Source organism: Silurus meridionalis, chromosome 2 (assembly GCF_014805685.1).
Source record: "Silurus meridionalis isolate SWU-2019-XX chromosome 2, ASM1480568v1, whole genome shotgun sequence".
Classification (NCBI taxonomy): domain Eukaryota; kingdom Metazoa; phylum Chordata; class Actinopteri; order Siluriformes; family Siluridae; genus Silurus; species Silurus meridionalis.
The window spans coordinates 18,753,111-18,875,408 of record NC_060885.1 but is presented as its reverse complement, the minus strand read 5'-3'; the positions used below and the strand labels follow the sequence as shown (position 1 = coordinate 18,875,408).

The window sequence follows — 122,298 nt, the reverse complement described above, 5'->3', positions numbered from 1 at the left end:
GACGTTGTCATACATTGTCAATACATTGTCATTTGTGATTTTTTTTTTTTAAGATTCCTAATTGTTTCTTTTCTTAATATTTTGATAAATATTTTGGGAAATGAGTGACCCAACTGAGAAAATGTTGCCCTGCTAGCAAGAGATTGCTCTCAGGATAGGAGATATGGCTTAGTGTTTGTACTCTTTTAACACCGCCCCATTAACCAATTGTGGGGATTCTTGAGCTGTTCACATGTATGTAAAATAAGGTAGATGCCACTTTCCTCTATGTGCCCTGTGATGCTGCACTGGCTGCTTGGAAAGATGTGGTTGGCTGACTTTGCATGTTTCAGAGGAAAAAGGTGTTAATATTTCTCCCACTCAGTTAGTATCTATTATGTGATGAGGGAAAATTGCATAATATGTGTGGGAAAATACAAAATTGTCTGCAGAAGTCGGTGGAATTAAATTTAATAAACATTTTTATGATCTAGCTTGTATGACTAATTTTGTCCAAGGTCAGAAAATGCAAGGATGTACTTTACGAGGGGATGGGAAAACAGATGTGTACCATGTGGACAAGTATTTAAAATGAATACCGTGTGTTTCAGACGTTAGAAGACCATGTCTTGAAAATGCCGCCACTAGAGGGAGACACAGAACTATGAGCGCTTACGGGTTTTTTTTCCCAAGCCTTCACACCTCCATCTTATTTTCAGCAGTATGCTAGTTTGTTAATTACTGATTACTGAACTTTATTTGTCACTTTAAAAGTATAACTTTTTGTTGTTGCTTTTAAGCAGAATACTCTTCTTTCTTAGACCAAAGTTTGCTAATCTAGTCCAAAAAGTAATCTACATTTTTGTTTGATTACAGCTAACACAACATATTTAAGGGCTTTCTAAGCTAATTATCTGAGTTGAGTTGAAATACTACTACAAAAGCTCAGTCTAAGGCCCTGGAAGAGTATCTGTCTGGATCCTTGTGATTGAACTTATTTTGCTTAAGTATTAAATGTATTGCAAGTGATCAGTTTTGCTGATTTTTCTCAAATCATGCCTCTCTGTGAATGAAAACACTGAGCATCAAACCCGTACGGTAAACAAATATATTTATTTTGGCCAAAATACATTTTATATATGTTAAATATATTTTGTATGCTGTGATGCTCAATAAAATATATTTTCGAAATTGAAAATATATTTAATTTAAACCAAAATATATTTTAAAGTATATTTTAGGGTCAAGAAAATACATTTCCAACCTTACAGTAGAACAAGGATGGAGATCGAAGTATTCACTATTTAAAATGTATTTAACATAATAATAAATAATAATAAAAAACAATAAAAGTAAAAAGGCAAACTGCACTGTAAAATCGTTAACACAGTACAGTAACAGATATGCGTCTTATGTACATTATAAAAATAGATGGCTACAAATAAAACAGCCAGTTGTATAAATACAACATTCACTTTGAAAAAATATACCACATTGCAAGAACTTCAGAAATGAAACTAAAGGAAGTTAAAGAACAGCTACCCAAGCCAGAGATTCATAAAAGAAAGGTCATCTTTCTATTAAACTTCTCATGGTGAGAGAAGAACCAGCAGCTAAGGAGAAGGTGAGTGTGCATGTGTGTGTGTGTGTGTGTGTGTGTGTATGTATGTATGTGTGTGTGTATATATATATATATATATATATATATATATATATATATATATATATATATATATATATGTATGATATATAAAATTACTGTATATAATTTTATATATCATATATATATATATATATATATATATATATATATATATATATATATATATATATACATACATACACAAAATGAAAATACACGAAAAGCCACAGTTACATCTTGATATCATTAGATAAACTCATTTTGTTACAACAATTGTGCTATACTATTACTAACATATACCCATTTGCTGTATTAGTTTTAGCCTGTGGAATCAAATACAGGTAGTCGTCGACTTACGACCACGATTGGTACCGACAGACAGGTCGTAGCCGCGGCGTACGACAGTCGTAACACGATTTGGTCGTAAGTAGAGTAGGCTATACGTACAGTACTGGGAAATTATGCCGGAAGCTGGTATGCACGCCGCGGCTAGCGATTGTGGTCGTAAGGTCGTAAATGGTCGTAAGTTGCATAGGTCGTAAGTCGACGACTAACTGTACACATGCCCTTATTGTAAGTTATGCATTTTAACTATTGTTTTTATTTATTTATTTATTTATTTATTTTTTTATTTATTTTTTCTTTTTATAAATTCAAATATTTGTACACACCAGGATTCAGAAGCATTTCTAGCTTACTAGTGATTTGAACATGACTGTTGGTAGATAAGGAAATGTTCACCTATAATTGATATTTCAATTATTTCACCTTTTTTAATCAAGTTTGTAGGATTTTTTGACTATATGCATATAGATAATACAGTCCTACTGCATGACAAATGCAGTTAATAAATCATGAACATAAAGTTAGTAGAGGTATATTTTGGAGGAATGTTTCTGTTCTCACCCAAAATCAACTAGATTGCTTCAGAAGACATTTATTAAACTACCAGTCTTATAGCTTACTATTAAGCTTGTTTTTTGGGGTTCATTTTTTTTTCTTCAAAATATGAAAACTGTACCTATTCACTTGCATTGTATGTGTATATTCAAATCATACCTCCATTAAAATATGGGTTACATGACTTACACACAGTTATGTTTAGATTGTTGTGCAACACTATGATATTCTGATATTTATTCAGTCATTTATTCATGACTGTATAACTGATGTGCAGGAGCTGTAGCAAAGTACGCTGAGTGGAATACATTCTAACTGGTATAATTAATTGTAGAAATAACTAAAGGAAATATCTGTTTGTTTAATGAAGTCAGCCAACATGGTTCATTGTATTATTTGGTTTTTGTTTCCAGTATTTTTTTTTTTATAAAAATACAGGTATCGGTATTGGGCAAGTAAAAAAAAAAAACAAGTATTGCATTTGTTCTGGAAAAAAGTGGTATCTCTGCATCCATACATATTATAAGTATTTAATTTTAAAAGGAAAATTTGTTGCAAAAAATTCAGTTAAGAGGACAGTTCACTTTAATTCAAAAACACAAATTAAGTGATTTCTGTCCCTCAATTGACAGTCTGCACAGCTATCACATTGATGCTTCAAAAAGTTCATTAAAAGATCATAAAACGAATTCATATTCATCAAGCAGTTTAGTCCCAATTTTCGGGAGAGACTCGATCTCTTTATATGACAAACAGATTTAATGTAGGCTTTTATTTTTTACTTAAACCCAATACTCATCCTCATACTTCAAACAAGCATGCTTCAGCTTCTATTTGCCAATACTGATGTGTGCATTGATTAATGTTTATATGGTGGTATGTGGTGAACCACCCCTTTAAAATACAGCTGTGGTTTTGTCTATTACAGTGAGGAGAGTGTGTTGAGAAGGTGGAGGAGTATTTTGAGCAGCTGATGAATGAGGAAAATCACAGAGAGAAGGTTGGAGGATGTGGAGTTGGTGAAGCAGGATGTAGATAGGATTAGTAAGGAGGAAGTGAGAGCAGCGATTAAGAGGATGAAGAATGGAAAGTCGGTTGGACCAGATGACATACCGGTAGGCGTGGAGATGTTTAGGAGAGATGGCAGTGGGTTTTTAACCAGATTGTTTAACAGGATTCTGGAAGGGAGAGGATGCCTGAGGAATGGAGAAGAGTGTGCTGGTACCGATCTTTAAGCATAAGGAGATGTGCAGACCTGCAGTAACTACAGAATTAAGTTGATCAGTCACACCATGAAGTTATGGGAAAGAGTAGTGGAAGCCAGGCTGAGAGAAGAGGTGACCATCTGTGAGCAACAGTATGGTTTCATGCCGAGGAAGAGCACCACAGATGCCTTATTTGCTTTGAGGATGTTGATGGAGAAGTATAGAGAAGGACAGAAGGAATTGCATTGTGTATTTGTGGATTTAGAAAGCGTCGACAGAGTGCCAAGAGAGGAGTTGTGGTATTGTATGAGGAAGTCAGGTGTGTCAGAGAAGTATGTAAGGGTGGTGCAGGACATGTATGAGGACAGTGTGACGGCAGTGAAGTGTGCAGTAGGTACGACAGACTGGTTCAGAGTGAAGGTTGGACTGCATCAAGGATCGGCCCTGAGCCCTTTCCTGTTTGCAGTGGTGATGGACAGGTTGACGGACGAGGTCAGACAGGAGTCTCCCTGGACTATGATGTTTGCAGATGATATTGTGATTTGTGGTGAGAGTAGAGCAGGTTGAGAAGAGCCTGGAGAGGTGGAGATATGCGCTGGAGAGAAGGGAATGAAAGTCAGTAGGAGTAAGACAGAGTACATGTGTGTGAATGAGAGGGAGGGCAGTGGGTGATGCGGTTGCAGGGAGAAGAGGTGGAGAAGGTGGAGGTTCAGGTACCTGGGGTCAACAGTGCAAAGTAATGGAGAGTGTGTTAGAAGTAAAGAAAAGAGTGCAGGCAGGGTGGAGTGGGTGGAGAAGAGTGACAGGAGTGATTTGTGATAGTAGGGTATCTGCAAGAATGAAAGGAAAGTTTATAGGACTGTGGTGAGACCTGCGATGTTGTATGGATTAGAGACAGTGGCATTGAGTAAAAGGCAGGAGGCAGAGCTGGAGGTAGCAGAGCTGAAGATGTTAAGGTTTTCGTTGGGAGTGGCGAGGATGGACAAGATTAGAAATGAGTTTATTAGAGGACAGCACATGTAGGATGTTTTGGTGACAAGGTGAGGAGGCGAGATTGAGATGGTTTGGACATGTGCAGAGAAGGGACATGAATTATATTGGTAGAAGAATGCTGAAGATGGAGCCACCAGGTAGGAGGAAAGAGGAAGGCCAAGGAGGAGGTTCATGGATGTGGTGAGGAAGACATGCAGGTAGTTGGTGTGAAAGAGGCAGATGTAGAGGACAGGGTGGTATGGAGCGGATGATCCGCTGTGGCGACCCCTAATGGGAGCAGCTGAAGAAGAAGAAGAAGATATATATATATATATATATATATATATATATATATATATATATATATATATATATATATATATATATGTATATATATATATATATATATATATATATATATATGTGTATATATATATATATATATATATATATATATATATATATATATATATATATATATATATATATATGTATGATATATAAAATTACTGTATATAATTTTATATATCATATATATATATATATATATATATATATATATATATATATATATATATATATACATACATACATACACAAAATAAAAATACACGAAAAGCCACAGTTACATCTTGATATCATTAGATAAACTCATTTTGTTACAACAATTGTGCTATACTATTGCTAACATATACCCATTTGCTGTATTAGTTTTAGCCTGTGGAATCAAATACAGGTAGTCGTCGACTTACGACCACGATTGGTACCGACAGACAGGTCGTAGCCGCGGCGTACGACAGTCGTAACACGATTTGGTCGTAAGTAGAGTAGGCTATACGTACAGTACTGGGAAATTATGCCGGAAGCTGGTATGCACGCCGCGGCTAGCGATTGTGGTCGTAAGGTCGTAAATGGTCGTAAGTTGCATAGGTCGTAAGTCGACGACTAACTGTACACATGCCCTTATTGTAAGTTATGCATTTTTAACTATTGTTTTTTATTTATTTATTTATTTATTTTATTTTATTTATTTATTTTTTTTCTTTTTTATAAATTCAAATATTTGTACACACCAGGATTCAGAAGCATTTCTAGCTTACTAGTGATTTGAACATGACTGTTGGTAGATAAGGAAATGTTCACCTATAATTGATATTTCAATTATTTCACCTTTTTTAATCAAGTTTGTAGGATTTTTTGACTATATGCATATAGATAATACAGTCCTACTGCATGACAAATGCAGTTAATAAATCATGAACATAAAGTTAGTAGAGGTATATTTTGGAGGAATGTTTCTGTTCTCACCCAAAATCAACTAGATTGCTTCAGAAGACATTTATTAAACTACCAGTCTTATAGCTTACTATTAAGCTTGTTTTTTGGGGTTCATTTTTTTTTCTTCAAAATATGAAAACTGTACCTATTCACTTGCATTGTATGTGTATATTCAAATCATACCTCCATTAAAATATGGGTTACATGACTTACACACAGTTATGTTTAGATTGTTGTGCAACACTATGATATTCTGATATTTATTCAGTCATTTATTCATGACTGTATAACTGATGTGCAGGTGCTGTAGCAAAGCACGCTGAGTGGAATACATTCTAACTGCTATAATTAAGTGTAAAAAGAACCGAAGGAAATATCTGTTTGCTTAATGAAGTCAGCCAACATGGTTCATTGTATTATTTGGTTTTTGTTTCCAGTATTTTTTTTTTTATAAAAATACAGGTATAGGTATTGGGCAACTAAAAAAAAAAAACAAGTATTGCATTTGTTCTGGAAAAAAGTGGTATCTCTGCATCCATACATATTATAAGTATTTAATTTTAAAAGGAAAATTTGTTGCAAAAAATTCAGTTAAGAGGACAGTTCACTTTAATTCAAAAACACAAATTAAGTGATTTCTGTCCCTCAATTGACAGTCTGCACAGCTATCACATTGATGCTTCAAAAAGTTCATTAAAAGATCATAAAACGAATTCATATTCATCAAGCAGTTTAGTCCCAATTTTCGGGAGAGACTCGATCTCTTTATATGACAAACAGATTTAATGTAGGCTTTTATTTTTTACTTAAACCCAATACTCATCCTCATACTTCAAACAAGCATGCTTCAGCTTCTATTTGCCAATACTGATGTGTGCATTGATTAATGTTTATATGGTGGTATGTGGTGAACCACCCCTTTAAAATACAGCTGTGGTTTTTGTCTATTACAGTGGCAGTGAAGTGGTTTCCCAGTGTGTCCAGAGGAGCTTTGGGGATTGCAGTGAATTTTTATATATAATTAACATCTTTATATAATTTACCAGATATATAGATATATAGATATGTTCCTTGCGTGATTTGTGAAATGTGTTGTATGTACATGTTTTAAACATAAAATAAAGATTTTTTTATGTTTCATGTGAATGTATTTTCTTGGATTAAAATATGTGGAGGACAAAATAAATTAAATTATTTTAAAATATATTTTTTGTAAATATCTTTTTTTTTAAATACACAAAATATATATTCATGTAGATTTTAGCAAATATATTTTTTTGTATATTTTTAAATAAATGTAAAAATATATTTTTTATCATATGGGAACTCAATGCGGTGCATCAGACTTTCTTCAAAACATAATTTGTCAAGGAAGCTTATCATTTCATAAAACATATCCTTTATGAGATTTCAAATTCTATGTGAATTCTTTTCACACAGATTATAAGTGGAGCGCTAGAATCCAAACAGATGCTGAAGAATACTGGGTTGTCTCTGTTTTCTTTTCAGGTTTTAAACAGTAAGGTGACAACAGTGCATTACCTCATTAAACACCCATACTGCTGTTATCAGGAGGAATTGTTCACATTTCTGGGGTTTCTTTGTTGACATGAGTTCTGTTCATTACCCTGAAGTCTTCAGTAAACAGAATGAATGTGGCATTTAGAGATATGTGCTTATGCTTAGCTATCAGTCAGCAGGCATAGTTTTTCTTTGAATTCTTGTGCAGGAGGAGAGAAGGCCTTGTGTTCTCCCTCTTTGAAATACCAAAGCAGTCTGTAACTGGAGCATTGCCAGGGTCTACATTTGTGTGTGTGCATCTGTGTTTGTATCTTTTAGAGAAGTGTGGGCTTCAGTCTGATGTGGGAGCAGCTTATGACATTTCTGGAAAACCCATCCAACTGGCTAGCTATTTGTAAGGAGTGCCATGAGGCTGGGGTAAGAGGCAGGGGTAGGCCCCTGCATATCACTAAAGTATTATTTAAATCATGGCCTATTTCTGTTTAGTGATCATAACATGACAGTAAAACTGTTTTATGCACAGAAACACAGTTTTACGTTTTTTAATTTATAACTTAGACATTATCTACTGGTGTTATTCAAGCAACAGATTTAATTTAGTTATAACAACATGTAAAAATGTTTAGGTGAGATTCTAGGTTTCTTAATCTGTTTTAAAGGGTTAATATATATGCTAAAAGCATAAGTAACCCTTGGTGTAAATCATCAATCTGTAGAACAATTGCACCAAGCTGTTTCTTCTGTGCATGTGGTATCTCTAGATACAGGAGCATGCTTTTATGACATATTTTATGAGTCCATTGTGTTGGTGGAATGTGGAAAGCAACCTCCATCCAACCTGAGACTAACTTTGGCCACTCCCTGCATTTCACTAGGCATAGAAAAAGTGAGATTATTCGTCTATGTTCGATTAGCCTCTCTTTGATGTATGGAGGAAATAGATTTTTACCTAGATTACCAAGATTATGGTAGTTATGGATTGTTCTCTTAAAGTGAAAAAATATCATATTATTATTGAGACAGCTTTCATTCAGTTAAAACTTTAGACAGTAATATTGTTTTTTCATTTTCAGGTAGTAATGTTCTAGCTTGGACACAATTTAAAACAAAAAAATATATTTTTAGCAATTAGTATTGGTTTATTATTTGTCTTTAAGTAAAAAAAAATCATACTTATTACCAGTCCTCACCAAGTGATGGCAGTGATGTCAAGGGGTGTCTTTGCATTCTAAGCAAAAGTAACAAGGGCATTGAGTTTCTGTATGATGTCATCTTGGGTTAGATATCTATGAAAATTTAAAACCTTTACTCTCAGACAACATGTGAAAATGAAGTAGCATTCTGATACAAAATAAGTGTGTTTATCAAGGGTGTGATTTTTGTGAATTTTGTGTATCAAACAATGCTTCCCAGACAAGGCCTTTTGCATATGTTGTTGATGCTTGTCAGGCTGGAAAATTTTACCAAACCAGTCAGACAGATTGTGTACAAATAAAGGAAAAACAAGACCATAGTTACCCTCCCCAGGAGTGATTGACCAACAAAGATCACTCTAAGAGCAAGACTAATGCAAGAGCATGTATTAGTCTGCAAGGTCACAAAAGAACCAGCGGTAACTTCTAAACAATCTAAAAGCATCTCCCACACTGGCTAATTTGAATGATCCTGACCTTAATCCAATAGAAATGTTACAGAAGGACCTGAAACAAGTAGTTTATTTGAGAAAATTCACCAACATACTAGAGTTGTAGCTTCTATGCTTAGAAATCCAAAATCCAATTAAAAAAATCAAATTTATACAAACCAATGCGCAAAAATGGTATTGGTAACTGAAGGTTCACTTACATTTGCACTCAAAAAAATTTAATGTTGTATCATTTTCTTCAGTAGAAAAGTACAAATATAATAAGAAGGTTCTCCTCTTAAAGAAAATCTGATTATTCTAATGCAGAAACTTTATGCACTCAAACATCACTGTAACTGTAATCATTAATATACCATTGTTTTATTGCTGAAACACAAAATCACATTGAGACAAATGATTTAACAAAAGTGGATGACAGCTAAAATTTTCATTGCTTCTCTAATGTAGACAATTTTTTTTTTTTGCGTCTCAAAGTTGTGCAGACCCAAAACCATTTCCTCTCTTTGTTGTTTTCCAACATGATATTCATCACTCTGGCATGCCTAATAGGCTTTTTTCACTTAGAGGATGTCGCAAGCTTTGCTTCTAAATACTTTCCTGCATTCAGTTAGGTCATTTCCATATCACATAATATATTTAACGGGTGACATATTGAGCCTAATTTATTCCTATTCATTTCAGCTAAATAACAATATTAACATATGAGCTTGGTACTTAACCACAGCCAAAAGAAAAAGAATCTTGACAAACATGACTTTATTACATCTTATTTATTTGAAACTCAATCTTCACAACAACAATGAAAGAAAATCCCAGTATTAAACTCAAGAATATTCACTCCTCACCCTTGACTTAATATTAATGAATAAACCAACAAATCTGTCAGACACAAGTGGCAATAAATCATAAATTAAAATTTTTAAATACTGCTAATAATGCAATATATTTGCTGTAATCAACCTATATTCACATATAGGTTTGATCTAGTGGCTAACATACTGTATGTTAAGATCATTTTAAATTAAAGAATTAATGCTGGTTAGCCATTGCATTGTAATCAAGTACTAGGTTTACTAGGTTTGTTGCTCCACCAGCCACCCAGCTTTTGAAAGCTAATATTGCCCTTTGTTATCAGAGTCAGATATTTATTAGACTTATCTTTGTTCTGCAAAAAATGCTATTATGATTCTTTTGCTAAGTTACTCTGACTGGTGTGGCATTTACAGTGCTACTTTGAGGAAGACATCAATCAAAAATAATTCAAATCTGTTTCTGTTTGCTCAGGTTGTGCACATGTGAATGCATGTAAGCGATGAAATATTAGGGACTTTAGTCTGTCTAGTTAATTAAATTTATTTTTTGGGGGAGGAATGAGCTCAGGTTACTGTCTGTGTGGAGGAAGTTTTTTTCTCACCTCCCAAATATATGCTGATGTGTTAACAGAATTGGTTCCAGATCTACCACAACCCTGAGCACTTGTTCAGGTTTTATTTATGTTTGAGTTTCAATTAATTAAAATGTCATTGCATGAATGACAAGTGTATACATTTAAAGGATTTGAGCTTTTTTTAAATCTAAACTAATAAATATGCAATTACATAAATATCATACAATAAGTCAAGCAGGCTTAAATATCACTTTATTATATAAACAAATATCAGTAATTTCATTTATATAATTTAAAAGCCTTTGACAAAAAGAACAACTGATGTATTTTTAAATATCTCAATAGTTGTATAAACCTCCTCTTGTTCTATAAGAAACCATTGGATTATTCAGGAGGTAGCAATACATGAAAGGATGACTTGTGTCCTGCAGAATCCAATTGAACCACTTGATTCAATCCAGTAGAACGTAATCTTTGACAAAGGAATGTTGAATGTATGTTGAACAAATGAATATTTGTGAAACATAAATAGGACTATTACTTGTTTAGAAATATCACAATTTTATTTATTAAAATAAAAAAAATTGGAATAGGAATGCAATATGCATACTGAAATATTCCATTCATTTTGATATAGAACAATACACAGTATAAGAAAATTATTTTCAATACATCAACAGTCATACATCTCTTTTTTTTTCTCTAAAGAAGAAATCTGACAAATTCAGTATGTAAACTTGTAAATACAACATTGCAAGTATACAATATATAGTTAACCAACTAGTGTTTAATGCTCTCACCAAAACCAAAATACACAATGTAAAACATGCACAAATAATGATATTTCCTTTGTTAACTATGTTTCACAGAGTAGGTTACAGTGCTACAGTTGTGTACTAACTTGGCTTTGCACTGGGCATAGAAGTCAGCTTGTCTTGCTTAAATCACTGTATGCTGTCCTGTATATGTTATATATTTACCTTACACAGCATTTACACTCTTGGTCACATTCCAAGCAAACTGGTTATAATGTAATTTTTATGTAGATTTTATATCTCACAAAAGTGGGTACACCCCTTAATTTTCAGCAACCGTTTTAGTATATCTTCTCAAGGGACAATACTACAGAAAAGATACTTGAATATATTTTAGAGTAGTCAATGTGCAGCTTGTATAGCAGTGCAGATTTACTGTCCTCTAAAAATAACTATTATTGTCTAAATAAATGGCAACAAATGTGAGTTCACCCTGTGATAACAGCTGTATGTCGTGTAACCATGCAAAGTTCATGTCCTATTCATCATGCTTATGTTTTTGGCTGCTTTAAAGAAACATACAAATATGTGTATCTTGTATTAGAGCTGTGTGAATTTGGTGCTTTAAGTACAATTCTCTTATACTGACCACTGCATGTTCATTATGGCACCTCATGGCAAAGCACTAACCACAAAGTTGGCCACAAAATTGTTGCACTCCTCAAAGATTGCTAGGCTATAAGAAGACAAAACACCCTATAACTAAGTTACAGTGCAGTGGCCCTTCAGTGCAGTGGATTATCAAGATGGTTTCCACTCGGAACAGGCCTCACAAGGGTTGATCAAAAAAGTTGAGTCCTCAGGTGCAGAAGCTGCCTTCAAAAAAACAGACGAACTGTCCAAGAGCATGAATTACTGGAACAATATCCTGTGGTCTGATGAGACTAAGATAAACTTGTTTGGCTCAGATGGCGTCCAGCATGTGTGGTGGAGCCCTGGTGAGAAGTACCAAGAAAATTGTGTCTTGCCTAAAGTCAAGCATGGTGGTGGTAGCATCATGGCCTGGGGCTGCATGAGCGCTGCTGGTACTGGAGAGCTGCGGTTCGTTGAAGGAGACATAGATTCAGCCATGTACTGTGACATTCTAAAGCAGAACATGAAGCCCTCCAGAAACTGCGCCAAAGGGCACTTTTCTAACAAGATAATGACCCCAAACACACCACCAAAATGACAACTGTCTTGCTGAAGGTGATGGTAATATAGTGGCAAAGTATGTTTTCAGACCTGAACCCTATTGAGCACCTGTGGTGCATCCTCAAGCGGAAGATGGAGAAGCATGATGTGTCTAACATACAGCAGCTCTGTGATGTCATTATAAAGGAGTGAAAGAGAATTCCAGCAACAACCTGTGCAGTTTTGGGGAATTCCATGCCCAGGGTGATTAAGGCAGTGCTACATAACAGTGGTGCTCACAAAAAGATATTGACACTTTGGACACAGTTTTGACATGTTCACTTAGGGTGTTCTCACTTTTGTTGCCAGTTATTTAGACAACAATGGCTGTTTGTTTTAGGACAATACATTTGTACTGCTATACACTGACTATTCTAAAAAATATATTTAATTGCCATTTCTATAATTTTGCCCCTTGATCACATATAATAAAAAGGTTTCTGAAATGTGAGGGGTGTACATACTTTTGTGACATACTGTATATTATCAAGAGCAGTGTGTAACACCTGACAGTCAAATGGACTACAGGGCTATCAGCTGCAATGAAAGCTTACAGGTTCTATATTATTTTTTTAACGCTACTTGACAGTATCCTGCATGTTTCGAAACTTGAGAATGAGCAAAAGCAGCTCATAGTACAGATTTTATATATATATTTTTTGCATAGTTTATTGTTGAATTAAATAATATCCCTGTTAGTTTTTTTTTTTTCATGCAAATATATTGAAATGTATACTGCTCTGAGAAAAAATCGCTCTGGTAACACATCTTATGCAATGCACTGCATATACTAATGGACAAAACTTTTATGACATTCAATTATAGTATCTAACATACAAAGTGACATGGAACTAGTCATATTTTTAGGTCCATTGTACACTCATAAAACCATACAGAGATTCCTGTTAAACATTGTGGGTGTAAGCTTTAAGTTTCTGAAATTTTCTATATGTACCCTTCTCTCACCAATCACAGATCACTTTCTCATCAACATCATCTTGTCCTCCCTTTTCTCGTTCTTCTTTTGCCCATGTTCTGTACAACTTCGCCATGTCCTCCTCTTCAGGGAAATGTTTTCTCATTATACTGCATCTGTTCAGTGTCCAGCTGGAAAACAGTAAAAGAGGGTAAATCTGTGAACAAATGAATATCTGCTCTAGTTAAGCAATATTAATAAAAGATAGCACTGCAATGCGGAACTGCTTATGCCCAATGCTTGCACTACAGTTCACTGAACCTTTATGTGTAAAAACTTAAAACGGTAAAGAAGATTAGAAACCAATATTTTGTATCATTGCAAAATTGTTTGACTGACCAGATCAGCGCTAATGAGGCCAATGATAATCAAATTTCTGATGCCCAAGGACAATCATAGAGTTCCTGTCTCTTCTGGAAAGTTCCATTTGCCCCACTTCAGGCCTGTAGACGAAACAGATAAACAATATTAAGTTTTAATAATTTATGCACATGAATTCTAACTAGGCATTTGCAAATTCTACATATTTTTAAACTTGCTGAATCACATGTGTTCAGTATCTTTAATACTACATTTCTCATCTGTGTATTTTATGAGTAAACACATGTAAAAGGTTAAGCTGTCCCCTTAACAGTTTTCCACAGGAAATTAAAACTCTAGCTTGGGATGAATGTGCAACTGGCATATCCATATCTCATATAATGAGAGCAATGCTCCTACTCCTCCAAGCATACCTTGAACCTGACACTGCAGCCCCAAACTATTCATTTAAGCCCATGCCAAAGCACATGTGAGGAGGACTACAGCTCACTTAAGCATGACGTCGAAGGGGGCAGAGAAAGAGTTGTTCTTTCAACAAGCTGTGTGACTCCTACCAGATTCCTCTTGCTAACAAACTCTTAAACAAAGCTAGGCCACTGTTCCAATATATGGTCTAACACCTAGAAAATTCACTTAAAACTCTTGAAGCATAACCTTATACCGAAGTAGAAAACTTTGAAAAGAATCTGCTGCGCAAGAATGCATCACTATGTATAATTAGCACCGAAATACAAAATGATTGTGAATGACATCACATAACCTGATAAATAACTCCCTTTACAGTTACAGAAGCCAGTACTAGTCACCAATTACCACATGAGAACAGGACTAAAGTATGCTAAGGAATTAGAGGAGATGCACAGAAGGTTTGCTGAGATACATTGTTATCATACTAGGTGCTCAAAACTGTTGTTTTTCATGTCTTAATTGACATATCACTTTTCACATATCACATTTATCACTTTTCAGTATAATTTGCCATTAAGGATTCAAATAAATAGTAGGCTTTCAACGCTAAAGAAACCAGACTTGTATTCTGTGTTATACACACATGGAGGACATATATGCCAGTTGACTATAAAAGGTATAAACTTCCTTTGTTGTTTAATGTACTAATTCGTTTAGGTGTAATGACACTGTTATATTTAGGTGAACAAATGGTCAGGGAATTTCCACTATAAGGCTATTTAATTTTTTGTTGTTGTTGTTAAAATAACCATGGACCTCATAGTATTGAAGGTTAGACTATGACAAAAGATGATTGGGTGATGGTCATATTGTACATAATAATAAAGGTGTAGTGTAAAGCTGTTTGATGACTTTCACAAAATATACATTCTAACTTTCTTTCAAAGATGTACATTTATAATATCATCTTTGTGCCTACTAGCTATTGAACCTCACTTTGTCTTGTTAGATTGTACTATATTTGTGTGGGTTTCTAGGGACAAATGTAATCTAGATTTAATTGATAAGATACAATAATCATAATCAAAATCATAATCAAAATAGGCATCACATACCGGTATAGCTGTGGACATGATCTCTTGAAGGAGCTGGAGGACAGACCAAGTCTACTTTGGTTTCTCAGCTTGCTCTTCTTGACCAACTCCTTCACCCTGCCCCATGCATAGTTCTCCGGCTACACATACACACAGCAAATAAAAAAAAAAATTTTTATTTATTTATTTTTTAACAGGTGTTAATATTGTATACAATTGTTTGAGAAGAATATGTAAATGACTGCAAACATTATACATTATATTTCATAAAACCATGTCTGTCCATTCTGTATGGTTACAATTTTTGAAGTTGTGTTTATGTCTGTCTTTGTGTGTGTGTGTGTGTGTGTGTGTGTGTGTGTGTGTGTGTGTGTGTGAGAGAGAGAGAGAGAGAGAGAGAGAGAGAGAACTTTAAACTGAGGCACTTTACCTCTCTCTCTTTCACGGATCATATTATAGTGTTATGTACTGCTAAAAAGTTTTTCATCTTCATGTATATCAGTCATATATCTACATGTATATCAGTCATATGTGCTTCTGCTATGTTTTAGTTAAAAGTATCATATGACAGCATGAGCCTCACTGGTGTAGCCTCCCTTATAGTCCTATGTGTAGTATGCATGACTGCACATGATGACAAATCATTAGTGTGAGTCAGAGAGGAGTTTACTAAAGTTTATCAGCACACATGACTCACTCGTCTATGGGGAGCAAAGAGAACCTCTGAGCTGTCATTCAGGTATCTGGCCTCCCCCTCTGTATAACTTCTCCTGGTAAAGCCTTTTCTCCACACAGGCGCGATCTGCTGGCGGCCTCCTTCACAATCTGTCCAAAAATCAAACCATACAAAGATCATTATTACATGATACAGTTACACTGTCAGAAACAGTTATCATAAAGAGGAAGGAATTGTTATGACAGATGGTCAAGTGAATCAGTGATCCTCTGGGATTTCTGGATTTAGTTTGGCACATGCACACAGCCATACATGCACACACTCTAGTTTTCTACTCAGGAATGGAGCATAGAATTCTAAAATCCTTGTTGATTTTAAACAATTTGAGAGATTCTGTCTTTATAACCCAAATGCCAGGAATTACCCTTTCAATCCAACATTCCCCCGAACTGCTACCCCACACATAAGGGAATGTCTGATGCTTAGAGAATAAGACAGAAAAACATTTGGAAATGACTCTAGTGTTGTTTTGGGCAGTGTTACTTATTTGAGACACACCCAAGGTGAACCTGAGGGGAATATGCACCTGAAGTCCCCTGTGGTTTGTGTAAAGCAAGACAAATTTTCCCCAGTCATCACATTACAGTCATACGTAAACATTTATTATGTAGTAAGTAATAATTCACACATTTTTCACAAGTACTAATTCATTTGGTTCAAGGAGATTTTGAACAAATTTTGATGCTTTTGAGATGAAAAAAAAACACTCCAAACAATCCTGGCATTTTCGCAATTGGTAGTCTAGATGCAGCAGATGCAGCAGTATCCTAATGTACCTTTTGTTAACAACCAAACTATCTCACATTTGTGCTGTACTGACCGCTGAAGGCTGGCCTGAGGGGGATATGTGTGCCCTCTGGAATGGTGGATAGGTCAGACAATGTGCCGCTAGATGCTGTTAGGCTGGTGTAGTCACTGCGTGAATGTCTCTTTGACTCTTGAAAAGCCAAGCTGCCTGCTCCACAGTGACAATGCTGTAGGAAGAAATCCTGAAACAAACAGGAATCAGGTGCTGTTGATTATCTGTTTTAGCAGATTTCAATTCAATTCAGTAATAATAATGATAAGTTACTGAACCACAGGGGTCAGAGTACACATAAGGATAATTCAGCTTGTTATTGTTCACACCCATGGGTCAAGAAAAGTCCTTCAGCATAACATACTTGGCTGCTGAGCCAAAGTATGCTCAACATCTGTTTCATATTTATGTAAGTGCAAAATGATGCTAGCCATCACGAACTTTTGTTGTCTGCTGTAATGTGCAGTATCAAAGTAGGAATACTTTGAAAGTGTACATAAGTATAATTTGGTAATATTTCTACTTTAGGTAGGCTTAAATATTTGTGTGAATTTCATTTTTCTAAACAAAATTGCTATTTCGCTAACAGAAAAATGCGAACATGACATGCTTCTATGTAAAATGTGCACTGTTGGTTGGCTTTAAACCAGCAACAAATTCATCGCATTCTCAGGCAAACTTGGCCAATAAGTCTCATTCTAAATCTTATATTAGACTGAAATGTAATATGTATCAGTATCATAAAGGCTGTTTTTGTGATTGTGCATATGACAAGGTCTCATCAACTGTGTAATAAAGAGGCAAATAAGTAAGCAAATTTTATACACACACACACACACACACACACACACACACACACACACACACACACACACACACACACAGGGCCAGACAGTTACATTAATGATATGTAATTTATTAAGTATTTGAAGTCTATAAAACCCATGCTATGTTTATTCTATGTTTTGATTAGACTATATGTGCCTACAGTCTTCACACTTTTAGAGACTCGTCCAAGGCGAGTAATCAACCTTGTTCCGTTTCTGATGATGTGTAACAGATATTTTAGCAGCACAAGCTGAATAATACTCAACTTAAATCCAATGAGCATTTAATTATGTATAATCAGCTGGTGTCACTGTCATTGCACATACAGTAAATACACTATGAGCTGGAACTAATTCAGCTTCAGCACTGCTAATTTCTCCCAGCCTGTGGATTTTTCTTAAGATCATTGCACATGGTAGAAGATACCAAATAATCAAGATATTATGTAACTTAAGACTAATTTATTATTATTATCTTTAAAACAACCTTCTAGGACCACCCTAGCTATTTTAACTTCAACAAAACAGCGGCTGTGTGAGCAACCATAGCTTTTTCCTGTTATTGTCCTCATGCTGTAATGCTGTGGTGTAAATCACATACATATTCCACATTTAGAGAGAAAACATTAATCATAAACATTAGCATGATGTACAGAAAAAAGGCCATGACCTTCTTATTTAAAGAATTTGAGCAATTCTGTGTACTTGTATTATTGATAATTTCATGTCTTATTTATTTAAATAAAAAAAAAATATTTTCCTGCATTTTTATGAAATGCACAGCAGTAATGTGATATCTCTACTATCAGCATACAGTATACGTAAAATCAGTGCCATTTCTCCTTTCACAATTTCTCTCCACTGTCAAGATTGGTCATACACTACACTGATAATATGTAGTGGAGCAGTAAGAGAAATGAGACCATGTAGGTGGTAACTGCTTATTGTCTGGGTTGTGAAGGATTATAATGACTACAAATGAAAGGCTGTCTTGAGTGTGCAGAGGAGGGTGGCTAGAAGCAGCAGGGAGGAGACTGGCATGTCAGCTGGGCCCATTATTACAGAGACTGGGGCACGTTTCAGCAGAGTTCCCCTGTCTTTTGATGTGTGCAATGGCGTGTTGTGGCCCCTTTGCCTTTTCATCCATCATGCACACATAACAGAGAGAATGAACAAGCAGTGTGGTCCACAACTTTTGCCCACCATTGAAAGCATTGTTTTGTTTAAGAATATAATACCACTGGTGATTACCTTCTACCCATGTTTGCTAAAGCTTCATACAACTGTCACCAAAAGGGGCAAAAATGGAGCATTCATTTAGGTTACAGAACATGTACAAGATATCAAGTTGCTATGAAAACACACCACTGTTGCAACATAGCTTTCCAGAATGGGATAAAATGTACACAGGAAGGGAGAAAAAGATTTATAAATATTTAAAGTCTTTTACCAGAATGAAACTCTAACTCTTGAAAATGAGAGGATTCTTAGTCTTAATTCAGAATGGCTGCCTATGCCAATCCCTCACTTTCGCCTCTCTTTCTTTGATTACTTTGAAGTGCGACTCCCTGCTGGGCTCACATACTGTGTTGCAAAAAGCTTTTCCGGACCCAGCACCCAACCTGACATTGCCAGTTTGGAACAGACTTTCTAGAAAAACCATGAACAAAACAGCTCTCACAGTGGCCAAAGTCTTTAAAGGGCAGACAGACATCTACACAATGTGCTGGCATGGGTTTTTAGTCATAGGGTAGATGTCTATAGTGGGACAAAGGTGGGTAAAGGATGATCAAGGAAGTATAATACATTCCATAGATGAACTTCTACTAAAGAAATAGTGACCAATGTAGTTTGTAACACTGGTGAATCACACCAGTGTTGAATTTTACATTCTCACTCACTGTTCATGTAGTAGACTATAATACAGCATGGTCTTTATTCTTTTCACAGCAACTTGTAAATTAAAATTAAAAAATGTGACCCATTGGACTATAGGATGATATTATTTCCAGTGTCTCCTTGCAGGAAGTGCATTAAGTGCATTAGCATCAACATGAGACAATACAAAAAAAACCTAAGCTGCATAGAGTACAAGCCATGGGGATGTCCTAAAATATGTGGACCATTTGTGTATTAGGCCTAAACCCAGATGTTCTTTTTATCAAATGTACTCTAATCTGACAAACAAACCAGCTAAATTTACACGGAGGCTACACGATTGCTTTAATAACCCTAAAGCAACATGCTAAAAAATGTTTTTGTTGAGCATAGACAGAACATAGCTTTAGTTTGGGTTTACTATTTAATTAGTTTTCTAGTTTTACTAAAACTAAACCTAATGTGTCTTAGCTATTGTAAATGCAGTGATTATTGCTTAGGATGTGTCTGTTTCTGTAATTTTTTAATTATTTTTTTAAAGAAAAAAGGACCTACCTCTTTAGTTTTTTTCATCGTGCTGTCCTTCTGCAAGACACAGATCTGTTTCTGCAGTTTCAGGTTGTGCTCCTGAAGCTGCCCGATTTTCTCAATGAGCTGGCAGATGTGTTCTAAATATCCCAATCCTGAGCCCAATGGGTTGGCCTGAGCCTGATTTACCTGACATACAGAATGGAAACAAAAATTACATTTAGAATTAAGAACTGAGGAGAACAGACCTGCAAAATAATATGTAGAAAGTCTAAGTGTATTGACTGGATGCCATAGGAAATTTGTACCTTAAAAAACACGTAGTGGCATGTTAGTGAGTGTGTAAATGCCAAAGCATGAGATTATTCCCACCAAACCTTTTAAAAAGCATTTTTATGTTTACAATGAAATTTTATTTGGACTTTTTAATAGTTGTAGAAGCACATTTGAAACACATGTTTAGAATGAGCTCTAATGCTAGTAAAATCATTAAAGAAACATGTGCATGTTTACTTCTTCACACTATTGCTCTTTTAAAAACATTGATGATAGCCAGCAGTCCATTCATATAAAGAGCCACACCATTTATTTCTCCCAAATTGTAAAGAATATATATATATATATATATATATATATATATATATATATATATATATATATATATATATATATATTTTTTTTTTTTTTTTCTTCTATTTTATTGTTTTATATAGTATTATATATATTGACTTGTGCTATTTAAGTTGAAATTAAATTTAAAATCATCTAAAGCATCTTTAAATATCCTTGATGCAAATCACTTTTTCATCAGCATCAGTAATTACTTCAGGACTTTGGACTTAAGGTTCGAATTGTATACACAATGTTTGTGCCACCACTGTGGAGTGATCAACCACAATATTTAAGACAATGTCAAGATTCTACAAATATTATGCTTCTCATTTCTTAAGCCTTAGTCACTGCATTCATTGTGAGCAAGAAGCCCACTGAAGCCAAATCTGTTGATTTGTAATTTGCATAAACTCTAAATGCCCATGTTTTACAAAATATAAAAAGGAAATTTTGAATAAATATTTATACAATTATCCACATTCCAAAAAGCACCCCAACAAAAGCAGGATATGAGCTCAGGTCCAGGGTTTTTTTTCCTCCAGAAAGCTTTTCCGTGCCACTTACATCCCCAAGCCCACCATCAGTGGAAACACAAAGGCTAAACAATAGAAGACAAAATCATAACAGGGAGCAAAAACTCTGGGACCTGACATCAGTCATTTCCTTTGACGGAGTGTGCGATTCTTAAAAGGTCATGGTTACACACTTATGACCATGAGCTACAGTCATATATGAGTATTGCCATTATATATCACATTAAAATAAAGTATGCCAAAATTTTTGTTAAGAAACATAACTATATTTTGCCATTTAATATTCACTGGCACAATGTCCTCCCCATGTCTGTATGGGTTTCCTCTGGGTTCTGCAGTTTCCTCCCACCTTCCCAAAATATTCCCAGCAAGGTGAAATTTCCCCCTAGGTGTGAATGAGTGTGAAAATGTGTGTGCTTGGTGCCCAATGACAGACTGATTCCCAGTGTTCCCAGAACTCAAATCTACCGCAACACTGTCCAGGGTAAAGCAGTCGCTAAAAGTGAGTGAAAGTTGAATCTCAAATTCTATACCAGCAAAAAAGTGTGACTATGAAATTACTTTATTTATTATATGACTGATTAATTCATTTGTTGTTCTTTGGTTAATTCACTTCCCTGTGTCAAATGCAGGTGAGAGATTACCAAGTGCTTCAGGTTTTTAAGGTTATTAAATCCAAAAATCCTACAGGATGATGTAAACATTCTCACATGCTGTGTAATAAGAACAAGGGAAAGCCAGTCATTAGTTTTTTACTATTAGTCTCTGAGTCTTAAGGATGAGATTCAGCAGATCTTATCCTTCTCAGGATCCCTAGTGTCCTGAGTAAGGGGAAAAGGGAAGTGCTCGGGAAAGCCCCACACCCTTCACTTCCTCCCCCTTCAAATAAGACGGCCACATTATTCCACAAACTGACACTAATGAAAGCTCAATGGTTTTGTTATTATATTGTGCATAAGGGCCATAACTTCTCAAAGTCAGGAGGTTGTCATGACTCATTGTCAGTCCAAGTAAAAACAGCTTTGTTATAGTTTTTGGGTGGTATTCGAGCAACATATATATTTCTTTAGAGTTAGAGTTTGTAAGTATAGATCAAATTGATGATCTATCGAAGAACCCTGGTAGGAAAAAAAACATATTTTCCTTAGAGAGATTACAGCACCCCGCTCATGCGCAAATACTTTCCTAATCATGACTCCATCCGAGTGGAATGACCAGCCAGATGTGGGGTGGGGTGAGAGATATGGGAAAAGGTGTGTTTTTTGTAGTAACCAGAGCAAACTAAGTGAAAACAACTGTCAAATATGTGAATACATGTTTTCCAAGTTGTGTACTGAGGTAAACAAGTCAAGTTGTTTTCTCATGTAAACTGTGCATACTGACTAGTTTTTACAGATTATGTAATTGTGTTCAAATATTTATGATGTGAGACAAACATTTAGACTGATCTGAAGAGCCACACAAGCAGCACAATGTCTATCATTCAGCATATGTACACATCGGCATAAAGCTTTCCCAAAGCAGCTCCTTAAGATTAAACAAAAAAAATCATGCCAATACAATCAAACTTAGTCGAAAAGCTACAATTGTGCTACAGTATTTCTCTCTAAAATAAATACTAGGCATGACAATAGAAATAGAATATATAAAAAAAAAAAAATGAATTAACATTAGTTAATGGGGCTGTGAAGTTTTACAGTGTACCGTTATGGGGCTAATAGATGTCTATTGGTTCAGAAATCTGCCCCTTGCTTACTCTATGAACATATTAAACTAATGTTTTGTGGTTTTAACTATCTCAGTGGGCTAGTATACTCCTTGATTTATAAAAAAATATATAAATAAATAAAAATACATTGGGAATAAAATCCATGAAATTTCCATAATAGGCAAATAATTAGTGTGTCTATTATGAACAAAGCAGTATTTTTGCTATCTTTTTTTTTTTTTTTTATCTATGAGATGTCATTAAGGTAAAAATGTTGCCGAATCTCAATTTAATAAACCAATGTATGACTAAAACCACGACAATGAACTGCAAGAGTGTATGCTTATGTTGTAAATGCTGCATATGTTGTGCCTATTACAGTGTTATTCTAAAGTCTCGCTAGATTAGTCTATAGCATGAATCAAGAGTGATTGTTGCTCTTTGTAATGTTGTTTGAAGCTTTGTCGTTATTAATGTTGTCTATGGACGCAAACCACTGCTAATGACACCCAACAGTAACAGGCTGTGATTTATACATTTATAGATGCAAGCATGGAAATAACCCTATCTATTTTGCCTTCTTACACAATGTATATACATTTTTTACACGACATGTTTTGAATGTCCCATGAAGCCTCACCTAGACAGAGCCACAGGCATACGGTTGGATTGGAAATTGAAGTTTTGTTGCCATAAAAGTCTTAGTTTTTTGTATAGACATCTCTGCAGCATAGCCCCCTTTCCCTTTCCTTAAAAGCAGCACTGCAGCTATGTTATACTTTCATAAGGAGGAAACAAATCAGATTAGCAGAAAAGTAGTGGGGAACCCTTTGAAGTTGCTGTGTTTGAAGCGGATGGAAAAATATCTTAAATCCCCGTTCCAATATCCCTTTCCTCAGTCCAAGAGCTCAGTTTAGTGGGCAGAGGAATTAGTTTATTAGGTGTGCTGACAGGTAATGATGAAGCTAGAGCTGACTGCCCAGTCTGCCTGTCGTCACTGTGGCTCTAAACTCCAGAAACACTGTTTAAAAACACAATTTAAAAGCCTTTAAAACGTTACAAAACTACAGAAAAAGCGTTTTAACTGTGTACTTATAACTGAGTAATATGAGCTTGACACCTGCTTGACGCATCCAGGTAGGCAGGGGAATGATAGATTTTAGACCGCAGGGACATTTGGCTATGCTGGTTTCATTCATTTCAGACATCTGCACAGTCACTCAGCACAGATGAAAAGGTGCTGGGTGATGTGCGGCTCCATAAAAAGAAAAGAAAACTACACCACACACACTGTCCATGACAGCAGTACTGTACTGTACAGAAGCAGAACATAACACACTCCATGTCATGGCCATGGTAGAGAACACTATGCCCTTAGATTCCCATGGTCTACTCCAACTGCACTGAAACCCATTTTTTATATATATGTGCAATGGTACACAAAATTCACAGTCCTGAATATATCTTAGTTTTTAATTCATGGTTCGGTTCAATTTCAATATGGTTAGGGGGAGGAAATGCAAAACAATTGCAACAATTAAATGGTCACAAAATAAATAATAAATAATAATAAATTGAAAAGAAAACAAATAATTTATTAGACCCTATTTGGTTAATACAGATGTGTATGTGTGTGTTTTACATTAAATATTTAATTTTCTAAAGACGTGAGCTTCTTAACTGTTCTACTTATTTCAGCATACTTTTAACAAACGTCTCCATTCCTTCCATCCTTTATTTATTCACTCCCTCAATATGCAGAATTGTCAGGTTTTTTTCCTTTTAAAAGAATTTTTGAAGCTACACAGAAAATGCTAAAGAATCAATAGCGCTAACGTTAGCCGCTAACCAGCAAGTGGCTATCGGCTAACGCTAGCGTTATGGATTCAAGATTTTTTGTTGCATGTTTTCAAGTTTATTATAAAATTACAAAAAAATACAAAAAAAATGTGCTCAAAGTGGGAAGTGGAAACAAAAAAACTTACGGGCGGTCACTTTATATGTTTCTGAGGCAACTCAGATTTTACCTATCTTCTGTACGTAAAAAGGATTGTATTCGGTACACATATACTGAACCGAAAGCCCTGTACCGGCAAATTTCAGTCTTGGTTCCAAAAAATTTTAATGAGATTTTATTGGAAACTATATTTATTTGCCAGATATGTTTATCAAGTCAACGCGTCAGACTCTTTATTGGAAGATGTAGAGTGGCTTCTAACTTAAAAAACAAAAATGCTATTTGAGAATTGAATGAGTTTTGTTTAGTTTTTATTATATTCACTGTTTAAAACTGACTTAAAACTACCACACTGTATACCTTGTGATATTAATACATACAGTAGATCTGATACTGCTTTCATTGGTTTTACAGAAAGCTGAATGATCTTCACTTATGCTAAATAAAGACTATTCTTTATTATGTAACCTTTCAGTCATTGTGTCTTTGCTGACATTAAAAGGACGTGTAGATTTCAGTCAGATGGAAATTGCTCCAACATTTTAAATGTGATCCAAAAAGTGTAAATATGACAGCCTACTCAGTTTGTAGCAGCTTGTCCTGCTCATTCAAACTGAAGTGCTATTATTGCGTATGTCACTGAGTTGTTTGGATCAGCAGACGCTGGGGAGAAAACAACCAAACATTCTGTTCATTGGTAAGGAGTGGCAGACATTTAATGTTTATTTGTTCTGGCGTCCCTGAGGAATTCAGTCTAACGGTTGGATCAGTACATTTCAACCTCAAGGCAACCATACAGTGCAGGCTTTGCCAGAGTTATTGTTGAATTTTGTTGAAGTTTGACAAATATTACAAATACTTCTTCAATCAAATGTTGTATGTATTAACAAAGAAACACTAGTTAAAAATCCTGCCTAACCAGCTACCAGCTGCTTAAAGATATTCATTACTGCCCAAGCTGGTGGTTCACTTTAGTAAGTTATTTTGTATTGTTCTTATTGGTTGACCAAAATTGGGCACTTTTGCAGTCACTGGCATTCTAATGAAACCCAAACACCAATCGTTACTTTATATTAAAAATGTCTATATTTCCACGTATATCATCTTTGCACACTCATTACTTAACCTTCCAAGCATTTAATATTGTGAGTTGTAGTTTTTTTTTACTAGTTTTGTGATTTAACAATTTGCACTGATTAATGTTTATCGGTTTCCTAACCCCTTGCTGGTTTCTTGAAAAAATCTTTCAGATTTGTTATCTAGAATCATTAACAAAACTTAAAACTGCATTTGCATCTGCATTCACCTCTACTTTATGGCTGTAATGTTATTGTTAGCTAGTCAATAATTTGCTTATGTATTTGATAATTCTGTCATTCCATTAACATAATGTCAGTAATATCGTTTACTTATTTACTTCTACATTTTAGTGATTTTGAACTAGTTGACCATGCTAAAGAAATAAGAACAGTTGAGTTTGTATCAAGGATCTTTGATTATCTTTATGCAATATCTAATATTTCTAGCCATCCTAGCTAGGTAATGTTAGTTCTCTGTAGCTATAAACACTGCATTTACCTCAGGTGGGTGCCAATATCTAAGTCAAACAACCAGAGCAAAAAATGTTTGCAGCTTAAAGAAAGAGCAATCTACATACTAGTGAAATCCATTGATTAAACCTCTTTTGTCTGGGGCATTGGCTACTTGGAAATGGTTTACTTAAACATGAAAGGAAGACATGTTCAACAAATCAGACAGGTTGTAGCCCAGCTGCCAGGTGCAGAATAGGTGGAGTTTATTGCCCAGCATCTACATGAATGAGAACACTGTTCATATTGAACGAGTATCATGAATGTGCTTCTGTTGCTTTTGTAAATGTATTATCGAAATCAAGCATTTTATATAGTGAGACCAAAATACCTGAAAATTAAACGAATGTGTGTTCTTCAAGTTTATACATTATTACATAAGCCAGGTATGAATTTCCTATTTGAGTGTTTAAGATTTCATCTCTTAAAGCCCAGACCAACTATTAAATCAACAAAAGAATATACTGAACATAACACAAAAAGTATAATAACCCATTTATCAGTAGCACATTGCGAGAATAAAGATATGGTGCTTGCCAAAATAATTACTTTTAATGCTTAAATGTTAATTTTTGCCTGTAAAAGTATTGTTCCTCTTAACATCTTGTTACTGTGAAGCTGCATAGACAGTGGTAATCTGTTTATATAAATCCGGAACAATCTTAAGTCTTTGAGTAAATACCATCCAAATTTGGTAAACTGTTATAGTTACCTCACTAAGCCTGCAGCACTCTTCCATGTATTCATCCAGACTGTCACTCGTTGTACTTTTCCTTAATGGCCGCTGTGGCAAATCCATGTTCTTATCATATGTGTCAATGGCATGGATAATTGAGTCTGTGTTCTCAGTAGCATCACTCTTTATTATCGTATCTTCTGTCTCTGTACATACTAAACCGTCCTCACAGCTTTCTGTGGCTTCCACTACAGTTCTGTTCTCTAACCTTTCTGAATCTCTTACAACCTCCAGCAGAACATTATCCATCTCATCCTCTGGTCTGTCTTGAAATACTGTGAGATTGGTTTCTTGGACACATATACATGATGCTGGTTCAGTCTCTAAAGAGTCTGCACTCTTTTCCAGTGAGAGGAGACGACTGCTGGCTTGGATGTGAGGGTTTGGATTTCCAGAGTCACATGAAGACTCTCTACTGTGAACAACAAAGCTCTGCTCTGAACCTGTTGGAGTAGACGGTGAGTTCGCTCCACTAGGCATCTCTACCCCAGAGTCCTCTGATTCAAATTTGTACAAACCTGGCAACTGGGAACTGGAAAAAATTGCAGTCAAATAGTCTTTTTTTGACTCCACCAGTTTTGGTTCAGGTGCCACACTGTTGACAGATATTGTTTCTTCGACTTGAAGTGGTAAAGAGATATCCTGTTCAGACATGGATATGTTTGATACAGAGTCCTCCGTATTTAGAAGTTTCTCATGGATGTTTTTGAGGAGCTTCATCTTTGTCAGTACAACCTCACTTTCTAACACCACATCCCCTTTGCCTGCAAAAAGAACAACAAAATGTGTTTTTAATCACTTCGCTCAATATATCATGGTATGTACTAATACAACAAAAACAGAGAGCCATTATCCAGTTTTGTGTGTTTGAGGAAGGAAGGAAAAAGAGGAATTTGTTACCGCCCAGTGTTTGAGTAAATTATTAAATAAATGAAAAAATAGTCTAAATCACATGTATAGCAATGAGTGTGATTGGATTTGTCGTTTATATGAACACAAGTAGGTTTGTTTTTTCAAGTTAAGTAGGTACTCAGTGACAGAATAGGTGCATGTATATGGAAAATGCTCCTTTCTCCTTTTGGAAAACCTCTGAACTTCTGATTTTGACCACAGTGCAGACAAAAACTGTATATGAGGGCCTGTGTGAAAAAAAAAATCCCAGTGATGAGAGCTTATCTTTTACACTATAAAGCATTCTTTAACATCAGAGATCCACACAAGGCCCAGGATGCAGTGAGCCCATAGTTATGTCTGTCTCCTGCACTGAACTGTCCAGCTTTGATCTTGTGGCTTGCTTAATGACATTACAGGGCTCAGTCATATGTGACTTCTCCTATTTCTAACCTTCAGCAATCTGATACTTTTCAGGTGTCTGTCAAGAATTTATTTTTTGTCCGAATTTTAAAGACCTGTTACCTGGTCTGCTAAATAATAAGCTCCCTTCCCAAACAGCTAAGTGTTTTAACAGCAGACTCAGAAATTATCTATCTGGAAACTGTAATTAGACCGCTGTCTCTGATCCCTTAAGCAATGGCTATAGGTTCGACCTTTTAAAAAACATGTTTTCAGATTTTTCTGTTTGTTGTTACATTCATATGATTTATTGAACACTTGATTTAAAGTATTTAGAGTCATATAAACTATATCCAGTAAATCAGTACATTGCCAGGATCACAAACAAAGTTTTTCATTTAAAAATAGTCAGTCAGTTAACATGCCTGAGAAAAGAATGTGTTATTTTCATTCAAATGGGTAGTTGTTTTTAGATTTTAGTGGCACTGCACAAACACTGATACCATTTCAATTATTCGAGGCCATAAAAGCTCCTGGTCTAGGTTTTTTCCACAATTCAAAACAATGGCTGTGTTTTGCCAGCTTTTTCTCATGAACTCCCATTGGGATATCAACACAAGCGTAACATAGACCTGGACGATATATGCTATTGACAGCCAGTCTACCAGACTACCTCTGTCTCTCATGACTCTGTCTCTCATCATATTTTTCTAGCATAGTTGGTTTAGGTACTATATGTATACACAAGGGCACATTGAAAAACACTACATGTAGCGGTTAATGTATTACATATTACTATCTTTGAATATGTGCAGGTTGTTCTTTCCCAGTGCAAGATGTGAGGTTAATTTACTAAACAAGCACAACAAATAAACAAAATTGGATTTTTGTTGTCAAAAGCCCAGAACAAATTGAGCAAATATAATTTAAATATGGTTGCCATACACTGGTTCCTCATAAGCAGTGTATGCCAGCAAGAAATACAGAACTGCTGATGGTGGAGCATTTTTGGCCACTCTGTAGGAGAAAGCAATCTGCATCTCAATCCCCCTTGGTTTTCAATTAACATCCCCAAGACCTGGCTGCTGGTATAGAGAGATCAAACAGGCCCTCATCCAGACCCTGGCAGGCAGGAATGTGACTAATGCTGAGGTCGTACGTGCACCAGAGTATGAATGCAGTAAAAATACAAACAAGCAGAAAAAGCAGGTTAATACCATTGTTGGAAAAGAACACCACCCACATTCTCTGGTCTCTTATCGCCATGAGGTTTTATGCGAGTAAATTATTTCAAAAGCACCTGAACCCGTAAAATCCATGGAAACTGGGCTTCAAACCTCTACAAACCAAAACATTAGGCTTTTGACATACCGCTTTAATCTTGTTTTCTTGCCCAGTTCTTTCCCATTGGAAAGCAAGTATTTTTTGTCATGTCCCACCTGGAGCTGTTGTTTGGCTTTAGGGGACATGATTTTTCCCCCTCTGTACTAGTGGAAAATCCCTCACATGTTATGCTGATATAAAAAGTCAGTGCTCAATCAAGAGTTATGGAGTTATGAAGTTTTTCCTTTGATTTTTCAACTTCAGTAATGATTAGGAATGTGGGACTGCTGATATGAAACAGAAAGACAGTAGATATCTGTAAGCAATGTGGACATTTTGTGAGGCTTCACAATTCAAAACACATGTTGTCAATTATTAACACTGGTCATGCTCATTCTTTTGACAGAATCAAGAATAATTGATTAGCCATTTGAGAACTGGATTAATTCTTTTGTTGATGTGATATTATGGACATGAGTTTCCACAATTCAAGAATTTACCATCATATGTACGTACTCTGTGAAACCTCTAAGCGGCCTATGAAATTAATTATGGGCTTCAGGAAAACAAAAAAGATGTGAGTACTAAATACAAATGTACAACGTTTTGATGTAAATGCAAGAAACAGAAGTAGTTGCATGTAGAAGGTTTGTAACATTGTAAAAAGTTATGTACTATTTCATGCAAAGGTAGACTGGTTCCATGTATTTATGTATCTGATGTCTTTTTTTTTTTTTTTTACAATCCTCTCAATACAGCTTCTTAATTATAGTCATACTATTAAAAGTGGTGAACAGTACATGAAGAGTCTTGCACTCTGACAAACCTTCCTGCAACAATGTCCAAAACTTTCTGTCAGACTAAACAGCAATACCTTCTGTTTGCTTGCTGCATTGAAACAGGTGTTACATTCAGAACCAACAATTTAAAGCTCTTTATTACCAAGTTACAACCCAAACAATGTATTTCATCACAGATTATTTGTGCAAAGTCTCTAATTTGTTCTAATGATGTCATAGTCAGAGTCTGACTCAGTGCCTTAAATTGTTTAATGTCAGGTGTTGCTCTCAGAACAAAAGCAGTTGGAAAGAGTTTGTTTTTTTTTAACAAGAAAAAAACTCCTATGGTCTGCTGACTAAGAACACTTACGCGATGAGTGCCCCAGTGATAAAAGCATAGATATGTAGTCTTAAGTAAAAGACTGTAGCCTAGTCAGATTTACCTAGTCTGTATCTGAAGTGACTACTGACAAGAGACAGCTCTGAACAGAGAACCATCATACTTAGTGTCTTTTGTATATTTTTTTTTTGTATAAGAAAAAATATCATGTGCTTGGTTAAAATCCAAACCAAATCGTTTTAGACCTGCACCAACTGAAATTATACATTACCTCTTGAAAATATCTTTGTTATACTAGGCATATTGGCCAAGTCTGAGGTTTTCACATAAGATTTCTCTAAGCCCTGGACTAGGCTGTCCCATGGCTCAGACGCTGAGCTCCTGGGTGGAGAGGTCAGAGGCAGGCCAAGACAGGTCTGCTTTTTCATGGTTAAAAAGGCTTAAGAGAATGTCAGAGGCTGACTAGCACCATGGGTGGTCAGACTCAGTGACCACAAGGTGCAATTTCTGTAGCTCAACGTGTCCAATCTTGCACATCAACAAAGTATTAAAGTTAAATAAAATTTTATATTCAATTTGAATATTACATTTTGTTTAATACTGATTAATGGGTATGGCTGAGCTTTTCATCAATAATATATTTTCATAATAAGTTGTGAAAGTAACAAATTATTATTTAGAACTACTACTATCACTCCTCCTCAAAGTGTTTCTTATTCAGTCACCGGCTGACAGGATCTGAATTCATTTTTTAAGATGACTGCATTCTTCAGCCAATTTGAGTGAAACTTCAGACCAAAAGTCATTCTCAGCTCAGACTTTCTAAGCAGTTGATAAACGGTTTTAACGAAATTGCTGCTTTTCCTTGGTCATGTGTAACTTCACATTAGATGACAAAGACCAGATGTCACGTTTCATGAGGTGCGAAATGCAGCTGCACACCTTCCCACCTCCCCCACCCTCTTTCTTTAAGCTCAGCACTTCTCGCCTGTCTGTCTCTCAGAGTGATAATGGAGTATTTCCCCTACATTCCCTGGCTGGGATGGGAATCCTGAGAAGCCCTTCCAGGCACATTATCAATGTGAGCTGGAAAGGTCCAGTCTTTCATTATCTGACATTGTTAGGATAAGAAAAGAATGTGCAGGAGCAGTAACTCCAGTAGAGATTTCCTCAGATGTATATATACTTACAAGCCCTAGAGGTACTCATAAGCATTATAAACCTTCTATGATTTACAGTCAAACAGATTGGTAAATAATACAAAATGTCTTAAAATTGAGGACAGTAATTTAGTCTGCTGTCAACACCTGGATTAGTGAGTCACTTCCACCAATAACCCTGGTTTGATATGAGTCAAATATTTACTGAAACAAAACAAAAAGGTTTGTGGCAGTGTCTGCATTTTTACAAACATTCCCATGTGATGTCACTTTTGTAATTATGGTTTACCTACACATAAATCTTTTACGCAAAAGATTTATTTCACATAAAACTCTTTTAGAACCTCAGCAATATTCTTTATCCATTCAAACCTAATTAACAGTGTGCATCAAATAATAATAGTAGTAAATGGAGAATTTATAATGGAGAATACAGTCATTTATTTAAATAATTTTGTGTTTCAAAGTTTCTCTTAAAGTTTCCATCGATCTCACCCAAGAAACCCCTTATTTGTTGTGTTCAAAATACAGAAATGATTTATTTTCATGAGGAGAAATATGCAAAAATCTTAGAATACAGAATATATTTTGCTTTCAGCTTAACATTTGTTGTATATCTTTGGAATATAAAATTTAATTAAAACTGCATCCAGCTTTTCAGCATTTTCCAATTCTGAGGAAACTTCCAAGCACTTCATGAACTCTTAATTAACCCACAAGAATTCAACATTTATTGTTCTTTCACAAATTATAGTGGTAGAGCACTCCATTTTATATTACACATAAATGTTCATTTGATTCCCATTTGTAACAGATGGGGAAAAATAGAAATCTTGCTAATTAAAGTCAACTGATTACTTCATGTAAATTATCACATTCTAGAATGCCATGCTTTATTGGTTATAACAAAGCCACAACAAAACAGACTGTAAGGAATTAGGGTAGAATGTAAGTTTAAAATTCTGTTGTGCAGACAAAAAATGTGAATACATAATATTTCTTGAATGCCTAAAGCATTTTTTGAAATGCTTAATATAGTAATAAGTAATTATATTAACGTTAGATATATTATATCTATTAAATATAAGTTCCTAAACACAAGGAGATTAAACTTAAATACTCATTAGCTAAATATAATTAAAGTTGTAAATGTATGGCAAATAGAGGTGTGAAACACAGTTTGCTTGCAATAAGTAGATAAATTAACAAATAAATTAATAAACTGACACCTCAGTCATAAAAATAACTCTGCAGCCACTAACCCATCTGTTTTTTTCTGCCAATTAGAGGTAGCATGATCTCACATAATAGGGTGCCAAAGCAGGTAGTCAGTCTTACCTTTTCTCCAAGGTGTAAGGATGGTGAATGATTTATGCCAGCTGAATGCAATGCTCGGTTTTCTTCGTATTGTGCTCATTGTGAAAGTCCAATACAGCTGTTACAGCAGTCTTCAGTAATGTGAAAAAATGAAAACCTTCTTTCTGAAGTATTTAGATGCTTGTCATATTTTGAATATGCCAACTGGATAGTCCATTCCTTCTGGTTTAAATGTTTAGAAAAAGAAGGGTTAAATAGCCCACCTAGATCCAATGAAGCGTCAAAGTCTTTTTTTGGACATGTTGCCAAAATACCTATCTGGATGTGAGTGTGTAAAAGCTTCTGTGCCTTTATGAGATTGTGTGATATTGTAAAAAGAGTCTCTTCTGCACTCAGTGAGGAGAATGTGAACGCCGGCCTCCAGCAGGACGACCACTCAGCAGCTGGGAGGAGGGGTGCCTGAGCACTGAGGGGAGGGAAAAATAACATGTAGGAGAATCCAGAAAGGAGGTAGGGAGGGGGACTTTGAAATTTACCAGTGGAACATCAATAGTTTCTTTTCAGTAAAAATGAGAAAAGAAAGTGTATTTTCCCAGTCCAATGTCTGATATGTTCACTAGGACACAAAGTAAGTAGAAGTAAGAGCAACATCTTTCTGTTACTTTAGTGTGCTTTATATTTTATATTGGACTGGATTCCCTCCCTGATCTATTAGACTGGCAATCATTAGGCAAGCCTATTCTGTCCACTCCTGACACCATAAAGTCTTTGATTATGCTTTTTAAAATGCAAGCTTTCTTTTAATGTTATATATTTAATTTATTTATCTATTTAATGTTATATAGAGTTCAATTATTTTTATTAAGTTATTCTTAGTGACATGTACAGCTTTTATTTGGTCATGCAACCTTATGAGGAACATTAACAGGTCTTTGTTTTGTCAAACAGCCAAAACGCTTAACTGACACAACTTTAGTCCCTATAATAGTTTCTTTGTAAAATGTAAAAAAAAAAAAAAAAAAACTTAAAAGATTTGGAATTCATCCACACCTACAAGGGTCAACTGAGCTGTAATGCCATACTTTCCAAATCTCCCCCTCACTTATAAGTGGGAGGAATAGTTATCTGTTGGGACATTCTTTCAGTTTTCAGTGAGGCACTGTTCTACAGGAAATACATGTGGCTAGTAGTTTGAAATTCTTGAAAAAATTATTTGTATAAATACGTTAGTCTAATTTCTGTAAAGGCAGATGAGTTTTGTTGTTTATTTTGTCAGTGACATGGACATCTGAAGGCTTGTTGGCACTCACTGCTGTTTTGGTGAGGCAACAGGTGAGAACATCAGTGGGGTCAGAATGCAGAAAGAAGTAGCTCTACCCCAAGGCAGCACTGCTAATCATAAAACAGATCTTCTAACCATTATGGAACAAACACATCCATGTAACTTGATACTATAAATTCCCATAACACAGGTAGCAATATTCTGCAAATATGTTATCAACTGTTTCATAAACACACCTGCTCTAGATTTACATGTACATTGACAGTCATGTGAAAAAAAAAATATGGTAGTATCTATTGTTTAATGTATCAGGGCATAATAAAAAGCCATCTGGTTATTATCAAGAATGAATACAATCTGATATGAACAACAACATATAACATATTACATGTCATTGTTTATTTTACAAAAAATGAAGCTGAATTGGAGAAACCATGTGTAAAAATTTGTCTGCTAGATCTAGGAGGCTAGATAGCAGCCAGTTGCAGCTTATATGATACAGTCCTCCCCACTGTACTGATCACTAAGCTCAGTGACCTGGGTATCTGAACCTCAATTTGCAGATGGATTCTGGATTTTTTACCAACAGACCTCAATCTGTTAGGTTGGGCAACCAGGTATCCTCAACCCTCATTTTAAACACTGGCATCCCACAGGGCTACTCTACTCCCTGTTCACCCATGACTGTGGTCCATCAAGTATGCAGATGACACCACGTGGTTGGCCAGATCAGCAACAACGTTGAATCGGCCTACGGGGAAGAGATCCGAAGCCTGACAGCATGGTGTGCCACCAACAACCTGACCCTCAACGCCACAAGGACTAAAGAGCTCATTGTGGACTTTCGGAAATCCAAAGCAGGAGACATTTACCAGTTAACATCAATGGAACTGATGTAGAGCAAGTATCCAGCTTTAAGTTCCTGGGAGTTCACATCTCTGAGGATCTGTCCTGGCACCTTAACATTTTAACTCTGCTTAGGAAGGCACAACAACGCCTGTACTTCTTGTGGAGTCTCAAGAAAGCTCATCTGTCCCCAGGGATTTTAACAAGTTTCTACCGCTGCATCATCGAGAGCATCCCGACCAACTCCATCACTGTGTGGTATGGAGGCGCCACTGTGTGTGAACGCAAAGCCCTGCAAAGGGTGGTCAACTACCTGCCAACTACCTGCCATTGAACACCGTCACCACAGCAGATGTCTGTGCAGAGCTCACAACATTATCAAGGACTTTTCACATCCCAGTCACAAACTGTTTAACCCTCCTTCCATCAAGAAGGAGATACAGGAACATACGCACCAGAACCAGCAGGTTCAGGGACAGCTTTTTTATATCCACCATCACACTACTGAACTCTACACAACACAGTTAGATCACTGTATAGACACTGTATATATCTTCTGTACAATTATACATACACTGTACATATTACATAGTATGTCTTTTATACTTCTCATTCTCCACACTTATTGTGCTTTACGTACACCATCTGCACTATTTTATTCATGTGTATCTTTATACACCTTACTGTACATTCTGCCCAACATTTTGCATTCATGTATATATGTGTATATAATGTGTGCGTATATATATATATATATATATATATATATATATATATATATATATATATATATATATATATTAGACTTGGTTATTCAGCTTGCACATTTCTTAAATGCCATAATCTTATAACCTCCTACTTCTGCACATTTCTTTTTCAATGCCATAGCCTAACCATTTACCTGTACTTCTCAACAATGTCCACACATCTCTGCACTCCTATAGCCTTTATATTTATTCACTGTACATATGCTTACATATATATAACATGCTGTAAATATGCTACTTTTTCTGCACTATTTGTGCGATTGCTACTTTTTGCACTTCTGGTAGATGGCAAACTGTTTTTTGTTGCTGTGTACCTGTACTATGCAATGACAGTAAAGTTCTATCTATCAATCGATCTATCTATCTATCTATCTATCTATCTATCTATCTATCTATCTATCTATCTATCTATCTATCTATCTATCTATCTATCTATCTAATTAAATGGCCTTAATTAACTGATCGTTAGCAAATGTGGCCACCTCTATAAAAGCCAACATTTTAGTTGATTATTTGTAAAGAGCATTTAGTTGTGTGTTAATGCAATGCCAAGAAGAAAACACATCAGCAAAGATAGAAGAAAAAAATTGCTATAAATTACAATTACTAAAACTCTACAGGACTCAGATAAATGTTAAATGTAAAAGTCCAAGTGCAATTATAAAATACTAATCAAGTACAGTTTGTTTAGAAGAGTTACCAGGAGAAAATCTCTCTCTAAGAAGAGCATGGCAGCGCATCTTATTTTTGCAAATTTTCTCCTGAACAAACCACAAGTCTTCTGGATCATTGTCCGACAACTAAAGCTTGGCTAATATTAGGTCATGCAACAAGACAATGATCCCAATCACACTGGCAAATCTACAACAGATGAAAAAGAACAGAATCAAGTGTTGCAATGGCCTAGACCTCACTCGGATTGAAATGCTACCACATGACCTTTAGAGAGCTATGCATAAACAAATGCCCTCAAACCTCAATAAAGTAAAGTCGGCCATAATTTGAGTTATTCCTGTTAAAGGTGTTTGAATCATGAGAGGAGTTTTTCACACATTGCTTCTCTAATACAACCTCAGATGACAAAAGAAATGCATCAGGAAGGGCATTTGACTGTTGTGGTGACCTGGGAGCAGCAACAACAAATGCTAACAACTAGCATGCTATCCAAACTTTGGCCACAAGGGGCTGGACCACAATTATGCATGGAGAGCTAATCTCATGGGGTAATAGCTAATAGTGACAAACAGTGCCAATCTTGCAGCTCCTGCTCAGCTTGGAAAATATATTTTATGTTTGGTGATTATCTATCCAGTGAGAAAAAGACTCAAATCTGACTCCTTCAACTTAAAACAGCAGCATTGCCAAAGGGCTAATGACTGAACTCTGTCTGCTGAAGCAAGGACACCTTTCAATCTGTAGTGTTTGGGGTTCAATTGCAGGCTGACGACCCATCTCTGGAATGACTGCAGCTCAAGCAAGCCTAAGGCAATGTGACTGCTGTCATCAGTCTAATCATTCTTAACAGAAGCTGAAACTATAGACAGCCTTACTGGCAAGCATGATTATATGTGCCACATGATAGTGCAACTTGCAGTCTTAGTAGGTCCTGGTCCATGCCAGTAAATTGTGTTCTTTGCTTTGGTATTTTGATGTTTACCATGAGTTAGTGTGCCACAGTGTGAGAAAGAAAGATAAAGTAGGTGAGTTTTGGATGATTTGCTTTTTAGTGAGAGTCCACAGCAGGAAGTGGTCCAAATATGACAATGTTCTGGAAATAAAAACAGATTACACGAGAACCTTTTAAAAGATAAAGTAAGCAGTGCATCTCCCACTCATAATGTGTGAAATGTGAGTATTCAGGGGCAGGTTCCTGCTGACTAAAATTAAAAAGTGGACAGAAAACCTTTATCTTTGGAACAAGAAAATAAAAATGAATACAAACTGATTTTGAGCTGTTGGGCCCAATATTTTATAGCACTTCTATACCACTGACAGGCCAACCCATGAACCTCTGGTATGAGATTGGGGACACTTTCTAAGGCTCTTCCTATTAGGTATATATTGTATTAAAAGCCTACCAGATACATGAGGATATGCCCCTTCCCTACTTCCTCCCCTATGAGGGCAGGGTGAGGCAGACAGGAATACAGGACCATGATGTCATGTTTTAAAGACACCATGTAGATGGTCTGTTTGACCACACAGGGTTATGATAAAAGCATTCAACTTCCTGAAGAACACTAGAGGTGAATGTCTGAAATACAAACAGTTGCAACAAAGAATGGATATGCAGTATGTGGGGGATATCCACAGGACACCTGTAGCTCCAACAACAGTCACAAGCTGCTTAGCAGATACTGCGTCATACATCAGTATGTGACCTTGTTGGAGTATGCATACGCACACACATAAGGGGTTAGTCCCTGCTGGCTAGGAGGCTGAGATAGAATAGCAATTACAGAGAAAGAGTCAGCTATTAGGCTTGCTTCCACACGTATACAAGCAAACAGTCTGTTATTATATGTTGAACTGGAGGTGTGCATTGCCAGGACATGCTGAATAAATAATGAATGAAATAATTTCCACATTCACGAAAATCTATACAACAAATTGTGGATGAAAATAAGCGTTTCTGTTTATATATAGATATTATATAATTATTATATAGTTATATAAGTATTAGTCTATTTCCCCCCTTAGTATATTGAATCTGCAGATTATTCTGCTAATTAACTATTACAATAATGCATGACATACCTAGATTATGTCTACCTCAAGTACAAATGTATTGTTTCATATTTCATGATAATAATATAGATTATATTTTTGCTGATGTGTTTATTGATTGTTTAATAAAATGTATATTATTATATTAAATATAATAATAATAATAATAATAATAATAATAATAATAATAATAATAATAATATTGATTTTAGAACTGCAATAACCTTATCTTCCTTGAATAGCTCTGGTAATTATGAAAACACAAGAAAACACACGCATATGAACTCACACATTACAGCTGTAGAGAGACTTTCGCTTCCTGTCAGGCTCCCAAAACTATTTCCATAAAAAAAGCATCCACATCTCATTTCCCCACACTCTGGAAAATATAACAGAGATCAAATGGAATAACAAACATCAAATGAGAACTGACTCATGCCAGTACCAATGATATGTTGTTCATCCACATGTGCTAAAAATGTTACATTTTTTCTTTGGGAATTAGTTTTTTCCTTAATTTTTTAAAAACTTTTTTTTTCGTTTGTTTGTTTGTGGATGTGCAAGCATGTGCTTCTACTGGTAAAATGAGTCTAATTTCCTTAGATGCATTTTCACTCAGTTATGAGTTAAAAGGGAAGAGGATGCTGACTAAACTAGGAACAATCAAATTAAGGCCAATTAGAACTTTTTCCTGCAAGAAAATGTGAGCTATCTCCTTGCAAATCTCTCATGATTATAGTTGTGCTTTGTGATTGCACGAACTTTACAGGAACTTGGTCAGAATTTGGTGGGGTGGAGGGGCTTCCACGACATAATCATCCTAACTGACTGCAAAATACACAACATCAGATAATTGGAATAGTCAGCTGAGGTCTCTTTTATCATTTTATGTATAAAAACTCCCAAGCTTTTGATTTGTCATTTGTTATAATCCAGATGATTTTAATAATTAATCAGTAGAATAATCTGTACATTAAACATACTAATGTGGGAAAATAGACTGATAAACTTATTTACATTAAAATGTGAACTAATTTACTTCTGCCACATATAAACATAAATTCTACATAAAAAAAGAACATTTAATGAAGCTTGTGTACAAAGAATGTGTCTCCATTTGGCTGAAAAAACAGACCAAGAACTGCAATAGAGGAAATGGGCTAATGGGTCATTTCCATATGTTTATAGCCAGGCGGCCCTAATTAAATAATAACCTCTCGGATAACCTGCACACACATTGAAGAGAGAATGGATCTACATATACAGTATTTATTAATTTAAGAGATTATAGTTTAAGTAACTGTACACTTCCCAACCACTACACTAACTGTTCAGATGTTTACTTATTGTTTTTTTTTTAGTGAAATAGGGACATTTGTGACAGTGCCTTGAAGTGCAAGAGCCTGTAGGAGTAGAAAAGAATGTAGACCCTTTTGAACAGAAATGTGACACAGCACACACATGCCTGGGCAGAGGATTTGTTGCTTGTTGCTTTAGGGCAGCAAGCAAGGAGTCTTATCAGGCGTGAAGAATTTCTGAGGCAACTTTGTCTCACTACTGTTGGCCTTTCATCAGACTCGGCTATGCCAACCCTGTAGTCTCTATTTCAAGATAAATACCAGAATGATAATTTTGAGTTCGTGTTTTGAGGGCCGTAGTATTCATTCATCACATAGCCGAATAAAATATTTAAGAGTACAGGAATTACGTACGTTATTACAAAGGCAAATGGCAATTTGAATAAGTTTGCTGGCACAGGTTGCAAAACTTAGGTTGTATCACAGATTTTGGTGCAGATTGTGTGCTTACCCGGAAACATCAACAAGATATGAAATATAAAATGTCAGATTAATATTGTAGGGTAAAGATTTGGCACACTCAGTGATGTGAGGTACCTACAGTTATTTGTCATTTGTCTTAAGAACCAATTTAAGATTATATTACCCTCCAATAGAAAAAATTATTATAATTAATATATTATATTAATATAATAATAATTGTATTATCTATCTATCTATCTATCTATCTATCTATCTATCTATCTATCTATCTACACACACACACACACACACACACACACACACACACACACACACACACACACACAAATTTTTATAATTATAAAAAATTATTATAATAATATATTATAATAGTGACTTAGGAGGCCTGGCAAGTAGTCGGTTCGTTGTGCACAGTGTCATTGTCATTCAGGAACAGGCCGGGCCCCTTAGTTCCAGTGAAGGGAAACTGTAACACTGCAGAAAAAAAAGCCATCCAAAAAAGCATTTTAAAAACTGTGTCATGTAGGGGAAGATCCTCATGCTGGTCATACACTGTATATAAACTTAGGACTACAGTTGATAATTCCTCAATTATACCTAAGCGTAATTTTTGTCTAGATAGCTAGCATTCTGCTGACCTCTTGTGGTTTAAATTTGTATTATGCTAATAGATAAAACAGGAGCCATACTCATACCTAAATATATTCAAAATGTTAACTGTAAGACACTGTATTTATCTCTTATTTTTAAACAATGACAAAACTTGATAGACTTAACCTGCACACACCTGCACTGTACCTGCAAATATTCTTACAGTTAATCCTTGATGCAATCCAACCTCCACCTTAAACCTGTCTGTTGCACTTCACTGCTGTCATACTGTCCTCATACATGTCCTGCACCACCCTCACATACTTCTCTGACACACCTGACTTCCTTATACAATACAACAACTTCTCTTTCTGCACCCTGTCGTACGCTTTCTCTAAATCCACAAATACACAATGAAACTCCTTCTCTATACTTCTCCATCAACATTCTCAAGGCAAATAATGCATCTGTGGTGCTCTTCCTTGGAATGAAACCATACTGTTGCTCACCTCTTCTCTCAGCCTGGCTTCTACTACTCTTTCTCATAACTTCATGGTGTGACCGTTCAACTTTATTCCCCTGTAGTTACTGCAGGTCTGCACATCTCCCTTATTCTTAAAAACCGGTACCAGCACACTCCTTCTCCATTCATCAGGCATCCTCTCACCTTCCAAAATCTTGTAAAACAATCTGGTTAAAAACTCCACTGCCATCTCTCATAAACATCTCCATGCTTCTACCGGTATGTCATCTGGTCCTGCCGACTTTCCACTTTTCATCCTCTTAATCGCTGCTCTCACTTCCTCCTTACTAATTCTATCCACTTCCTGCTTAACCTTCTCCACATCATCTGCCCTTCTCTGTCTCAAATTTTTTTTGTTCATCAGCTGTTTAAAATACTCCCAGCAAATCCTTCCCAGCTTAGTCCCTCTGTCTGGCCAGTTGGAATAAATCCTTTTCTCCTTCTTTAGTGTCCAACTTTTCATACAGCTCCTGATATGCCACATCTCTCTTCACCTGCTGTCGCATCACCTCATACTCCTGCCTACTTTTCTTATCTCTCTGTTGATCCCAATTCTGCTTTGCCAACCTCTTTCTCCTTATGCTTTCCTGCATTTCCTCATTCCACCACCACATCTCTTTGTCTTCCTTACTCTTACCAGATGTCACACCAAGTACCTTTCTAGCTGTCTCCCTTATCACTCCTGCAGTAGTTGCCCAACCATCCAGCACCTCTTCACCACCAACGAGCCCCTGTCTGACCTCTTACCTGAATTTCACACTACAGTCTTCCTCCTTTATCTTATAGTTCTTTCAGTCCTCACTCTTCTGCTATTCTTCACCTCCAATACCATCCTACAGATCTATTTTACTTCCGATGCTGTCTAGCTACACTGTCCCCTGCCAACACCTTACAGTCTCCAATCTCCATCAGGTTGCATCTCCTACATAGAACATAGTCCACCTGTGTGCGCCTTCCTCCACTTTTATACGTCACCCTTTGCTCCTCCTTCTTCTTAAAATAAGTATTTACCACTGCCATTTCCATCCTTTTAGCAAAATCTACCACCATCTGCCCTTCCACATTCCTCTCCTTAAGGCCATACCTGCCCATCACCTTCTTATCACCTCTGTTCTCTTCACCTACATGGCCATTAAAGTCTGCCACAATCACCAATAATTCATTCCTAAATAGACCTTCTACCACTTCATCTAACTCACTCCAGAATTTTTTCTCCTCCTCCATCTCACAACCCACTTGTGGAGCATAAGCACTGATGACATTTATCATCACGCCTTCAACATCCAGCTTCACATTCATCTCCCTATCAGAAACTCTCTTCACCTTTACTACACTCTTAGTAAACTCTTCCTTCAGGATCACACTTACACCATTTCTCATTCCATCAACACCATGATAGAACAGTTTAAACCTCCAATGTTTCAATGGCATTACTCATTTTTCCACTTGTTCTCCTGAACACACAACATATCTACCTTTCTCCGCTCCATCATATTAGCTAACTCTATCCCTTTATAAGTCATAGTACCAACATTTAAAATACCAACCCTAACCTCCACTCTCCTACACGTCTCCTTTTCCGGCCGTCTCAGTAGACGTCTTTCTTATTCAAACTGAACTTCATTGGGACTAAATACGGAATATACAAGACAAATGTCGACATCTGGTGGTGTACTGGAGTAACTGCAGCTGAATGTAGCAATAGCTTCAGTGTTACTTTGAGGTGTGTGATTCACTGGTCGTACAATAATAATAAGTAACTGAACAAAGGGGTTTTCCACTAAGCATAAAAATGAGTGGAGACATCTTTTAGTTTTATTCAAAGTGTGTGCGTGTCTGCTATTTGTTATAGGAACTACTGAATCCATTTGTTTGTTTGTTGAATCTGGTTTAGAAAAAAAGTTTGCGATCCATACTTTCAGTATTGATGATGTGGCACTTAAAGTTTATACTGGCCTTAGAAACGTCATGCTTATAAATATATACATTACCAGTTAAGAGTGTGGACACATCTTCTTCTTCAGTGTTTTTTCTTAAATGTATAAATGTTTCAATATTGCACGTTAATACTGAAGACCTGCAAACTATAAAAGAACATATATAACATATATAACAAAACAGTTTAAAACAACCCAAAACATGTTTTTATATTTTAGCTTGTCAAAGTAGCTACGTTTAGCTTTGATGACAGCTCTCATCAGATTCATTTTTAGTGGTTCAAATTCAATAGTCCAATTAATGTTACTACACAACTGTAGAAATCCATGTTATAGCAAGAAACACTCAGTTTAGGCAGGAGAAAAGACGGTCCATTATTAATTTCAGAAATCAGTCAATCCAAGAAAGACAGGGAATGGACATTAGATCAGTGGAAAACTGTCCTTTGGTTTGATGGGTCCAAATAGATTTAGATTTTAGAATTAGATTTCAGTTCTATCTGCCATGTCTTTGTTAGACATGGAGAAAGTGAATGGGTGGTACCTGTATTTTACTGGTGACACTGTTGGTGATTTAGTCTCACTTGAGAGCACACTTAACCAGCATGGCTACAACAACATTTAGCAGCACATGCCATCAGATGACCTGGCCTCCACTAGCACCCGATCTAAATCCTGTTGAGATGGTTTGGAATGAATTGGACCAGGGAGTGAAGGAAGCAGCAGTCAAAAAGCACTCAACATTTCTGGGAACTCCTGAAGATAGTTGGAAATCCGTTCCAGGTGACTTCCTCATGAGGCTGACTGAGAGAATGTCAAGAGTGTGCAAAGCTTTCATCAAAGAAAAAAGTGGCTACTTCAAATAATCGAAAATATAAAATATATTCTGGGTTATTTAACACGCTTCTTTTCACTTTATAATTCCATACATGTTCTTTTATAGTTTGGATGTCTTCGGTTTTAGTATACAATTTTGTAAATAACAAAAGTAGAGGAATAAAAACACTTTCAGGAGACGTGTCCAAACTTTTGACTGGTACTGTAAACACGCGAATACATATTGGTTTTTTTCTCTGTAATGAAAAAGAACCATAAGGAAGAATAATCTGAAAAGTGTAGTACAAGAAGTACATGCATTTATTTGTATATCTTGTTGTTGAAGCGGTAAAAAAAAAAAAAAAAAAACATCAATCGCACCGCCCTTTCACTCCATGTACCCCCGCCAAACTCTTTCGCGGGAAATGTCAAGTAAGCAAGTCGCACACATATCAGGTTAGGGGGAATAGTGTATAAAGCAGGCTATTTAGTCTAACCCTTTTGTGACCTGGTTGTATATATAATTTTTTAAATACAGTAACAGTGTCGATTATATATTTTAAAGCATCAAATTAGAATATTTGTATAATGAAAAGAAAATTCTGATCACAAACAGTGCTCCAGATCCACCCCCTTCGTATCGTTATAATGGTTGCGTCCACACTGGCGCGAAACAGCTCGGTCTCGTCCCCAGGGTCTCGAGTTACACAGCTGCACGCTGTCTCGTGGTTGGCTGCTCTGGTGTATGTTGTAGGAGATAGATAGCGAACTTAATGTGTCTTTACCGAGTAAAAAAATAGATTCAGTCAAATTCAGAATTTATTGTTCATTTGGGAGTGGTTTCCACTTTTTTTTTTTTTTACTGCTTGTGTTTTTGTTAATTTTAAGGTTAGCAATAAACTAGCAAAAAAAAAAGTCGTTTACCACGTTCCCCTTTTCTACAATTCTGTGCTATTTTCAATAAAAATAAAAAAAAGGTTTACACGCTTTGAGGTTGACCGCAGCTGACACGGAAAGGCGTGTATTTTTATTTCTTCTCTTGAGTTGGGAAACTGCACCTGAAATGAGCGTGTAAGTATCATTGAGTTCTCATTTTCTCCTTCTCATTCATTACACTTCAGACCATATTCGACTTTTAAAAATGGCCGTGACTAAAAAGTCTTTCATATGTTGCTTATTTGTTGTTAGGAGCGTTAAGGAAGAGACACGCAGTGTGTCTCCTCTTTGTCCCAAACACAATGAAAGTGAGGAGCCAGAAGGAGCTGCGATGGAGGTTTCTGCTGCTGCAGGTATGGAACTGAACTTTAGCCTGCTCAGGTTTCAGATATTTATTACCACCAGCACATGTGGCGCTCTGTTTAAACTCTGACTGAATTATGGGTTAATGCATGTATGCACTTGCAGGAGAAAGTCAACTCGAGGAGGTCCTCATAACCAAGGAAATGGCAGAGATGGAAAAGAATCTGGAGGAAGAAGGGGAAAGAAAGGAGAGGGAGATGCTGGAAAAGGTACCTGCTGATCGTGTTGTTCATTGTACATAACATTATCAGAGTTAGTAATAGAGCTTCAGGTCAGGCTTTACTTTATTATTAAACATCACCTTGTAAATGCGTCCTCGTATTTGAATATACTCAGTAATGCTTTGTGTTTATGTCTGTTCAGTGTTTTTGTATGTGTGTGTGGTTTGCAGGCGAGACAGTCCTGGGAAAAGGACACGCACGAAATGCGTTTTAAGAGGTTGCAGCACCTTTTGGAGAAAAGCAACATTTACTCCAAATTTCTGCTTACTAAAATGGAGCAGCAGCAACAAGAGGTGGGGATTTGTTCTGCAGTCAGGGGGAGATGGCAAGAAATATAATACTCTCCGCTTCTTTGTCTGCCCCTCATAGCCTTAAGGCATTTTAATCTTAAAGATAATACCATGAAACATGAGCGTAGGTGTTCAAGCAGGAGTGTGTCAAGCAAAAAAAAAAAAAGCATGTGTTCAAAAGTTTTATTCCAGCTTCACACATTACATCAGTTTATATTTTTATATAATAAAAGCACATATATACATACACGTGTGTGTATATGTATGTATATGTGTGTGTGTGTGTATATGTATGTGTGTGTGTGTGTGTGTGTATATATATATATATATATATATATATATATATATATATATATATATATATATATATATATATATATGTGTGTGTGTGTGTGTGTGTGTATATATATATATATATATATATATATATATATATATATATATATATATATATATATATATGTATATATATATATATATATATATATATATATATATATATATATATATATATATATATATATATATATATATATATATGTGTATATGTATGTATATGTGTGTGTGTGTGTATATGTAAAAAAATCTTTATTATTATTTGAGAATATTTATAAAGTATTTATACAAATATTTACACAGGAAAAACTAAAAAAGAGCGTCTGGAGAAAAAGGCAGCAGCACAGAAACAAAAGGTAAGCAAGTGAAATTCTTTGCTATGAAAATGGTATAAACATAATACTTTTGTAAATGCATTGTCAGGCTTCAGGGTTTCAAATGTCATTGTTCACTGATGTGTATATACATGCAGTATTGGCTGCCAACTAATGTTATTTATTTGACAAATCCACAGGGCAGTGGCAAGAAGACAGAAAAAGGTATTGTATATAAAATGATTTTTTATTCATTAGAATTGTATGCAATGTCGTGTACAATATCACTAAATGAAATTATATAACAAGGTGGAATTTTAATGTTTAATTTCTTTGTCTCAAGTTGAGAGAAAGAAGAGAGAAAGGGAAGAGGATTATAAAATTGCTGATGTTATATCCAAAGAGGTAAGCACATTTTCTGTTTTCTTATTCAAAATTGTTGTGCGACCAAATACTGAAATGTGTATTTAAAGTGTCTCGTTTTTTTTTATATAGGAAATCTTGTCAAAAGCCAAAAAGCGTAAAATGGACGAGGTAATTTGAAAGTGTTATTTTATTTTATTTATTTTTTTGCAGAAACCAATGTCTTGGACATATTTCTCACATTTAAGATACTTTGATATTTGAAACCATTTTTGTGTATTTCTATTGTCCTGTGAAGGAGGCTCAGAGCCAGAAGAAACTTGAGGCAGAGGATATAGAAAAACTTAGTGACTCTAACTCTGATATAAAAGGGCGATTGTCAGAGGTTGTGCGAGAAAACGCCAAGGAGATGCTGGACCCGGAAAGAAAAGTGAACGGGCAACCTGTGCCTCTGCAGCAACCCAAACTCTTCACCGGTGGTGTAATGAGGTGGTACCAGGTGGAGGGTATTGAATGGCTGAGGGTAAGGAAACTTCAGGAAACAGCAGAGACAGTAATGCAGTTAGATTAAAAAACTTTTATTAGGGATTTGTACCATATGTTAAAAATAATATTCAACAAGTCAGATATAAATGTAAATTATGTCTGGTAACAATTTAAAGCAGAGTAGTACTGTTTTGATTCAAACATTAAAAGGTTGAAAATGAAATGAAGTAACAAGCACACGGAGGACAACATTTTTAACAGGGTTTTTGAGAATTTTACAACAGAAATGACACTACATGCAAAACATGTCTCTACTATTCCTCTGTTCATTTTACAGCAACTGCTGCACTTGCATGTTTTAGTAAATAAAACATTCAGGTATATGTAGTCAGTGCGATTATTGTAAAAATGCTTTAACATTAGGGGGTTTATGTTATTAGGAATTAAATGCAAGGGTGTACACTGCTAGAGGAACTTCTTACTTAAATATTGAGCTTACAAAACTGTTTTTGAGTGCATATTCATTGTTCACATACAACATTCTGCCCAGGCAATGAGAAATTGAGATGTTAAGTGTTTTTGAGGACATTTTCCCACTGAAGACTCTTGACTTTGTGTAGATGCTTTGGGAGAATGGAATAAATGGTATCCTGGCTGATGAGATGGGACTGGGAAAGACCATCCAATGCATTGCTCATATTGCAATGATGATTGAGAAGAAAGTCCTGGGACCATTCTTGGTTGTAGCACCTCTGTCCACTCTGCCCAACTGGATTGGCGAGTTCAAGCGTTTTACTCCAGAGGTGAGGCCTTTAAAAGATAATAATACTAAACTGTACTTTTTGAAAATCCACACTGATATGTATTTGCAACTACTGGGGATAGAATTTGTATGCTATTTATTAAGTGTTTCATTATTTTATAATCTTTCTTTCGGCTTCTCCCATTAGGGGTCGCCACAGCAGATCCTCCGCATGTTTGATTTGGCACATGTTTTAAAATGATCAGGTTTTAATGCAAACTTTGTGGAGAAAATTCAAACATTGCTACATTTTAGACTATGATGTCGTATAAATTTTTTGTTCAAAAAGTCTCACACTGTTTATGCTTTTCAAGACCTTGAGCCATTGTCTTGTTTTTATTAGGTGCCTATAATGCTTTACCATGGCTCACAGAAAGAGAGGATGAACCTTGTCAAGAAAATCCGCAAACCTCAGGGATCCCTGCATATGTGCCCTGTTATTGTGACTTCTTTTGAAATTGCTATGATTGACAGGAAATATCTTCAGGTTAGAACCGATTTCTCTACACTGTGTGAATGCAATTATGTACAGTAATTAGAACTGGGCTGTAAAGGGATTTTTTCCCTGAAATAATTTACACTTTAGTCCATTAATGACCTTAAAAAGATTAAGCATCTGTTTTGTGATAAACAATTACATTTGGCCTCTTCGAAATCTTTAGCGTTTCCACTGGAAATACCTGATTGTGGATGAGGGTCACAGGATAAAGAACTTAAACTGTCGCTTAGTGCAAGAGCTCAAACTTCTTCCAACGGACAACAAACTGCTGCTGACGGGAACCCCTTTGCAGAATAACCTTTCTGAGCTGTGGTCTCTGCTTAACTTCCTTCTGCCGGATGTCTTTGATGACTTAAAGAGGTATTCATAAATTTTAATAAATGTTGACTTTCCTGCAGTCTGCTTGGATCCGTTTATTTATTATTTTTTTTTAAATTTAATGTTTTGTGTAATTTTTCAGCTTTGAGTCATGGTTTGACATCAGCACAATCACCTCAGATGTTGAGAGTCTTGTAGCTAATGAACGAGAGCAAAACATCCTGAATATGCTTCACCAGGTAAGAAAAATCAGAAACAATTGAACATTCTTTTCAAAGCATGTGGGATACACACAGATGCTGCATTAACAGCTATCTAATTTGTTCTTGATTTTATTACCTTATGTTGCATAGATTCTTACACCCTTTTTACTGAGGCGTCTGAAGTCAGATGTAACTTTGGAGGTTCCGCCAAAGAAAGAGATTGTGGTATATGCTCCAATGACACCTAAGCAGGATGCCTTTTACAGAGCTATTGTTGACAAAACCATTGCAAAGGTGCTGGGACAGGAAAAGGTAAGGAGATGTTTAAAATCTGTTTAGTATTTGTTGCACTGTTTAAAATAAAGTATATGAATCAGTTCTCTTGCGCATCAAGTTGTACTTAATTTATGAATTGCTTTATTATTCATTGTCTGATCTTTATCATTAAAGGGGGAGACTACACCAGTGCAACGGTCTACCACTGGACGCCTTAAACGCAAGTCTCGGAAGTTGGTTGACTACTCTGAAAGCAAAGATTCTCCATATGACCTAGAAAAATACATTGGAAAAGTTCAGAAGGAGTTGGACAGTCAGCAGGAGTCAGTGTCTTGGTTTAGTGTTTATTTATTTTGTAAAAGTTATTTTGACTTTTTTTTTTTTTTCATTGTAAATAAATTCAGGTCTAAATTTAGAATATGTTTATTTCTTTTCACAGTTTTGCTCCTCTGGTAGACATTAAAATGCCTGTTGATGCCCAGGTCAACTTAAAGCTACAGAATGTACTTATGCTCCTAAAGCGATGCTGCAATCATCCGTATCTCATCGAATATCCTCTTGTCCCTGGCACTGAGGAATTTAAAGTAATTAAAATTGTTCAAATTAGTAACTGTTGTATTAATAATACAGGTTTGTTTGGTTTAGGAAGCAAAAGCATACTTCTAATTTATACAATCCTTTTTTTCCATTTAACAGATTGATGAACAGTTGGTAAAGACGTCAGGGAAGTTCTTGATTCTTGACCGAATGCTTCCTGAACTGAAAAAAAGAGGACATAAGGTGAAGAACATTCTTTTTCAATTTTTGGACTATACATTTTTCAATTTGTAATGTATTTAAATGCTCCTGACTGTTTGGCACAGGTCCTAATTTTCAGCCAGATGACCTCTATTTTGGACATCCTGATGGACTACTGTTACCTTCGGGGATTTGAGTATAGCCGACTAGATGGAAGCATGAAATATGCTGACCGAGAAGAGAATGTATGCAGCATGTACTTGATTTTATAATCTGTAATTCTATGCACTACTTTTGCAACAAGTGTTTTAGCCACGTAGATAAAGTTGTTACCTGCTCTTTACAGATGAAGAAGTTCTCCTCAGATCCAGAGGTCTTCCTCTTCCTCCTAAGCACACGAGCTGGTGGTCTTGGAATCAACCTTACAGCTGCAGATACAGTCATCATATTTGACAGTGACTGGGTATGTTTTCTACAATCCACATGTATTATAGGTATGTAGAACGACTGAAATGTCAGGTATGAGGTAATAATTGAACTATTTTTGTTTGGCTTGAAGAACCCTCAGGCAGACTTGCAGGCGCAGGATCGGTGTCACCGTATCGGACAAACCAAGCCTGTGGTGGTATACCGTCTTATCACAGTAAACACTATTGATGAAAAGATTCTTGAAAGGGCATCTGCTAAGAGGAAATTAGAGAAGATGGTGATTCATAAAAGTAAGTTTTTGGGTTTTTTTTCTTCACACAGGGCAGCCCAAAATGTTTTTAATTTTCTCATAAATGGGATTTTTCTGTCTAGACGGTGGTGCTAGAAGGATTTAAAATAAACAGTTGATCACAGTATTGGAAGCACAATTAAAATGTTTGTTAAAGTAACCTTTTTTGTTCCGTCCCTCCCCCAGAGAAGTTCAAAGGTGGAAAAGCTGATCTAAAGGAGTTTGGAAGCTGTGTTGATATGAATGAACTGATGGACCTGCTGAAGTCCAGTGATTATGACAGGTACAGCATTTGGGTTTACACGGCATATATTGAACATCAAAATATTTGCTGCCTATATTTACTTTCTTTAGAGTTCAATAAAATGTTACATGAAAGGGGCAGAATATTATTTTACACCCAAAATAATAAATGCTTTCTACAGTTTAAATTAACCTCTCCACATTTAACACACCTGTCGCTGTAGTCATGGCATGTGTCATTGTGTGCTGGTAATGAGTAATATCTCTGCATTGCAGGGCGGTGAAGAGCACTAAAGGCAAGGTCATCAGTGACAAAGATCTGGAGATTCTGCTTGACCGCAGTGACCTTTTGGGTAATTTTTAATATATTTCAAAACATCTATTGTTGTGCTGTTGATATTTTTGTATATAGTATGTGTGTAGGATTGGGAATTTTTACAGTAATCAAATATAACTGTTTTAGATCGAGCCAAAAAGAGTGTTCAACAAGAGAAGGATGGAGTGTTCAAAGTGGTTGAAACTAAAGAAGAAAACGAAGAGATCTGTCTTTCGTAAATACCTGAGGAACAACAAAGTGCGCATGCAACCAAGAAGATTGCACTATTATAGGCAAACTGGTCTCTATCTGCTGTTTATACAAGCTATATAGTCTTTTGCTTCAGTTATTACTGCTTTTATTAATCTTGTTTTCTTTTTGTTTTGCTCCTCTAATACTGTCATATGATAGTCATTTTCATACAACTGTCTACAAACTCAAGCTAATTGCTAAATTTGTACTTAATGCACCTTAAAAATCTGGGTTATCACAATTTAATTTTTATTTCAAGGCCACTGGTAAAACATTTGTAATTTACCTGTCTTCATTTCAATATTTCTATAAAAACATTTGTTAACTCAAAAGCACTTTGAATATGTTTTAAGTACTGCTTAACATGGACCCTGATGTTCTGTACTGTTTCTTTTTTTTTTTTTCTTCAATGAATAATAAATATAGTTTTGTACAACAAGTACAGACTTTGGATTAAAGTTATTATAGACAAAAAACATTATACAGGATGGATCTTACTTTCTAAGGTACATGCATTCAGTATCTCACAAAAGTGAGTACAACCCTCACATTTCAGCTAACAATTTTAGTATATCTTCTAAAGGCACAATACTATAGCAAAATTATATATTTTAGAGAACTGTGACTAGAATAAACTGTCCAAGTCAATATTTTGTGAGCACCATTGTTCTCCAACACTGCCTTAATCATCCTAGGCATAGAATTCAGTGAGCTGTGGTGGACAGTAAGGAAGTAAATGTAATTAGTTTTTCGCTGAATACAAAAGAAAGTTATGGATGACAATAGTCAACACACAGGAACCCAATTTGGAAAAAAAAAAAGATTTAGGGGGAAACATGCAAACAATAAAGATGTGTATGCAGCTCTATCACGCATCTTATGAGGATAGTAAAGGCTAATCTTAAACCTGATCTTCTTATAGCCTCTAACATCTTTGTGGAGAGCAACAATTCTAATTCTTAAATTGTCAAAGTTCAATGCCATGAGGTTCCATGTTGAACATTAAGTGGTGAGTATGAGAGAATTGTACTCAAAGCACCAAATTGTAACTGCTCTAATACAAGATAAAAAAAATTGTAAGGTCCTGTCAAGCAGATAAAAACATGATGAATAGGACATGTGACTTGATATAGGAATAGGATGCATGATTACATGACATAAAGCTGGTATCACTTGAGGTGTACTCACTTTGGTTGCCAGCTATTTAGACGAGGAACTATTTTCAGAGGACAGTAAATCCGTACTGCTATACAACCTGCACATTGATGACACACACACAAGTATGTGTGTGCCATCAATGTTTTAATTCTATAGTATCGTCCCCTAAAAAGATATACTAAAATGGTTGCTGAAATTTGAGTGGTGTACTTACTTTTGTGAAATACTTTGTGTATATATATATATATATATATATATATATATATATATATATATATATACACACACATATGTATAAATAAAACTGACACCACCCCAAAAATGCTATTTTATGTATACAGTACTGTGCTGTATTAACACTTTTGCTTCATTTTATAATTAATAATGATATTTTTATTAATAAATTTCATTTCAACAAAATGGATTCGGATTGTAGTTAATGTCAACAGTCTGCTACACTGACTCAGGACTACAGTTTGCATCTGATCACCATCACTGCACACTTCAACATCGTTTCTCTGTAATAAATGGACATTCTGTGCCACCCAGATGAGGATGGGTTCCCTCTTCAGTCTGGTTCCTCTCAAGGTTTCTTTCTTTTGCCATCTCGGAGTTTTCCCTCACCACCGGCTCACTCATTAGGGACAATTTTACACTTATAAAGAACAATCCTATATAAAACTTTTGAAAAACACTTTTTGCCACATGATTGATGAATTTGTAGGTGTACAGGTGTTCCTAATAAATGAACACACGGGAAAAGGTTTTAACAAGTTTTTATCTACATTTACAGTTTAGGGGAAAAGTTTGCACATGCTTAAAGAATGGTAAAACTTTGTTAAACTGATTAGTCTCAAATGTAATCTCTGAATCAAAGGAATATTTAATGTGAAAAAGGGAAATATACAGTGCCTGTCAAAGTTTTGAAACATGTATGTTCCTTTTGGTTATATGCAACAAACTATGTAAAAACCAGAAGCACACAATAATTGGAAAATGAATGACTGGAAAAAAGTTCTGTGGACAGATGAGTCCATATGTGACATTCTTGGCTCGCAGTGGAACCAACGTCTCTATACATCCGAGGTCTGTAGGTGTTATTTAGAGATCAGTAACAGTTGGCTGTAGTGTTATTTATGCTAAGGGAGGATTTTTTAATGAAAAAGTTTTCTGTACATGTACAATGATTCCTGAATTTAAATATTAGTAAAAGATAAGTAAACAACATGCAGTTTTTAAATAAAGGTTTTTATTATTGAGGGAAAACAAAATGCATTTTGGCCCTGTGTGAAAAAGTGTTTGCCCCCAAACCTAATAACTGGTTGGGCCGCCCTTAGCAGCAAAACTGCAATCAGGCGTTTGCGATAACTTGCAGTGAGTCGGTTGTTACAGCGCTGTGGAGGAATTTTGGTGGCTGGAGAAATTGAACTCGGGTGTGATAAACCAGTTTTAACCGGGGGCAAACAATTTCACACAGGGCGATGTAGTTTTAGATTGTGTTTTCCCTCAATAATAAAAACCTTCATTTAAAAACTGCATGATGTGTTCACTTGTGTTATCTTTTACTAATATGTAAATTAGTTTGATGATATGTTGGGTTTTGTGTCTTGTCTTGTGTTGTCTGTCTGCACTGTTTGCACTAGGTTGCACTCAATGCACTTTATGTAGCTTGTGTTGTGTCGTAGCTCGATGTTGTTGTTTAGTGTAGCACGAGGGTTCCGGGGAACGTTGTCTTGTTTTTACTGTGTATAGTAGAAATGACAATAAAAGCCTCTTGCCTTGAACTGAAACATTAAAGTGTGACAAACATGCAGCAAAAAAAAAAAAAAAAAATGTATGCCTTCAAATTACCTATTTTGTTGCATATTAACAAAACAAACATGCACGTGTCTTGCAAAAAACAATGAAAGACTAGGTGTTTCTGGAACACCACTTTTGCTGGATGTTTTCTTCTTCCTCCAATTTCCTCCTTATGTGCTCGATCACTGGGGGGAAAAAAAAGTATTTTAATTTGCTTTAATGCCCTGCTAATTAAATAATTTTCAATTACTTTTCATCATACTCACTGTCCATATTTGGTGTGATTTGCCAAGCTGTGTTATTTGTCTTGGATGCTTCGATTTGATGACTGGATGAAATGTCTGTGATGCACATGGGTACATCGGTCTCTTCCATTTGTTCAAGTCTCTGTGTGATGCGATCACTGAGACTAAAGTAATCCTTTCTCAAGTCTCCCATTTCATCCAGAAGCAGCTTTCTCTCATGCTCGAACAGACTCACAGCCTCTCTCATTCTTTTGTTCTCAAACTCAGACTTTGCCTTTTCTTTTTGCAGGCACTGCAGCTCCTCTTGAATTACATGCTTGTCTTTTTCCAACTTGGAGACGACTTCACTTAAAGCCTCACACTCTGTTCCTTTAGCTTCTAACTGTTCTTTATAGGACTTGTGTTGCTCCTGTAGCTGAAGTGTCTTCCCTTTATACTGGTCATGAATTAATTTTAATTCATTTTTCATTGTGGCCAGCTGTTCCTCAGCGGTTGTTTTTTGCATTTTACAGTCATTAAGTTTCTCATACAATTGTTTTACCAGCTTTTGAGATTCCTGTACCCTTTCTTCAGCTTGTTTCTTTTCCAGCTCTTCAGAATAAAGTGCTTGACTAAGCCTCTGGTTCTCTTCCTGATTATTACTTAACTGACTTTTAAGCTTCTTAGACTCACCTCTCATAGATGATCTCTCACTTTCAAGTCTCTGTACAGCCTTTACAAGTTTGTTGTGTTGTTCCTCCATTGTCTTCATGTTCTTCATGACTTTAGAGTACTCTTGCTTTGCAGCATCCCTCTGTTCCTCCAAGAGAGTCTTATTCATTAATAACTCGTCAGTCATCTGTTGCGTCTTCTTTAATGCTTTTTGAAGACTCTTTCTCCATGTACGTTCTTCTGCGAGATGTTTCTTAAAGCCATCAGCATGACATTTAAGTCGTTCATATTTCTCCAGAATTGCCCTGAGCTGCCCAACAAAGTGTTCATTTTTGCTTTTGGCCATGTTAAGTTGCTCTCTCAACTCCTCTACAATGTGGTTACATGTCTTGGTAATCTCAAAATGCTTCCGTTCTTCACATTTCAGCTTTTCCTTCATTAGCTGAGCCTCCACTTCCCTTAGCTTTGAAATTTCAATCAGCTCATGGTGTTTTAAGAGGAGTAATCGACCAATCTGTTGATTTTCCATGTCTTTTTGTTGGAGCTTTTCTTTCAAAACTCCAATAAATTCAGGTGGTGTCCCTTTAATGTTGCATCCCTTGTCACTTGAAGAAACCGACACTGCATTTTTTACATCTGAAGGATTTGCACAGCTCTGTGGTGAATAGGAGATTCTTCCAGCACTCCGGTCCAAGTTTTCCAAGTCTAAATGTTCAGTATTTGCATGTGTTGATATTGCTGTCAAGACCTTAAGCCCTAAGGTATAGATTCCACTATCATTATATCTCATTTCTCTTCTGGATAAGACATCTTGCATCAATCCCATTGTTTGCTTGTCTAAATCATTATACATACTCCTGTGGTTCTTTAGATAAGCCCAAGATCCTTTAGAGAACTTAGAAAAATGATTAATAATTTCATAATTTGAGTCTTCACCAGGGAAATCTTGATCTCTAGATTTAGCTTGTATTAGTCCATGTGGGATCTTTACCAAGCCTTCTGAAATCATTCCCTCAAAGTCCACCTGTCTTTGAAGAGAATCACTGTGTGAGAAATCAGTTGCTTTAGAACTTGCAGCCATAGTTTCAGGAACATTTGAAAATCCTTACACACAAAAGTGAAGAGGTTATTAGTACGTTTCATTCACTACTGGATTTAGTTACTTGTGTTTGTAACTTACTTTACAAAGATTCTATTAATTGCTTTCTAATGAAAACAAAATACAAGCTTTTTAAGAGTCCCTTACTTAAATGCTTGGTTCTTGGTGCTTTACCTAAGCCATCTTAAATGCACTAATGCAAATTTAGGAAAAGAAAGAGGCAAAAGGGCATTTTTCTTTCCAGCTCTTACCTTATCAGTCTTGCAGTTGCTCCTGTGGTTGAAACCAGACTGTAAAAACAGGCTATGGAGCCACTCGAACCCTATTGTTCAAACTGTTTAAAATGTCTGTCACCATAGAAACTTGAAACATGGCCATAGCTGTGCAATAAAGAAGCAAAAAGGATTATTGTTCATTCATCAACGGTCTTCTAGTCCGTACCAAGCCTATTTAACCGAAACGGCTGCAGACAATTTTTGCACACTCAAACATGCTGGCAGTACAGGAACACATGACTGAAAAGCTAAGCATGACCCAGTGGATAATCCGAACAAAACAACAGGAAAATTATTTAAATATTTTTAATCACTTAAAAAATAAATTACAACATCCTTAAAAGGCAGACAAAGCAAGTCAACCCACATTCCTTATGTAGGGTTGTAGTACTGTAGCACTAAGTAAGCAGATTCACATTCAGTATAGAACAATCTCTAATTAGTCCATTATGAACTATCCCACCTGACCAATTTACTAGAAATAGAATACAAAATTATATTTATACATTCATGTACATGCTGGGGTTTATGATACAATTTCAAGTGTTTGAGTTTAAACAGTTCAGCATGGCTTTACACTCTGCAGTAGTGCATTTACTGAAGGATTCTGGTAGTGAGCACACATTGCATTACTGCAGTGTTCCTGAAGTCAGCAACATTCAAATAGGACAAAATTAAATCCAAACACATACAAATGAATGAATAAATTTAAAAGAACAAAAGGCAATAATTGAAAGTGGTCAAATGGACGCAATATTTTTTTCCTGATCAAATTTCTATGACTTTTAAAAACCGACAGAGCTTTGCACGTGTTCTGTTACATTTTAGCGAGTGACTGCAGCTGTGTCACCAAGTGTGCACATCATGCCTAGTCTGGGTTGTAAACTTTGGTTTTAATTCTTCAGCCTAAGGGTAAAAGTGTCCACAATAAAACTGTGCAAAAAAAAAAAAAAAAAAAAATTCTGTACACTCTGGACAGGAGAGACATGGGGCATGGCGAACGGTCAGTTAGTTTTTAACTTGGAAGTTTGAGTCACTTGTTCAGTCAGACTGGCTCTTATAGAGTTAACTACAGTCTGGCGGATATTTTCCTCCATGTACTGCTCAGTCAGTGGCTTCAGCACCTGAAGAGAATTAAAGATGAAGACAACAACAGAAGAAAAAGCACAAAGAAAAATACTGAGTACACAAATGAAGAAAACCTGTGAGAGAAAACAAAAGGGAACGTCATCTCCAGTGAGCCATTAATATAAAAATATATGTAGAAAATAAAGATTGTGGAAAAACGATTTTTAATCCAGGAGACTTTGTTTTTACTTTGCGTTTTGCATGCCTTTGCATAGACCAAAGCTAAATTTAATCGGTTAAGAACAAGTCCATACAAATCCTTATCTAACCACATACTATATTACTTGAATATTACCCAAACAAGAATTTCCTTCTGATAGATACAATAGCAAAAACCTTAAATAGGCATCAATTTCCATGAATTTCAATTCTCAATACTGTTTAATCACTTCCAAAACTTAGTTCATCTTCTGCTGATGACAGTTCCATACAATCCTACAAATATGAACCAAATCACACTTTAGACATCATGTTATTGAGAATCTGGTACAAATACATGGATAGCTCCAAAATAGTATGCTTAATGGGAGAAGCATGACATGGTATTAAATAAGTGTTTAATAAAAGCATTACAATATGAGTGAAACAATATGACTTTTCCTGGTGCGATTATACCATGCGGTCATCATTCCACATCTAGGTCACTAGTCTACCCTGTACAACCCTATCCAGTGTAACTTTATTCCAACTAGCAGTAGATCTTGTTTGGATGGAATGATGAACGTATGACAAAATGACAGAATGATGTGGTATGGCAAAGGTGTATACAACAAGTAAAGCTAAAACTCAGAGGAGGCATGAGGAGTGCAGCTTCTTTCAGCAGTGATGCTAAAATAAGTCAGGACTCCTTGACCTACTGTTTAAACAGATACTTTGTGAACATGATCTGAGTACTTTCCTGGCTGGGACCATGTTCACAAAGTATCTGTTCCATCAGTAGTTGGTATGTATGTATGTATCTAAGATGCATACTAACTATCCATCTATCTATAATAGAGTTTTTCAGCCTGATCACATGAACCCTGATGTTAAAAAAAAAAAAAAAAAAAAAAGGGGGCACCGACATGCACTGCAAGCAATTTCAATTATTCATAAAAAATTTAAACAAATGTAGGCAAAAATTTTTTACCAAATACAAAAATACACCGTCAAAAGATTGTATTGGCTTAAGTTAATCAATAGGGATAGTGCTCCACCCACCTGCTCCCACAAGGCTTCTGCTGTAAGGTCTATGGCCACACCCACTTCTCGATATTCGCCTGAATATCTCACATACGCCCATGCACACAGTGACATCAAGGACACCCCCATCACAAGGTTGGCCAGGACCGCGATCATCGATATGCCGAGGAACCCTGTTACTGTGGAGACTATGTAGGCGACGAACATGACAGCAAACAATGTTGCAGGCGTTCTTGCTGCATAGAAAATGTTCTTGCTTTCATTGTGCTTGATGAAATTTGCATAAACTTCATCAAGCTCAGACTCCAGCTGTTCCTGGTACCGTTTGCTAAACTCAACACCTCCCATTTTCTTAACAGCACAAAACTGCTTGACAGAGGTTTGCTTCAGCTCATCATGATAGCGCTGGAGGTCAACTGGTGCAATGTATGGTTTATCTCCACCACATACCTACAGATGGGGAAGAGGAGCAGGAAAGAAGCCTTAAGTACCACATTACCAATTAACACACACAGATGAGCCATCGCAGATAAGGAACAGTCAGTGATGTTCAGTGTTTAAGATTAAGTTATCTAGGCCACATTGAAACATTCTATTTTAGTGCAATGTCCTCACACTATTCTGAGTTATCTAGGTGACCTCCTCACAGCACAGGAAGAAATCAAGTCACGATCCTCCTTAGCACTACTTGTATAAAAGTTACTTAGAATGTCAGAGTAAACATCTTATACACAGTTCAACCATAGCCGTAGATCAAAAGCATATTCAGAATTGACCTGCTGCATGGTCCGGCTGTAAGTGTCCTTAGCCCCAGCCACAGCTGTCAAGTTGTTAGCTTCAGCAGTTGCCTAGAAGTTAAAACCAAAATAAATAAAAGGGTACAAAAAAAAAAAAAATTAAAACAGTCAGACTACAGATAAAGTCCTTTTTGGCCAAAAGGTAACCATAATGGCAACACTCCAAGGCAGTTATTTTCAGTCATACAAGACCCAGTTCCCAACCACCTGAACAGGGAGTGACACACATACCAGAAATAGACAAGAATGGATTCGAAATGGCTATTGACATTCTACAATAATGTAAAATGATGTGACCTTTGGCCAAAATAACACTATCATACTCCATTACAAATTGAGCAAAGCACTTTATACCTAAGCCACTCTGAGAATCTGGCATTTTCTGATAAAAAAAATGTATTAGACAAGGAAGAACTTTGGTTAACAGCCACCATATTAAGCACAATATACTGCCCATTCAGATTTATGAAGTGGGTTGTCATTACTCATAATCTAATTACAGCAGAACTGTAACACATAAGCAGCATACCTGCAACATGGACTTTGGATGAGGGAGCTCATCACCTTGGTAGATTTTGATGTATGCCTAAAATAAAGCAAAGCAGATCAGATATTTAGTTTGACTGTAAAAAAGATTTCCTTTTCAAAACTTTTACAACTTTCCAACATGTAAACATTAAAAACAAGTAGGACAACATAAAAACTAAAAGAATAAATTAACAAAAAATAAAATATATTAAAAGTATAGTCCAACTATAAAATAAGGGGAAAAAAAGAATAACACACACACACACACACACACACACACACACAGGATGGATGTCAGATATTGACATTAGTACAGATTGTCAATATTGTGTCCATGTGTTGGTATGAAAATAAAGTGACACTGCTTTGCCAGTCCAAAGTTAGTGACATTTCAGTGCAAATAATGCTAAAGATTGTGCAGCAAAGGAAAGTAGGACAGAAAGTGATCCCAGTCCAAGATGCTAGCTGTTTCCTGGTTTAAACTCTGAATGGCCTGGGGGTAGAAGCTCCTCCTTATTCTCTCAGTGTTTGCTTTCAAGGAGCAGAAGTGCTTCCCTAAACAGGGGGTTTGGGATGGCTGAGGTCCTTCACAATCTTCCTGGCCCTAGTCCACTCTGGAGGGCTCGCCTTTCCTGCATGGTGCTGTTCCCAAACCAGTAAGTGATGCTACCAGTCAGAACGATCTTAAAATGGTGCAGGTGTAGAAAGTCACAAAATATTCATCTCTCACCCAAGTGACAATTTCAGATGCATATTATTCAGAAACAACACTCTAAAACTTTGCAAAGCCTTTCAGGTGGGGGGCATAACTGTATAATTCATTGATAAGATTGCGACTGTGTTGACCCTCAAAATAAACATTTCAAAATCTTAATGTATTATTGAACAATGTTATACATTTATAAACATCAACCAATTCATTTTCAGTAACTATTTATTTTTTCTTTGTGAAGAGCAGCAGATCCCCATCAACAGTGTGCACAAAGCCGTCAATCCATGGCACCATGCAGACACATTCACATTCCGATTCCAACACTGGAGCAATTTCAAATAACCAACCCACCACCCTGTAATCTTTTTTGGGTCTGAGGCAAAATGTCAGAAACTTTCAAAGTATAAATTGATTTCCTGACTTAGTACTAAGGGTGGGGAGAAAAAAAAAAAGTAAAAAAAAACCAAACACGATTCACGCGAGAAAGCAAAACCATGGCAGAGGTAGGGGCGCAAACCTCTGAGAATTGTTTCTGCACCTTCACGTTTTAAATCACAAGTGTAGAAACAAACAACCTGCAGCATCTCATGACATTGAGTAAATGACCATGCACTTCAGAGAAGGCAAAACGCATTACAGAGTCGATTGCTCTTTTTATCTGCAAAGACATTCGACCTAATAGCTTGTGTAAAATGCAGGTTTTCGAAATATGATCTATACTTTGGAGCCGAGGTACGTTATTCAATCAAGGAAGCTTTTCGCATACACAGTCGTGCCTAAAATCTATGACGAGGTTGCGTTATTCAAGTTTTTGGTACTTGAAAGTTTTATGGTTCAAGGTTCTTTATGCACTATGTATGTGTATGCTCCTGAAATAAAAATTCAGAAAGATGTGATGCATTGTTTTTGTTAATATAACTCGTATACAGTCTCTTTAAGGGTATGATCAAATATTTGCCATTGTCTAATCTTTATTAAGCAAACAAAAATCACAATTTAAACAATGAATTGCAATAGCTACAGAATCGCAATATGTATTGAATCGGCACAAATGTATCGGGATAGTATTGAATCGCCAGATTTGTGAATCGTCCCAGCCCTACTAAAACAGTAAATTTAATGCCATTAATGCTTATTACATTATTGACTATCATTATTGAGAATATAAGCCTAACCTTGAAATACTCCAGTAGGTCTCTGCATGTCACCTTGGCACCATTGATCTCCTTCTCGATGAGGTTCTCAGGGGCCAGCATTAAAGGCACCAGGTTTTGCAGCTCTTTTTTAAAATCACCATCAATATCTGCAAAAAGAACAGCAAGAACAAAGCACTGTTTTTGTTTTCCGAGTTTGTATTGTGCCATGTTTTTTTTTTTTTCCCCTTTCTTTCTTCTTTTAAGTAAGCAAAGATTATTCCAACCTTTAAGTCTGCCATCAAAATAGGGGTTAGTGGCAACCTTCAGGCCTGGGTGAGGCAGCAAGAAACAGTCAATGCTTGAGAAACATGAGTGGATATGCTTCCTTACGTTCTGTAGCTCTTCATGCTGGTTTTGCTTTACCTAACCAATAAACAAAACACATGCACTCAGTATAACTTCTGAACGCACAACAAAACTCATTTTCTATCCTGAACTCACCTGCAGTCGCCGTTCCAAGAACCGATTTCCTCCATCAAGTCCATAATAATGCTCATATGGGTAACACCAATCTCTGATCAGAAACAGGAGTTTCTGGAGGAAAAACAAAATCTAAAATCAGCCAATTCTAAACATTAAATAAAAAACTGACAATAAGCATGAAAGTCTATTCATTTGCTTAACAAAATGTATCCCACCCAATGTACAAATCAATGTGTTTATTACCTGAAATGGTCTTTCATAAATCTCCTCCATTGCCAAGCGACCATATTCTGTAAAAAGCTATTAAAAAAAAAAAAAGACATCTTCTTTTGAATGTTAGTGTAGATACAATTTGAAGGTAATTTAATTCACATTTTGGACTTTCACAATATATTCTGGTTCCCAAACTAGAACTGATTACACTAAAAAGACATAACATACACGAGACAGCTGTCAAAACATCATTTAACTCTGAAGGGCACTTACAAAAGCAAAGAGCTTACTGATGCAAACAAGTATAATTTTGTAATTGCTACAAATCTGTAGAATTTGAATCTTACTATTACAAAACCACCCTAGGCATTAACAGCAAGTTTCCTCATTTGGAGTAGGGTGATACCAGTATCACTGAGTACTAGTACTGAGTTAATAAGAAGTCTTTGTGGAGAACAAGAAGTCAAGACCACTTCTTGTTCATTTTTGTAATTTTACACATCATCTATGGGTAGAGTGATTGAACTCATGCGGCCAGCACAGAGCCTTGACCTCAAACCTACTTTACACCTTGGAATACTGATTGCACCCCAGGCCTCCTTGTTTTACATCAGTGCCAAACCTCACTAATGCTCTTGAGGCTGATTAAGTAAATCCTCACAGCCATGCTAGAAAAACTAGGTGGAAGATTGCCCAGAAATTCGCCATTTAACGTCGGTTATCTCGGTGCAGCCGCAGAAGAACTCACGGAAGTGGCGGAAAAATCAAGGTTTACAGATGCTACAGGTGTTGTATTGTATACTGGTGAATCTCTGCTGTTAGTTAGTGCACATATGCCTTTTGTTAAATGTTATGCGATGAACGGGAGGCGAAAGTAGAAGCGCGGCGCTGCACAGCACACGGGAGAACGTGGGATGAGCAGCAAAAGCATAGGGGGATCCGCGATGCGCTTTGGGAAGAAAAGCGCAGCCGTTGAAAGAGTGCCGGTGGGAAGGCACATACCGGGATACGCATGCGCGATAACAACGACCACCGTGAACCAACATATACCAACAATAACGGACGGTGAGTGTGGGGAAGTTTAAATAGGAGCTGGTGATGATGATAAACGATCACCATATGTGCGCGATTGAAGTGGAGCTTCAGAGAAAGCAGCCGAGAAAACATCTGACACGCTGAAGGGGGCCAAAGGGGGCGTGGCAGGTGGATTCCTGACAGATAAACATGTACTGTATGTATTTTTATAGCATGCCTTCATCAAACAAATCGCGGCAACGCTGTTGTGTAAAAAAAAAACCTTCAAAAACACGTGCATGCACATTCTCATTTATTAACGCACATCATGTACATAAAGAAATTTCAAGCACGTTAATATATTGCCGCCATTTTGATTTTCGTTTATCTCGATGCTCATCGAACATAACCGGGTTCCACTGTGTGTGTGTGTGTGTGTGTGTGTGTGTGTGTGTGTGTGTGTATATATATATATAAAATTGATTTAAGAAACTGATGTAAATTGTGCTGATTTTAATTTTACACTGCAAATTTTCTTGGCAGAATTGTTTAAGTTGATAGGTATATATGCAGGGTAGAGAAATAGGTGGGCACGGTGTCTTTCAGTGGAATTATGATGAAATGTTTAATTGAAATTTCTCCTTTTTATTTTTTGAGGTTAACCCAAAATTTACAATTATTCAAAGCTGTTTATAGTAGTATATTACTATACTATCAGGTAAGGCACACACTCAGAAAAAGGGTAAACTCCTTTAGTTCACGAAAATCTTATTTTTATGTGTATAGCAGAAAATGCCAAAATCTGGCCAAAGATTATCTGAGGTCACCAAATTACATTCATACATTATTTTATATATATATATATATATATATATATATATATATATATATATATATATATATGTACATGTACGTGTGTGTGTGTGTGTGTGTGTGTGTGTGTGTGTGTGTGTAGTACCTGTAGATGCTGTAGGTCATCCTCTTGAATATTCTGTGAAAGATTATAAACCTACGACAAACAAAAGGAACATATTGCAAGCTTACAAGTAAACATACACCCAGCAGTCATAAGGATTTGCAAACACGCCCGAGTACATAAAGTACATTAACTATTCTCTGTCCTTCCAAAAAAAATAAAAAGATATAAACACCACACCTGTATGGAGCTGGTCATAGTGCTGAGTGCAAAAACCGTAGCACAGTCTTTAATAGTGGACTGACTGTCAAAAGCTCCCTGAGTGTCAACCAGCAGGACAGCAACCTAAAGAGTAAGAAGTTTGGATTAGACACCAATTGAGGACAAACAAGTTGTGATATAAGCAGTAAGTAAATAAGGAAAAACACACCTTACTGCCATCAGTCTTTTCCACCACAAACACTTCACTCCAGGCCTGTATTCCTGTTGTCTCTCTCTCACAACCCCCTCTCCAGGAGAAACCTGTTAGTGGCTCATCATCTCCTCCCATCCATGACTCAGATGACTACAGAATATGAGAAGAACAAGAGACCTGGCATGCTTATACCTGCCTTTTCATAAGGAACAACATTAACAGGCAACGCTTGTTTTGTACTTCAGGGAAACGGTCACAACATGCCAGAAAAAAAAAAAACAAACAAACCCATACACGCTTAGCTAACCTGATTGTGCATGTAGCGCAGCATGAAGTCTAGCAGGAAGGATTTGCCCTTGCGAAAAGCACCAGCCACAGAGAGCACAACCACATTAAGGTCCTTGATATGATCTTGCATTAGGATCTTCTCCAATGCTGCAGCATCCAATTCAAATTTATGGTCCTCCTCATTTGCAACAACTATCTGTATTGGCCGAGCTCCTTCTGCGACTAGCTCTTCCTCCTCGGGTTTGAGATCGTCCTCCACAGCACATGGATCAACTCCGTTTGTGTCAGGGTTTAGCTCATGCACTTTGCTCGAATCATGAGAAGGACGACACATTGGCACGTCCCTGACCCGGTCATATCTGGGTAAACAATACATACAAATGTTTGTTGACATAAATATAACCGCAAATAAAACCAGTGCTGCAGTGTTAACAACAGAAATCATTTTTTGTAGCCTTATAGTTGTGTTCTCTTTAATACTGGCTCTGTTTGCACATTATGTTGTTGTAGGGCAACTCTGTATTACACCAGTCCTACCAGTATTCCCGCTATATACATAGTAAACATAATATAAACAATAAAGACTGGCTTGAACCTAATGGTACTAATGTAAGGAAGACACGTGTAACACGGAGTCTATTTATAGAAGACAGAATTCGAATGAGACCTAGTGCATATTAATAACTGTGCAGTCCTTTACTTGCTTCCAGAGGATCATAAGCATCTGCTGAGTGCTGAAGAAGTCATTACAGTCTGAAGGGGATAAAAATGTTCATCCACACATGAATGAAGCCAGCACACCACAACATTTTTAAAAAACTAAATGTTTTAAAGTAAAAGCAACTCCAAAAACCCATGGTCCGGTTCTCATGCTTTTTTTTTTTTTTTTTTTTTTTAATCAAACTGCTGGACATCTTGGCTGGTTCTCAATAGCAAGACACTTTCCAACAGACTAATAGCACCAATTAATACACATACTGTAATGGAAATGGGTGCATTTACACAAAATCTAAATAAAATCTGCTAAACAATTTCATATTAGGAAGTGTTCAGATGCACTTGAGCTATCTAAACAGAAATGATTACCAAATGCCAAGTAACAAATCTTATCCTTTTGTAAAAATCATCCTTAAAAAAATCCTTTAAATATAAAATGTCTTAATATTAGGTTTAAGATAAACATATTTGTTACAGCATAATTTCAATATAGGCTCTGATATTTCTTCCCCCAGATATTCTTGCTATATATTCCATATATAATATTATATCCTACAGATCACGATGCAGAGTGAGACAGGCTCTCGGAAGAACTGTGGGCTCACGGTCATTGTCTCATGAAAGATTATTGTTTAGGTAGACAGACATATATAAACGGACAGAGTGACTGCTGAAAGATACTAGAATAAGTATACAGATATACAGTATATACAGAACATACATATGGTGTGTACAGAGAGTGTAAAGGGTGTGCAGTAGTGTTTTGTGCAAAACAATATAAAATTTCTGACACAAAAATAAAAGTACTCCGATAAAGTAGAGACACTTAAGTACAATTCCCGTTTATCACTAAGTTTTAGATAGTGCTTTTATTGCATCACTGAATAGCTGCAGTAGTGCTGCTGTGTACTGAAAGACCGTGGTCACGCAGGGGTTACTACTGGGTTCTTGTGATGTTTATGGTGTCGCTCGGCTGCTCCACTTTCTATTCCCGGCTCGCGCTAAACCCTGAGGTTCAGCCACCATAACCCCGCAACACTCACACTCAATCTAAACAGGTCTTTCTATTGGAAGACACAAAACAAGCAAAACACAAAGCTCAAATCAGAGTGTGCGCATTTTTGTTTTCGCGTTTTAGTGTCAAAGTCAAGGACAAGGCAATAGACCGACTTGCTTCCCCCCACCAAGTGAGAGCAATCCGAGCTGCGCAAACTTCAGAAAACACTCCTAGCACTGCTACAGTGAAGCAAAATATTGTAATTCATTACACATCCAGCATCAATAAAAAGCGGAAAAAAAGAGAGAAACAAATCACAACCTAGATGTGCCAATCATTGCGCGCGCGCGCACACTGTCTATATTGCCGTGTCAGTTTGCGCAGGTCGAATCAAATCACGTTTGTTATTTTCGGACAGTTACGAAACGATCACAACTCTCAACGCACTCAAATTACCGCAAAAAAACAAGTTTACAATGTTATTACATTCACCTATACCTCAGTGTTAAAACCTCCGGAGACTGCGCTAAAAGTTTGTAAAGCAGCTGCAACAGAACTGCAGACCCTCAGCACAGGGTACAGACCACATGCTGGCGTTTGCAGAATGCACAAAAATCAATAAGAGATGTATTACAGAATATAGTCAAGATGCTCCAGGAATACACGTTATATATATATATATATATATATATATATATATATATATATATATATATATATATATATATATATATATATATACCTTTAAGTACATTTCTATTCACAAGCACGGATATTTTCAAGACCGCCACATGAGACAGGGGGTGCAGAAGGTTTTCGGTGTGTGTCAACAGGATAAACTTATGGCCACTCAAATATAAATTCATATTTTATAACCAATTAAATTTCTGTAAAGTTACTTTGAGACTACATCCAAAAAAAACTGAATTGAAAAAGCAGAGCAAACGGATAGTTCCAGTTCCAGCAGTCTGCTTAGTGCACCTGGTTAAAACTTTCTCCATAACTTTATTCTTAAACTCAAAACTTTCGACTTTACTCAACAAAACTCTCACCACTCAGTCAGATATATTGTACAACACTACACATATAAACTCCAACGCATATTCTCCCGGTCTTTTGTTACCTTCGACAAAGCAGTCACTTATGTGATTTGTCCGCATATACTCCCGATTTCTCGGTCCACGGCGCTCCGCCATCTTGTTCAGTTCAAATCTCCAGTGTAACGTGCACGGGTCCCTCTTTGAACTTGATCTTGCTTGGCCACGCCCCAACGACTTATACTTGCGAAGCGCGTGTCCAATGAGAGGCGTGGTCTGAAAAACAAACATTTCATTGGTTAGTTCTGTGTCGAGTGCGGCGCTGGACAAGATTTGATGGCTGAATGCAGGTGCGGGTGCAAACAAACATTCGCGGGACTCCTCTTAAAAATATTTAAATAAATAAATTACTAAAAACAAATAAACTGTTGTGTATTTACTTCACGAAAGCAACAATTGCAACCCAAATAAAGTAAAACGATTTGTTACTTTTTTATTCATATTCAAAAGAGAAGCAAGTGAAACTAAAAAGCAGTGTAAGTCACCACATCGAAACGAGCAATGGTCAGTTGTAAGCCAATGAACATCTATGAGGTTAAAGCTACAAATGTTAAAAAACTTTATTTTCCATGATTGGTATTTACAGTAAAGTAACCTAGCATGTGATCTACTGACAGTGCAAAGTACAAATAATTTGAATCACCCCAAAACAGTCATTCTACAGACTTTCAATGCTAGCAGTTTTTGTTTTGATTTGTAGTACATTGATTTGGACTTGATTTAGGCTTTCAGAATGGAAATTATTTTTAGTGACGAAAGGCATGCAAGGATAAAAAATTTTTAAAACAAAGTTTATATATTTTAGTTGTATTTGCAAGATGTTTAACAACAGGACAGTTTGCTCTTCAGGAGCAAACTTCATGACCAACCCCACCAATTAGACCTCCAAACAGAAGTAGGGCATCGGCCTGGATCAGGCAGGTCCCAAAAGAAGGAGTGAAGAAACTACTGTCACCAGTTACCCGAATTCACCAAATACATGTTAAAAAGATGACACATCATGTCAGCACTTTTATGAAGTCAGATAGTTAACACACAACCTTTAGCACTATAAAATTGTCCTACAGTATGTGAATTTAGCAGTTTTTTTTTTGTAGAGATGAGTAAAAGACAGATAATTTATACTGTCCATATAACATTAAACATTAAACTGTTATCTGTATGCATTCGGTTGATTGCAACTCTACAGGCTAATACACAGAGAGGCTGAAAATAGGTTATAGTACAGCTAAAAAGGATTCTCAAAGACTTTCGGGGGCTCTAATATAAAATGCATACTAATGCTTATAATGTATATAAGAAGGCATGCATGTTCAACATCGCTATTTCAATTTCATCATGAAAACCATATGTCCCATTGATCACTTACAGGTAAATATTTATATTGAAGTGTGCTGTTAAAACCAAACAACTTGTATTTGCTTAGTTTTATAGTGTTATAATTATCATATGTGATAAATCTTGTACAGTGCAGAAGAAATCAAAGACAATTCCTCTCTCTCCCATCAGCTTAACCTTTTAAGGCAAGCTTAGGTCATTTGAGTTGTGCGTCGATTTTGTTGTGCCACATGCAAAGCAGTTCACCTGTAAAAACGCACATACTATTCTTTGCTCTGCTACCATGGGAATTCAGAAGGTTCCTAAAGACTGTCCAAACCTATATGAAAAAGTCTTACCATATCCTAATAGAAATAACTGAAATATGCTGTCTAGGGAATATTTTTCTTCTATATGAATTTTTTGTATTAGATTAAACTTTAACTAAATACTGTGTAGTGTACATTATGCTTAAATGTTGGACAGTCGTACAAAGCATTTCACTGCATATCGTACTCTGTATGTATGTGTATGTGACAAATAAAATGATTTGAGTTGATTTGAGTTGATTATTTTAGTAAAGGTTTTTCAGTGCCTTCTGTTCTGCTATCACATGATATTCCAAAACTGGACAGTTGAATACTGGAAAGTGGACCAGGTGATTTTTGCCTCCTCATCTTCACCTGACCAGTTTGTTGAGTTGCACACACAAGCTTTAATTTTCTGTTTTCGGCTGACAGACGTTAAACTTGATATAGTCTTCTGCAGTCGTTTGCTTCAAGGTTTTACATGTGCAAGGTTTTTAATGAGACATGATGTCATGGGTCATAGATATAAAGCTGGATTACTTTTTTCCCCCATCAACTTTTACCTTCATACCTGCTAGGTGTGATCTGAGTTAACATGAGATGGATGGATGTAAGGATGAATAGATGGATAGATAGATAGACAGAGAGCTTTATTGCCATTGCACAGAGTACAATGAAGTTGCATATTCAAAGTCTTTATACAGATTGTGGTTGGGAATAAATAAATACAAGGTAGATGTCTGTGAAGTGTATAAACGCAAGTGTGTGTAGTGCAGATAGTTCTAAGCATTCACTGATGGTGTTTCTTGGTGTTCAGTTTTTTAATGATGTAAAAACAGTTCCTGAGTCTGTTTGTGCGTGATGTGCTGGACCTGAAGCATCTACACGAGGGTAGAAGGTGAAACAGATGGTGTCCAGGGTGGTTTTTGTGTTTCATGATGTTTGCTCTGCTGTAGCAGTGAGAGCCTAATAGTTCTTTCAGGGAGAGTAATAAACAGCTGATATTTGGGAGGTGTTGATAATCCTCTGAAGGGCTTTCCTGTCTGCTGTGGAGCAAATGGTATACCATACAGTGACAGTATGTCAGAACGCTCTCAATAACGACTTGTCAGTTGTTTTTCTTGAAAATCCCCAGGAAGTAGGGTCGCTGTTGTGCATCATTCCCAATGCTGTAGTGCTGTAATAATTATTATAGTTATAGTCGTGTACCAAAATACACTGTGCAGTGCCTATGTCATGTACGCGAATGGGAATGATCTATTTGCCGCATTGACCAAACAGGATATATCACATTATGGGTAGAATTAAAACATCACACCTATGGAGGCTGAGTCGCGGGAAAGTGACGCGATTTGGTCACATGTTTGTCTCACTGGTAAGAGTCGACTCTTTTGATTTCCAACCAACTCACTGCCACCCCCCCTAACAATTAATAAAAGTTATGGGTATTTACGCATGGACGATTACATTGTTTACAAAATCTTATTCGTGTTCTAGGCATTAAATTTTATTATCGGTTTTGGAATAAAAATGTATGTAAATTCTTATGCAAAAGTATTTACCATGTATTATGCAAAGTAACATATTTGCCATGCGTTTCTTCAATAATATTCATTATATACATGCTGCACGTGTACACTATTCGACGAATACACTTTAGCAATTCAGAAAGATCCACAGGTGCACCGTCAAACACACAAAAAAAGGCTGTAAATCGACTCATTATTTCGCCTAAAAGACTCGGTTCAAAGAATCGACACATTCTTTTCTGATTCCTGTTAGGCGCTGTGTTGGTTGTCGGCGAGCTGCAACGCGACAGATGATTTCAGAACCATTTAGTCTCAGAAGATTTATCCCGATATGTCTGAGGTTGAGAAACATGTGCTAAATTTAGTATGTGGTCAGCGCTCTGTTGAAAAATGGACTTTGCGATCCAAGAGTGTCAGTGTAGAAATCATCTCTCTAGGTTGTGTCATAACCTCCATCCAGACACATGACCGGAATGGACATAGTGCGGATCTAGTGTTAGGCTTTGATGATCTAGAAAGTAAGTTCATCCCATGTTTCTCACGTTAAAATCACGTTTGTTGGATCACAGGAAGGAATTCTAAAATATTCTGTGTCACAAGATCTTCCAACTCCTGCACTCGTGATCACCTGGTTCCGAGTTTGGATAACAGGATGCACTTTAACTGCTCCGAGTAGTTTTTTTTTTTATTAACACTGTATGGTGATTTTACCTGGTGATGGTGATTGTCATCTTTTGTGGTACAGAGGCAAATCAGTATATTCAAAGCAAGTGATTAATGTGGGTTAGAATTAACATATTTGAAGCAGTGAGTACAGTGTACTTTGATTCTGAAGGGGTGATTTGTCAAAAGTAATAAATGTGTCAAAAGAATAGATTGTCAGGGCTTAAAGTGGTTTTCGTGTTAGAGGGTAATAAAAAGGCCAAAGCCTGGACCTTGAATAGATCACGTTACTTAAAAACCCCCACCATTTTTTATATTGAAAAGAATCTAGATATTTTAATATGTTGGTAGCAAATAAGTTGATAATTGGAAAATATGTGCATTGACTGTTTTTAGGAAGTGGTAGCTCAGTGGTTAAGGTGCTGGGTTACTGATCGGAAGGTCGGGGGTTCAAGCCCCTGTATCGCCAAGCTGCCACTCTTGGGCCCTTCAGCAAGGCCCTTAACCCTTTGTGCTCCAGGGGTGCCTTATCCTGGCCGACCCTGCACTCTGAAGTTAAGCAAGCTAGGATATGCGAAGAGCGAATTTCACTGTGTTGTAATGTATATGTGACAAATAAAGGCTATTCTTCTTTATCTTTTCGGGTGCTTCCATGGAACTGCCTTTGTTTCTGAATAAATCCTTCTTCTTTGACAACCCTGGATACTACTACTTCTTTGCTCGGGAATTTAACTTTATTAAATTTGTTGCTTTTGATATTAATTAGACGGGACAACAGGACAACATGTAGACAGCATTGAACAATGTATAATGACGTCTGTTTCTGTGTCCCTTAGTCTGCAATGTGGCAGTAAAATACTGTATAGTGTACATTATACACTTTTCACAGATCCATATAGTATTAGACCATTAATAATGTACATTTTGCATGCAAATCACTGCATAATAAAATAATAAAGACAGACATTTTTTTTAACCTTTCTAGGTTACCTCACTAATCCAAAATACTTTGGAGCCATGATAGGAAGAGTTGCAAACCGTATTGCTAAGGGTCAATTTAAAATTGATGGGAAAGTATATAACCTGGCTGTTAATAATGGGCCCAATTCCCTGCATGGTGGGATCAGGGGCTTTAACAAGGTATGTAAACTGACCCGGGTTATATTTAATCTATGACAAATAAATAAGTACATTCTTATATAAAGCTGTGTGTTGGTCTCATTTATAAACACTTTATTTGTGTTCTGTTATATTCTGTCACTTGGACTGTAATGTTCAGGCTGTGTGGAGCTGTGAGCCTGTGCCTAATGGAGTGAGACTAAGCCACATGAGTCCTGATGGTGATGAGGGCTATCCTGGCAACCTAAAGGTTTCTGTTACCTACACACTGGAGGAAAGCACATTAAGTGTACAATACTGGGCTCAAACTGACCAAACAACACCCATCAACCTGACCAATCACACCTATTTTAACCTGGCTGGACAGGTGAGACATTTGCTGTTATAAATATGTCCAGAATGGCAAAATAAAAAAATGACAATAACATCAGCTAATTAAAATCTTTGAAAGTGATTATATGTACAATATATCATGTATACATTTCTAAATGCAAGGTGCATACTAAAGGTACAAAACATAATACAATGCTATGTTAAAGACGCATTTACATTTATTTTGAAGAAGAAAACCAGCAATGTTGCTTCACTTTTTTCTTTCAGGGTGCACCAGACATTTATGACCATGAAGTAAGCATCTCAGCAGAGGCATACCTTCCTGTAGATGACACCATAATTCCTACAGGTAGTTCAGTATTTCCTGTTTTTATAACATTTTGCTTCTGAGCATTTTTAGCCGAAGTGGAGGTTTACATTTTTAAGCAATACAAAAGCCCAATATTTATCTTGGGTAGAAAGAAACATTAACACATTCATGATAAATCAATAATAGAGATGCTTGAGTGCATTGTTATAGAGGTGTGACAGTAAAAGGATCTCTTTGGAATGATTGATGACCCTGGCTCAGATTCTTATCTGTACATTTCTATTAATTGCATTTATATATCAGTTATCTGTTACAGGGAGTCTGATTTATAAGTTAATGTTTATCTATTTAACATTTTTTTTTTACACCTTGACATATAATCTTGCATCCAATCTATTTGACGAGATTAGTGAATTCATTACGCATCTCTATTCACAGGAGAAATTAGACCTGTAGAAAATTCGCTCTTCGACCTCCGCAAGCCTGTTCTTCTTGGGCCTCGGCTCAGGGAACTTCCTGGCCCTGGATTTGACCACAATTTCTGCCTTTGGCTTCCAGAACAATCAAAACAAGAGATGAAGTGTGCAAGGTAAAATCATTATTTTCTTTACTTCCATATAGTTACTTGCTGAGCTTTCCATTGACTACCTCGATTGCATATAATCTCTAATCAAACGTCTATTGCTCTTATTGTAGAGTGGTGCATCCTGGAACAGGGCGTGTTCTGGAGGTGAGCACCACCCAGCCTGGTGTTCAGTTTTATACCTCCAACTTCCTGGATGGCACTGTTGGAGGGAAAGGTGGGACATCATACCCAAAACACAGTGCTTTTTGTCTGGAGACACAGAACTGGCCAGATGCTGTTAATCAGGTAATGAAATGCAAGATAGTGTGCACTGATGTTAGATGATGGTTCAAAACTCTGACCTGCTGCTCCACGTCTTAACAAAGTGTTTTCATAGAGTCATGTTCTCAAAATAATGTTGCTATACTGCTTTTTGTTCCTTTGTTCCCTTCAGCCAAAGTTTCCTGAAGCTCTGCTAAAACCAGGGGAGGAATACATTCACACTACACGCTTTACTTTCACAGTTGTCTGAAACATAAATGAAGACAAAACAGATTATTAAAGTGATTTACCAGTTAAAAAAAAGCCATGTTCAATTAAAGGTGCATTATATAATCAGCAGCTTTTTAATAAAATGCAAATGAATGAACTTTTGTTCATTTTGGTGAAATAAAAATGCAGAGATCAGTTTCATAGAAAATGTTTTTAATCTGAAGACAGTTATAAAGATTATTTTTGCATATGACACTTCTTTAAATTGTTTGCTAAATATCAGTGTCTCGCTGATATTTTACACTGTCCTGTATTTATAGTAATACTAAGCAATACTACTTAATTAAATAACATTCAAGACTTTGTTGTGTTTCCTATTCATTGTAGAACACTGGTTGAAAATGGGCAAAAAAAATAAGAAAGCAGTATCCATGCCAATTCTCAAATAATGTTCAAATTACAGTATGCATAATCTGAATTGTCCAGTTTAAATATTAAAAATAATATTAGGCATAACTGGTGGATATGACTGATGCATAATTCATTTGCATGCAAGGCAGATGGTGGTGAGAACTGTGTGCACATTCTTGAATGTTACTGGGTTGAGATAAGAGATACTATGGTGTGTATGATGCGGGAGCCTCGTGGGCAGGTAGTCAAGTCCATGCTGGGGTTCCTGATTTTCTCCTCCAGGAGTTGGTCAAGCTCCCAGCGTAGCTCCTTCACCAGCTCAGCGACCTACAGAACATGTGCACATAATGAAAGACCATTTTGTGAAAAATGAAATGAAACACTATTTCAGAATTAAGCTTGACGATCAATACCATTTTTATACTTTGCCCACAGCTGAGGGGAATTTAATATATGTATTTATTGTAGTGTAAAAACACTACGTTAAAGTAAGAATGAGCGCACTTACTTCATGTGAGGCAGCAGTGAATCGAATCCACCCGTCGTCCAGAGAGATTATAAACTCGCCGCGCTGTAGCTCCACATTGACCTTCCCCCCACCGAGCAGCACCATGGGATACATGCACACCATACTGCAGTCTCTGATAAACACGCGGCTGGTCTTCACTTTCTCGTGGTAGACCAGGTATGGACTTTCATAATGACGCACCTGCAGAGAAGAATATATTAATCCAGGCTGCTTAATATATAAAATATATAAAAATTAACTGGAACAGTCTCGTATGTTACCATAAAGTTGACAGATGAAGGATGGATGTGAACTGCTCCATCATTTTTAGTGAGGAAGCGAAGTTCCTCAGCTTTAGGCTTCATCTTTACAGCCCCTTTACTTGTCAGCTTATACTTCCCCTGTGGAGTCTGCACCTACAGTACCAGACACACAAGCATACATACATTTCACAAAAAAATGAACGAAGCATAATCCTGATCACTTGGAAGGAATGTGAAGCACACTAACCTGGACAACATTTGGGTAGAGGGCTGCACACAGCATTGCTGACATCAGCTTTGTGTTATCAGAGTTTAGATTTGCCTTTTAGAGAGATAAAGCGCACAGCAAAATATTTACGATTAAAATCAACCTCATTATAACACTGAAACAGCATGGTATACCAAAGACACCAACTTTCCTTTCAGAAGAGATGGATATATTAAGTATTTACAAAGTATTACCTCATAACCTGTAGCCTCCAGCACACCATCTGTTCCTGTAGAGCTCATCCTCTCTATGTTTCTGACCTTCAAGCCATCCTTTACAAAGCCAATATCAGAAAGGAGCTCTGCAAACTGCCTTTTCAGACATGCTATTTCCTAGAAGACAAATGAATATGCAAACATACTGAATTAGACAGCAATACTACTAACTAAATTGGATAAGAATTAGCCAGGTGTTCACCAGACTCACCTGTAGTCCACGGATAGACAGGAAGTTCTCTCTGCAGTACAGGTAGCCAGCCTGTGAACCATTCTTTGCTGCAGTACACCAACCCTATGACGTATACAAACAAAGATGAAATACATGCCAGGGGTTGTGTTAAGTTCAACAGATATTAACCAATCAGAATCACAGTTTGATTAAGTATTAATAATATAATACAATTATTCTTTTCATCGGATTCACAACAACCTTATAGGCCTGTAGCAGAGCAAGATGGTCGCTGTTGGCAAAAGAAAATAAGAGTTTTCGCTCATTGGCTTCCTCTCTTTTATCCCACGGAGAGACCTGAGAAAGAGACAGAGTAGATGGATAAAGGAGATAAAAGGAGGACTGCAAAACTAAAATCCCAACACAAGATAGTCCTCACTTACGAATGGGCTCTTGAAGGCCAGACTAGCTGCAATGGTTAGGGCTGGGTCCAGACAGCGAAAGATTGCACCCAGAAGCATCAACTTTCCAATGCGTACATCTACAGGGAGGCAGGCAAGATGCCAACCAAGAGGAGTGAGACACTCGGCATCAGTAAGTGCACCAAGAGCACAGAGTCTCTGCTTAGCTGCATCGAGACTGCCTTGTTCTGGGGGTTCTATGAGCCGAGAAAACACAGAGTGCAGGGGAGACTTGGAGAACATCTCCAACACTTTAATCCTAAAACAGAAGAAAACAGAAGCAGAGATTTGAAATAAATATTTAGTTAATTTATTCATTCATCTTCTGCTATGTACTGCTGTATATTTGTTAGTGTTCCAGGGAGCACTGTGTGTGAGGTAGGAATACTGAGTGGGACACACTTATTCACACATAGGAAATATTTAGCAAAGCATGCACCTACTGGCATGAACAAAATCATGCATTCCAATGTATTAATTGTAATTAAAAAAAAAGTAAGTGAGGCGCACACAATGAGTCTAAACACTTTTGGCTTGTTAAATTTACAATGATTTTACTAATTTCTTTCATCCCAGCTTTTGCAGAGGAAATGGGTTTTTCCCTAATTGAAGGAGATTCCAGTTTCAGAGTATTGTAACATATCAACACATTTTTTTCTTATTAACCTCAAATTAAAGAACAGAAGAGAAGCTTAAAGGAACATACACTGATCAGGCATAACATTATAACCACCTGCCTAATATTGTGTTGGTCCCCCTTTTGCTGCTAAAACAGTCTTGACTAATCGAGCATTAACAACTTTTTTTTTTAACAGTTTGAGCTACAGAAGCTCGTCTGTTGAATCGGACCACACGAGCCAGCCTTCACTCCCTACGTGCATCCATGAGTGTTGGCTGCTCTGTCGCCGGTTCACCACTGTTCCTTTTTGGACCACTTTTGATAGATACTGACCACTGCAGACTGGAAAACACCCCACAAGAGCTGCAGTTTTGGAGATGCTCTGACCAAGTCATCTAGACATCACAATTTAGCCCTTGTCAAACTCACTCAAATCCTGATGCTTGCTGATTTTCCTGCTTCTAACACATCAACTTTAAGGACAAAATGTTTACTTGCTGCCTAATATATCCCACCCACTAACAGTTGCCATGATGAAGAGATAATCAGTGTTATTCACTTCACCTTTCAGTGGTTATAGAGTTATGCCTGATTGGGGTAAGTGTTAATAGGGTAATAGTTAATTGTTTAATTTTAACCATAAACTGCTATAAAATTATGATGTGGCATTAAATAAATAACAGTCCTAATCTTATTGCTTTATAGGAATGTTACCAAAACTATTCAGCAAGGGATGTTATTTGGAAATAATTAAAGATGTTAAAATCCTGTATCACACCAAACATTTTTATTCCCTGTGCATCGACCTATTGCATGTTGCGTCTGTTGCATACTACAAATAATAAAATAGAATAACACATACCTGAGGCAGAGTTGCTCCAGTGGCACTCTCTGGATCTCAGGCAGCTGCTGTTGGCTAAGGTGGTGATTAAAGCGATGGCTGGTGAACAGATGAAAGCACACCCCAGAGGCCACACGGCCAGCTCGGCCTTTCCTCTGCAAAGCGTTGGCACGAGACACCCACACATCCTCTAAACTCTCCATACTGCGACTGGCATCATACCTGAACACGGACAAAGCATCTTTATATCAATGCTTGCTTATAGTACAATACGGCTCATGAATGGTCTCTCAAATGGCTGCTCAACTCCAACCTCTTACCTCTTCTCTTTCATTCTGCCGGAATCAATGACGTAAACTACATCATCAATGGTTACTGATGTCTCTGCGATGTTAGTAGAGATGATAATTTTAGTCACACCCTCAGGTGGCCGTGTAAACACTGCCTGCTGATCCTCATTGGACAGAGAGGAGTGAAGTGGGTATACCACACACCTACAAACATAACATTTTCAGACATCAAGTCACAATATGCTTATAAAAACTGATAAAAAGAATATCTGTCTGTATGTATATATACTTCTTAGCTCTTCTGTTGTTAAACATCCTATTGGCTTGCAGCTGCTCATATAACTGCTTAATTTCAGCTAATCCAGGCAAGAAGACCAGAACAGCACCTGTACATACACATTAAAGAAATTACCTGAAGAACTGAAACAGTTCCATCAGTATGTCAGATCATGGCATCTGTCACATGCACTACAATTGATGACATGATTACCTGGAGGGTAAGTGTGCTCTCCATTTACAATCCACTCCAGCAGACCCTCCACAAGATCCATGTTGATTTTATCCAGGTCCATTGCAGCCAGAGTTTTCACCACAGCTTTTGAGCAAGCTAATGAGTCAAAATGCGCACACAGTACAAAGGAAGGGTCAGCCAGAAAAAAATAAACAATAGATTAAATGGTTACTGTTCCATAATCTTTACTGATACATTAAATGTATCAGTAAAGATTATCTCCTTACTTGAATATCGCAGTGTGAGCTCGTGCACACCGAGTTGCTGGTCAGGGACGGAGTCTTTGACTGAATCTTTCCTTACTAAGGAGCTAAAAGACCAGCTACCATCATCATCATCCATGTTCATCGCAGCAGAATGTGCTTTTCCAGGCCTTTGATTTGGCCGACCATTCTGCTTTGCCATGCGCCGGTATGGGCTGCGGTCCTCTATCACATACCTGACACACATATTCATGCAACAACCCGCATATCAGTGTTAGGTATTTGAAAATCTGCACTGTTGACTTTTATTCAGCTACCAGTTAAATTTAGGGTGGAAATTCAATTGGTCAATAGAAAATGTATAATATGAAAATACTTTGGCTTCCAAATATCTATGACAGCTTTTTGTCTTAAAATGTATAGTTTTATGTTATTAGTACACATAAAATATAAAGCAAAATGTTTAGCTTTTACATTTTTGCTAATAACCAATCTGATATTAACTGTATGTAAATTGCTTTACAGTTTTATTTCCTTTAGGTAATGATTGAGATGGCAACCGTGTTTTAGTCATCCATGTTGTTTGTGTTTGTCCTACAGTATGTTATCTTCTGAACGTAAAACTGTATAAAAAGGTCGATGAGGGTAAAAATGCATTTGCTGTTATTACCTGCTCATTGCAATTGCATCTTCAAGAAAAAACTGTTCCACTGGGAATGTACGTCCTGAGGGTGAACAGTGATATTAATTGCAAGCCTGAAATTCATTTCTGAATTGTACACTAAAAGCATCATATGACTACCGGTACATTGAGGAGCTCTTGCCTGGTATATGGATGGTGGGGCATTTGTGGAAATAGTCTGAAAAGAGATTAGCATTGAGAGTAGCACTCATCATGATGATCTTCAGGTCAGGCCTTTCCAACATCAGATCCTTCAGAACAAGCAACAGGAAGTCACTAAAATGCGGGAAGAGATGCAGATGTCACAAGGTGCTCATTATGTGCTTGTGATTATGAGTATGTGAGATTATGATCACTGATTGTTCTCACCTCTCTTCTGTGCGTTCATGAACCTCATCTACTATGACATGTGTGACTCCACTGAGCTGGGTGTCCCCTTCTAGCCTGCGTAATAAAACCCCAGTGGTGCAGAACAGCAGTCTAGTGCAGGAGGACTGGATACACATACATACACAGACGGGTGCCAGTTTCAGTAAAATTTTAAACTCAAAATCTCACAAAACTAGCCGTAAATGTTTGGGCATTAGGAAAAGGAAACCCTTGTGCCTTCTCTTTCTCAATTTTGCTCAGGAAAGAATACTGAATAACTGAAATGTTGTTCTGTACTAATATCTCTTTGTTTGCAACAGCCCATGTTGCAAAAAATAAAAATATACTGGAATTTATTTTACTTGACCACTGGGAAGTACTATATAAACTGTTTGTACAGGGTTGCCAGCATCACACATTTTACCCAAATTAAGCTAGTTATTGAACCAGATAGTGAACCAGCAAAACGAGAGATACTTACTCTGACAGTCTCCAGACGGATCTGGTATCCAGTGGAGTGGCCCAGAGTCTCAGCTCTTTCCTGAGCAACTCTGGATGCTACAGCAATTGCAGATATACGGCGAGGCTGAGTGCATATTATGTTGGCTACACTTTCCCCTCGTCCATTTAGAGAGTTGTCCAGGATAAACTGAGGAATCTGAGTGGTCTTACCACACCTGAGGTTAAACATACACCTTGCTGTAAAAGACGATTCTAACACAACCAATAACACATTGTCGATGTTGTCATATTTTACATCATACCCAGTCATTCCACTGATCACCAGAACCTGATTCTTCTCCAGAGCATTGAGAATGTTATGTCTCTTCTCCCACACAGGCAGCTTGACCCTCTGCTCCTGCATGGACTCGTAGCGCCTAGAAGACTGGCAGAGACATAAGATTTAATTTACATGATGAGTACTCAGTAACCAACACTCTGAAACTACCAGAGTTAGTGAAAAAAAGGTGTGTAAAAAAGGGTCTAATCTCTGCCACCACCACTAAAAGCCTGTTACCTGTTTTCTCCTAAACTCTCTACAAAGCTTCTTGTTCTCCTGCTGCACCTCTTCAGCTCTCAACTCAGTTTTTTTCTCCATCCTCTTTCTAAAGTTCACATAGCTCTCGTTCTCTATGGGGACACTTTCTTCGGCATCGCCATCATATTGCTCATCTTCAAAATCTTCAGCGCTGTGTGTGTCTCCTGCAGTAACACACACAACAGATGCGGTTTGCATCGAAATGCAGCATTGTAGATACACTTACGCTACTAGAACTTTCAAGAATCTATGCCTATACTAAAATATATATACTATGATTAAAGTATTAGTTGTCCAAAGCAAAAGCTGTTTTGATACACTGCTGATTGATGAGTCAGAGACGGCAGCATGTTAATAGCTATATATGTGGGTCTTTGTAAATGCTAATAAATCATGTTGCTAAGATAGAGACACACTCTAATGTCTACTATCCATAAACACTCAGTAAGACAGATAGACTAAATAAAATGATTTCATAACATAATGTTTAATCCTAAATTTAATCTTGAATCAAATCATTTTCAAATGTTCAGGGTGGTGTACAATATTTGGTCATAAAGCTGTGGATATTGGTCCATCACACACACATTAGGGGCTTCCCCAAACTGTTGCAACACAGTTGGAAGCAAACAATTGAACTGGATTGTGTATTGTATATTCTATCGATGTTGTAGCATTGAGATCTTTCTTCACTGGAACTAAAAGACCAGCATGGCAACATAGCTGTTTAAAAAGTGGTGCAGAAGACCTTGAGGAGCCTGCAAAGAGTCTTAAACTTAAACAATCATGGATCTACATTTCTTTTTAAAGAAACATGCCATTTATTTGCAATTACTTTCATGATGTCATGTAGAAATCATATTTTAATCCTTACATTAATCTTAACTAGTACATGATTTATTCTTAGTTTTGATATTATCCAGTAAACCGTTTTGTGTATTTCACTAATAGGCTTTGATAGTTTTATAATTGTCTAGTTATTTTGTGCTTTTTATTCCCCTTCTGTTAAAATGCATCAGAAATTAACCAATCCATGTTCAATGATTATTGTAGATTTATGCTTATATTTTAAAATGTGGCAAAGGATCAAAAATCTGTCCGAAAAGACAATTAAATTGTTAATTGCAATTACCCACATTTCAATTTTAACGAAAATCATTAGCGAACCAACAGATACTTTACCTTCTGTATGCATGACTGCGGGTTTGGTGTTCTGTGCTGCATTAGTGAATCGTGAAGAAACTGTAGTACTGCTTGGTGTACTCTCAGTTGAAGTGCACTTTGTGTTAGAAATTCTTGTCGCAGTAACGATGGGTTTGGCTAATATAGGTGGTGGAGCACTATATTTGTGATGTGAAGCTGAAAGGAGCTCTTTGATCGGTCCATCTTCCTCAAGACAGGAGACGAGGGTGTAAACCACAGGCTCACCCTCTTGTGCCGCTGAAAGTGTTTGGCCAAAGAGATATTCAGTCACATTAAGACGTCCCGCTCCAGAGATTGCCTCATCCGTGCTACTGAAGGCAGCTAATGGTGGTTGAAAAGGGTAGCGGTTTCCCTGAGGAAAGCGGACCTCCAGCTGGTATACAGGGCAATCAGTACTGCTAAAACCAGGCTGGCTGGGTCCACATGGGTTTTTGTGGTTGCTTGACTCATTTGGTCTTTGGTGTTTAAAACGACAGTTCTTCCCATATCTACACCCGGATCCCTTTAAGTAGAACTTACACAACTGAGTAGATGAAGACTTCGTCGTCTGTTCTTTTTTTGTCAACTTTGAGCTTTGGCTACGGACCTCACTTATCCACAACAGATCCAGCTGGATGATCCAGACGTGGCCACTGATTCTTTCGCAGAAGCGTTCTCCAAAGATGGCAGTTAAAGCAACAGCCTCCTCCTGTCGCAGGGCCATGCATTCCTCATATGATGGAGGGTCAGGTACCTGAAGGTCTAGAGCAGTTGAGCCAAATCGTTCAGTAAACATCTGAGAGAGAAGAATCTCCAGCGTTGCTCCGACTTCCCCTTTTCCACCTCTTTCTGCTGCTTCCAGCGCTTGCCTGCTTCGCTCACGGTCAAAGCCATACCTAACACGAACAAAGGTAAATCTGATGTTTAGCACCATAGACACTTATATTGTACAGGATTCAGTTTCCATTGCTTTTACATAAATCATATTAACTCATATCAAACATATTAGCTTAGCATACCATAGTAGTGAAAAAAAATGTTAAAAAAAAAATCTGCATCTAATTTGCTGTTTTGTTGTTGTTGGTTGTAACTGTTCAAATCTTGGCTGTCTTTCAGATATAAAACTCGCCATGGTGTTTATTCATTGTATTATTTTTTTCAAACTGCTGCTGTAGTAATAATTATTTATTTATTTTCAGAATTTTTTTTAACAAACGTCAAAGTTGTGTAATTGTTGAAATTCTACTACAATATTAGTATATCCTGCATTTCAAAGAGCAAAAGAAAGAGATTCCCTGCAACAATGAAACAGATTCGTTACAAAACATGAACTATATGCTAATATGCCTGATTATGGTTAATGCATGATCTCAAAATATAAAAAAAAAAAACACAAATAAAGGCACAGTGAAAGTGAGTACCTGCAGAGTGTTCCTAATGCAAACAAGGAAACAACAGGTTGTGGTTTGGGACGTGATTCTTCCTCACTATCTTCTTCACAGACATCGTCTTCTGCACAGCCGACACCATCATCCTGAGTGATCCAAAACTGACCTTCCTCACGATGGTCCAACTCATCATACTCCTCCTCTTCTTCCTCTCCCTCATACTCTGAGCCACTGAGCAAATAAAACATAAATGAGACTTTTTTTAAATCCTCTGTCTAAAATTAGTTTGAAGGCTGAATTTAAAATTTCATAGCCAGGTGTTTTTACACAGCTAAACAGTCTAAGCGTTAAACAATTAAAATCATTAACAACATGAGACATGTCCCTATAGCCACTAACCTTTTCGGAGTATTGTACTCCTGACTCTGAAGTTCTTTCAGTAATTCCTTTACGTGTAGCTTGTTTTCTGATGTCATATGTATCTTCTGTAATGGATGCTTGAAGCGGTCAGATCCACTCTGAACTAGCCCCTCTTCATTCTGCCTGTAGCCACCGCTGGAAAGACCCTGAGAGCTGCCTCTTCCCCTTCCTCTACTGCCCCCATTGCCTCTACTTGTAAAAGCCCCTCGTCCTTTTCCTTTAGAAGGAGGTTTGGTGGAGTGACCAGATCCAAGGTCCAGGGTAAAATCACCATCATCGTAGTCGCTGAATGCTTTTTTTCCTCCTCCACCACCACCACCACCTCCACCACCTTTATTAAAGCGTCCTCCACCCCGGTTGGGTTTTGCCTTCCTTCTGCCACTCATGTCCTTTCAGCAAGTAAGAGAAGACACATGTACTCCATTTTATTGAAAGCAATTTAAATTAAATGGCACGTATCTATAGGTATTGGCAGATCTGATTTTTGTATTTACACGTTACACATGTAAATCAACTGATCTAGGTTCCAGCTGAATATCAGAGGTGTCAAACGTACACACATCCTTCACATAAATAGTACAGATACTCATGTTTTAAAATACACTGGTAAAAGTTGACTATATTTTTTTTTAATACTCAAGTTAAAGTAAAGACGTTTGCCGAAGACGAAGGTTGGTTCTAATCGGTTTTAGTGTCACACTAGTAACTGGACCTCACATCATAATAATAATAGGGCTGTCAATCAATTAAAATATTTAATCGTGATTAATCGCACGATTGTCGTGAGTTAAATCACGATTAATCACACATTTTTGGAACCTTTGCTATGTTTCCACACAGACGGCTAATGAGGTTTATACTGGAGAAAATGTACCTCCTTCCTATTCATGTTTGTGATGCAAGTATTCACTGAGATTCAGGTTTTTTAATTTGTGTCTGTGAAAAGAGCTGACCGAAATGACAGAGAGCGCCCCCTGTCTGTTTTCTTTATTTTTTTTTACAAAAGCACAGCGTTTTGTTGTTATTGAGTTTATATAAATGAAAGTAAACCCTTTACTGATTCGAATGATGTATTGCTTTAATCTGTACGATAAAAAAAGAGTAATTTATGTTCGTTTCGGCGTTATGAGGGGAAAATGCTAATGATGATCAGGTGATTAGGAATGTCTCTGTTCTCAGTCATGTTTACATCGCTGACTCCCTCTGTCTCATCAACGTTAACTATACTTCTTTTGTCTTCGTCTGAATATGAATGTGTGTGCAAAGAAAGCAGCAAGAGCTGAGAAACAAACTGGCATTCTACAGCCATCACCAAACATTCATTTCATTTACTACTACTCAGTACTATCTTTCTTTCTTACCTTCTTTCTTGTTTTTATATAACATTTAATAGCAACTGTTTATAGAATCACACACAAAATATATACTGATACTTACAAATCATATCGAGCAACAGATCCCTAAAATAACCAGACCAGAAGCTGCACTGGATAGAACTTAATTCTAGACACCGGTATTTGGTATCGCTTCCTGTTCCCACACGTGAACTTGACATTTAAAATAAAAGTCGTCAACAATTAAATTAATCATACCTCGTGTATTTGGTTGTTTCCGCACTAAACGATATTTTATTATTCGCAATTTTGTCATACTTGTTACATTTGGAGAATTTCTTCCTAACTATCATCACAAATCATTCCCACTCTTCAGTCACAGGCGCATATGAATTAAGTCTATCTGCGTATTTCTTTCTAGCACCGCGTTAACATGATTTGACTTATTTGCCATGTATCTCTTTAGATGAAATTTCATATTGCATTTATTGCGGACATAATATACCCTTTAGTTAGCTTACTGGTGCAGATTTGGTGTAAAAAAAGTGGGTTCCGGGACTTTAGTTGAGCGGGTGCGCAGGTTTTTGTATGCGCGATTTGGTTGCAGAGTTGATTCACTTGAACGATTCGTCGACAGCTTGGTAGCGCTTTAAAATATGGGTCATTAGTCGTTCATAAAGGACACGGTGCGGTCTCGTGAGACACGTGATTCCTCTGATTCCTATTATTCCGTGGATTCCTCGATCTCGCCATGAGTAACTCACGGACTGTGTCTAAAGGTAATTTTTTTATCCTATATGATCATATATGTTTATATACTATGCAGTGTATGCAGCTGTACACATGGTAATGTTAATGCTATCTATCTATCTATCTATCTATCTATCTATCTATCTATCTATCTATCTATCTATCTATCTATCTATGCGTGTATATGTATATGATCTGACATATAGGATCGTGTTAACAATTGAAGGTAGCTTTTAAAGCGGCTCGTGTGTCTCTCTGTACATGATCAATGTGTTTTTATTTAATTAAAACAACTGCCGCAATCAGGGAAACATCATTTGGAGTTTCCTGACCTCAGAGTTCTACTGGTGACCGAGTGGAAAACACTTTTTACTATGGGGGAAGGAGAGACAGGGAGTGGAGTCTAGTGTGTGTGAGACGCGAGGCGAAACCTGCATATTCACGTTACATAACACACACACACACACACACATACATACACACACTGACTGACTGACTGTCTGTCTGTCTGTCTGTCTGTCTGTCTGTCTGTCTGTCTGTCTGAGGGACACAGAGACTAACTATGAATGTTGTTGTTCCTGTTTAACAGGTGAACTGATAACTGCTCTCTCGGTCACTGCTGGAGCCATGGCCGTCGGCTTCCTGATCCACAAAACATTATTTTCCAAATCTAAATGTGTGAAACCCAAAGTGAACCTGGATCTTCAGAAAGACAACCCCAAAGTGGTGCACGCTTTTGATATTGAGGACCTGGGAGATAAGGCTGTCTACTGTAGATGTTGGAGATCCAAGAAGGTAATACCCAACAATATACATACTGTATGCCAAAATGGCTTTCCCCTGACCCCTTACTTTTAAACACCTGCCTCATAGTGATGTCATGGGTGCTTTTGAAAGGGGCAACAAACAAAACAATAAATTTTACCTTTGTTTCATTTATTGAGCGCCTGTTCCACCTCCAACTGAAAAGATAACTTTGTCTGGAATCTGGAAAAAAAAAAAAACAACAATGCTTGCATGCATCTCAGAAAGTACACTTCAACCTAACCTTCTCAAAACAGGCTTATACGCCTGTTCATAAAATATTGGAACGGCAAGACAAATTCTTTGTTTTTTCTCAAAACATTTGCATTTCAGATAATGAACATGAGATAATAGAGCAGGATTTCAGCATAAGACTTGTTGGACAACTTAGCACATCGCACCTTCTGTTTGAACACCTTTTGTTTCTTGTTTCTTTTGCCCTTGTTATGAAGGACATCTGGCTCGAAGGACCAATTTTTAGGAATTTTACTATTGAGGTTGAAGGACCAATTGTAAGGAAGTTTCACTATCTGGCTTGAAGGACCCAATGTATGGAAGTTTACTATCCGGTGTACGCTGATCAGGAGATTGTACTCGCTCCTGCGTGTCAGTGAAAACACGGTATAGGATTCAGAACACTTAAACTTTATTGGGTTTAGGATTTGATCGTGTGTGTGGTGTGATTCATACTGTTTTCTGCTAGCTGCTGTTCGATGTTGAAATGACGGCTGCTTCTCAGTGTTCTGGCCTTTTGAACACTCGGTCGAAGGCGAGGCAATGTGACGTCACATAGGTAACTTATCAGGAATGGTAAACTGTGAATCTCCCTCTAGTGGTAAAGCGTGGAAATACATCATGAAGGGGAATGCTTTACTAAAGCCCTGTTTGATTATTCTTTCAAAACAGTTTTAAGCTGTAATTGTCTGTTCTTAGCTTGAGCTCTGGGTTGTATTTGTACTAAAAAAAAAAAAAACCCACTGGCATGGAATGATAAATCATTAGGTCTTTTAAGTAATACAACAGCAGGTGATGACTACAAGATTGTGAAGAAAACACTAAAACCACCAGCCAGTAACACCACCAACAACCTCAGCAGGGCAGGGTTGAAGGCATCACATGAATCCACTGTTTGACGTACACTTCGAGAGCAGAAATATAGGGGCCATACTGCAATAAGATATGGAAGCAGGAGAAGATGAATTAAATGATGGAAAGGCCAAAGTGTGGTGAAGGAAGATGCATGGACAAGCATGGTAGAGGCTTGGGTGAAGGCTTTTTCATGACTGCTTCTGGGACAAGCTCACTAATCTTTACTGATGTAACTCAATAACGGGATCAGAATGAATTCCGAAGTCTACAGAAACATATTGAGTCTCAGTTGTTTCAGTGAACTGCATCCAATTTAATTGAGGAAAAACTCGGGACACACTGTCAACACAACAAAGGACTTCATCAAAAAAGTGGAAGGTTTTAGAAAGGCCAAAGCACTCGCCAGACTTTAACTCAAATGTGGAAAGCTGCTCCTCCTGAAGGATAGACATAGCAAGGAGAAATGCTTCAAAACAAATAACTGAAAGAGAAGAAGTGTTACAAACCTGGAAAACATCACAAAATAATAATGAAACAATTTATTGATTGTCAGTTGATTATTTTTTTACTTTGACCAATAATTTTACACATATAAAACATATAGGGGGTCCGCCAGCTTTCATCTCATATTCATCTTCTGATGTCAAATGCAAATGTCTTCTTTTTGTAGAAAAAATAAAAGAACAAGAGTTTTGCAGGGGCCTGTATATAATTTTCCTTGCCTATTTCATGTTAGTTTGTTTCTGTCTGGCAAAATACAATTACAATTAATTTTTTTTGTTTTTCAGTTTCCATACTGTGATGGTGCTCATGCAAAACACAATCAAGAAACAGGGGACAATGTCGGACCTCTGATCATTAAAAGGAAGGATGCATGAGTGTGAGAGTTGATGTACACAGAGTAGACATTTGCAATCCCAAGTGATGCACTGACAGAGATTACTATATATTTTGCCTCATACTAAAATTTTGGGTTTTCTTGTTATAGCTGCCTGTGTCTGAATGTCTGTACATGCTTCATTTTTTTTTCTTCTCCATCTTGTCTAAGTGCAGATGTAAATATTGAGAAAATACCACCACATTGTACCTTAATGTTAGTGATGAAATTAGCACTACATTTTTCACATAGTTTTTCCTGCACACTAGCTGCTTGTTGTAACCAACGGTGACAAAAGCACTTGAGTGAATGTGGCATGACAAGATTGTATGTTTGAAAGCCATAAAAATAAATGAACCAAAAAAAATACATAAACTGTATAAAAGAACAAATGTTTGTTTGTATTTTTCTCTGCAGTCTCTCAGTAATCTAATCAAAAGACAAGTTTAAGCAGGTCACAAAATAGAAAATAATTTGTCCAGTTTAGGCAAAATATAAAAAAAAATATATATGATGTAATACAAACGTTAAGTGCTGAGCACAGGAGGGTGAAATCAGATTTGGTTTATTTGCTTAGTTGAAAAATTGTGCTGTAATAATATACCAGGAACTGATGATACAGATGATAGAAATCACACAAGTGATTTGATAATTGTTTTATTTATACATATATATGCCACAGGCCACATGGACTGTTTCAGATAACCATGGGAATTTTTAAAAAACTAAGACTAAATGCCCAAAATTACAATAAGCATACATACAGGTACAACATTTGAGTTTTGTCACTTAACAAACAATAATAAGTCGAAACTACTTATTTATAAGTAAAAAATGCTGTGGTAATGCCTGTGCCGTGTGTTTTTTTATTATGATTTTACTATGAGAATAAATCATTCCTTAAAACTGGACTTTGACATACAGTATGTGGTTCTGTGTTCCACTTGTCTCAATGTGCTTCCCTGAAGTGTATTATTTTTGTATAACCTTTTAAACAAAATGTTTTATTCTTCTTATATTACAATGATTTAAAAATTATAACAAGTATTGTAATATTGTATCTTGTTAATCTTGTGTAATCACTTCATTGTCTCATTTATTGTATGCTATAGCAATGATAAACTCATTCCCTCACTACCTCACTATATTTTTCTCTCTGTCTTGTTTAAAAACAATGCAGCCTGTTACTTTACTGATAAAACCAGAAAGTGTACTTCTTTCTTCGTCCAAAACGCTTTCCTCTGGTGGGAAATTTTACAAAGCACAGTCACTTTTGCAATTACATCTGAGAATCCCTCCATAAATGTCATATAACAGACCCCTTAAAAAGCATAACGTATGATTATAAAATGTGTTAAATATAAAAAACACTAAAATGTTTAACCTTGGATTATATGGTGTCCAATATACAAATCCCTATAAATGTCCCTGTTACTATGCAATATATATATATATATATATATATATATATATATATATATATATATATATATATATATATATATAGTACTGTATTAGAATATGTGCATTGATATAAAATAATTGTTAATGTTACAGCCAAAACTATTCTACAAAAATAATTCACACCTTCTGTCTGTGTTTAAAAACATACTACTACTTACCTACAAAGCACTGATTCTTCTGCCATAGATGATTATCTAGAATAATGCAAATTTCATTAGGAGGTAAAACCTTTTCTGACAAAGTCTATCAGGCATTTAATGGCCATCCAGCAAATACTCAGGGCAAAATCACAGGCTTGGTAGATGCATTTATTCATTTAGACATTCTGCTAACAGCAAAGATACAAATCTGGTTGCTCATTAATACAGGTGGAGTGTATGGTAAACAGGTTAGGATATCAGTTAGGCCTAACATGTAATCCTGCTGTTATGTGGCAACATCCTGACACACTTATTAAGCCATGATATCTCTAAACTGCAGGAAAATCTTGATTGAATATAATACTCCCCTCCTGCTCTGGTTCTCTTGCTTCCTTTTCTTGGGGCTATTTGCACTTTTGATTCCGATCAGATGGTATGAATCATCCAGATCTCACCTGGATACCCTAGAGATAAAACCTGCCTACTGCACTGTATAAATGCTGCAGTGAATTCGAGTTAATTTCTGAACTTATATTCACAGCATGCCCATACCATTCTGTATCTTTTCAAAACATTAGCTGCTTTTTGCCTTGTATGTTCTATAGGAGTGTACTGTAATGATCACAATCCTATCTGCTGTCACCCAGAGGAGATTATGATCCCTTTTGGTGCTTCTCTTAATGTTTCTTCCTCATGTCCTCTCAGTGGTGTTTCTTGGTCCCTGTTGCCTCTGGCTTGCTCATTAGCAATCTAGACCTAGACTCAAAATTCTGTAATGTTGACCGTGACTATGTCAACTGTTATGAGCAATGGTCTTATAAAACTGAAATGAACTGTACCGAATATTAGGAATTGCAGAGTAATTAAGCACTTTCTCCTTTTCATTGCCCTTTGTTGCCAACATTGCATTTGCTGTGAAAACATTATATTCCCCTTAACCCACAACCAATCCAACCTGGTAAAACTGCTTATGCTTATTATTTAGTGAATGCAAACCCAACATAACTGGGTTTAGAGCATTAATTTTAATTTGACAGCAGGTGGAATCTTAACAAATTATAAAAATTTAAAAAACTTACTTTGTGCGAATGTTTTTGCTAATTCAGTTTTGGGGGGGTAGCAGATGCATTTTAAACACCAATAATCAGCATACAGTTTTGGGAAAAGCAGTAAAAGTCACTTTTCACATGAAAACATCAAATAAGAATAACTTTTCATACTTGGGTACAGTTGAACCTATGGTGCAGTTATATAACCTTCAGCTAGTGAACAAAACTCTTTACAGACATTATGCTCCCATGCTTGTTGAAAAAAGCCTGACACTGGAGAGTCATTTTCAAAAATGTAGTTACTGAAAACTATACTTGAAGGCAGCGTCTGTTTTCTTTCAGTTGTTCATTACTACAGACATGATCATATATTAGAATGAGAGCAGTGGGTTATTTGGTTTACAGTAATGTCGGAGCTGCTGTGAAAAATGTCAACACCATCCCTGTGGTATTAAGCGAAACTCTGTTCGAGTTTGTAACGTTTCAATTGAAATATCGTTAAAAAGTGTTAACATTTTCTCTTCTGGTCTCCATGTGTTCCTTACTTTCAAAAACCCCCAGGACTGATTGTATGAATGAGCATTAAAACCGCACCGAAACTCGAGCCAAAGACTAACGATTACTCCCATGTTAGAGGCAGTCACACTCCGAGTAATAGTTTTGGGGTGTGAAGTCTTGAGAGACTCGTTTGGCTAATAAATAATGAATGAACTTTAGCAAACAGGACAGTTGTAGAGCTTTGTGTTGCTCTTTACGAGGAAGCGGGGTGTGGTCGCTGGGATTGGAGAACTGTTTGAAGGAATCTGTGTAGCTATAAATCTTCCGTCGGTCAAAGTTGGTCTTGCTTATCTACATACAGGCAGACACCTACGTGAGGTGTGTGACTTCCCGGTAACATGAAGCTCAGAGTAAGAGAACACGATTACGGTATGTGATGTGATGTGATAGGTAGGGCTGGAGTTCACAATGGCTGCAGAAAATCAGGTATTAAAGTCATGTGTAGGTGCAGGTGATGAAGTGCGACATGAACACGAAGCAGGATGGAAGAGCAGGAGAGCAGAGCGCGCGCGGGATCCAGTGCCTCTCTCTCACCAGGTGGCTGGACACAAGTACGGCATCCATAAAGTCGGTCAGTAATTCCCTTCTTCTCTTTGCCTTGTTGGCTTTATTCATCTAAAATCAGAATATACTGCGTTATTGCTCAGTAAACTCTTTTAAAACCAGAACAAAATGCAAGTTGTTTCACTTAGAGTTACAAGCGTGGGACCAGCTGCTCTGCTGAAAACTCCACTCTCCCTAATAATGTTTTATTTTAATTATGTATGTCTGTAAAACATATCATATTTAAGATAGAAATCAAGGATTGTGTGTGTGTGTGTGTGTGTGTGTGTGTGTGTGTGTGTGTGTGTGTGTGTGTGTCAGGGAGAGAGATCTTTAAAAAATAATCTGCTCTATATGTTTAGCGAAATACATTTACAGACAATAGAGACCAAATGCTGTACTAAAAACCTTTTTGGCTGTATTTGAATTGCTGTTAGATCATTTCAAATGTTTTCGAACAAAGCAAGAACAAAACCCCAACCCGAAAATATGTATATTGTATATTTACATATATATGCAATACATTTACATTTGTTTAGAGTATCAGAACTTTCCTACACAGTTTTCCTGTATCTTTACATTTATAGCATTTGACAGATGCACTTATTACTTACAATGGCTTTACAATCCTTAAGGCTTTAAAGAGTCAAGCATTTATTTTTGAAAACCATTCTAATGTATTGTGTTGCATTAGGTCTCGCTCAGGTTTTATGGTTGGTCTTAAGAATTGTTTGCGTGTATGTCTAAATGTTCAGGTATCCTACAGAACTTTGATGGCACGGTACTGAAACAGCTACAGCCTCCACCCAGAGGCCCATGCGAGATGCACTTCTACAAGCAGGTATTATCCACAAATTCAACATTATTTAATTTGCCAATGCATCAGTAATCCAACACATTTTAGTATCACAGTTTTTACACACAAGTATACTGAAAATAAAGTGTAGGTTAGATAAAGTCAACCCTTACCTGATTGTGTTCTTTCTAGGTGTTTGCTCAAGACTGTAAAGATCCACACCTGTTGGCCTTGCAACAACACCTACCCAAATACCATGGCACATGGTCAACTCCAGATAAACCAAATGGTGAGACAGGATATGACTGTTCAGTATTTACCTATCTGGAAAGAAAGGTTAAAAAACACACATGAATGTTGTGTTCAGGTGTCAACCAACCTTCGGCTATGTAATGTATAAACAACAGCTTCCAACAAGCAACACAAATCTATGGCTAGGTTTACTTTACTTCAGGTTTTATTATAGACTGCAAATTCATGTTGACGTGTGACGAACGGCTGATTTAATGAAGTTATTCCTTAATAAATAATTGTGTCTTTGGTTAATGATTTATGTTGGAGTCTCCTTTCAGTAAATGGGCTATGTTTGCATAGTTGACATGATGTCCAACTGGAACAGGATGCTGTAGCAGAACCCCTGTTTTATCTGGGAAGTGAGTGGAATGTAAGCTGAGCGGGACATTATGGGTAGAGTATATTCCTTGACATGTCTATGAGTCAGTGCATGAGTCAGCATTTAAAGAATAAATGCTGTGTGTGTGTATGTATGTGCTTGAAGGGGTGTGTGCATGAAGAGAGACAAATAGAGAATGGGAGAGAGAGAGAGAGAGAAAGAAGGGGTTGTTATTACAGAGTAGTTGTACTTAGTCTTGTGCTATTTGCATATATGTTAATGTATAACTTTTTAAACTTTGAACCTTAAACGATCCTTGCAACAGCCCACAGTAATACAATAAAGCATTTTTCATGGAGACTCTAATCAGTTGATTGTGCTGCAGCCTAGCATTGAAATTGCATTAACTAAGTACTATTACAAGTTTACTCCTCATGTTGAACAAGATCTAAGTACTATTACAAGTTTACTCCTCATGTTGAACAAGAACAATAAATCTAAATAGAGGAGATAATACCGCTAAGTCAGATTTGTGCATAGTGCACAACACAACTAATCATACCAAAAGGCAAATTTGTTCATGCAGTAAATCTGTGAAACTATTCTTCTCAGCTGTGCATTTTTTTCATAGAGCTATATCTGAAGCTGGAGGATGTGGCCGGGAAATTTGTACGTCCGTGCATAATGGATGTGAAGATTGGGAGGAAAAGCTATGATCCATTTGCCTCACAAGAGAAGAGGGAAGAGCAGATTAGGAAGTATCCTCTAATGGAAGAGATTGGTTTCTTGATTCTAGGAATGAGGGTGAGCGTGTTTTTCTATATCTAATCTTCATTATTTGCATTACTTGTTATCCAGTTTTTAATAATTGATTTTATTTCCTTAAATATCTGTATAATCTTCAGATCACATGTAAAAAATATCAAATAGTCACATTTAGCTTCAGAATTAAGGTGCTATTGTTAAAAATAATGTTAAAAAGCCTATCATGATCTCAAAATGCACACAATGTTTTTGCATGGCTTGGATAAACATTGTTTTGGCTGATAAATCTTCCAAAAGTATACCAGATCGGTGCAGTATATTTTGGACAAAATGTCCATCAACTGTGCAAACGAAATGCATCTGGTGCTGTAGGAGGCGAAACCAGTACATTCATAATTTTTTACCCATTTATGGCTCCAAATAACAACAAAGATGCAAACAGAAATGTTATTAATGCTCTTAATTAATAATCTTTTTTAGTCTTCATGTCTCCTTTGCTCATTTTCAGGTTTACCACATAGCTTCTGGAGCCTATATTAGCCATGAACAGTTCTATGGACGCAGTCTTACAAAGGAAACACTCAAAACTGGTATGAATGAGATTTGCTTGGCTGCAGAGAATAAAGGAACAAGTTGTTCACATTTATTACTCTTAGTTGCTGAAAAAAAATAAATACTCCATTCATATAGATTCTGTGCAGATATTAAGTATTGTATTCTGTTTTTATTTTTCTCTACAGGATTAGCTACATTTTTTCATAATGGAGAGGAGCTAAGAAAAGATGTCATTTCCATAATTATTAATAAAATCCATGACATCCTGCACTGGTTTGAGGGCCAGAAGCAGCTCCACTTCTATGCCAGCTCTCTGTTGTTTGTGTATGAGGGCTCTCTTCACACAGCCAATACAAAGAATAAAATTGAAGCTCTGAAAGGACAGAGATATCGACAAGCTGAGTCAGAGAACAACAATGCTCAGCTCACCAACTCAAAGTTGAAGAGTTCCTGCAAGCAGGCAAACTGTATTAGCATTCACAATGCCATTCACCATGTGAAGAAAGTGAATGGGTTTGGGTCTCACTCTCTACATCACCAGGGTAAAGGAATAACAACTGACATGTTTGAAGAAAAAAACACTGTGTCTGAGAGTTCAAAAGGAGGAAAAGAAGAAAATGTGGAGGTCAGGATGATTGATTTTGCCCACGTGTTTCCCAGTGACAGCTCAGATGATGGCTACATATATGGACTGAGGAGCCTCCTCTTTTTTCTGGAGCAGATTCTGCAAGACTGATTATATGTCCTCCAAGTTTAAACCATGTTATATAGCTTAGAAAACATCTATAGACATTTTTCTATCCAGTTTTTCTCAAAGTTCATCGTGTAAGGATGTTGAAATAAGGAGGTGGCATCAGTCATCTGTTATATTATGAATTATACAATAAATATACTTATGATTCTACACAGTTTCTGATGGTGCTAGAATGCAGGATGGGTTTTAACTCTGGAAATCACCACAAAAAGCGAATGTAAGTGACACTGAATGTATTTTAATTTTATTTTCGAAAAATATTACTGGAAGATAAAAAAAAAATGATTTTAGAGTTCAGCTTTGATGAATGTTTAAGAATAAGAAGGCATTTAATTGATTAAATTATTATGATGTTCTTTATATTTCAGCACAACAGTTTAAATTGAACTCAATAAATCGTCTATATTAGGAGTGAGTTGTCTATTTTTTTAATATGACTTTAAGTGATTCCTTTGACTCAGTTAATACATTTTTTCATTCTGACTGAAATGAGCTGACTTTGAATTTATTTTTTTCATGTTTATAGTTTGTATTAAAGTAATTCTTGGTAGGATCACTTGGTGGCACCAGACTCTCTTGCTTGGTTTACTTAATGGGTTACACAGAGTGAAAAGCACGAGTCTTGGCAAAACAAAGGGTGGAACAAAGTGCATGCTTTGCCACTGACAGGAAAATGTGTCATACTAAAATTTTAGTGACCCAAATTCAATCATTTACGAATGGATCAAGAGCTATAATTTTCAAAAATGATCATGATAGTTACTGTTTTAAAACCATTCTCTCAGTGGAGAAATGAACGTGTATGTGTGTGTTACACTCTCAAGGTTTTAAAACCTAAATGATATCATTATTCATGGCCTGAGTGACAGCATACCGAAATTGTTATGACAGCACATGCAGCGTTGAACCTTCTGATGGAATCGTGTGTGGGTGCAAGTGTTAGTTTGCGAAGGGAAGTGTATGAAAGTGATAATGTGGAGGAGGTAAAGGGTTGATGGAGAGGGTGGTGCGACAACTTAGCATTTCTAATGCCTGAATTTGCTTTGCACTTTCTTTAAATTCATGTCAAGAATTCAACCGATGAACAAAGAAAATAACTGTTAAGAGTGAATAATTTAAATTAATAGGCTTATATGGCTTGGATGATTTATCAGGAGTTGAAAGAATGTGATTGTGGGTGATGATTTAAAAGGATTATCTGTATATGAAAGGGCATAGGCAAATCCTGTTCATTTTAAAATAGCAATTAGGAAGTGCCAGGAGTATGAAATGAGTATAAAATGTCTGTGTATATGCATTTTATCTCAATATGGTGTGCAAATTATACAAATGCATACACACCTTTGTTAATACCAAATAATCATGACCCATATATACATATGTAAAGATATTTAAACATTCAAGTGGCTCTAGGATTCTTGTTTTATGCTGAGCTCAGGATACTTTGGTGTTTTATGTGTTTTTTTTTACCTATGTCGGTGGGGTTTTCCTCTCACTAATTGACTAAGATAAATTACTTGTAGGTGTAAATAATTGTGTATGTGTGTGTCCTCTATAACAAAGATTATTTTAAAATAGCTACAGAAATGAGAGAATGAAAGTTATGACTGAATCCATTTCTGTGACTGGTGACATGATCTATGTGTAATTGCCTGGGAAATCTCTTACATGCAAAAAACGTGACAATTTTAAAAAAAGATAGTCATTTTGAGTTTATAATATAAAGATTCAAACAGACATATATATATATATATATATATATATATATATATATATATATATATATATATAATGATTTTTAAATCTAGTTTAGAATTTTAAAGAAAAAAAAACATTTAGGACATGGGTAATTGTTTAAAGCTTCTGGTAACAGGCAGAATAATCTTATATTGCACTTATCATAATCACCTAAAATTAAATAGATAAATTATTCAAGATATTTTTACTTTGCTAACATATTCTCTCCAGTACATTTACATGGTGAAATACTGCTACATTCTAATATATGTAGATCTGAAAACTGTAAACTAAAATGACCAAGTCAAAATTATCTACCTACTATAAAAATGCATAAATAATGTCATGCGTGTCATGCGTGTCATGCGATCTACCCACACTACCTTTGCAAACAACCAGTAGATTGCGATGCACGTATTGGGCTCCCCTGGTATAAACCATTTAAAAAATTGCAAAATATGTCTTTACAGGAATAAAGGAAAATAATAGCAAGGAATTTTGAGATCATTTATTTACTACATTTGTTTCTAATATTTAGCAATTGTTGATTCAGATTGTTAAGCTCTTAGGTTAGGTACATTTGTTTAAATATATTGAAAGTTTACAAACTGTCACACAAAAAGAATGTACGTACGAACAAAGAAAGCATAACCTGACTGTGATTGAAGACAACCATGAAAGATAAACAAAACACAGAGTGAGGTGAGCTGTGGTTTTTTTTTTTATTCAAGTGCTAATTATCTTGAAAGTAAATGTTTGCAAACAAATGTTACATGTGAGATGCAGTGGGTGATGAAAATGATCCTGACACAAACCTATGCATAATTTAAGGCTTCCCAGTATAGTTAAAGCAAAATAAAATAAAAAAAATGGCTGTAATATATCATTATGTTATTACTTTATAACAAGTTGACTAAGTCTAACAATATACTTCTGTTTTTAGACACCTGACCATCACACTAATATGTGGACCTTAATGTGCCCAGATATGCATGCACATTTGTATATCTGCCTAATATCTGTTTCTTACTAATGCTTTTTTGGTTGAACAAAAAAATCTCCATAGCCACATTCCCAAAACAAATAGAAAGTCTTCCCAGAAGAGTGGAGGTTATTATAACAGCAAAATGAGACAAAATCTAAAATGGGATTTTCAAAAATGTGCATATGCCAATATCACAAAAAGCACTTAATTACCCATGAAATGGGCTACGCTCAGTATGGTTAAAATGAGCTAAAAGCATGTATTACATATGCAGAATGTAACCGGCAGAGAGGTCTCTTGAAAGTCAGCATGCAATTGGGAAGTTTCTACTTTCACGCGAGTTTGAAGGGTGTGAGTATGAAGTTTGTGGAAACAACCTAAGACAATAAGCATTAAGATGTACATTCAGTGGACCTTAGTAACTACCTGGTATTAGCAACACGGGTTATAATTAGGCTGCTAAATTGTTTATAATATGGTATACAGTTTGTAGTCAAAACAAAACACACACACACACACAAGACAGGGAACAGTTTTTATTTGCTCTCAAAACTGCAATACCTGCCAGAACATCTAACATTATTGAATGACTGAAGGCATTTTTCTGCATGGACTTTGAAAGATTTTCAAAAGGCCACTCTTTCACGATGTGAGGACATTTCTCTAGCAGAACTTATGTCTACACTTTAAAGTGCTTACTAATGAACCACGGAGGTACCAGTGCAGCTTTAAAGGGCAGATGGAATCACTGTTTCTTTTCCCAAGCGGTTTGTTTAGTTTCTGAGATATCAAAGTAAAATGGAGAAAGAAGAGCCATTCCTTTACCAAAGTCATTCACAATAGAACTCAATAAGGGATTGAAGAGCTGTGTGAGATAAAGGGAGGAGGACACTAGAAGTAGGAGTACACTCATGTTTGCCCTCTCATCTCACCTGTGATCAGGACAACTCTCTGGCACACACACACTGAAAATCTCTCATGTTGATTAGTTATGTGGGCCTGTGAGTGCTCTCAGTTTTGAACCGTGCAGTTCATTTTCCACCATCAGAAAGAAAAAGAACCTAATCTCTCACAGATGACAGATGAGTCAATGTCCAAAATGTAATCTGTCTTACAATACTTCAAGAAAGATTGAAAGGGTTGTTGAAAGTAAATCGTAAAAACTGGTCAATACAGATGTAATGTTTTCCTTATGTGTGTGTATTTTCTCTTTTCTTTTTTTTTTTTACTTGTCCCTTTAGGCAGGTGATGATTAGCAGAAATACAGAATAAAAACTAATTACATGAACGGGTTTTACAATAATCTAGTAAAAAAACAATTATCCAATATATTTACATCAACATGCTGTAGCTAATCTAATAATGTATAAACATAATGGAAAAATCTATTTCTAAATATAAAGGTGTGCTGTTTTATCTGGCATCAAGATGTTATTAGCAGCATCCTTTAAGTAATGTATGTTGTGAGGTAGGGCATACTTGGGATCAGACTTGTGTGTCTGGGACATCCCACAAATGCTCATTTAGACTGAAATCTGACGAATTTTTTTTTATGTTTCTCAAAGATATCTGCCCTAAGTGTGGGCACCTGTAGCTTTAAAAACATGCGAATGAAGATGTTGCTTGAACCAAAAAGGTTTAGAGTTAGTAACAGCAGAGCCATCTAGCAAACATGTAATAACGTCAGCATTTTCCCATCCTTTGATTTATCAATCATTGACTTCACTAGTCAGAGATCGCAAACTGTAGCAACTGTAGCAATTTCTACCAAACTGCATAAGCTATATTCATGTAGATTTAATAGCAGTTTCTTTTCATTATACAAATTGCTTTTGCGTTTTTTCTTTCGGCAGAGTTTGCACAAAAACACACAATTAGCCTTGATTTCAAATCTCCCGGAAAACTCCAGAAAAAAAAAGGTATGGAAAAAAATGTAGAGTAAACCTAAAGTTATTTTATTTGGTTAATATTGATGCTTCTGCTAGAGATGATGTATGTGGTGCAGCTGTGGTTGCACAATAGTAACAGGAGACTTGAACTGTGTTAATTGGGTTCTTGCTTTATTATTTGCATTCATTCTCACTGTATGAGATGCTTGTCTGTGATGCAGTGCTCTGTTATCCTGATTTTTTTTTTGTATATTAATGATGGTTTCTATAGCCGTGGCATCATAATGATGGTATTAATAGATGGATTGATTTAGGCAGGACACCACTAAAGGTCCAAGTGTGAAATGCATGGCCTGCTACAGTTCATCAGACAATATATCCAAGCCCTTTCAGGTGCCAATGACACTTCAACTGTTAATGATTTAATGCCTGCATATATATTAAGAGCAATCAACACACAAACATATTACTTTATTAAATTCCTTATTAAAACTTACATAATTACTTAATTATTCAAACTTGTTATTTTAAATATTTAAGTGACAATCATTTATATATTCAATTATCACAAGTATAGTAGATGGTATGTTGTATTTTATGAGGAAGTCAGGTGTGTCAAAGAAGGTGTGCAGTAGGAAGGACAGACTGGTTTAAGGTGGAGGTTGGACTGCATCGAGGATCGGCTCTAAGCTCTATCTGTTTGCAGTGGTGATAGACATGTTGATGGACGAGGTCAGACAGGAGTCTCCATTGCCATGATGTTTGCGGATGATATTGTGATTTGTGGTGAGAGTAGGGAGCAGGTGGAGGTAGGTGCTGGAGAGAAGGGGAATGAAATTAATCAGGAGTAAGACAGAGTACCTGTTTGGAATGAGAGGAAGGGAAGTGGAGTGGTGCGGTTGCAGGGAGAAGAGGTGGTGAAGGTGTAGGAGTTCAGTTACCAGGTGCCAACAGTTGCTAAGTCATGCAGATTGTGTTGGAGAAGTGAAGAAAAGAGTACAGGCAGAGTGAAGTGGGTGGAGAAGAGTGGCAGAAGTGATTTATGATAGAAGAGTATCTGATTGAAAGGTAAAGTTTATAGGACTGTGGTGAGACCTGCGATGTTGTATGGTTTAGAGACAGTGGCATTGACTAAAATACAGGAGGTGGAACTGGAGGTAGCAGAGCTGAAGATGTTGAGATTTTCATTGGGAGTGACAAAGATGGACAGGATTAGAAACAAGTTTATGAAAGGGACAGTGCATGTAGGTGAGAGAGGCGTGATTGAGGTTTAGACATGTGCAGAGGAGGGACATGGGGTATATCGGGAGGAGAATGCTGAGGATGTAGCTGCCAGGAAGGAGGAAAAGAGAAATATCAAAAAGAAGGTCCATGGATGTGGTGAAGGAAGACATGCAGGTAGTTGGTTTAAAAGAGGCAGATGTAGAGGACAGGGGGGGTATGGAGACGGATGATCCAGTGTGGCGACCCCTAATGGGAGCAGCCAAAAGAAGATAGTAGATGGTATGTGAATCCCAGAGATGAACTCTAAACCATGAAGCTGAATGGCACCACTGTTACCTGCTTCACCTGCATAAGACATGTGACATGCTCAAATGTTGCGTGATCACATATGCATGATCAAATGGTCATATTATTCCAATTATAAAGCTGTTAAAATGCAATAAAGGAAAGGAAATAAAACATATGTAGGTACATTCAAATATTAGCTAAATAAATTTATCATTTTGGAGAGAAACTGGGAAATTAACCAATTCTGTTAAACTGGTGTTTATTCAGTTAAAGTAAGAGGTCTGTGTAATTAAGTGTAATTAAGCATAATTTGAGCTTAGACAACATTTGCCGAATAAGAATAAATGCTAAAGTTCTCCAAATCTGCAAATGCACTATTATTTATTCACAATATCCAGACATACATTATATGGAAAAAAAGTATTGGGACACACGGCCATATGAGGTTTTTCCCCAAACTGTTACCACAAGATTGGAGGCACAAAATTGCACAAATGCACAAAATTGCATAGGACGTCTTTGGATGCAGTAGCATTATATTTTCCCTTTGCTTGAACTAGGAGACCAGCACGACAATGCCCTGCACTCAATGCAAGATCCATAAAGATATGGTTTACATGGGTTAGAGTTAAAGATTGTGAGTGGCCTGCTATAGAGCTCTGACCTCAATCCTTTTGAACACCTTTGGGATAAACTGGAATGCTGAGTGCATCCCAGGCCTCCTCAGTCTACAGCCATACCTGACTTTACTAATGCCCTAGTTGCTGAATGAGCACAAATTTTCATAATATAATGGAACATCTTCCCCAAAGAGTGGAGGTTATTCAAACAGCAAAATGGGGACTAAATGTAGAATAGGTGTTCTAAAAACACATTTGAATTGTATGGTTAGGTGTCCAAAAGTTTTTGTCCATATTGTGTACACTATATTGACAAGTCTGTGTTTTGAATCCCATTCCAGATTCTAAATCTGGAATGGGATTCAAGACTTGTCCACTCTTCTCGCCAGAAGAGTGGACAGACTAATAATGGGAATTTGTGCTTATTTAACCTCATGACCATTAGTTTAAGTGAGGCTTGGAGCTAAAGAGCAAACGAAATGGAAAGGAGCAGCATGCTCGTGGGAACTCTGGAATGGAGCGGCGCACTTGTGGGAACTCTGCCGAGACGGGCATGGCAGGTGGATTCCTGACATTACCCCCCCTCTAGGGGCAGCACCTGACGCCCCAAAACCACCCACACCATGGGTGGCCCCGCCAACCATCCAGGGTCGAAGGAGGAGGCTTGGAACGCACAGGCAAGAACCCAGGGAAGGTCGAGAAGGACCCGAAGTCCCCTGTGGAGATTAGGTCTGACGGCATCCACGGCAGGTCTCTGGAGTGTTTCGGCACCTTGGAAGGAGCTCGGGAGGGCTTTGTCGTCCTCAGAGGAATTTCGACGTGACCTGGAGAGGAGCTCGGAGGAGTGACATCGCCTGGAAAGGAACTCGGAGGAGTGACGTCGCCTGGAGAGGAACTCCGGTCTACGTCGTCACCCTCGGAGAGGCTTGGAGGCGAGACGTCGGCATCAGAGAGTCTAGGATGCGAGCCGTCGCCTTGTGGGGAACTTGGAGGTGAGCCGTCGCCTTGTGGGGAACTTGGAGGTGAGTCGTCGCCTGCCAAAGGGGGGCATGGCAGGTGGATTCCTGAAACATATCGTCTGTGTATACCAAAAGTCTTTAGTGTTTAGACCTTTGAGGGCTTTGTGCAGGTCACAGGTTTGGGCCATTTAGTTCCAGGAAAGGGAAATCTTAATGTTATAGCATACAAACACATTCTGTGCTTTAATCTTGTAGGAGACAGTGGTAACAGCTTGGGAAAGGCCCATGCATGGGTGTGATTGTCCACAACAGCCTTTACATTGTAATAATGATGAAGTAAAAAAAAAAAAATACTTATGACTTTCAAAAAGATAAACACATTAGCATGTGCATCCTCTTATCCTTCCCAAAGGCAGGAAAATTATGACTAAAGAGAAAGAGAGAGCTTTACGACACCTTTTCACCCAGGACATTTTTAAAGAGTCACTAGTGAGAAAAACTTGCCAAGGGCTTGCAACATAATGTGGCTCTTGTTATTCCAGCAACTAATGCTTTAGCTCATAAACTCATTTCCCCCTTTGGTAAATCGACTAAAGTATATTTTTCACATATTCAGAAACCCACAGTTCTGCATAAAGAGAGAGCGAGCATGAGAGAGGATTATTCACCTTCCTTTGTGGACACTGAATGGAGCTTATTGATAAACAATGAATTAAGTGCATAAATTATTTATTCAGTATTTGCAAAACCTTCAGTAACTGCAACACAAACAAAAATGTAAATAACCAATTAATCAATTCATTAATTATAAATAATTAATATCCCTGAGTTCGTGTCGTGGCGCATCCATAAAAAATTCTCTGGGTATTTATGCCGTATAGGTTAACATTCCATTGCAGAGTCTCATACACACACCAGTGGCATATTTTTACAAGGTGTTAAAACCTGGAGACTGTGGATTAACCTGAGAAACTCCACACAGACAGTAATCTGAGCTGAGGATCACCTCAATGCATAAATCCTATTTACACTGAATGCAATATAAATAAGGAATAAAACAGGATTGGACAAGATGTTAGGGAAAGTAATACATGCACTTAAAGCGTTTGACAGTTCTGTAAAAATCATCTCTGCTGTAAATCATTTTAACCGATCCTCAGCAGGGAGTTCTTTGCCATGTTTCTGGTATGTTCATTTTGATGTCAAAGCTGTAGCTCAAAGCACTGATACCATAACTAGAAAACCAACATGAGCGAATAATGTGACTGGGTAAAGCAAAGCAGCTACATTTTGTAACAATCTATTGACTGACCTAGAAGTGTTTTGTGTAGGTTAAAATGAAGCTAAATATTCAGGTTTAAGTCTAATATGATAATATAGCACACCTCTTTATAAGATAGGTAACTAACCACAGGTGGCAGTACTAGATGACAATCAGTCATGACTTTACAAAAAAAGCTGTATAAGCCTCCTTAAGGTAGATGGAGTTATTTTTAGCCCTTCAGGTCAGTATCTCCCAGCATGTGCACTCCCAGCATGAACAAGTGAATGTCCATCACTAATATGAGAGGGTGAAAGGTGGGCTGATAGTGACTGTCAATTCAACCAAGAAGGCTACAAATAAAGCATAGATGCAAAAACAAACAAACAAACAAATAAAACACTTTAAGGGTAAATGGTGCTAGGTGGTCCACATATAGATACATTCATTGACACAAGCCTTAGGTCATGAGCTTGTTCTCCTACAATTCCACTTAAAAGAAACCATCTAGCCACCTGTTCATTAAACGTACGCATTGTGACTTTTTGCCAAACTAATTAAGGGATGGCACCATGCGACAATATTACCAAATTCATGAGATGCAGCAGTGTCAGTAGGGACTCAGCAGAACATTAATCCTAAAATGAACTGGCTCTGTTGCTCCACAGGTCCCTGTCTCCTCAGATCTAGTGCTACAAATTAGCTGCATAGAACAGGAAGTTAGCATTTCCCAGTATCAATTAGAATCCTGCTGTGTGTTAATCAGTGCCTACATTTAGACACATTTGATTCAGCCATGTAAAAAGAGCCACAGTGTGAGCTCACATTCATTAAGGAACGAGATACAAACCAAAATAAGCAGAAAGAGAACATTTTATAGCTAACTCACGGACAGTGTGGGAGTGATAGATAACAAGGCTATCAAGCTAATGAGGGAACTCAGGCTAGTAGCCATGGAGCTCAAAATGGCTTAGAAAAGTATGAAATATAATAATGACAGCCATAAAGAGATGAAAAGAGATGATAAGGTAGAATAAGATCAGGAGGATAGCTTATTTTGAATGTATTAACAAGCCCCTATGCAAAGTTCATGTGTTGTACATGACAAGAAGCAAAAGGAAATAGTGACTGTATGCCAATAATATTATGTATATCTCAGTTTCCAAAATAGCTGGTCAGTATTGTACCATAAATAGAAAGTTTTATATATATATATATATATATATATATATATATATATATATATATATATATATATATATATATATATATATATAAAATATGTTATAATAAATCAAAATATGCAGATCAGCCAAACACATTAAAACCACTGATGATGGCACCTGTTAATGGTCACTCCTAAATTAGTAATTAAGTAAACAATGAGTTCACAAAGCTGATGTGTTGGAAGCAGAAAAATGGGCAAACATAAAGATTTGAGTGACTTTACAAGAGCTTAAATGTGATGGCAAGATAATTGGGTCATTGCAACACCAAAACAGAAAGTGTTGTGCGGTGTTCATGGTATGCAATGTCTAGCATTGTGTAACAGTGGTTTAAAGAAGTAAAACAGATGAACCGATGACAGGGTCATGGGTGAGCAAGACTTACTTACTGTATGTGAGTGGGGAGCAAAAATTAACCATTCAAAAGAGGTATTGTAGCACTGATTGCTACAATTATCAAAACATACAGTGCATTGTGCAATGCAGTGCATTGTATTTTGATGTGTCTGGAGGAAGACTGGACAAAGTGCCTATGCTGACACCTGTCCATCACTTGAAAGTACCTAAAATAGGCATCAGAACTAGACTAGACACAGATGGAGGCAGGGTGATGCTCTGGGCAATGTTCTGATGGAAAACCTTAGGCCCTACATTCATGTGTTACTTTGACACAAACCACCTACCTAAACACTTGTGCAGCTAAGAACACCTATTCATGGCAATGGTATCTAATTGCAGGGGCCTCTTACAGCAAGATAATTTGCCCTGCCACTCTGCAAAATTCTCCATATCTCAATTTGATCAAGCATCTGTGGTTGTGGTTGTGCTTTGTGTCAGATACCACAGCATACCTACAGGAGTCTTGTGGAGTCCATGCCTCAATGGGTCAGTGCTGTTATGGTGACACAAATGGTCCATAAACAATATTAGGCAGCTGGTTTTATGTTATTTGTTATTTTTTCTTAACATTCACCCACTTTCCTCAGCAATCCTTTGTAGGTTTTTTTCTGAATCATATGCAATACTAACCCATACTTAACCCCCAATCTCCCTCCTCTCCATTACCTCTTGGCCCTTTCTTCTCTCTAGCCCTATCCATGTACTACCTTTCCTCCTCTGTTTCTGTAGCTACCCATGCCTATGATGTGTGTGATAAATAGGCCTGAGCTTTGGAGGCTGCACCCAATGAAAAAGATGAACGTGGGCAATGCCACCTCAGCTGTTTAGCAGCCTCTCTAAGGACTGAGAACAAGGGCCAGCTCATGAACAATAGATGAAGAAGAAAAAGAGAGTGGGGGTAAAGGAACAGGAATGTGCATCGCGGGAAGAAGCTCTTAGTAATGCACCACTATCCGTCTCTTTGCCATATCTTCTGTCTCTGGAGACCCTCAATGCTGCACTTCAGATGTATTACTACATACCAGATAACAACAGGACAATGAAGGCATTGGGAAAGTGAAAAGAAAATTAAATAATCTATACCATCTACATTTTGTATTATTACCCCATACATTACAGAGAGTATTTTACTGTGTAAGTAACCATAAAATAGCATCTGTTTGTAGTTCAATATCTTAAAAAAAAATGTAAATTCCATTTATTCCAAATAAGTTGTCAATTTCTTATTAGCCAATTCTCACATATATTTTATGACATCTAGCTTTCTAGAAAAGTAAAGACCAACAGGTAGTTCTGTAATATCATAGGGCAAACAAGGATTAAGTCAAGCTGCTTTCTTGATTCCTTCTATAGAACACTAGTAATTTATTTGAAATACTCCAACAACCCCAGTAGATGGTTTTGAACAGTTTTAGAAATACCTTTGTTTAGCTGGCTTTTATACACAACAGGAGTGTCCCATATATAAAAAGCGCACATAAGGGATAATGTCATTATCCAGGGTCACAAAGCTTAAGCAAACTCTCAAAACCACACAGTAATAAAACAGCATTAGAAAAGACTTTATGTTCTCAGCTTTTTTGAATGGGAAACAAGGCAATACATTTGCACATAATGCAAATGTATTTTTTTTGGACATATGGACATTATGCACTCCACAATTACAGTTTCTCTATTTCAGTCTTTGCAATATTTCATGAAATAGCGATTAAAGTGTTCTACATACTGTCTGCACTTAAACTTAAGTTTTGCTTGAAGAAAATAATATTTAGATTTCATCTAATTTTTTTGCTATAAAATATGTTAATTTCTTGGTTGCAAGTGATCTGATCTGTTCTGTCTGCTACTTATCCTTTACTAAAAATGTTCATAGAAAGTGCATTGGCCAATCTGATTCTTATTCTAACAGGTGTTAATTACCACATGCTCTTGTTCCTATTTTCATGAGGTGTACTAATAACTCTATGGAGTTGATGTCACAACCCCATGACTACAATATCTGGGAGGATATGGAGTAATTATTATAGTATTTTTTTATTAACGATATTTGTATGGTGGACTTCTGCCCAACCTGAGCTTATGGACAAGTCATGACTGCTAAAATGGAATATTTCTTTATTTTTCCTGACTACATTTGAGAAATTATGCTGACATGAAAAATTATGCTGACATAAATATAGTAAAATCAGCTCAGATCCTCCAAATTATCACAATATACTGGATATGCACATACACAATTTTGCAAAAATTCATGCAAAATATTCACTTGGTTGCCCACTTTATATTCAGGTACTAGTCCTTAAAAATACCACATAAAAAAAATCTTAAAAGTGCACTGCCAGTGTTAAAGATATCCTTTATGAATTTGTTTATAAAGTATGTTTAACATTCCATATCCCTTATTTTCTGCTGTTGCGAAGTAATAATTTCTGCTGATTTTATAATGCTGGCTTCATCAACAGAGTAGGTTTCAGTAAGTTTATAGAATAGTGGTGATTTACACCCTCTGCGGTCCAAATGAATAGGTCATGTGTATGACAGAAGGCCTTTATACACCAACCACTTGGTGTCTCAGTGAACTTCAAAGGAACAGAAAGATCAGACAGCAGTTATAAAATGACTTCTACATAAGAAGGTTAATATTGCTGACACATTATGCAGATTCAAGATTCTCTGTCGACAGAGCACATGTATTTGGGATTTGGGATTGATGAGTAAGAGTGCATACTCTATCCGTCATGCATCAGCCCAGTATTGTTTGAGTAAGCATTTGGGGTGATAGAATAAAAAATAAATTGCACAAAGAATATATAGTGGATTGCATATCAAAAGGTTACTTGATATCTGTTTATTAAGACTACCAGTTATGTGGACTTCTGACTTGGTGACATCTCATACTGGATTCTTTAGTTCTCTCTGAGGGGAATTAAACATAAGACAAGGGCTTATCAGCATTTTCACAGAGGACCCAGCAGAGTTACTGTATCAAAAGCTTACCATTAACTTGCTATGTATCTGTTCCTCATCAGTCTTAAAGTGCAAATGGAGTGTGTGTAAAGAATAGAGGACAAACATCCTCCATGTCTGGGCTTTAAAAAGCTGTTTTAAAAGAACTTAAAAAAGAAAATGATAGAATTTCCAAAATGCAGAGAGAGAGAGAGAGAGAGAGAGAGAGAGAGAGAGAGAAATATAATAAAAAATGTCAGCCTTTTCTTAAATTATAATTAAAATAATTTAGCCAGACTTATGTAGCTGAGCAGTGAATGTAGTGTATTGATTAACTAGTAGTATTCAGGGAATGTCATTTACAGCAAGAGAAAATCATAATTCTTAAATGTGAGAGAAAAATGTGGACTGGAAGTCCATGAGAATTGACAAGAATTGAGGTTTATTGATTTATTTAGTAAAAGCTAGAGGGTAAACAGCTTTTCATCTGCAGATCAATGTGTAAATGTGTTTGGCAAGCAAACAGAGAAAAATCATTTACATGTCTTTCATATTTAAATGTTTGAATATAAAATAGGTATGTTAATTGGCTATTGAAATAAAGCAAAATAGTTAGAAATAGGAGAGAACAGAAGATAAAGTGACAGAGAGTAGGATAATTAATATAGCCACACTTACCACAATATTCTTTTTGCAACATCAATATTATATATTGTTTCTGTCACATGATTAATCATATTTTCAGGTTTTCAGTAGTTATGAAAGAATGCAGCAAAAAGCAGCAACAATAAAGTTCACATTTTGTACCTGCCCAGTGAACTTGCAAAAACTTATAATTATAATTTTATTATTTTATGGAATTACATTTATTAAATAAAAGTGGAAGTTTAAAAATGACCTGGATAAAATGGAATAAAAATAAATAATAAAAACTCACAGTTCCTAAACAACCTATGAAATTGTGTCTTTAAACAAAGCTCAGCATATAAAAATGCAATACATCTTGTAGTTGTAATACAATAAAGTACAACTTCTTAAAATATTTTCATCAATATTATCACAAGAGTAGTTTAAATTGATGACATATTTTCAGCCCGTGCACATTGTTCACACTCGTATAAAATACGAATAGATAAAATAGAAAAAATAATGCGTTATTATCTTCACACTGGAATGGTTGCCATTTATTGAACATATATTTATGTTCACAGGTGCACTCTGGAAAGTGCTTGTGATTTTCTAGTTCACTCACAATATGCAGTATCTGTTGAATTTTGACAGGTAATCAAATATGTGCAGTTATCAGAATCATCTATTTAAAGTAGATTTTTGTTCTCATGAAATATCCAATTTATTTCTCTTACTGTTTTGCCTCATAGCTCTGCTGTCATGCTTTATATCTATATGTAAATATTCAACCTAAGCTTAAGTGCAATGTTACCTGTGTCAGGAAGGCAATGCATATGTCCTGTTCCATGTTTCAACGTGGTTTGTCACAGGTCTACCCTGTCCTTATAAAATCCATTTTGCACCTGTTCCATCAAAATGATCATTGATTTTGAAGCATTTGCAATGTCTGTTATGATCAAAGTAAGGACCCACTGGCCCCAGGAATGTTCCATTTCTTGATATGGATCGCTAAATCTTAGAGCCTTCACTGAATTTAATATTCTGTTGATGCATTCTCATTTTAGATCAGTTTGTACTCGTTTTTTTCCCTTGGGTACAGAATACTAACCAGCTGGCTTATCTTGCAGCCTTATCTTAATACTGAATCCAGCAAGAAAAAAAACTTCAAAGCAGCTAATTACGTGGTAAAGTTCACTGATTAGCCTTAGAGTGTTAATGTATGAATTAGTATGCTTCCTAGAAATAAAGTGATCTTAATTGTGATATTGCTCCTGAATGCAAAATGAGCAATCCTTAAAAGGTTTGTGTGTCTGGACACAGTTGGACACATGACAAATACCTAATATATAAGGTCTGGGTAAGAATATAATTATAGAGACTTAAATTCAATATATTTGTACAACATGCACTTACTTTTAATCAAGAATTCATTTGGCACACTCAATGGACGAACTATAATTGTCTCAAAGCAGTTAGGGACAAATCACTCCAATAACCTTTTCTCTGTCATTAATATAGAGAAAGGAAATGTAAGAGCACTGTTGTTTACATCATGGCCAAAATCAGACTTAATAATAAGTTACTTATAAGTTAATAAGCATTAGTCATCATTAACGGTTTAATTTAAAAAAAACTCATTATACCAACCCTGGCTTATACTTCTCTCCCTGTAGAAGAGAGAACCTTTAGACACACAGACACACACATACACACTCACATTAAAGTGTAGACGTATGTAGATCTCATGTACTCTATGTTCATATGTTGTTCTAGCGCTAGTAAAGCACAAAGGGCCGATAAACAGTCCATTAATCAGTCAGGTCTTTAAACATTAGAGTTTATGGACATGTATTAGAATATTCATGAAAAGATGTGCATGGATACACACACACACCTACACACACACACACACACACACACACACACATGATTGCACATATGTATGCAGCAATAAACCTGCAGATATCTGACTCTTTCAGATTAACTGAAGTGTCATCAAAACTATTACTTTTTTTAGTGATGCTAAGTCTTGCCTTGCATCTAAGTTATTTAGCACATTAACATTGTGAAACTGTCTAACTGACAATATACAGAATGAACTGTTAAAAGACAGACGTGGAAGTTGGACTTCTTTACCTGACTGCAGGAAAAATTCTTGACAGCTTTTTGAAACAGCTACTTGGTGTCACTAGGTATTTGTATTTTTGGCTGGAGTACAGGCATTTAGAATTATCACCACTTTTGGAGCACTGAGGGTGAAATTTGATTGATATTAGGTAATTCAAGCAGAAATTTTTTGCAGTACCTTTTTTCTTTCCTTCTGTTCATACACAATGAGTTAAGAGGTTATCCCCAAGTTTTTCCCAAGCCTGCTTCTATCCAGGCATTGCTATGGTCCACAGACAATCTTGAGGTCTAAATAATGATGTATTTTTTCCTCATTATGTGTGATTTGCTCAAATCTGAGTGCACTTCAGTGTGTGAAAAATCAATGCGTATATAATAGCGCAAACCTTAAGTATTCTAAAGGGCTAAAGTTATGAATGTGTTCAGTAGTGCTCATCCTGTGTGTCTTTAAACAAAATCAACATGCGTGCCAAAGAAACCTCAATGTTCTATCTGAGGCCATTTATTTTGATTTCCACTTGTGTGCACCGTGTTGTTTCTCCATAAAATCATTTAATTTTTTTTAAGCCTTACACAAACAATATGCACAAGAGCACCAATGGTTTCTGACCACAAACACACCTGAACTCTGAAATGTGTTTTTTCAATATTTAATTCTAAATTTATTATAATATTATAATAACCTCAACTCCTCTGGGAAAACTAGATTTTTTTCACTAGATTTTGGAACGTTGCTGTTTTGTTTTGTTTTGCTATTTGTGTGCATTCAACCACAGTAATAACAATTACTTATTTATGTGTTTATATATTCATTTGCTTATTTCATTAGCAGCATGTTGCTCTGAGTATTCTCCAGCATTTCAGGAACTAATTACACCTTTTATGTACACACTGATATATTGGAGATGCACTTTAATTAGAGAAAGACTGTTTATAAAACAGTTATCTTATGAGGTAAACAGAAATGTGCTACACAGACTACACAGAACATTTTACATGGACAATAAATAGAACTAAGCAAATTCCAATCCCTGGAGTATGAGAACACTATTTGTACCACTAAGACTTTTTGGATGAAAATAACTGAACAGTAAAAAATGTATTTATTTCATAATAGTTAAATTATCATTATATTAAATGCAATTTATTTGAGATATATTTGATACTATACATGCATGGACATATATTCCTTCTAATTAACATATTGTCAAATTATTTACTTTATTTACTATTATAAAAATTATTTAATTATTTAGTGTATTATGTGGACACTGGTTCAGACTCCTTTCTTTTGAGATATGCTGAAGCCTGAAATATATGAATATGAATATAATGTATATGAATATAAAAAAGCAAGTATTGTTCAATTAGCAGCTGAGCTCTTCTTTTTTTACTGCATTCTGTGACTCCTATGCTGTACATAAAGTGCTTTAATGAGTCTTTGTCACTCAGCCGATTGATATGTAGATGCAATGTCACAGAAATGACTAGGAAAATATTTAGAGAGAAAAACTGTATGATTTTTCTCTATGAGAAAATGATCTTAAATTCAGAATTCCCAGGTATTCATAACTTTCTTGAATCTAATGTAAGTTCTATTGTGGCTGTGCACTAAATAATTATCAGTTCATTGCCAACAACTTTCACGGAAAAGCCTTCAGCTTTTAAACTCAATTTCTATTATTTAGTAAATTGAATGGTACGTTATTAGTGAGTATTCTGCAAATAAAAGTTGGTCTTTCTACACTGTCATGTCTTTATGTTGGTCTGTCTGACACTAATTAATGATTTTGCTGGTAGGCTTTAAAAAGGAAAACATTGCGAATTTGAACATTGTATCTACATTTATGAAAAACTAAAAAACACAACTGAGTAGCACAAAAAGTCATTAACATGTCATTGTTACAATACTTCAGTGAATTTTAAACACAAATAAAAAATAAGAGAAACAACATAGAGATAATAAGAACAGCTATTTTATATATATATATTTTTTGGTGTATGTTTTATTTATTTATTTATTTATTTATTTATTTATTTATTTATAAATGCAGCAGGCTTATTAAATTAATTGGATTTCGTTTGTTTTCTCAATTAAATTAATTCAAGCTGCCAGCTGAATTTAAGATGAGGTTATTGTCTGTGTAGAGTTGCTTTGCAGTAATTTCTAGTGTCCTTGTAGATTCTGTAAATCCCTCTACCAGAAACATGTCAGTATGTGGGCTACATTGCTCTTAATGTATTATGTAGTACATGTATTAATGTATTAATGTATTAATGAGCATGTGAAAGTGTGTGTGTGTGTGTGTGTGTGTGTGTATGCATGGGATGTATGCAATGTGTCAAAAGGAAGAATGAGTGTTGGAGTAAATATCTCATATGGACCAGCTTCATCAAAGATTTCATGTTAATGGTAGCTACTGCACATATTTTATATCAGTGATTACTTCTGAAACATACAAAATTAGTGACTAAATGTGTAATGATCAATAGCTTCTCTTTGTATGAGAGCTATGACTGTGTTGTCTGAGTGCAGAGCTGACACTGCTGCAACAGAATAAGCTTTCGGGAGTCCTTGAAAGGGCAACGTGCTGTACTTAATCAAATTCTAGCACCACGTTTGTCCTAATCAAAGTAATTGGCTTGTCTCTCAGGGTTGGACAAGACAAGCACAGAGGCTTACTCATTGTCTGCCTTTGGAAAACATTCTGAAGGTAATAGTGTCAGGGTAAGTCATCTGTGAGAAAATTGAGAAATAATTACTAAAAGCGTAATAAAGCGACTAGACATAGATAGGAAAGGAAACAAAAAAGAAAAGTAAACAAGAATGGTCTCTATCCTGGATTAATCAGTGGGTATTAATTGCTATTCTGTAAAGGCAGCAAGTACTGAAGGCCATATATATATATACAGTATGTTCTTTCTTTCTTTCTTTCTTTCTTTCTTTCTTTCTTTCTTTCTTTCTTTCTTTCTTTCTTTCTTTCGATTCTACTCAAATATAGTACAACATAGTTTACATTTTTGTTACTTTTGTTGCTACTATGATTTATGTGAATAGCAGGTAATTTATTTACTCAAACAAAAACTTAAAAAAGCCCTAGGGTAGCCAAGTCAGGTAACTGGCACATAATTCAGTGGTTAAGTGGCCACACAATTATTGACAACATGATGAATGCACAACAAGCAAATAATTGGCAATCACTTTTAAAAACTGAAAAAAGAAAAGTCACATGAGGGCTTTCCTATCAAATCCGTTTATCTGGCCTATTAGGTGGCCTGGCATTGATTTATGTACAGTGAAACCTCGTTGTATGAGCAACCTATTGTACGAGCAAACGGAGATACGAGCAAACTCGCTCGCAAAATCTTACCCTGTTTCACAAGCAAATTTCGACTGCACGAGCAAACCCACGTCGCCGGTTCCCCGTTTTCTGTGGAGGGTCGCATCAGTCGCTGAGTTGATGACGTATCACTTGGACGCTCTCTTTGTTCAGTGCAGCAAAAACTTAACTTTTTTTTAGTTTTATATTTTTATTTCACTAGAAATCTTAAAAAATGTCTCCCAAGAAAATCAGTGATGGTGCTGGGAAAACGAAAGTAAATAGAATTACCATGGAAACCGAGGAGGTTATGAGCGTGGTGCGCGTCTCACACTCGCAATCAACCACTACCACATGAGTAAGTGTTATATTATGTTTAAATTACGGTAATTTGCGGTGTATTTGTTTGTTAAAATAGGCTACAAATACTTTTTAAGTGCAGAAATAAGCGATCGAATAAGGTCTCGGAACGGATTAAATCACTCTTACATTCATTCCTATGGTGAAAATCAGTTCGAACGTACGAGCAAATGGACCTACGAGCAATTTTCAAGAACGAATTATGCTCATACAACGGGGTTTTACTGTACTTGATATCTCATTATTGTCAATAAGCTCCAATAAGTCAATAAGCTTGTGGGTGGTGAGAGCGTGAATGAATGATTCAAAGAGACAGACAGAGAAAAGAGAGAGAGAGAGAGAGAGAGAGAGAGAGAGAGAGAGAGAGAGAGAGAGAATCAAACAAAAACTTTCCCAAATGCTTTCAGAAATGAAAAGAATAATAAAAAGTCTAAAACAGTTGGCTTCCAGCCATGCTGTTTGGAGTTCATTCCTGAATGGTACTTTACAGAAAAAAGCACACTCGAATCAATTTAACAAGGGACATAGTTTTGGCAAGCTAAAGCAACAGGAATGCAATGCAAGCATTGCACATTCTCTGTAAAAGTGTATAACATATTATTGGAGTACTGGTGAGGTTCAACCTGCTTTGCCTTCCTCTTCAATTCGTTTTAGGAAAGGGCATGGATAAACATTTATAATAAAGTAAACTTTATCAAATATTTGTGAGGGTAATAAGATGTTTATGTTTGTCCTGAATGAATGTTTGTCATTCATTAGCTGACATTTTGTGGGTGCATTTACACATTTCACAATAATTGTGAATTATTGTGCATACTGAAAAGGGCTTGTGTAGTGTACTCCTTTAACATTTTCTTCATGCTGCTGAGATACTGAACTATTTTTGTGAAGTTCTGCCCACTATCACTCTTTGCATTACTAAGCTTTTTGATATGTATGTATGTATATATATGTCATGTCACAGTCTGGACATTTCTTTGTGATTGTTTTTGCCTTGGCCACCAGATGCCACCACTGGGCCCCTATCCCCTACTCCCTTATCCCCTACTCCCTAGCCCCTAACTGTTTAATATCTCCCACCTGCTCCTTGTTAATGCTGTCTATTTAAGTTGCCCCTTTTGCCTTGCCCTTTCTTGGTTCATTATATTTGTCTTCACTTTTGTTGCAGTACAGTTGTCATTGCAGTTGATGTTATGTTTGTTGTGGTATCTTCTTTCTTGATTTTGGTCTTGGTATTTGTCTGTCTTGATACCTGCATTTGAAATTGGATATGTGTGGGTTTGTTTTGTTTTGTTTAATTTCTTTGTCTGTTGTTTTTTTGAGTTTTCCCTATCCTCCTGGTTTCTCCTGTTTTTCCCAGTCTCCTGGTATCTCATAGCTTCTCCTGTCTTCTCTGTTCTCCCGAGTTTTCCCAAGTCTCCTGTCTTCTCTGGCTCCTGGCTTTTCTGCTCTCCCGAGTTTTCCCTAGCCTTGTGGTTTCTCCTGTTTTCACTAATTACATTCATTCAGTTATGTAATGAGCCAAGCATGTGGCAACAATGCTGTGCATATAATCATATAGGCCAGTAGCTTCAACTAATGTTCACTTCACCTATTCGAAGAAATTTGTGATTCAGTGATTTAGACCATGGCATGGGGTGTTTTTTTTTTTTAAATAAATTACTGTCTACTGACATGATTTTTATTCACAAGTTTACTCAGGAAAAATATCCAGTGAACAGCAGCAAAGTACAGAAATGCTTTGAGAGAGATCAACAGATAATGGTCAGACTTGCTGGAGCTTACAAAAAATGGCTACAGTAACTCTGATAACCACTCAACTTCTGTGATGACACTTAAAACACTAAAGCAGATGGTCTATAGAAGCAGAAGACCATCAGGTTACACTTCTGTCAGAAAGGAACAGAAAGCTGAGGCTGTAGTGGGCATAGGCTCTTAAAATAAATATTGTCACAAAGACGTCTCAATACAGTTTCATCAATATGAAAATGAGTCAGTTACCTGATCTAAATAAAAAAAAAAAAACACTTTTAGGATGTGGAAGAAGGAAGTGTTCTCATCCCGTCTGATTTTAAAGGACTGTTTCACTGTCAATACCTGCTGCTATTTGTATGCAGCTGGTCACTCGCCCGTAAATAATCTCTCCTTGTAAAACGCAGAATAACTGTTTCTACTGCCCAATTCCTTATATTCCTAGAAGTAATTTGCCTAGATAGTGATGTTACATTTTATTTAATTGACATGCTACAACATGCATGAAGGCAATCTAATTTTGCTTAGAGCATTTCCTGATCAGTGCATGACTACATTTCCCACCATTTCAAATTTATATTTACCATCCACTGCACCTCACCAGATCATGTCTCATGAGTGTTTGCACCCTTATTATGTATTAAATAATGAGCATAAATATTTTGGTCGTCTCTTGCATTTTGCTCCTTGTCGCCTAATTGTTGTTTGTTTTTAATAATATTATGATTTCTAGTCCATGACTTTTATTTTGCTTCAAAATCCTACTTCCCGATAAGTTTATGTTTGTCTTCTTTGTGTTACATTAAAATACAATGAATCCATTAACATACCAATAAATTATTAAGGTCCCCAGCTGCATTGCTTACCTTTCCTGCTCCCAGTGATGCACCAAATAAGATTTTAATTTGAGATTTTGCTTTTGCAATCTTTACTACAACAGTTTTGCGTTAATCATAAGGAGCTGTATTCAGACATGATGGACCTGTGTGTAGTGAGTTAATATTGTCCACTATGTAAAATACACCAGGTATAACTTCATATACAACTCTACAATGACTCTATTCAGACAGCAGTGCGTGAGTTTCATGCATGGGGTGATTCTCACTTTGAACTTTTGTGTTAAAGTAAATTAAATTTAAAATGTATTATCCAGATCTAACTGAGAAGCTGACTTTGAGTGGTAAGATGACAGAAGTAATAACTGCTTTCTTCCCTCCCTTTATTTGGGAAAGTTTTTGGTGTCTCCATTTCACTTTAATTTCTCATGAATTTCAAACCCACTTGTTCCTTTTGGTCCATAATACTGCATTGTTGGCTCTTTAAACCACTGTGCTTCATTATTAAGCACTTTATGCTCATTTAGAGGCAAAGCCATTATGTTAAGTGCAGTAATTATTGCAAATTACATTTCATGACCTTTTTTGTAGCTGATCATTAATCACTAGAGCAGATATTTACCACTGCAATACAATTCATTACTACTTTTTAGGATTGGTGAATGTAATACCCTTCTTCACTTTCTTGAAGATCTGCAATATCTTGAAACACACACACAAAAAAAACCAGACACATGTTTAGCAGAGTGGACAACTCCTCATAATATTGTGTTTATTACAGGTAAATGATGTGCTGACTCAGAGAGCTGTGAAAAAACATATCCTGATGAATGACCAAACTGTCTCTAACAAGAGCACATGCTGTTTACTTCTATCTGATGATTAGTCTCATTTTGCAGGTAATTATATAGTACAGGCAGACATTTTGCTCCAGAAATTTGTAATAGGAAAGATTTGGTCTACTTAGAACTGTTTTGCTGTTTTGTAAGAGACATTTCTATACTTTTATAGGTATAGAATTTCCCCTTAATTGGTAAACAATACTAATTGGTTGTAGAGGGCTGTGCACTTCTGAATATCTGTTCCATTTAGTTGTAAAATTGCTAGAGCACCAATGATCAAAAACATGAGTTTTGCTGCAGCAATGTGAGAGAAAGCATATAAAAGTGTAAGATCACCAAAAAGTGGGACCAGGAGAGAGCTGTGGTATGCTGAGAAAATGGATTGAACATTGGGAGTCATCACTGTTACTGATGATAGGCTGGGCTCAATTTGGGAGACGTTTTGATAGAAAAGTCATGATGGAAGACGTCATGTACAATGCAAGACCACAAGAAATCTAAATTATTTTCCACTTCCATTTTGATTACACAATAGTGGTTTAATATACATTTGTTTCAGTTTCAATCAATCAGTTTTATCAATGTTAGACATTATAGTTAGTTCCCTTTCAGAAACATAAAATGTGCTTCAGGGCACAGCCAGCTCCAAGCACCCTCCCCGGTTTTCACACGGCCTCCATAGCGGACCTGGAGAGCTCACTGCCTTCTTTCAGGCCCCCAGAGCTGCACCAAGGCGTAGCCCTGGCTCTAGGCGTACCAGAGGTCAGTCTCGAGAGACTGATACCATTAGGGGACTACCTGGCAGCCTTAGAAGTTTGTCCTGCAGACTGTAGACAGAGGTCACACGATTCAGTTTGGGTCTCTTCTGCCCCGGTTTAACGGGGTGTGTCTTACCCTGGTGGGAACTGAGCAGGCTATGGTCATGGAACAAGAAGTAAATGCTCTACTGAGGAAGAAGTATATTGAGGTGGTCTCTCCATCAGACAGAGAGTCTGGGAACTGCTCACTAATGAGACTCTGAGATGAGATGCTGACCCTCAAGCAGGTCGTGTCTCAGATCAGATCCGAGGACTTATGGCTGTCAGGAGAGTCAGAGAAGGGC

The 122,298-nt window shown here is 36.6% G+C and overlaps 8 protein-coding genes and 1 long non-coding RNA gene across 14 annotated transcripts; 4 read left to right on the top strand and 5 right to left on the bottom strand.

Annotated features, from left to right (window-relative positions):
* Positions 1-12,219: 12,219 nt before the first annotated feature.
* Positions 12,220-33,842, bottom strand: si:ch211-250c4.3 (uncharacterized protein LOC100535981 homolog). The gene is made up of 8 exons (XM_046835433.1): positions 33,453-33,842; positions 27,196-27,983; positions 20,112-20,273; positions 16,873-17,041; positions 16,014-16,141; positions 15,338-15,456; positions 13,833-13,936; positions 12,220-13,624 (listed from the first exon to the last, which is right to left on the bottom strand). Exons 1-7 carry the CDS (start codon positions 33,529-33,531, stop codon positions 13,843-13,845), a joined length of 1,539 nt encoding a protein of 512 aa, XP_046691389.1. The 5' UTR covers positions 33,532-33,842; the 3' UTR covers positions 12,220-13,624; positions 13,833-13,842.
* Positions 33,843-45,391: 11,549 nt separating this feature from the next.
* On the top strand, positions 45,392-52,856 carry hells (helicase, lymphoid specific). Its single transcript, XM_046837537.1, is given in 24 exon segments — positions 45,392-45,772; positions 45,890-45,990; positions 46,106-46,209; positions 46,392-46,514; positions 47,151-47,192; positions 47,195-47,203; positions 47,362-47,386; positions 47,505-47,566; positions 47,657-47,695; positions 47,823-48,047; positions 48,631-48,813; positions 49,156-49,299; positions 49,475-49,671; positions 49,772-49,868; positions 49,983-50,144; positions 50,283-50,431; positions 50,548-50,692; positions 50,805-50,888; positions 50,972-51,091; positions 51,193-51,309; positions 51,406-51,565; positions 51,751-51,847; positions 52,084-52,160; positions 52,271-52,856. Coding segments are annotated over 24 exon segments (2,562 nt in total). The 5' UTR covers positions 45,392-45,764; the 3' UTR covers positions 52,363-52,856.
* A 2,449-nt stretch (positions 52,857-55,305) lies between these two features.
* Positions 55,306-57,815, bottom strand: si:ch211-250c4.5 (intracellular protein transport protein USO1). Of its 2 annotated transcripts, none has more exons than XM_046877617.1 (3): positions 57,580-57,815; positions 55,600-57,333; positions 55,306-55,518 (listed from the first exon to the last, which is right to left on the bottom strand). In XM_046877617.1, exons 2-3 carry the CDS (start codon positions 57,308-57,310, stop codon positions 55,445-55,447), a joined length of 1,785 nt encoding a protein of 594 aa, XP_046733573.1. In that variant the 5' UTR covers positions 57,311-57,333; positions 57,580-57,815; the 3' UTR covers positions 55,306-55,444. The 2 variants fall into 2 exon arrangements, with proteins under 2 accessions (XP_046733573.1, XP_046733582.1); XM_046877626.1 differs by having other exon boundaries at positions 55,600-57,257; positions 57,580-57,810.
* Positions 57,816-57,895: 80 nt separating this feature from the next.
* atl2 (atlastin GTPase 2) lies at positions 57,896-69,376 on the bottom strand. The gene is given in 14 exon segments (XM_046877606.1): positions 57,896-58,727; positions 59,932-60,363; positions 60,690-60,761; positions 61,240-61,296; positions 63,126-63,253; positions 63,371-63,509; positions 63,588-63,680; positions 63,813-63,869; positions 65,755-65,805; positions 65,953-66,057; positions 66,143-66,277; positions 66,435-66,763; positions 66,766-66,774; positions 69,253-69,376. Coding segments are annotated over 14 exon segments (1,800 nt in total). The 5' UTR covers positions 69,326-69,376; the 3' UTR covers positions 57,896-58,607.
* Positions 69,377-71,468: 2,092 nt separating this feature from the next.
* Positions 71,469-72,201, bottom strand: LOC124376096. The gene is made up of 2 exons (XR_006923774.1): positions 72,170-72,201; positions 71,469-72,028 (listed from the first exon to the last, which is right to left on the bottom strand). It is a non-coding gene; the product is annotated as an uncharacterized LOC124376096 (long non-coding RNA).
* Positions 72,202-72,610: 409 nt separating this feature from the next.
* Positions 72,611-76,223, top strand: galm (galactose mutarotase). Its single transcript, XM_046872140.1, has 7 exons — positions 72,611-72,898; positions 74,029-74,183; positions 74,323-74,529; positions 74,763-74,844; positions 75,244-75,394; positions 75,502-75,676; positions 75,825-76,223. Exons 1-7 carry the CDS (start codon positions 72,712-72,714, stop codon positions 75,900-75,902), a joined length of 1,035 nt encoding a protein of 344 aa, XP_046728096.1. The 5' UTR covers positions 72,611-72,711; the 3' UTR covers positions 75,903-76,223.
* dhx57 (DEAH (Asp-Glu-Ala-Asp/His) box polypeptide 57) lies at positions 76,059-88,732 on the bottom strand. 3 transcript variants are annotated; one of them, XM_046872119.1, is made up of 23 exons: positions 88,714-88,732; positions 85,684-86,093; positions 85,318-85,515; positions 83,897-84,792; positions 82,694-82,878; positions 82,440-82,561; positions 82,157-82,352; positions 81,676-81,800; positions 81,449-81,582; positions 81,295-81,349; positions 80,649-80,860; positions 80,401-80,517; positions 80,200-80,296; positions 79,941-80,114; positions 79,642-79,842; positions 78,143-78,419; positions 77,961-78,056; positions 77,739-77,822; positions 77,507-77,644; positions 77,292-77,366; positions 77,063-77,197; positions 76,782-76,982; positions 76,059-76,600 (listed from the first exon to the last, which is right to left on the bottom strand). In XM_046872119.1, exons 2-23 carry the CDS (start codon positions 86,088-86,090, stop codon positions 76,457-76,459), a joined length of 4,269 nt encoding a protein of 1,422 aa, XP_046728075.1. In that variant the 5' UTR covers positions 86,091-86,093; positions 88,714-88,732; the 3' UTR covers positions 76,059-76,456. The 3 variants fall into 3 exon arrangements, with proteins under 3 accessions (XP_046728075.1, XP_046728085.1, XP_046728067.1); XM_046872129.1 differs by lacking the exon at positions 88,714-88,732 and adding an exon at positions 87,560-87,670; XM_046872111.1 differs by lacking the exon at positions 88,714-88,732 and adding an exon at positions 87,142-87,267.
* cisd1 (CDGSH iron sulfur domain 1) lies at positions 87,681-90,946 on the top strand. Its single transcript, XM_046872152.1, has 3 exons — positions 87,681-87,817; positions 88,378-88,583; positions 90,470-90,946. The coding sequence occupies exons 1-3, from the start codon at positions 87,790-87,792 to the stop codon at positions 90,557-90,559; spliced, it is 324 nt and encodes a 107-aa protein (XP_046728108.1). The 5' UTR covers positions 87,681-87,789; the 3' UTR covers positions 90,560-90,946.
* A 1,414-nt stretch (positions 90,947-92,360) lies between these two features.
* Positions 92,361-98,206, top strand: ipmka (inositol polyphosphate multikinase a). Of its 3 annotated transcripts, none has more exons than XM_046863676.1 (7): positions 92,361-94,138; positions 94,251-94,340; positions 95,068-95,153; positions 95,301-95,397; positions 96,353-96,525; positions 96,995-97,076; positions 97,227-98,206. In XM_046863676.1, the coding sequence occupies exons 1-7, from the start codon at positions 94,108-94,110 to the stop codon at positions 97,775-97,777; spliced, it is 1,110 nt and encodes a 369-aa protein (XP_046719632.1). In that variant the 5' UTR covers positions 92,361-94,107; the 3' UTR covers positions 97,778-98,206. The 3 variants fall into 3 exon arrangements, with proteins under 3 accessions (XP_046719632.1, XP_046719624.1, XP_046719615.1); XM_046863668.1 differs by having other exon boundaries at positions 94,215-94,340; XM_046863659.1 differs by having other exon boundaries at positions 92,362-94,340.
* Positions 98,207-122,298: the final 24,092 nt, after the last annotated feature.

Bases quoted from the DNA above. Each gene is read 5' to 3' on its own strand.
- si:ch211-250c4.3 (XM_046835433.1), bottom strand. From the start codon at position 33,531: ATGAGCACAATACGAAGAAAACCGAGCATTGCATTCAGCTGGCATAAA. The intron at 20,274-27,195 runs GTAACTATAACA...TCTGTATGTCAG, and splicing joins AGTGCTGCAGGCTTAGTGAG to GTAAATCAGGCTCAGGCCAA. The intron at 16,142-16,872 runs GTCAGTACAGCA...ATTTTTGGACAG, and splicing joins CCTCAGGCCAGCCTTCAGCG to ATTGTGAAGGAGGCCGCCAG.
- si:ch211-250c4.5 (XM_046877617.1), bottom strand. From the start codon at position 57,310: ATGGCTGCAAGTTCTAAAGCAACTGATTTCTCACACAGTGATTCTCTT. The intron at 55,519-55,599 runs GTGAGTATGATG...TTTTCCCCCCAG, and splicing joins AATCACACCAAATATGGACA to TGATCGAGCACATAAGGAGG.
- galm (XM_046872140.1), top strand. From the start codon at position 72,712: ATGTCTGAGGTTGAGAAACATGTGCTAAATTTAGTATGTGGTCAGCGC. The intron at 72,899-74,028 runs GTAAGTTCATCC...TAACCTTTCTAG, and splicing joins AGGCTTTGATGATCTAGAAA to GTTACCTCACTAATCCAAAA. The intron at 75,677-75,824 runs GTAATGAAATGC...TGTTCCCTTCAG, and splicing joins GGCCAGATGCTGTTAATCAG to CCAAAGTTTCCTGAAGCTCT.
- dhx57 (XM_046872119.1), bottom strand. From the start codon at position 86,090: ATGAGTGGCAGAAGGAAGGCAAAACCCAACCGGGGTGGAGGACGCTTT. The intron at 81,350-81,448 runs GCAAGAGCTCCT...GTTCACCCTCAG, and splicing joins CCCCACCATCCATATACCAG to GACGTACATTCCCAGTGGAA. The intron at 78,420-79,641 runs GTATGTGTTATT...CTTCTGTTTTAG, and splicing joins CTGGAGCAACTCTGCCTCAG to GATTAAAGTGTTGGAGATGT.
- cisd1 (XM_046872152.1), top strand. From the start codon at position 87,790: ATGAGTAACTCACGGACTGTGTCTAAAG. The intron at 87,818-88,377 runs GTAATTTTTTTA...CCTGTTTAACAG, and splicing joins CTCACGGACTGTGTCTAAAG to GTGAACTGATAACTGCTCTC. The intron at 88,584-90,469 runs GTAATACCCAAC...TTTGTTTTTCAG, and splicing joins GATGTTGGAGATCCAAGAAG to TTTCCATACTGTGATGGTGC.
- ipmka (XM_046863659.1), top strand. From the start codon at position 94,178: ATGGCTGCAGAAAATCAGGTATTAAAGTCATGTGTAGGTGCAGGTGAT. The intron at 95,154-95,300 runs GTATTATCCACA...TGTTCTTTCTAG, and splicing joins AGATGCACTTCTACAAGCAG to GTGTTTGCTCAAGACTGTAA. The intron at 97,077-97,226 runs GTATGAATGAGA...TTTTCTCTACAG, and splicing joins AAAGGAAACACTCAAAACTG to GATTAGCTACATTTTTTCAT.